The following is a 144179-nucleotide window of genomic DNA, read 5'->3' on the forward strand; positions in this document are numbered from 1 at the left end:
TTTCTTTATCCACTCTTCATTTGAGGGGAATCTAGGTTGTTTCTGAGATCTGGCTGTTGTGCTTAAAGCTGCTGTGAACATAGTTGAGCATGTGTCCTGAAAACAATAAAATAGAAACAGAGAAAATAATGAAAGGAATCAATGAAATGAGGAGTTGGTTCTTTGAGAGAATCAACAAGATAGACAAATCCTTATCAAAAAGATCATCCAACATGATCATGTAAGCATCATCCCAGAGGTGCAGTGATGGTTCAACATATGCAAATCACTCAATGTAATCCACAATATAAATAAACTGAAAGAAAATAAACATGAACACTTAGTTAGATGCTGAAAAAATCTTTGACAAATTTGAACACCCTTCATGATAAAAGTCTTGAAGAGATCAGGGATACAAGGACCATAGAGACTATAATAAAAGCAATATACAGCAATCCTATAGCTAAATTAAAATTAAAGGCAGAGAAAGTTCAAGCAATTCCACTAAAATCTGGAACAATACAAGGCTCTCCATTTTCTCCACATCTATTAAATACAGTACTTAAAGTTTTAGCAAGAGCAGTAAGAATACTAAAGGAGGTCAAGATAATAAAATTGGAAAGGAAGAGTCAAATTATCTTTATTTGCAGTATATAGGATAGTATACATAAGTGACCCCAAAAATTCTCCCAGGGAGCTCCTACAGCTGTTAAACACCTTCAGTGAAATGGCTGGACATGGAATTAACTAAAACAAAAAAAAAGTGAAACACCAAACAGTAACCCTACAATATACAAATGGTAAAAGGCCTGAGAAAGAAATCGAGGAAACAACACCCTTCACAATAGCTACAAATAATATAAAATCTACTGGGATAACTGAAGTAATAGAAACCAAGTAAAAGAAAGAGCTGTATGACAAGTACTTCAAGTCTTTGTAGAAAGAAATTTGAGATGATATCAAAGATGGAAAGATGTTCCATGCTCATGGATCCATAGGATTCACATAGTAAAATGTCCATCTTACTAAAAGCAATATATAGATTTAGTGCAATATCCATGAAAATTTCAACACAGTTATTTACAGACTTTGAAATAACAACACTCAACTTTTCTTAGAAAAACAAAAAACCCAGGTTATCTAAAAACAATCCTGTACAATAAAAGAACTTCTAGAGGTATCACCATCCCTGACTTCAAGCTGTACTACAAAGCAATAATAATAAAACTTGCATGGTATTGGCATAAAAACAGACAGATTGATCAATAGAATAAAATCAAAGACCCGTGAACACTTCATTTATTTTTACAAAGAAGCCAAATCATACAATGGAAAAAGAAATCATCTTCAACAAATGGTGCTGGTCTAACTGGATGTCAGCATGTAGAAAAATTCAAATTGATCCTTATTTATCACCCCACACAAAACTCAAGTCCAACTGAATTAAAGACCTCAGCTTAAAAGCAGATGCATGAATCTGACAGAAGAGAAATTGGAGTATAGCCTTGAACGCATTGGCATAGGAGACCACTCCTGAACAGAACACCAATTACACAGCAACTAAGCTATACAATTAATAAATGGAACCTCATGAAACTGAAAAGCCTTTATAAGGTAAATGACACTGTCAATAGGACAAAAGGCAGTCTACAGAATGGGAAAAGATCTTCACAGATCCCACATTTGACAGAAGGCTGATATCCAAAATAAGAACTCAAGAAGCTAGAGATAGATCATCAATCAAACAAAATAACCCAATTTTAAAAAATGTGGTACAAATGTAAAAAAAAATAATTCTCATGTGACTGAGATACAATTAAAAGAAATGTTCAACATTCTCAGCCATCAGGGAAATACAAATAAAAATGACTCTGAGACTCTATTTGACACTTGTCAATGACAGCTTGCACTAGAGAAGATTTGGAACAAGCAGAACACTTGTCCATTGCTGGTGCAAGTTCAAACTTGTACAGCCACTTTGAAAACAATATGGCAGTTGCTCAGAAAATTGGGAATTGATCTACCTCAAGTCCCAGCTATACGACTCTTGGGCATATACCAAAAGGACACTCTACCACATCACATGAACATTTCTGAATGATGTAGCCTGTACTAAGCAGTGGAAGTCTGCCAGGGTGTCAACAGGGCCTGGCAATGAGGTGGGAGGGGAAGTTGGTAGAATGGGTCTTTGGAAACAGAATCTAGGGAGTGGGGCACTTAGGCTGGCTGGTGGGTTCCTGACTCGTGAGTCCTGCACTTTGGCAGTAGGAGTCTGTTACAGTGTGGGCAGAGCCCAGCTTAAAATTAATTTAAAGTGTTCTGAATATAGAATGATGTTCTGCAGAGTGTAGCTATTATATATGTAATTTTAAAAATCATCCCTGTATTGTGAAGAATCCCAAAAGTTAATTAAAATGGAGTTATTTCTTCAACTGGTTATGCACATCAGTTACTTTCCTGGTTATGAACTTGTCTCTTCTAGGTTTACAATGTCAGCAAATATAGTGAAAAAATCCTATCAGTGTAAACCATACATATAATTAAGGAGTTTATAAAAGGATATTCAAAATGTTTGGGTTTAATATTTATTTTCAATATAATTGCTTTTTAACTAGAAAACAAAATTTTCTAAGGCAGTACTTTGGAAATCTCTATGCAACTCATTATCAATCCTACTTTTAACAGAACATCTTCAAGCTACTCCGACCAAAGCGAATTGGCTCTATATTTGTGACTAAAGAAAACAGTGAAGAGAATCCAACAAATGGTGAGGAGAAAGGTGGGAGTCTTATTATGAAATTATAAAAAGTTACTTGGCAGAGTTCTATCTTTAGAACAGAAGGACTAAGATATTATTGAACATTGAATTGTTTTCAAATATAACAAGTTAGAACTTTCTAATATTTCTGCTACAAATATGTTTATTGTGATGATATTTCAATTTTTCACTATGCAGTAGAATATGCACATGATTCCTAAGATGTGTGTATTAGAAATTGCCTATCTAAGACAAACAACTTAGAATAATTTCTTTAATAGATATTAATTTATCTCTCTGAAAATTTGTGCCTGTTAAATTACAATATGAAGTAGAGATGACACTGCATTTTTCTGCTATTCTCATTGAAATGATTCATAAACATTTGATCTACCCATCAGCTTTAACATCTGAGAGGTTACACGGCATTTGGATCATAGTCACATTTCAGAAAACTTCTAGTCATACAAATTTATGTCGGTCTTCTTTCCCACTGTCTTTCTGCACATTTTACTTCTAATTGTGCCAAACAGAACAAATAAAGTTTCATCAAACTCCTACAAAAATTCTGTCTGAAAGTCTACCTGTGGGGATTAATTTCCATGCTAATTCTGACAAATGTCTGGTTGGCATCATATCTATCTGTAATTGATTGATTGTCTGTTTTACTTTTCAGAGCACCCTAAAGAATATCCTCAAAGGAAGGTAAAGACTCTTGTGATGTATTCAGTGTCATTAACTCTCTGAGATATACAAGCTATTGAATATCTTGTTTCCAAACCCATAAAGTCTGCTACTGAGGAGGATTCTGTGCCAAATGATTCGCCAGCCAAGAAGAATGCAAAATCATTACAAACAGGTGAATTTTGAAGTATTGATGTTTCCAGATAAATCCTCAAATTATTTAAAATGCTAACATCCTTCTCATTGTTATCCCATTGTTCTATAAATCTCACAGAATTATTTGAAATATATAAAATATTCCATATAATGTTATGTATATGATTATACATGATATATATATATATATATATATATATATATATATATATATTATATATATCAAATTTCCCATACATGTATATATGGAAAATCATTAATATCTTTAATTTTTTAAGAGGTCAGTGTCCTTGGTCAATAATGATGTTAGGTATGTGCCAGAAATTAACATAACACAGTATGAAAAATTATGCTTTTTGTACTTTTGGCAATCTAATTTTTGGCAGCTATCTAGTATTTTCCTAAAGACTAATAAGCCCATGAATCCACACTTGTAGATCCATAGAGTTTACATGAGTTTTATAGCATTTTGATTGTTTCCTTCTTGCTTAATTTCATATTGTCTGTCTGTGAGCCTCTTCATCTACTCCCATCTTCTGCCAAAGAAAACATCTCTAATGACAACTAGATAAGACATTCATCTATGAATGAATATATCAGAATATCATTAGTATCATTAGGAATCTTTTCACTATTTTTTCAGGAGAGGGGGAGGCATTTTTTTTTTCTATCTTAGGTCTATCCTGTCTCAATTCCTGGCCATTCAGGCTGAGTAGTGAATAGGCTCCCTCTCATGGCATTGGCCTCAAATTTAACCAGGTATTGGTTAGCCACTTCTACAAGTTCTGTGCCACCATTGTCACACACATCTTGCAGGTAGTGTTTGAGACTGGCTTGGTGTCCACATTTCTCTTTCATGGTCTGCAGAGTACCTTTCTGTGCCAAAAAAAAAAAAAAATACTAGTGTTGAGGCCTCCATGCAAGCACCAGCTTGACCTCTCTATTTTCAATTAGCAGTGTCAACATATAGATCTCCCTGGGAAGGGGTAATAGAATGGATTTTTGACGGTGGACTGTGGAAGGAAGGATGGAGAGAGTATGGGAGAGAAACAGCTGGAACTGGTGGGCATTTTGGAGGACAATGTGGAAACCTAGTGCAGTGGGAACATCCAAGAAGCTATGAGAGTTGTCCTAGTGAGGACTCAGAGTAATGGAGGTTATGGAATCTGAACTGGCCATCTTTTATTGTCAGGCAAGTCTTTCAACGCTGGGACAGTATTTCATTCAGTCGAGATGTTGGCCAAGGTGTTCTCTAAACAAACCAGGCTGATGTTCAGAGAGAGGGTTGCTCTCTGAAAATTCACAAATGGGCCCCATTGCCAAGATCAGGGTTTCTTATATTTAATTTTGAATAAAGGTTAAGAAGAAATAAATACTACACTACAGGAGAATTTCCAAAATTATAATTCCACCAACAGATTACAAGTCTATTGCATTAGCTGGGAATTATTATGATGTTTTAATTTAGAAGTCATGATAGAAAAGAAAATTAAGGTCTGAATAATATATTTTATAATTTATTATTTTTTTATTAAATTTTATCATCTTGTATCACATTCTGTTTCTCTAGCTTCAACTACTCATATGGACTCACCACAAGAACCAGCTCTAAAATTGACATTAGAGGAAATAGAAAAAAGGCATGGTAATAGTAAAAAATCACAACATGAGGTACATGATTGTTTTCATTGATACATGATGTTCCATAGGTCACATGAAATTTTCTTATCCCCTTATAGAATCATTAGATTAAAATTTAGTGTTTTCTTGTGGCCTCCTTTTACATAGCAGTGAAGCATGTATGTTTAAAAGGAACAGTAACATAAGCTAAACTTTATCATTGATGTTTAATTTTTTCCTTAGTTTTGGATTCATTCCTATAATAGCCATACATGTTATAAAGACTAGTTAAATTTAATACTTATGAATAGCAATTAAAATTATGAACATTATAGCGGTTTCTTTACTGAGTAAGATTAAAGCTTCATCCCTAGAGACACATAATTTGTGGTTTCCTGTTTTCTGTCAGTAATAAAGAGCTTGAAGTTTCAATTCTTAATTAGGCTCTCTACTTGTCTTCAGTATCTGTTATGGCAGAGAATGGTATATGTAAATGAGCCCATCTTCTATAGAGTAAATAACATTTGGAATGTGAAATCTGTTATTTAAAAATAAAACTCCTGACTTATTTTTATTTAAATAAAGAAAATCAGCAAGTATAATAAACATATCATCCCTGACTTTATTGGCATTATACTATATGAGAACTAGACATGAAACAGAATGTATATATAAATGTATAGTTCTATATGAGCATCTAATTTGTAGAAAATCTTTTAAAGACTGATGTTAATGGAATTAGAACTTACATTTGAAGGTTTCCTGAAGAAATTTTAATTGGGTTTGCTGAAAATTATTATATATTAATATTCAGTATTCAGTATATGCCATGCTAGTTAACAATGGACATTCCAGAGAGGGCGTATACTAAGTTTAAGAGCAAAATTAATTCACATGTTTCATAAGAAGAGAGTTTATATTTGTATTGGAGTAGTAGTTAGGTGGGAAATAATGTAATTAAATAAATCTCTGTGAATATGAACAAGAATGTGAATGTGAAGCTGCCAACTATAGGAGAAAGAGAGATACACATGGAATTCTATCCAAATTACAAATGGGAAAAATGTACAGTGATAACATGTTTCCAATTTAAGGCTTAGCAACACGGTTTTGCCAGAAAGTTGGAAGAAACACAGCTGTCAATACATTCATTGTTTTCCCACATAGTATGTAAAATAAAATCTGCAAGCAAAAAGCTGGTACAGTACTCACGTTTAATTAGAGATGTCTGTAAAATTTCATCTTTATTAATCCATGATATTGGTGTTTAAAGTTGTCTCTGAATTGATAACAACATGCCAATCAGTGTTATTTAATGATGCAATATCTTTATTGAATCATATTAAAAAAACACAAAAATCTACCAGCTTATGCTGGAAGATTTCTTTAAAATTCATCTGGTATGTAGCAACTGCTACAAACTGTGTAATTTAAAAATTTCATGTACATTGAAAACTCTTTCCACATTTCTTCTTTGGAGAGTAAGCTTATATGTTATCGAATATTTTCTAAATAACTAATATTGTATTATAGCAAATTAACTATTTTCTAAAATTAATATTTGTAAAAGTTTTTGTATTCAGTGGAATGAAAATAACATTTATGAATTTTGAAGCCAGTTCTTCATTTAAATATGCATATTGGCCAGTCTTTTATCTTCAAATATATCTTCTCATCTGGACTTCACTGTTTAGTTTACATCTAGATTATATGATGATGAATGTTACATATTTATAATGAAAGATGTTTGATAATTTTTTCAGGCCACTTGGTTATTATTTCATGTTTATTTTCAATGTAATTAATATTAAAATGGGATTGTGAAGTTTTCTGGGAAACTTATTAGAATATTTTCATTGATCTAATTATTGATACCATTTTTTACAGCATATGTTTAAGCAGCCTTGGACTAAGGGCACTGCACATGTTTACTTTGGTAAATACCGAAGAGGAGACAACACAGTAAATGTGGAGAATATAGGTAAGGGCATTGCATAATAAAATGAAAGCCATTTGGCCAAGTACTTCTTTGAAAAAAAAAAGGAGCCAAGTGTTCCTCTACTAAAAGAAAATCAGTCATGAAACTTTTAAATTTATAAGGCATTAGATGACAGTGATTTGTACATCTCAAATCCAGGTTCAGTAGGTGACAAATAATAAAAAAAAAAATCTGAGCAGAAATAAATGGACTATAAACAAAGGAAAATGGGTGTATTGGAGTTTATTATTTTATGAGTGCTAAGAAATAAGGGGTAGTGGAGTCATGGAAATGATGATTAAGGAAGGTAGAGACTATGGGAATTACATGAAGACAAATGAAGTAGGTGTATATAGGGGATATTGCAATGCCTATTAAGAAAAAGAAGTCTCAGAGTACTAGATATATGGGGTAACTATAAATTGAACTGCTACTACAGCTACATGTTCCAGAAATCTAGCTAAATGCAGTAATGCTTCTTTGGTGATATGCTCCTCAATTCTTGGGAAGACATAAGGGCCATACAGAGCTATTCATTCACAATACTTTGAAATAAACATGTATGGTCTCCCAACCTAGCCTTGACTCAGTGTCATATGTTGTAACTACTTCTCAAGGTATTATCATACATGATAGAATACAGAAAAATACACACAGGTTTAATCCACTAACAGAATGAAAACATTGAAACCATACAGACACTGGTTTAGAGAATGCTTTAAAAACAGGGATGGTTATTCAGAGGAACGAAAATGAGATGGACTACAACTTATATAACCTTTGAGTTAATGCTGAAGACATATAGGAGAACTTATTTCAAAAGGCTTGAATAGTTTTTGTCTATTTTATCACTGCTGCATAGATGATCATTAATGAGATGGAATGAGACAAATGATAAAAGCCCTTGCCACTCCCTGTACAACAACTATTAGGGATATTATAATCTTAAACATTCACGTGAGGGTTACTAGAACTCAAAAGTGCAAATTGTTTATAAAATGATTTCTAACCTTATAAAGAGAAGGTTGTTTGATCATTATAGCTTTATTGACTATATAATGCACCCTAAATACAGCTTTAGAAACAATGACATTCCAAATTTATACCTTAGTTACAAAAATGATCATTGTATTAAATATTGTCAATATTTAAATATAGCTTAGGTTAATTTTTCAATTCTTTGTGAAAAATAATCCTTGAATTTTTATTTAGACAATCATATATCAATACTGAAAATATTTTTGCATCTGGCTGTACTTTAGGTTCACATACCTTTTCAAGGTGTTCACTAAAATGTATGATGTGAAAGCTATAGAAATAGAAGAAATGCAGTCTTTATAACACCACATCTCTATTAGGAAAGTAAAAACATTTAATGTACTATTCTACAAGTTAATGTACAAACTGAGCTTCTCATAATTCTCTTTGATAAAAATGACTACTGTATTTCTCTGGGCACTTTTGTCTGCTTTGGGTTTCCCTAATAAGCTGGAAATATGATAAAAATCTTACACAATTGTGAAATATTCTGATATATTTAATTATGTAAGGTGTTTTATTTTACTTTTGCTTTGATGTCTAATATATCACTTCAGAATTATTTAATTTTAAGATCTGAGACTATCTTTGTCTTCAACAATTAAAAATGTCATGTTATGTTTATCTTCAATGTGTAGGCATATAAAAGTATGACAGAGTATGTAATGCAACATTAATAAATAGTTATGTTTCTTTCTGTTTGTAGACTGTTCTGAAGAATATTTCCAGTGTGAGGTAATAGTTGATATTTATTCTGGATTGCTAGCATTATATGTTTTGTGAGAGAATTTGTTAAATATCTTATTTCAAAACTCATCCAGGCTAACACTGAAAAGAAGGAGTCTGATTCAAGTGGAAAAACATCAATAAAGGATGTAAAATATCTTTGTAATGGTAAGTTCTGTAACTTCTTATTATGATACAATTATTCTAAATATTTGAATTTATCATTGTCTTTTGCTTTTTTAATCCCCAAATTTTTAGGGGAAATGATATTAATAACACAAATAACTTTGTAAACTTCTGAGTTCCAATTGGTTCTTTCTTTTCTCTTTATTTTAGCTCTATAATACATTTATTGAACATTTATGGTGACATAAAAGAGAAGGGGAATTATGAAAGTTTCAAATAAGTTTAGAAAGTTGTGACATTAAAAATCCGTTTTCTGACTTAAAACTTTAGACGTCATACATAGGAAAAATAGTTTATTTATTGAAAATGTTTACAATTAGGCAATATGCAGCAAACCAACAGCCAACATCAAACTAAATGGAGAGAAACTCAATGCTATTCCTCTAAAACCAAGAACAAGGCAAGGTTGCACACTCTTTCTCATCTCTTCAATATTGTACTTGGTGTTCTTGCTCAAGCAATAAGACAACAAAAGGAGATTAAGGGGATACAAATTGGAAAGGAAGAAGTAAAACTTCCACTATTGGCAAATGATATTAGAATTTACATAAGTGTCCTGAAGAATTCTACCAAGGGACTCTTACAGCTGATAAACACCTTCAGCAAAGTGGCAGAATACAAGATTAACTAAAAACAAAAGACAGTAGCTCTACTATATGTAGACAATAAAGGGGCTGAGAAAGAAATCAGCACCCTTTACAACTGCCATAAACAACATAAACAACATAAAATATCTTGGGGTAATTCTAACAAAACAGATGAAAGAACTATATGACAAGAACTTTGAGTCTTTAAAGAAAGAAATTAATGAAGATACCAGAAAATGGAAAGATCTCTCATGCTCTTGGATAGGTAGAATAAACGTAGTAAAAATGGCAGTCTTAACCAAAAGCAATCTACAGAGTCAATGCAATCCCAGCACAATTCTTCACAGACCTTGAAAGGACAATACTCAACTTTATATGGAAAAACAAAAGAACCAGGATAGCCAAACCAAACCTGTAAAATAAAGGAATGTTCAGAGGAATCACTATACTTGACTTCAAGCTCTATTATACAGCTATAGTAATGAAAACAGCTTGATATTGGCACAAAAATAGACAGATAGACCTATGGAATTGAATTGAAGACCCTGATATTAATCCACACAACTATGAACACCTGATCTTTGAAAAAAAAAGCTAAAACTATACAATGGAAAAAAAGAAAACATCTTCAACAAATGGTGCTGGCATAACTGGATGTGGACATGTAGAAGATTGCAAATAGATCCATACCTATCACCATGCCAAAACTTAAGTCCAAATGGATCAAAGACCTCAACATAAATCCAGCCAAACTGAACCTCTTAGAAGAGAAAGTGGGAGGGACCCTTTAAGGAATTGACACAGGAGACCACTTCCTGAACATAACACCAGTAACACAGACACTGAGATTGACAATTAATAAATGGGACCTCCTGAAACTGGGAAGCTTCTGTAAGGAAAAAGACACTGTCAACAAGACAAAATGACAGCCCACAGAATGGGGAAACATGTTCATCAACCCCACATCAGACAGAGGTCTGATTTCCCAAATATACAAAAACTCATGAAGGTAGTTACCAAAACACCAAATAATTCAACTAAAAAGTGGGGTACAGAACTAAACAGAGAATTCTCAATAGAGGAACCTAAAATGGCTGAGAGACACTTAAGAAAGTGCTCAACATCCTTGGCCATCAGAGAAATGCAAGAAATGCAAATGAAAACAACTGTGAGATACCATCTTACACCTGTCAGAATGGCTAAAATCAAAGATACCAATGACATTCTATGCTAGAGAGGATGTGGCAAAAGAGGAACACTCCTCCATTGCTGGTGGGAACAAAAACTTGTACAGCCACTTTGGAAATCAGTATGGTCATTTCTTCAGAAAATGGGAACCAGTCTACCTCAACATCCAGGAATTCCACTCTTAGGCATATACCCAAAGCATGTGCACATTCATACAAGGACATCTGTTCAACTATGTTCATAGTATTATTTGTAATAGCCAGACCTGGAAGCAACCTAGATGCCCCTCAACCAAAGAATAGATACAGAAAATGTGGTAAATTTACACAATGGAATACTAGTCAGCAGAAAGAAAAAAAAAAAAAAAACAAAAGCAATGGAATCTTGAAATTTGCAGGCAAATGGATGGACCTAGAAGAAACCATCCTAAGTGAGGTAACCCAGTTACATAAAGACATTTATGGTATGTAGTCACTCATATATGGATATTAGACATAGTGAAAATATTAGCAGCCTACAATCCACACCTCTAGAAAAGCTAGGAAACAAGGAAGACTATATTCCATTAAGGAATGTCTTAAGGTCCAACCTCAGGTTTCAGTAAACAGGAGCTCCCAGGAGCTCAGGCCTACAATTGTATTGCAGATGTGAGCAAGTCTGCTATTGTATAGCATGGCCTCAGTGTAGAATGTCTCCTAGTTTGCATCTCTACAGGATTAAGCATTTGAATAGGCCTGCACCTGGGCAGAGGGTGAGGTGTATAAGTGACAAGTGAGGGTACAGAGAGAGTTAGGAGCCATCAAGCAGGGAGAGGTGCTACTGGAGCACAGAGAAATGGCCTCCTCTGGCCATGGAAGCACGGTTAGAAAACAGCCAAGAAGATGCTAAATAAAAAAGAGACTCCAGTTTTGCAACATGGATGACAAGATGCTAGTAGCTTCCAAGTCCATGCTCCCCCATTCAGACTGAACATCATTGCTTCCGTGCCTAGGGGCTAAGGCATGCTGGGCCACAACAGGTCCCCCAGTGAAGCTGAAAGGGACAAGAGCCCCTGAACAAATGGGTAGCATGGGAGTAGTTGGTGGATCTAGGAGAAAGAGGAGGGGAGCAGAGGAGGGGGACAAGAACATGAGGGATCAGGAAGATTGAGTGGGGAGAGGAATGGAGGAGAGCAAATAAAGTCACATCAATAGAGGGATCCACTACAGATTTAAAGAGAAATCTGGTACTATGGAATTATGCAGATATCCACAAGGATAACCCCCAACTAGGACCCTAAGCAATAGTGGAGAGTCTACCTTAAATGTCCTTCCCCTATAATAAGTATGACGACTACCTTAAATGCCATTCAAGAGCCTTCATCCAATAGCTGATGGAAGCAGGAGCAGAGATCCACAGCCAAGCACTGAGCCAAACTCCTGTAACCAAGTTTCAGAGAAGAAGGATTGATGAACAAAGTAGTAAAGACCACCCTGGGAAAACCCACAAAAATAGCTGACTTAAGCAAGTGCAAACTCATGGAGCCCAGTCTGACAGCTGGGAAATCAACATAGGACCAAACCAGGCCCCCTGATTGTGGGTTTCAGCTAGGATCATTAGCAGTCTATGATGCCTCTGGCAGTGGAACCAGGATATATCCCTAGTGCACAGACAGACTTCAGGAGCCCATTTCCCATGGAGGGATACTCTCTTAGCCTAGTTACACAGGGGAGGGCCTAGGCCAAGTCCCAAATGACTTAACAGGTTTTGATGATTCCCTCATGAAAGGTCTTAGTCTCCCTGGGGAGTGGATGTGGGATAGGATTGGGAGCATCAGTGGGGGGCATGGGAGAATGGGAGGGAGGGGGGAACTGGGATATGTAAAATAAGATTTTTTTTTTTTGAGACAGGGTTTCTTTGTATTGCTTTGGAGGTTGTTCTGGAACTCATAATTTAAAATCTATTAAATAATAATAAAAAAACAAGATTAACTAAAAAATCAGTATCCCTCATAAAATAAATGGGCCGAGAATGAAATCAGAGAAACATCACCCTTTACAATAGCCACTAACAACTTGGGGTAATTCTAACCAAACATGTGAAAACCCGTATAACATGAAATTTAGGTCTTTACAGAAAGAAATCAAAGATGCCAGAAAATGGAAAGATCTCCCATGCTCTTGGATAGGTAGAATCAACAAAGTAAAAATGGCAATCTTGCCATAAGTAATCTACACATTCAATGCAATCCCCATCAAAATCCCAACACAATTCTTCATACCTTGAAAGAACAATACTCAACTTTATATGGAAAAGAAAATAATGCAGGATAGCCGAAACAACCCTGTATAATAAACGAACTTCCAGAGGCATCACCATCCCTTACTTCAAGCTCTACTATAGTTATAATAATGAAACAGTTTGGTACCAGCACAAAAACAGACAGGTAGACCAATGGAATCGAATTGAAAACCTTGATGTTACTCCATGCACCTATGAACACCTGATTTTTTATAAAATCTTAATATATGCATCATAATTTAGGTTCTTACATCTATGAGAAGTATTTACTAAACATTTAAAGTTTTCTAGCTTAAAATAAGAAGCAATTGAAGTACTTTTGTAAGACCCCCGAAAACTCAAGTATCCAGGGTCCCAGGCCAGGTTCGCGGTCACCCCAATCACCAGGCGGATTTGAGAGCTTGCTGCAAACTGCACGAGGCTTTATTGTAATTTAACGAGCTAACTCCATGTTAGCTCGGGTCTTTCACCCACCCGCCATGCTGATGGCTAGAAAAGATGGCTTCTAGGGGCTCCCAAAAGATCTTATAGGGCAGCGTAAGGGGAGTGTCTAGGGGTATGCACAGGCTTACAATTGGTGTGCCTCCAGCCTTGGAGGGCTTGCCCTGTGTTGATTGGTCAACTGGTTGTTATGGCCCATAGGCCCTCCCAGGGTGGTGGTTATGCTCTCTATGTCATTGCTGTGTGCTTGTCCGTAAAGCACACCCAGGGTCGTAAAGCATAGAGCCACCAGCTAACTTCCGATTGGTTCCTTGTCACGAGACAGGCATCTGACTTTCTAGTGACTAAGGTTCCTTGTCACGAGACAGGCATCTGACCTCTCTGTGACCAAGGCAGGTTTATGGCAAGCACGTGTTCGGCTGTTATGGCTGCTGAAAGGGAAGCTGGTTCCTTCACTTTAAATATTACATATCTGTGCAGAAAAATTATTTAATGCAATAAAGTTCATACATGTGAACATCTAAGAATTCAGAAAACTATCTTTAATAAAAAATGATTTGTCCATGCCCCTTCCCTGAGGTTGGTCGATTCCTAATGTTTCCATAATGTTATTTAAATTTAATGTTGTTAAAGAAAATTCTAAATATATAACAGTATTCTGAAAATGCTATTTTATATAGTTCTGTTTTAATATAAGATTTTTTTACCTTTCATTTTTTGAGGTTATTCTATGATTACATTATTTTTCCCTTCATTGCTTCTTCCAACCCCTCCCTTATATCATTCTTTGCTTTCCTTCAAATTCATGGTCCTTTTTTAAACCTTAATTTTGCCAAGAATAGCAACCTCATTCTGTGTGACATATGCAAGATTTATTAAACATCTTATTTCAAATCCATATAGCCTTCCATGAAAAAACTGAGTCTGTTCACAAGGAAGGATCAGCTATGAAGTGTGTCCAGTTTAGGAAAATTAAATACTGCAAATTATTTTCAACATAATACATGCCTTACAATGTATGAATGGCCTGGTGTTATCATCTCAACCTTGTTACACAAACACAAGAGGATTTTTTTCTTTTTTTTTATTTGAATTAGAAACAAGATTGCTTTACATGTCAATCCCAGTTCCCACTGCCTCCCTTCCCTTCCACCTACCCCCCCAACTAAAACCCTACCTATCACATATCCTTTCTGCTCCCCAGGGAGGGTGAGGCCTTCCATGGGGGGGGTCATCAGAGTCTATCATATCCTTTGGGATAGGGCCTAGGCCTACCCCGGTGTGTCTTGGCTCAGGGAGTATCCCTGTATGTGGATTGGGCTCCTAAAGTCCACACTTATGCTAAGGGATAAGTACTGAACAGGAGGTCCCTTAGGTTTCTGAGGTCTCCTCACTGAAACCCACGTTCCTGGGGTCTGGATCAGTCCCATGCTGGTATCCCAGCTATCAGTCTGGGGACCAAGAGCTCCCTTTTGTTCAGGTCAGAGGTTTCTATGGGTTTTACCAGCCTGGTCTGGACCACTTTGCCCATCACTCGTTCTCTGCAACTGGATTCCAGTTCAGTTCAGTGATTAGTTGTGGGTGTCTGCTTCTACTTCCACCAGCTGCTGGATGAAGGCTACAGGATGGCATATAAGACAATCATCAATCTCTTTCCCAGGGGAGGGAATTTAAGGTAGCCTCTCCTCTGTTGTTTAGATTGTTAGTTGGTGTCATCTTTGTAAAACTCCAGACCTTTCCCTAGTGCCTGATTTCTCTGTAAACCTAAAATGTCTCCCTCTATTATGGTATCTCCTTTCTTGTTTTAACACAGGAGGATTTTATATGAACGATGTAAATAAGATGTTGATATATTTTTTTCAACTGTTTTGAATTAGAAACAGGATTGTTTTACAAGACAATCCCTGTTCCCTTCTCCCATCCGTCCTCCCCTACCCCCCCCAACTAAAACCTTATCTGTCCCATATCTTTTCTGCTCCCCCTGGATGGTGAGGCCTTCCATGGGGTGTCATCAGTGTCTATTGTATCCCTGGGGATAGGGCCTAGGCCCACCCCGGTGTGTCTTGGCTCAGGGAGTATTCTCTAAATGGGCTCCCAAAGTCCACACCTATGCTAGGGATAAATACTGTGCTTCTACAGGAGGTCCCATGGATTTCTGAGGTTTCCTCACAGAAACACATGTTCCTAGGGTCTGGATGGGTCCCATGCTAGTATTCCAGCTATCAGACTGGGGAGCAAGAGTTCCTGGATGTTCAGGTGTACTTTTTCTGTGGGTTTCACCAGCCTGGTCTGGACCTCTGTGCTCTTCACTGGTCCTTCTCTGCATCTGGTTTCCAGTTCAGTTTGGTGATTAGTTATGGGTGTCTGTGTCTACTTCCACACGTTTCTGGATGAAGGCTATAGGATGGCATATAAGTCAGTCATGAATCTCATAATCAGGAGAGGGTATTTAAGGTAGTCTCTCCTCTGTTGCTGAGATAGTTAGCTCGTATCATCTTGGTAGATCTCCAGACATTTCCCTAGTGCGTGATTTCTCTGTAATCCAAAAATGTCTCCCTCTATTATGATATCTCCATTCTTGTTATCATGTATTCTTCCCCTGACTCAAACTTTCTACTCCCTCATGTCCTCTACATCCCTCTTCTTCTCCCCTTCTCATTCTCCTAGCTCCCTCCCCCATCTTCCCGTGCTCCCAATTTGCTCAGCAGATCTTGAACCTCTCCCCTTCTCCAGGGGACCATGCATGTCTGTCTTAGGGACCTCCCTGTTTATTAGCTTCTTTGGCAGTGTGAATTATAGGCTGGTAATCCTTACTCTATGTCTAAAATCAGTATATGAGTGAGTACATACCATGTTTGTCTTTTTGTGATTGGGTTACCTCTCTCAGAATGGATTCTTCTAGATCCATCATTTTTCCTGCAAATTTCAAGAATCCATTGTTTTTTTCCGCTGAGTAGTACTCCATTGTGTAAATGTACCAGATTTTCTGTATCCATTCTTTGGTTGAGGGGCATCTAGGCTGCTTCCAGTTTGTGGCTATTACAAATAGTGCTGCTGTGAACATCGTTGAACATATGTCCTTGTTGTATGAATGTGCTTCTTTTGGGTATATGTCTAAGAGTGGAATTGCTGGATCTTGTGGTAGACTGATTCCTATTTTTAGAGGAGTCGCTATACTGATTTCCAAAGTGGCTGTACAAGTTGGCACTCCCACCAGCATGGAGAAGTATTCCCCTTTCTCTGCATCGTCTCCAACATGAACTGTCATTGGTGTTTTTGATTTTGGCCATTCTGACAGGTGTAAGATGGTATCTCAGAGTTGTTTTGATTTGCATTTCCCTGATGGCTAAGGATGTTGAACACTTTCTTATGTGTCTTTCTGCTGTTTTAGATTCCTCTATTGAGAATTGTCTATTTATTTCTGTGCCCCACTTTTTAATTGGGTTGTTTGGTGTTTTGGAGACTAGCTTCTTGAGTTCTTTGTATATTTTGGAGATCAGCCCTCTGTCAGATGTGGGGTTGGTGAATATCCTTTCCCAGTCAGCTGCAGTTTTGTCTTGCTGACTGTCTCCTTTGATTTACAGAAGCTTCTCAGTTTCAGGAGGTCCCATTTATCAATTATTGATCTCAGTGTCTGTGCTACTGGTGTAATATTCAGGAAGTGGTCTACTGTACCAATTAATTCAAGGATATTTCCCAATTTGTCTTCTAATAGGTTCAGTGTAGCTGGATTTATGTTGAGGTCTTTGATCCATTTTGACTTAAGTTTTGTGCAAGGTGAGAGGCTTGGGTCTAACTGCAGTCTTCTGCATGTCTGCAACCAGTTATGCCAGCACCATTTGTTGAAGCTGTTTTCTTTGTTCCATTGTATAAATTAGGGTTGTTTGTCAAAAATCAGGTCTTCATAGGTGTGTGGGTTAATATCAGGGTTTTCAATACTATTCCATTGGTCTACCTGTCTATTTTTGTGCCAATACCAAGCTGTTTTCAGGACTATAGCTCTGTAATAGAGCTTGAAGTCAGGGATGGTGATGCCTCCAGAAGGTCCTTTATTGTACGGGGATGTTTTGGCTATCTTGGGTCGTTTGTTTCTCCATATAAAGTTGAGAATTGTTCTTTCAAGGTCTGTGAAGAATTGTGTTGGGATTTTGATGGGGATTGCATTGAATCTGTAGATTGCTTTTGGCAAGATTGCCATTTTTACTATGTTGATCCTACCTATTCAAGAGCATGGGAGATCTTTCCATTTTCTGGTATCTTTAATTTCTTTCTTTAGAGACTCAAAATTCTTCTGGTACAGGTCTTTCACATTTTTGGTTAGTGTTACCCCAAGGTATTTTATGTTGTTTGTGGCAATTGTAAAGGGTGATGTTTCTCTGATTTCTTTCTCCACCAATGTGTCATCGCAATGTGTCATCGGTGTATAGTAGGGCTACAGATTTTTTTTTTTGAGTTAATTTTGTATCCTGCCACTTTACTGAAGATGTTTATCAGATGTAGGAGTTCCCTAGTGGAGTTTTTCGGGTCACTTATGTAGACTATCATATCATCTGCAAATAGTGAGAGTTTGACTTCTTCCTTTCTGATTAGTATTCCGTTGATCTCCTTTTGTTGTCTTATTGCTCTAGCTAGGACTTCAAGGATAATATTGAAGAGGTATGGAGAGAGTGGACAGACTTGTCTTGTCCCCGATTTTAGAGGAATTGGATCGAGTTTCTCTCCATTTAATTTGATGTTGGTGTTGGCTTGCTGTTTATTGCTTTTATTATGTTGAGGTATGTTCCTGTTATCCCTGACTTCTCCAAGACCTTTATCATGAAGGGGTGTTGGATTTTTGGCAAAGGTTTTTTCAACATCTAGTGAGAAGATCATGTGTTTTGTTTTGTTTTTATTTTTCCCTCAGTCTCTTTATATGTGGATTACACTGATGGATTTTTGTATGTTGAACCATGCTTGCATCCCTGGGATGAAGCCTACTTGATCATGGGGAATGATTTCTCTGATATGATCTTGTATTTGATTTGCCAGGATTTTATTGAGAATTTTTGCATTAATGTTCATGAGTTATATTGGTCTGTAGTTCTTTTTCTTAGTTGTGTCTTTGGGTGGCTTGGGTATCAAAGTTATTGTAGCATGGTAAAAAGAGTTTGGCAATATCCCTTCTGCTTCTATTTTGTGGAACAATTTGAGGAGTATTGGTATTAGCACTTCTTTGAATTTCTGGTAGAATTCTGCAGTGAATCCATCTGGCCCAGGGCTTTTTTTGGTTGGGAGACTTTTGATGACTGCTTCTATTTCCTTAGAGGTTATAGGTCTGTTTAAGTTGCTTAACATTTCTTGATTCAACTTTGGTAAGTGATAACTGTCCAGAAAATTGTTCATTTCCTTTAAATTTTCAAATTTTGTGGAGTACAGGTTTTCATAGCATGACCAGAAGATTCTATGGATTTCCTCAGTGTCCATTGTTATGTCCCCCTTTTCATTTGTTATTTTGTTAATTTGCATGATCTCTCCCTGCCTTTTGGTTGGTTTGTCTATCTTGTTGATTTTCTCAAAGAACCAACTCTTTGTTATATTGATTCTTTAATTGTTTTCTTTGTTTAGACTTTATTGATTTCTGTCCTCAGTTTGATTATTTCCTGGCATCTGCTCCTCCAGTGTGAATTTGCTTCCATTTTTTCTAGAGCTTTCAGCTGTGGTGTCCAATCTCTTGTGTGGCTATTCTCTAGTTTTCTTCATGTGATCACTTAGAACTACGAACTTTCTTCTTAGTACTGCTTTCAAAGTGTCCCATAAGTTTGGGTATGTTGTGCCAACATTTTCATTGAATTCTAGGAAGTCTTTAATTTCTTTATTTCTTCCTTGACCCAGGAATGTTGAAATTGCATGTTGTTCAATTTGCATGAGTTGTAGGATTTTTGCACTTTGATTTGTTTTTGATTTCTAACTTTAAAGCTTGGTGGTCTGATAAGACACATCGGATTATTCCAATTTTTTAGGTTTGCTATGTTGCCAAGAATGTGGTCAATTTTTGAAAAGGTTCCTTGCGATGCTGCAAAGAAGGTATATTCTATTGTGTTTGGAGAGAAAGTTCTATAAATGTCTATTAATCTCAAAAGGGTCATAACTTCTGTTAGTTCCTTTGTCTCTTTGTTAAGTTTCTGTCTGGTGTTCCTGTCCAGTGGTGAGAGTGGGGTGTTGAAGTGTCTCCCACTATAACTGTGTGAGGCCTTATTTGTGATTTGAGTTTTAATAATGTTTCTTTTACAAATGTTGGTATCTTTGTATTTGGGGCATAGATGTTTAGAATTGAGACTTCTTCTTGATGGATGAATATGATGAATATGAGACATGACCTTCTTCATCTCTTTTGATTGATTTTAGCTTGAAGTCTATCTTGTTAGATACTAGGATAGCTACCCTAGCTCATTTCTTGGGTCCATTTGGTTGGAGTATCTTATCCCAACCCTTTACTCTGAGGTAATGTCTGTCTTTGAATTTGAGGTGTGTTTCTTGTATGCAGCAGAAGGATGGATTCTGTCTTTGTATCCAATCTCTTAGCCTGTGTCTTTTTATAGGCAAGTTAAGACCATTAATATTGAGGGAAATTAAGTTCCATTCAGTGTTTATTCTTGTTTGTTTTTGGTTTGTTGTTGGTACTGGTATTGTATGTGGATTTTCCCTGCCTTTTATTTTGTGTTTTTCTGGAGTGGGGTTATCTATTGCCTATGTTTATGCGAGCGTAGTTAATTTCCTTAGGTTGGAGTTTTCCTTCCAGTTCTTTCTGTAGGGCTGGGTTATTGGTTACATATTGTTTACATCTGGTTTTGTCGTGGAATATCTTGTTTTCTCCATTTATAGTGATTGAAAGCTTTGCTTGGTATAGTAGTCTGGGCTGGCATCCATGTTCTCACAGAGTTGGTAGAATATCTATCCAGGTCCTTCTAGCTTTCAGAGTTTCCATGGAGAAGTCTGGTGTAATTCTGATAGGTTTGCCTTTATATGTTACTTGGCCTTTTTCCCATGATGCTCTTAGTATTTTTTCTTTATTCTGTACATTTGTTATCTTAATTATTATATGACAAGGGGACTTTCTTTTGTGGTCCACTGTATTTGTCGTTCTGTAGGCTTCTTGTACTTTCATTGGCATGTGTTTCTTTAGGTTGGGAGAGTTTTCTTCTATGATTTTGTTGAATATGTTTTCTGTACCTTTGAGTTGGGTTTCTTCCCCTTCTTCTATACCTAATATCCTTAGGTTTGGTCTTTTCACGGTGTCCCATATTTCCTGGATATTTTGTGTTATGGATTTGTTAGACTTCAGATTTTCTTTTTTTCATGAGTTTATTTCCTCTAGTTTGTCTTCAGCAAGTTTATTTCCTCTAGTTTGTCTTCAGCATCTGAGATTCTGTCTTCCATCTCTTGTATTCTATTAGTTATGCTCGCATCTGTGGTTCCTGATTGTTTACTCGGCTTTACCACTTCCAGCATTCCCTCAGTTTGTATTTTCTTATTGTCTCTAATTCGGTTTTCAGGTCCTGAACTGTTTCCTTCAGCTGTTTAATTGTATTTTCCTGCCTTTTTTTTTTGGCTTTCCTTAATTTCTTGCATGTTTTGTTTTGTCTTTTCTTCCATTTCTCTGAAGGATTATCTGATTTCCTCTCTTAGGTTCTCTATCATGTGCATGAAGTTGTTTTTAAGGTTGCTCCCTTCTGCTTCTTCTGTGTTGTGATGTTCATGTCTTGCTGGTGTAGAGTCCCTAGACTCTGGTTGTATCATATTGGTTTTCCTGTTGTTTGATGTGTTCTTATATTGTTGTCTTCCCATCTCTTCTTCCAGTGGGTACAGTTGGTGTCACTTCCTTTCCTGGTGTGTATGGGTCCAGTGTTCTCTTCATGTGTTTGCAATTGACTTTGATACTCTTTGATGGGTTTCAAGTTGGGTGCAGGAAGTTCTGAGGCACTCGCTCTCCATGTGGGTGAGAGCAGCACTGCTGCAGAGATGTCAGCAGACTCTGGGTTGCTTGGTCCTCAGGGATCCAGTCATCCTCTGCACTCTCTGCACTCTGTGGTGGCTGAAATAGCCCAGTGATCTCAGCAGAGTCATGATCCCAGGGTCCTCAGGGACCAATTCAGTCTGCCTGCAGATCCTGGGGGATTTTACAGGGTGGGCATATAGAAGTTGGGCCCAAGGCAGGGGCTGATGTAGCTTACCTCTGCACTCTCTGCACTATGTTGGTATCATTTTTGAAAAAAGTTATTTACTAGCTTACAAGAATACTTTTATAGTTGAAAGATAGATCTTAGCTATTTTGAATGTATGCCTCATTATAGTCACATTTCAGTGTTGAGATCCCTATTTTTAATGGAGTGCCTGAGAATAATTTTGGAAGACTATGGGTTTTGCCATTTGGAAAGGTGCCCTTGAGTGTTTGTTTTTGTGCCACATACATGTAAACTCAGCTCACCGGAAGTAGGGTAGTATTTCTTCAATAAGTGATTTCTAATGATTCTGAGGTGAGCAAAAAATACTTGTGTACTTTAAATGCAAGTGTGCTTTTTAGTTCAACTCCTAAAAAATGATTTATTGGTAGGCCGAACAGCTTCCATGAAACATTGGGGTAAATAACCAAATAAAAGAATGAGTTAATAAAGAAAGAAAACAAAAGCAGAAGAAATCCAAATAGAAGTGAATAAACTATATATTTGTATTGTTATATGGATTCTGATTTAGAGCATTCTGTAACTATTCCAGGATATAAATGGACATGTTCTGTATAGTTAACCGTTAATTCTACAAATTAAGGAAATGCCATAGCTGCATTTTATGACATTTAGTATCACATAGCTCTTGTGGCAGATAAGCTCCCATTATTTACTAAAAGCAATAAATTCACTAATACATAAATGAAAAGTTATTAGATGCTGTTATTCAGTATGCTTTTTAAATTACTTTTAGGGGGAATTTTATTCTTGGACACCTTAGAAGGTAAAAAGTGCAATCTGAGTTCTGGTTGTCATTCATATTTATTTCTGAAAATTTGTTTATATTGGGTGCAAGAATGGTCATGAATTAGAAAAATGATAATATTTTGAGCAGGGAATACTTTATGATTTAATCCATAAATTAAAACTTATGTATAATGTATATTTTGTCTGTCCATTGCAAATATTGATTAGACAATCAAGATTAAAACAAGAAAACAAAATTTTAATTTTCATAATAGCTAACACTTAAGTTAATTCTATGGTTGTGAAGAATAGTTTTTAAAATATGTTATTTCTACTTTTTTAACTATATAAATATTAATTTATTTCAATACAAGCAGATTTAAAAATGAAAAGAGAGGAATATCTTGATGGTGATGAAACTAGTGAATCATCTGTAAGTAATGTTGAATTTTAATTTCTTTTTAAAAGTCCTTTGCAAAGAATGTTCCGCAGGCTAAAGAGAATATCCTTATTAGTTATATATGAATTTATAAAAAATAGCCTAAAGCTTAAATTTTATTTTAAAATATTTAGCTAGCTAGAGTCTTTGAATATTCTCAAAATCTGTATTTGTCCATACAGAGTTTATTTGCAAAATTTTATTAATTAATTATTATTATTATGTATACTTTTATTCTTACCTTCTACTTTTATGTAAAATGTCAGAGAAACTGTGATGTCATCACCAAGCACTTGAAAACACTGATGGTGTACTTATTTCCCCATTGTTATATCTCAAACAATAGTCTTAAAACTCACTTGTTCTATAAAATGCTTTAAGCTTTATTTGAGACAAACTTATTTATTGTATCAAAGGAACAGAACAAGGAATTTCCTGGATAATAGATTAAATGTAAATTCACTTGACACTTAGGAGCACCCTCCACACCCCAGCCCTCCACTGGTCTCATTAGAACTACATTAACCCAATGTAATGTCCATGCATCATCAAGAACTCTCAGACACATTCAGTTTTCCCTGATTTATCAATAGGTTTTCATTGAATAATCTTTTCATTACACATTTGAGTAAGTTGCAGGATGGACATTCAGTTAATTAGTTTTTTTTTTTAAGAATAGTGTCCTTATAATTGTTACTTTGTTGGCATATGGCTAATCTTTTCTCAGACATGATAAACAGTCTGGGGCTCTGAGGTTATGTTTAATTAAGCCTTCTGGCATTTTCTATTGATTTCTATCACAGAAATGGAGAATTTATCTCTTCTTTAGTCCCTCATGGCCCCAGGTCCTTTGTCAGCTGCATGAATAGTCATTTTAATCAATATAAAAGACTATATTATGAGTTGATATATTACAATTACAAAAAAAACATAAACACAGCATCACACAAAAGTTGAAATATGACCCTTAAACTTGCCTTGGTTTAAGGTGTTCTATAGAATGATGCTATTTCTCCACATATTTCTTAGAAAATAAGATCCAGTGAATCAAATTTGGCAAAAAGTTGGAGTCAACACTGAAAGCAAATTTTATTATTTATGTTTCAAGATCTGTTGACCAGAGGACTCCTACTTGAACAGTGAATTTGGTTTTATTTATTATCATGAGGGCTTTCATATGTATTTCACAGACTTTTTAGATGGAAATGGCATTTTACTGCTGTGAGTTAATTGCATCTACGGAGAATATTCACAAAGAGATGTGAGCATAGTATGCATGCACTTAACTCTATGTAACAAACAGTGAAAATCATCTGAGGAGAGATGATGAAAATTAATTAGCAACATGATATACATGCACCAAGTCATGTAAAACCCCATTAATTGATTAAACTCTAGCTGGAGGAAACAATCAATAACATGAAAGCACTATCCAAAGAATTTACTTTGCATTAGACTATATCACATCTTGTAATGCATGCATATGGCTTAGATGTTTGAGACAATTTTATTGTATTTTGTAGAAATTCTTAGATTCTGCTCATATGGAATAGTTTCTGCTTGATTGTCTTCCAAGGCCATTTTCATCTCTTTGATACTGAATAGTTTTTCATGAATATTTATCATCAAAATAAAGAATGAAGTCACAGATGTGTTTCCTTTCTCTCCTTGACTATTTTTTTTACTTATTGGAAAGCTATCAAGTGACAAGCAGGGAGTCAGTAGGCACATCATATGAGCTGCTGTGTTGAATTTTAACAAATCAACTTTGTAATCCGAAAACAGGTTTTAATTCTGCACACAAAACTGACCCTTTCGCATTATCAAACATTGCAGAAGTTTTCTTTAATGGAGAGAAAATATACAACTCTATAGTTAGGTAAACTGTGGATATCAAAAATATCAGAAAGAAGTCAGCACTGGGAAACATGCAATGGCATAATGAATAAAGAGGAGGGAAAACCATGTCTGTCACTCACCTTAGTCTTTATAATCCAATGTGGAATTCAGATAACCAAGCCCCCACATGGTTTTATTCTTATGTTTTTCCCTTTTTCCTTTAATCTTCTCTCATACATTTCATCCTCTCCCTCCTTTATTCCCAGTTCCACCTCCACCTTCACTCTCACCCATATCTGTTACTCCTTTGTTTAGTTTCAGAAAACAGCATGCCAAACAAGGCATAACGAGTTACCATAAGACGGGCACAAACCCTTATATGCAGGATAGAGGATGTAACCCAGTAAGAGGAAACCAGTCTCCAAAGCAAGAAAAGGAGTCAGAAATTTAGAAAATTTGTAGCCTTCTCTGTCACTTAAGAGTCCCACAAGAACACATAACTATAACATATATGTAGAGGACATAGATCAGACCCCAACAGCAACAGTGATTGCCACTTCAAGGTCTATGAACCCCTATGAATCTTGCTTAGTTGGTTCTGTGGCCATTTTTTTTGTGGTGTCTTGACCCCTGTGGCTCCTACAATCCTTCCTTGTCCACAGGATTCCCCAAGCTCCACCTAATGTATGGCTGTGAGTCTTTGCTTCTGCTCCTATTTATATAATGTAATGAGAGGAAATTGTGAAAGTAAAGGTTTGGATAGTGCAGACACAAAAATATCTTCTATTCATATTATGACTTGTGTCTATCTTTATATTATAATTTGGGGAGCAAGACTTCTATAACATAATTTCTATGCTACTATGTAAACCAAACCAACACAAGTTATTCTTATTTTATTCTTTCATTCAATCAGTTTGTGGAAAATATGCTGCATTTTTGACAAAATGAAATATTGCTTTATTCTGCTCATATTCTAATTATTTTCTATGGAGGCTGTTTTGGCATGCATCTTTAAAGTATGGAAACGTAGTACATCTGAGAAAAGCTCATAATATGCTGATTAGCACAGACCATAGAACACATACACCATAGAAATGGCACAGACTACAAATTATCTAAATGTTATAAATTTGGTATTGTGGAATGTATCACTTTCCTACATTTCAGTAGTTACCAAGTTAATATTGAATGAAAATCTAAATCTGTATATATATAAAAGGAATGCTATTCCTGGCTTTTCTCCCTTTAAAGTTTTAAATTTCTCTTTACAAAAAATTCGACCAACTGTGCATATTGAACACATCCCTCATGCCCCAGGCCCTCATTGTTTTTCTTGGATCTTTTTAGCTCCCCTTCTCCCAAAGACAAAGTCTTTTCTATTTTAATGTCCTATATGCAGATGTATTTAGAACCACGATGGAGAAAGAGGAGCTGGAATGGTTCAGATGTGGTACTCACACATGAAGTTAAAAAAAAAATGTCAAGTATAAATTTTAAAAAGAATAAAATAATTAACTAGCAACAACTTGTGATTTCCTAATTAAAATATAAATTTACACTTTCTGCTAAAGAATCAAGGAATACAAAATGAGAGAAAATCCATGACCAGTGTCATTCTGAGACTGAATTAGGTTTCTAAACTTGATTACCTATAATTGCATTACTTTTTCTGTAGATAACATATTTTTCTTCTATTTGACTGAATGTTTTTGTTACTGTAAGGATTGCAAATATTATTATTCTGTAATAAGTTCAATGAAGTTAATGTGGTCAAATCTGTTTTTAAAGATTCTCTTCTTAATATGAAATTTGCAAAAATGACACTGTATGTGCCTTAAAGTTAAATCCTAATAATCATACCACCTAATGTTCTGGTTGTTAATACATGCTCTATTATATTACATGGTGGGTTTATGAGGTTTTGATGAGGTTAAACATGTATTTCATCTAGGAAGCATATGTGTGATAATGAATTCCTATTTTAAAAGTGTTTTGGAAATATATTTATTTTCATATCAACAATAACTGCTTTTCTATTTTTAAAAGGACTACCCTTTTATATTTGACTGTATGTGTGACAGTGTCTCTGCCTGTGTGCATCTACATTTCTGTGTAGATACCCAGAGAAGACTTTGGATTTACAGCAAACTGATGATGGAGTTATAGATGGTTATTATCCACTTGAGGTGGATGCTGGGAAACAAACATGGACTCTCTGCATAAATAGGGCACCTTCTTAACAACGGACCCATCTCTCTAGTCTTATAATTCCTTCTTTTAAAATAAGAAAGTGGCTTAAATATTTAAGTGTGATTTAAAATTGATTGATCTGTGTTAATATTTTTTATCAGGACACCTCTACACATATTCAACCAAGATATATTTCTCAGTTACCATTAGGATTAACTCCAACACCCACAGATATTCTAAATGGAGGGAAAGGTAAGAATTATGTCATCAGTATGCCATTTTAAGGAATTACCAAAATCAGCCAAAAGATGTGTATAAAAGTTTGTATGCAGTAAGAAATAAGCATTAGATTTTAACAAGTTATAAGCATCATCAAGCTTCAGTAGTATTTTAAGTTGGGCATGTAAAGTGCTGGATTATAGGGCTAGACTTGGTGCTTAAAAGTACATCTATTTTTCCAAAGAACCTGAGTTTGGTTTCTAGCACACAAATCAGGATAGTAACCACTCATAACCCAGCTCCAGGATGAGCCAACCCTTCTGCTTCTGTGAGCACCCATGTTCAAAACAAACACACCCTCACAAAGGCATGCATACATACACACAATTTAAAGTAACTTAATTTTTTAAAAGACATGAATATCAGTATATTTTAACACTCTTTATCTGAAGAATAAGAACTTTAAAAGAAGATAGGAAGTGAAAATTAAAGTGAATATTAAAGCACATAAACTTGGCATAGAGGGAGGGATTTGGCAATGTATATGGCAAAGGGTATAAAAGGAACTTATTTAGGAAATGAAGTGAAGTGTTAGGTGGGGAATACATGGTGAACTAGTGGTATGGAAATATAACTGAGAGGAAAAAGAAAGGCATGGTAATCTTTGTGTCTATCACTTGTGGAAAGTTATGAAAGACAGAATAACTGGGCCACAAGGAAACTTCTTTTTAATTTAAAAATTTTCATTTACATACCAACCTCAGTTCCACCTCCCTCCCCTCTTCCTGTCCCCCACCTTTCTGCCTTTCTACCCCTGATCCACTCCTCATAGGGTGTAGGGCCTTCCTTGGGGAGTCAGAAAAGTCTGGCATACCAAGATGAGACAGGACCAAGCCCCTCCCTGCTGTATCAAGGCTGAGCAAGTTATCCCACCTTAGGGAATGGGCTCCAAAAAGCCAGTTTATGCTCCTGTGGATAGGTCCTGGTACTACTGCTAGACCCCTCTCCCCAGATGAAGACCCATATTCAGAGGGTCTAATTCAGACCCATGCAGGTTCCTCAGCTGTCAGTCCATAGTCCTCTCACTATCTTAGGTCAGCTGTCTCTGTGGTTCTCGCCATCATGGACTTGACTCCCCTCGTTCAGGTGATTCCTCCTCCCTCTCTTCAACTGAACTCCAGGAGCTCAGCCCAGTGCTTGGCTGTAGACCACTGCATCTGCTTCCATCAGTTGCTGGATGTTGGTTCTATGATGACAATTAGGGTAGTCACTAATCTGTTTAAAGGGGAAGGCCCAATGGAACTTATTTTAATGTACAGCAGATAATCATAAATACCTGTGGCACCCATAATATATATGGAATTAAAAATGTTCTTTTTTGTTTTTTTGTTTCTATTTTCCTTATCTGATTCTCTGATATGAGCCAAACTTCAATGACAGGCAGAATCAGTAATGATTAGGAAATGAGTAGCAGGTGATCTTTGCCTCAGCCTTCTTTGGCTATGTGCATTGGAACACTAAAAGAACCCTATGAGTTTGACACCACAATGTCAAATTCTGTATAACGGAATGTGGGTGAACACTATAAATGAACTAAGATTTCTCAAATATTCATGCTGTTGACTGAAGACCAGTGTTAAAATGTAATCTGTAATTAAACAGCCCTGGACTTCCACATGTATAAGACATGTTTAGGCGATACAGAGTTGTCTGGTGGTTTAAGCAAATTAAATGCTACATAGCATTCAGTTTTAGAATATTGGAAACATGCTTTCATTAGATGTGGCCATATGTCCAAAGGTAGGAGAGGACAATTTCTAATTTTTAGTACCTGTGAAAATCAGACAGTTTTGATCTCATTTCAGCTATAAATGAACTTTATTTTGTATTTAAGTTTCCTTCATTGTGAAGATTCCTTACTACAAAATTGACATGTAAACTAGAAAGCAAAAAGGAATGCATTCCTCACAGTTTTAAGCATGTTTGTATACAAAGTAATACTTTACACTTTACTACTCTATGAGTGGATATCTTCACTGATCAGTTCTGTGTATAATTTTGTGTGAAGATATGATTTATGCTTTTCACTGTATTTTGTCAATGATTCATGTTTGTAATGTTAACAGTACACTATGGAAACTTTTAGAGTATACTGGTGTGAATGTTTCTAAGTATTTGAATAAAGACATGTGATATAGCATTCTACTTCAGCTTGGACAGTTGTAATACCACTATAGGCATCGGATTCCAACCTGCACTTCATAGTGGTATGTATAACTTTTGTATTGAGTTTAATTACTTTCATTTAGATTATGATCATACTTTGCAATTTTTTTCATTCAATTAAATAGTAAGGCCTTTTTGTTTTACCAAAATTCATCCTACATTTGAGATCTAGAAAGACTAAATACAACATGCAAAGAGAAAATCCATCAAAATGCCAAATATCCTTAAGCATTCACCAAATCACTTATAATGATTTTTCCATTCCAGATCTGTATAAAATCCAAATTTATTTAAGCATATTAATACATAATTGATTGTGTCATTTTAGGTTTTGAAAAGAAATTTCCTGAATGGAAGGTAATAATATCCTATTATTTCATAGATTATTAGGTTCATAGGGTATAGCATATAGAGGACTCACTAAATATTTTTTTTGAAAACTCATTCAGCCTCCTGTGGAAATGAAAGATTCTGGCACATCAGAAGCTTCAGAAGTAATGTATGGACAAGGCTTCCCAGGAGGTAAATTCTACAACCTCTACTATACTACATTATAGTCTCCATTTTCAAACATGAAATTCTCACAATCTTCTAATCTCCAAACCTCTGTTTCTAATTGTTTACTGAAAGATCTCATGGGAATGGTCAAAATGTTATTCTAACATCATTTCAAAATGGGTTATTGAATTGTAAGTCAGATATTTTTTCACTTTCATGTGTCTGGAGGCTCCTATTGCAATCCTGTTTTTCCACTTGTATATTCTATGAAAACATAAATTTGCAGGGATTAAAAATGCTTACTCTAGGGTGGGAGAGGTGCTTCAAGGGCCAAAATCATTTATTGCTTTTGCACAGGACCCAGCTTCAGTTCTCAGTACTGATATGTGGGTTCCTAGTGGTCTCTTAACTACAGCTTCAGTGCCTCTCACACCCTGCTCTGACTGCTGCAGTCACTGGGCATGCACATAGTGCATATATGCATAAATAAGCAAAACACTCATATACATCAAATACATATATCTAAAAAATTTATATTTTTGCATGGTATATACCTATGAACATATTTAACCTAGAATGTTCAGGCAGGGAATTTTTTCCTGATGAAAGAATTTTCAGGTATCATATGAGCGTATGAAAATAAAGGTGTATTTAGAGATGTGTACTTTAATTTACTTGGAAATGAATCACGTGAGTTAACACCACCACGTGATATATATTCTAATTTGTGGTCTACTCATTTCAATGCCCCTTGATATTCATTTGTCTCTGATTTTTAGTAGGAATTAATATAAAAAAGTATGAACTGTTTTTCAATAACTCCTAACATAATGAGGGAAGACTATATTTCACAAAGTATCCAATATTTCCTGGAACATTTGCCACCAGCACTAAATCCATATTCCTGTGTTTGTTCAGTTCATAGTTTTTGCTCAAAAGTGTTATAAGTTGTACTTTTTGTCATTTTTTTATTTTTTGCATATATATATATATATATATATATATATATATATATATATATATATATTCAAGTTAGGGAACAGGCTTGTTTAACATGTAAGTCCCTTCTCCCTCTCCCTCCCCTCACCCCATCACCCCATCCCTCCTCCCTCACCTCCAACCTATCCCCCACCCCATCCACCCACCACTCCCCAGGCAGGGTAAGGCCCTCAACAGGGGCTCTATAAAGTCCACCAAATCTTCCTGTGCTGGGCCTAGGCCCTTCCCCATGTGTCCAGAGCCAGAGTGTAACCCTTCACATGGGATGGGCTCTCAAAGTCCCTTCTTACACCAGGGAAAAATGCTAATCCACTTCCAGAGGCTCCCTGGAGTGCAGGGGCCTCCTTATTGGCATCCATGTTCAGGGGTCTGGATCAGTCTTGTACTAGCATCCCAGATAGCATCTGGGGTCGATATGCTCTCCCTTGTTTAGGCCAATTGTTCCTGTGGGTTTCTCCAACCTGGTGCAGACCCCTTCGATCTTTATTCCTCCCTCACTTCAACTAAATTCCCGATTTCATCTCAGTGTATCTCTGTGGATGTCTGTCTCTGCTTACATCCGGCACTGGATGAGGGCTCTAGGATGGCATAAAGAGTAGTCATCAATCTCATTTTAGGGGAAGGACTTTTAGGTTATCCTTTCTTCCATTGCCTGGATTGTCAGATCGTGTCATCCTTGTAGGTCTCTGGAGATCTTTCTAGTTCCAGATCTCTTCTTGGACCTATAGTGGCTCCCTCTAGTATGGTATCTCTCATCCTGCTCTCTTTCCTCTATTCTTCCCCATACTCAATATCTCTGCTCCTCCATTTCCTCTCCTCTACTCCTCTTCTCGTACTCTTATTGTGGCAACTCCCTCTCCCCTACCCTCATGCTCCCAATTAGCTCAGGAGTTCATGCCACTTCCCATTTCTGGGGTCTTTTTATCCCTTAGAGTCCTTCATGATTCCTAGTTTCTTTGGTGAAAGGATTATAGGCTGGTAAACCTTTGCTCTATGTCTAAAATTCATATATCAGTGAGTACATTCCATGTTTGTCTTTTTGTGACTGGGTTACCTCACTCAGGATGGTTTCTTCTAGTTCTATCCATTTGCGTGCGAATTTCAAAATTCCATTGCTTTTTTTCTGCTGAGTAGTACTCCATTGTACAAATGTACCACATTTTCTCTATCCATTCTTCAGTTGAGGGGCATCTAGGTTGCTTCCAGGTTCTGGCTATTACAAACAATGCTGCTATGAATATGGTTGAATATATGTCCTTGTTGTATGAACATGCACTATTTGGGTATGTACCCAAGAGAGGAATGGCTGTATCTTGAGGTAGATTGATTCCCATTTTTCTGTGCAACTGCCATACTGATTTCCAGAGTGGTCTTACAAGTTCACACTCCCACCAGCAATGGAAGAGTGTTCCTTCTTCTCCTCATCCTCTCCAGCATAGGTTATCATTGGTATTTTTGATTTTAGCCATTCTGACAGGTGTGAGGTGGTATCTCAGAGTTGTTTTGAGTGGCATTTCTCTGATGGCCAAGGATTTTGAGTACTTTCTTAAGTGTCTTTCAGCCATTTCAGAATCCTCTGTTCAAAATTCTCTGTTTAGTTCTGCACCCCACTTTTTAATTTCATTGTTTGGTGTTTTGGTGGCTAGCTTCTTGAGCTCCTTGTATATTTTGGAAATCATCCCTCTGTCAGATGTGGGGTTGGTGAAGACTTTTCCCATTCTGTGGGTGGTCCTTTTGTCTTACTGACTGTGTCCTTTGCCTTACAGAAGCTTCTCAGTTTCAGGAGGTCCCATTTATTAACTGCAGACCTCAGTGCCTGTGCTACTGGTGTGATGTTCAGGAATTAGTCTCCTGTGCCAATTTGTTCAAGAGAAATTCCCACTTTCTCTTCTAGAAGATTCAGTTTTCCTTGATTTATGGAGAGATCTTTGATCCATTTGCACTTAGGTTTTGTGCATGGTGACATGTATGGCTCTATCTGCAATCTTCTGCATGTCTGAATCCAGTTGTGCCAGCACCATTTGGTGCAGATGCTATCTTTTTTCCATTGTAGAGATTTAGCACCTTTGTCAAAAATAAGGTGTTCATAGGTGCCTGGGTTAATATCTGCGTCTTCAATTCGATTCCATTGGTCTATCTGTCTATTCTTGTGCCAATACCAAGCTGTTTTCAGAACTATGGCTCTATAGTAGAGCTTGAAGTCAGGGATGGTGATGCCTCCAGAAGATCTTTTATTGTAAAGAGTTGTTTTGGCTATCCTGGGTTTTTTATTTTTCCATATAAAGTTGAGTATTGTTCTTTCAATGTCTGTGAAAAACTGTGTTGGGATTTTGATGGGGATTGCGTTGAATCTGTAAATTGCATTTGGCAAGATTGACATTTTTACTATGTTAATTCTACCTATCCAAAAGCATGGGAGATCTTTCCACTTTCTGGTATCTTCTTTAATTTCTTTCTTTAAAGTCTCAAAGACCTTATTGTACATGTCTTTCACTTTTTTGGTTAGTGTTACCCCCAGATATTTTATGTTGCTTGTGGATATTGTGAAAGGTGATGTTTCCATGATTTCTTTCTCATTGGGTTTATCATCTGTATACAGTGGGGCTACAGATTTTTTTGAGTTAATTTTGTATCCTGCTACCTTGCTGAAGGTGTTTATCAGCTGTAGGAATTTCCTGGTAGAGTTTTTCGGGTCACTAATGTAGACTATCATGTCATCTGCAAATAGTGAAAGTTTGACTTCTTCCTTTCCAATTTATATCCCTTTGATCCCCTTTTCTTGTCTTATTGCTCTAGCTAGAACTTCAAGTACAATATTGAAGAGGTGTGGAGAGAGTGGACAGCCTTGTCTTTTTCCTGATTTTAGAGGAAACACATTGTGTTTCTCTCCATTTGGTTTGATGTTGGCTATTGGTTTGGTGTATTTTGCCTTGATCATGTTTAGATATGTTCCTGTTATTCCTGTTCTCTCCAAGGTCTTTATCGTGAAGGGATGTTGAATTTTGTCAAAGGCTTTTTCGCATCTAGTGAGATGATCATGTGGTTTTTCTTTTTCAGTTTGTTTATATGGTGGATTACATTGATGGATTTTCTATGTTGAACCATCCTTACATCCCTGGGTTGAAGCCTGCTTGATCATGGTGGATGATTTTTTCTGATATGTTCTTGGATTTAGTTTGCCAATATTTTATTGAGTATTTTAGCATTGATGTTCATGAGGGATATTGGTCTGCAGTTCTCTTTCTTAGTCTTATTTTTTGTGTAGCTTGGGTATCTGTGGATTTACTGGAGTAGATTTGGCATTGTCCACAGGCACTTTCACACACAACTCTTATTCTTAACCAGGGGACTCAACTCTTCTTTAAAATGAGAAAATAAAAATTCACTTTCTAGAACAAGTAATTTCTAAACTACTTTCTTTATGATTTTAAAGATTGTGACTTTTGCAGTTTCATGTTAGGTTTGTTTTAGTTAAACCCTAAGTGTTGATTTCTTCTTACAGATGCAGACTTAAAGTTAGAAACAGAGAGCCAGGACTACAGTGAAAGCAGTGAAAATACTCAGTCATCTGTATGTAATGTATTTTTTCAGCCATTACCTTAGCATTTTATTTTTTAAACAGTGTCCTGTTGACTAAATGGAATCTTCTGGTTATGCTTTCAGAACAAGAAGTACAAAGTTTAAAATTAGTTTTTGAAATTTCTTATTTTTGAGATTGTAATGTAATTTCATCATCTCTCTGTTTCTTTTCCCCTTTCAAATATTTCCAGATTCTCCCTGTTCTCATTCTAAACTATGGTCTCTATTTTCATCAATTATTGACACTTAGAATCCCTGAACTTTCTTAAAATCTACAGTTTCTCATAACAAAGTTTTGGCCTTTTTTCTTACTATTCATTATGTTCCTCTTACTTTATACTTGTTCTATTTTAAAATTCAGGAAAAAATGTTGTTACTAAAAACTTAAAACTATAAGCAACATTGCACTATATATTCATTGTTATGTTGCAAACAATACATTGAATAGTTATCTTTTATTTCAGTAAAATCAGTTGATACCATTAATGAACTATGCAGTGACATTAGTTAATATAAGGATATATTAGGTCTTGTCCTAATGCAGACACATGGTGTAGATATTCTCTACTCTTTAAGTTTGTGTTTTGCAAAACTGGCAGGCTGCATATCCTGTTGGAAATACAGTACTATGTTCTCTAGTATCCACAAGGACATTTTAGTTCTCTAGAATTGAATAGCTTTTCACCAATCATTCCAATCAAGCTGAGACAAACATCTCAGCCAAATTGTCTTATTTTATTCTGTGACTATTTTTCTGTTGCTGAGTATCTAGAAAGTAGTATGAAGTAAATTGTAGCAATTCACTATATTGAATAAAATATCCAAATATTCAAATATGTGTCTTAAGTGTGGCAGATACATAGGAAGGAGTCATACTTGAAAACCCAAATAGTGGTGTCGTGGGTAAAGTGGATTTTCACTTCCCTTTATCATCTATGTCTTTCTAATCATAGATGGGTGAGGAGATAGGAATTTATATGAATAAGCTCTATGTTTATATTATTATTATTATAAACTATAGAGAAAGATATGTGAATAAATGCACAGCACAATTTAGACAATGTGTATGATTTTCTAAACACCTTCTTATTAAGACTAATTACCCCACTTTCCCACTTCTGTTTCCTTCCTCCTGCCTCTCCCAGAACCCCCCAAACCCTCCCATATCTTTGACCCCCATCTCAAACTGATAGCCTCTTTTTATTTATTATTATTACATATATACATACATATATATGTGTGTGTGTGTGTGTGTATGTATGTATGTATGTATATGTCTTCACAAATTATAAGTGTAAACTGCTGAGTGCATTTTTGTTGTTGGTGTGTAAGTGATTTCAGAGCTGACAAATTTGTATTGAATAATCAATAATGGGGTTCCTCTCTGGGAAAGGCTAATTAGCCTGTTAGTTGTCTATATTCTTTGTCTTGGCAGTAGGACTCAGTGAAACCTCACACTTCCACATTAGCATGTCTATTGCTACTGCCAATCCAGTCCTGTTTATGCAGCCATTTCTAATAGAGACCATTTGCCAGAGGATTTTTTGGTATTCTGGCTCATAAAATCTTTTTGCACTCTCCTGTGATTTTCCTGAGCTATTGATGCAGATGATAGGATGGAATGAATCCACTTGTGTGGGGCTTCCCAGGAATCCCCATGACCCACTGATCTTTACAAAGTTTTAAGAATGTTTTAAAAACACTCTTTTAAGATAAGAAAGCCAGACAGGCATTGGTGGTGCACACCTTTAATCCCAGCACTAGGGAGGCAGAGGCAGGCGGATCTCTGTGAGTTCGAGGCCAGCCTGGTCTACAAGAGCTAGTTCCAGGACAGCCTCCAAAGTCACAGAGAAACCCTGTCTGGAAAAACCAAAAAAAAAAAAAAAAAAAAAGATAAAGAAGCCATTTATTTTAGAGAAAGTGATTATCAATATGAATTAAACTCACTATAGATGTTGATTTCACCAGAATTCCAATATGTGTCTTCAGTCAAAATATATTCCTCATTTATCAGTTGGATTAACTTCAAGCTCCACAAACCATCTAATTGGGGGAGAGAAAGGTTAGTATTATATTTAATAAGTAAATAAATCAAGATTTTATTACAACAGCCTGAAATATTTGTTAGAATTATATATTAATGGTATAATAAAAATAATTCAAAGAAATGAATTAATTGGTTTGTAATGAATGATGTATCTTCTAAAATTTTAATATTTTAAGTAGAGTGTCAAGATGAGAGCTGAATTATAAGTGCAATGTAAATTATCTCTTACTTGAGGAGTTTCAAAGAAACAAAGGTTGGAAGGAAATTGAGAAATGAAGATGAACATGAGGAGTAGAGTGAGTTGAAGGTCAGGATCATGGGGTAGGTAAATAGATTTCAAAGGATAAAAGTAACTGGAAATAGGAGAAATAGACCATGAGCTAGCAGTGTGAAAACATGACTGAGAGGTGGAAGGAAAGCACAATTTTTCTTGTCCTCATCAGTTGCAGAAAGGCAGAGAAGACTACAGAACTGGATCTTAGTGGAGCTTCTTTTACATTTAAAATAGTCATGAACATCTGTGTCAGCCATGTTTGCCGTAGTTTAATGTCCCGTATAGTGTTGCTTCTTTCTAGGTATTGTTGCAAGCCAAAATTAGAATGGCACGTAGAAATTTCTAAATTATGGGTATTAACATATGATTTATTCTATGTCTCCTTTTTAGTTTTTCATAAGATATATCCAGAATGGAAGGTAAATTTGATATTTCATTGATTATCAAGTTTGAAAACTATGACATGTAGAAGACTGATTAAATATTATTTTTAAAGAGCACCCAGTCTCCCAGTGGAAGTAGAGCTTTTGTTTCATCTGAAGTATCAACAGTGAAGCATGAAGAAGAATTTCTACCAGGTAAATTGTGTAATACTATTTTTTTGTTTAGCAACTATTTTAAGACATTCTAGCATTCTGTACCAGATGCATGGGTGCTTGGTAAATTACACATGCCTCTGCTGATTGAACATAGGTGTCTGAACCATGTGGATGGATTTATTTATGACTAAACTTAACTCCATTTTAAACTCACAAGTATGGGGGAAATTCTTCCAGTATCTTCAGTATCTGTGTATGTATATCTGTGTATGTTTGTGTGTGTGTGTGTGTGTGTGTGTGTGTGTGTGTGTGTGTGTGTGTATCTGGGGACTAAGCTTAGGGCCAGGTTTGACTGGGTGTCCCGCGCGCGCGCTGTATTTTCTCGGCCGGCAAGAAATACACGCAGGACACTCGGATCCTTCTGCAGGAAAGCTTTAATGCATCTTACCAGAGCGGAGACACTGAACCAAGAAAACCATCCCTTATAAAGGCTGGCCAGCCGCCTGGGACGTGTTACCCTATGAATGGCTTCAGCTCCTCAGGCCAAATGAGCCACGGGATAGGCAGAGATCAAAGGAATGGAGATTACCCAGCAGCGCCTGTGAAGTAATTTACATCTTGGTGTCTTCAGGCACCATTATTGTAATGGATAATGCAGGAACCGGCTCCCTACAACTGGGTAATATCCACAGGTGTGTAGAGGGTCCCACAACTCATATTGTAAAATTCAAACATAGTCAGAATGCCATAGCTGACACAGAACATTATCTGACCCTCAGAAGGATAATTAAGGCAGACCTTCCAGCAATAATTACCATTCATAAAGTAGGAAGGAATACATTAACATTACTAGATTTTACTTCAAAGAACTTTGAAAACATTACCACTTGTGAGTTTTCTTTTCCCCCTTTTATTAAAAATATTTTTTCCTCATATAACATATCCTGGTTAAAGTTTTCCCTCCACTCACTCCTCCCAGTTCCTCCCAACCTTCCACCCATCTGCATCGATTTGTGTCTTCTAATAGACAAGAAAAAGCTTCTAAGTGTTAATAACCAAACAGAACAAAATAAAATATAAAAAGATAAAACAAAAACCATCACATCAAATTTGAACAAGGCAAATCGAAAAAAGAGCCTGAGACAAGTCACAAGAATCAGAGACCCACTCATTCACACACTTCTCTGATGATAGCTGAATGAGATGCTGATCTATAACAGAATATCATTATGAGTTGGTTTATTGTTATTTTTTAAAAGACCAGTGGAATTTAGCTTTACTTTAGGTCTCTGGATTATGTTGTCTCTGTTTCTTGGTTACCCAGGCAGAATTGGGTGTGGATTTCATCTTGTGTTGTAGTCCCTAAATCAAATCAGATATTGGTTGTTAACTTAAAAAACTCAACCAACAAACTGATTCCACATGCTTGAGACTTGCCTAGAAAGAGAAACGGAATGAAAGTCCAAGATAACATGTCTCTTCCCAATTTCACTGTGCCACTTAAGGAGACTAAATAAAAATGGATTGGAAAGACTCCAAAAGAATATTAAAGAATCTTTTAAAGATGTTTAAACAACTCATGGAGAATACAAATATATGAATATAGAAATCTACTCCAAGATAACAAAAGCAATGATATGAATAAAATAAAGAAGTAAATCCAAGATATAAAAATAGAATTGAATTGTTGGAGAAATAACAAACACCAAACCTTTCTGTGGATAAACTTGCATTCTAAACACATCTTATTTTCTTTTCTTTGTATTTTATTTATTTATAATTAGTTATATTTATTCATTTCTTTTACATCCCAAAGTTTCCCCTTTCTTCTTTCCTCTTATTCCTTCCCTTCCTTTCCCATCCCTCTCCCCCCACCAAATCCATTCCTCTGTTTCTGTTCAGAAAAGGGCAGGACTTCCACGGAAATCAACAAAGCATGGCATATCAAGTTGAGGTAGGACTAAGCTCCCCCAATTGTATTAAGACTGGGCAAGGCAAACTCAGTATGAAGAAGAGGTTCCCAAAAGCCAGCCAAAGCATTAGAGACAGCCCCTACGCCGAGTGCTAGAAGTCCCACAAGTAGACCAAGCTACACAACTGACACATAATATGTAGAGGGCCTAGGTCAATCCCATGTAGGCTTCCTGGTTGTTGATTCAGACTGTGAGCTCCTTTGAACACAGGTTAGTTGTTTCTGTGGGATCCTTTGTGATATCATTGACTCCCTCTGGCTTGTACAATCCTTCCTCCCTCTCTTTAGCAGGATTCCCCAAGCTCAGCCTAATGATTGACTGTGGGTCTCTGCATCTGTTTCTATCAGTTGCTTGATGGAGGCCCTCTCTATTAACAATTGGGGTAGTCACCAATCTATGAATATAACAGAATATTGCAAAGCAACATTGCATTGACATTTTTCCCCAATGGTGTTTGGTTCTATGCTAGGTTTCTGATCATCTGGCCTCTGGGTATTAGCACTCTCGCACTGTCAGAGGTGGGCTCACTCTCATGGTATGAGTCTGAGGCCAGACCAGTCCTTAGTTGGTCGCCCCCACAATCTCTTTGCTACCATGATTGTCCCACCTCCACCCAGAACTTTCCCTTGGCAGGACAGATTGTAGGGCAAAGTTTGTGTGCTTCGGTCAGCATCTCAGTCCCTCCACTGAAAGTCCCATCTGGTCACAGGAGATGACCCGTTCAGGATATGCATCCATCTTGTTCCACATCCTATTCAGCATAAGCTGCTGTGTGTGTGTGTGTGTGTGTGTGTGTGTGTGTGTGTGTGTGTGTGTGTGTGTGTGTGTGTGTGTGTGTGTGTGTGTGTGTGTGTGTGTGTGTGTGTGTGTGTGTGTGTGTGTGTGTGTGTGTGTGTGTGTGTGTGTCTGTGTGTGTGTGTGTGTGTGTTTATCTCAGCCGTTCTAACAGGTGTAAGATAGAATCTCAGAGTTGTTTTGATTTGCATTCCCTGATGGCTCAGGATGTTGAACAGTTTTCTGCAAGTGAATCTCAGGCATTTGAAATTCTGTTGAGAATTCTCTGTTTAGATCTGTACTCCACTTTTTCATTTTTTTTACTTTTTGAATTTAAGTTAAAAACAATCTTATTTTACATACCAATCTCACTTTTTAATTGGATTATTTGGTTGTTTTTTATGTCTAGTTTCTCGTCTAGTTTTATATCTAGTTTCTGTCAGATTGGGGTTGGAAAGATCTTTTCATATTCTGTAGGCTTCCATTTTTGTCCTATTGACAGCGTCCATTCCTTGTGGAAGCTTTTCAGTTTCATGAATTAATATTTATTAATTGTCAATCATAGTGTCTGTGCTATTGGTGTCCTGTTCAGGAAGTTGTCTAGTGTGCCATCTTTGATCTACTTTGATTTGAGCTTTGTGAAGGGTCATATACATGGATTTATTTGCATTCTTCTACATTATGACATTCAATTATGCCAGCACCATTTATTCAAAATGCTTTCTTTTTTTCTATAGTATACTTTAGGCTTATTTGTCAAAAATCAAAGTATGTATAGGTGTGTGGTTTTAAATCTTGGTCTTGATTGGATTCCATTGATCCACCAGTCTGTTTTTATGCCAGTACCATGCTGTTTTTAATTACTGTACCTCTGAAGTAGCAATTGATATCAGAGATGATGATACATACATATGTCCTTTTCCTAAACAGGATTGTTTTAACTATCCTGGGTTTTTTTTGTTTTCCATATGAAGTTGAGCTATTTCCAGGCCTATAAAGAATTTTTTATGGAATTTTAGTGGGGACTTCATTCAATCTGTAGATTGTTTGGGGTGAGACAGCCATTTTTATAATGTTAATCCATGGGAGATATTTCTGTCTTTGGTATCTTCTCTAATTTCTTTATTTAAAGACTTGAGTGTCTTGTCTTATAGGTCTTTCACTTGCTTGGTTAGAGTTAGCCATGATATTTTATATTATTTGTGGATGATGTGAAGGATGTTGTTTCCTTGATTTCTTTTTCAGCCTTTTTATAATTTGTATATCAGAAGGCAACTGTTTTTTTAGTTAACCTTGTGTCCACCCACATAACTGAATGTGTTTATAAGCCAAAGGAGTTTCCTAGAAGAGTTTTGGGAGTCACTTATGTATACTATCATAGCATCTGCAAAAAAGAATATTGACTTCTTCCTTTCCAATTTGTATTGTCTTGATCTCCATTTGCTGTCTTGTTGTTCTAGCTGGTACCTTGAGTACTATATTGAAGAGATATGGAGAGAGTGGACAGCCTTGTCTTATCCCTGACTTTAGTGGAATCACTTTGAGTATCTCTCCATTTGCTTTGATGTTGGCTGTTAGCTTGCTGAATATTGCCTTTACTATTTTTAGGTATGTTTCTTGTATCTATTTTCTCCAGAACCATTATCATGAAGGGATGTTGGATTTTGTTCAAGGCTTTTTCATCATCTGATGAGATGATCACCCATTTTCTTTCAGTTTGTTTATATAGTAGATTATATTCACTGATTTTCATATGTTGAATCATTCCTGCATCTCTGGGATGAAGCCTACTTGATCATGATGGGAAATTTTTGATGTGTTCTTTGACTTGGTTTGCCAGTATTTTGTTGAGTATTTTTCATCAATGTTCATGAGGCAGATTGGTCTATAGTTTTCTTTATTTGTTGCATCTTGGCCTGGCTTGGGTGTCTGGCAATATTCTTTTTCTAGTGTGCTGCACAATTTGAGGAGTATTGGTATTAGCTCTTCTTTGAAATTCTTATAGAAATCTGTGCTGAAACCATCTGGCTCTGGGCCTTTTTATTTGTTTGTTTTTTTGTTTGATTGTTTGGGAGATTTTTAATGATTGTTTCTATTTCCTTGGAGGTTAGTGCTGTTTAATTGTTTTTCTGGTGTTGAATTAATTTTGGTGTGTGGTGCCTATCCATAAAGTTGTCCGTTTTTTTAGATATTCCAATTTTGTGGAGTATAGGTTTTTAAAGTATGACTTAATGATTCTGTATATTTTTTCAGAGTCTGTTGTTATGTGCCCCTTTTCATTTCTGATTTTGTTAATTTGGATATTATCTCCCTGCCTTTGGTTATTTGGATAAGGGTTTGACTATCTTGTTGATTTTCACCATTTCTAGATTTTTTATTGTATTTTATGACATCATTACCCTTCTCTCCATTTTGCCCTATCTTTCTCCTATAGACTAAACTGATTTTCTTCCCATTTCACTTTTATCTGTCAGTCATGTTACTGCATTTTGACTTCTGCCTCCAACATACTTTATAAATTCCTGCATTATTAGTGAAAACATCCATTTCCCCTGGAAACCTTCCATGCCAGGTCTTCTTATACCCACTAAATTCATGAGCCAAAACCTAGTATATAATCAGTAATTGAATTCTAAGAGTACTGAATTAAAGACAATTTACCCAATGATATAAAATGATTCTCTTCAGTCTGGTAATAAAATATTAAACCTGTAACTGAATATTTTACCCTTTTAGTTGTGAGGAAATAGCAGCAAAGCTCAAGGTAGATTGTCAGAAGCAGCACATGTTTTTCTGGGGAAGGAGAAACATAATCAAGGAAGACATATTATGTTATATTGTATAGCAGGAGAAAAGCTGTAATTCAAAAGAGCACAAGAAATCGTTTGCAAATCATAGTGACTTCATTGAAGTTTAAACAGTTCACAGAATTTGAACTGAGTAAAGGCAGCTTTTCCTCTGGAGAAAGTTACTGTTAGGGAGGTAAAAAATCTCTTTTTAAAAGATGTATTCATTTATGTTGGGTACATAGATATGTGGGTGAATCTCACAAATGTTTATATGTCAACAGGGAACGCTTTATAATATAAAACATATCCTGAAGTTCTTTGTAACTATATTTTGTAAACTAGCAAATATCCATTGGATAAATAAACTTAGATGAAGATTAAATTGAGAAAACAGATATTTAATTATCATAATAATTACTTTAAAAAATGTTTGTTCTTTTGTTATTTAATACATACCAACCTACCTTTCGATTTTTTTGTTTCCTCAAGATTTCTACTATAGAGATTTTATTTCTACCTTATTTAAATTATACACATATATATATTTATTTCAACAGAAAAAGACTTACAATTGAAGATGGAAAATCTGAAAAATCTTGATGGTGATGAAAATAATCAATCATCTGTATGTAATGTTAAATTTGAATCTCTTTTTTGTTGAATTTCTGCTTTGTTTTATACTTTAATACTCCTTTTGTAGTGCAGACTAAATTTACTCTTCTAACCATATTTAGAATGAATGGAACAATGCTCAAATTTTATTTTTAAAAATTTTAACTAGTTAGAAGTTTTGATTTTTTCTTAACTATTTATTAGCTCATGCTTAAATGATTCTGGAAATTGTTAATAATGACTTTATTAATATTTTATAAGGAGTTATAGTCTACGTTCATAAAAACACAAGAGAAAAGGATGTTTAACTCTACTAAGCACTGAAAAATTTGAAAAATATTATACTTACCCATCTGCTGTTATGCCCCAAACAATAACATTATTATAATTCTTTTTTTCTTTTGGTACACTAAAGTAAACCAGCCAATATAACCAAAGTATTATTCAAAGAAGTTAGCTAACATGAGAATAAATTAGGTCTTTTCTTAATACACATACATGGTGTAGGTACCTAATACTATCTTGTGGAAATAGAGCAATTTGTGTTTGGGACTCCCCAGTACTATTTTCATTCCTTTGATACTGAATAGTGTTTCACCAATTCTTTACAGTAAACCAGAGACAGAAATCACAGCCATTTTTTTCCTTTGTTGATTTTTGACTGCTTTAAAATCTGCAAAGTGACAGTGGTTATAGAAATGAGCTGTGTGCCACAGCTGTGTGCCACAGTTATTTAACAAAATAACCAAGTATCCAGATAAAGAATACTGAAGGGATAACACTATTGAACACTAAGGAAGTTGTCTATTATAGAGAGAATGTAGGTAATAGTTCAACTCTGTATTCAAGGAAACTATTCCTAATTGTGATATTGAAGCTACCAAATGAATGAGGAGGAGTCAGACTTAGAGACAAAACTGTGACATGATGGGTAAAGATAGAGAAAAAACATTATTGTTTATCATCTGAGTCACTAGATTCCTAGTTAGGGTAATCATAACATTCAGCTGATTAATAATCATTGTGTGACCTTATTCTTGTGAAGAGAGAACTGGACTCAATTCTGACACTTTTCTGTAATCTGAAATTTCTGTGCTATGATAAAAAAAGTAATATTTTTCTTATTTTGTCATTTCATTCAATTAACTGGGTTTTGTGAATATTTTACTAAAAGTATTTACCATTTTAGACCAAACAATGCAACTTCTTGATTCTTCTGGTATTCCAGTGACATGCTATGATGTTTATTTTAGTGTGTGTCCTTAAAAATGTCAAAACAACTAAAAATATGGAGTTCTCAAAATCATTTAGGGAATGGCACAATTGCTCAAATGAAATTAATTTAACATTGACAAAATATGTTTTAATTTTTAATAATGAGAATTTTTAGTGTTGATATTATTAAAGCCATAGGAAAAATAAATGTGTTCTGGATTTTCTGCCTGCATAACATTTGAAAGTTTGATTTTCTAAAAGAAATCATCAAATGGTTCATGGATGTTGAACTTATTTCTCACACTACATGCAACTCATCCTTTCCCTCTGCCATACTTTGAGTCAACTTTCATTTTGTTAACAGAATGTCTCACTTATATTTTCATGTCCTATGCAAAAGACATGCTTATTTATGCTATTCATATAAAAAATCCAAAGTCGGAGAAAGTATATGGTATTTACCTTTCCCAGTTTTGCTAAAATTATTATCTACAGTTTCATTAGTCTTTTTGTAAATGTCATAATACCATCCTGGATATCTGAAAGTTTGTATTGTGTGTTAAAATCACATAATATTTGTAGAGTTAGCATGTGTCCTTTTGTTACCAACACACTTTCCAGTTCAGTTAGTATGTTCAAATATAAATTTTTAATTATAATCTAACATGGAATATAAAAATGATAGTATATGTATCATGATGTTAAACCTTGTTCAGATATGCATATTGTCTAATGTTCTGGCTGTTAATAAATGCACACCAGCTTTCCATAGTGGGTTAAGTGGTCATTTTTATTTTAGAAGCACTCTTATATACATATCCATCCCCCGATTCCCTCACCCTCCCATCTTCCTAAGCTCCCTACCCCCTCCTCAAGGATAGTGAGGCCCTCCACAAGGGACTGTCAAAGTCCATAACATCATTTGGGGGAGGGCCTAGGCCCTCCTTCCTGTATCTGGGCTGCAATAGTATCCCTCCATAGGGAATGGGCTTCCAAAGTCCATTTGTGCTCAAGGGATAAACACTGGCTCCACTGTTAGAGGTCCCATAGCCTGTCTTGGCCTCTTAAGTGGTCTATAATCAATTATATTCAATATAATTTTGTCCTAGGAAGCATATGTCTTATTAATTCATAAATTTAAAATGTTTTGTAAACATGTTTCTTAATATCAAGAATACTTGCTTATGTTATTTTAAAAGTCTATAATTTTAAGTGTATGTGTGTGTTTCTTATGTGGGAATGTTAATATCCATGTGACTGTCCACATTGAATCTCACTGTAACTGGAGAGAGAGGTGGTTGTGTACTAACCAACAACTCTGGTCTCTAAGAGAACAGAAAGTCTCTTAACTACTAAGCCATCTCTCAGCCATAGGGCCCTTGTTATTATAAGTTCATTTATTTTAGCGCAGAGTGAATGGAAATTTATGGTCCTCACTATTGATATTTGTTTTAATAGGATATTGTTACACACATTCAAATGAGTTCTAGTCCTCGCTTATCAACAGGACTAAGTCCAAGACCCATGAATATTCTAAATGAAGGAGGGAAAGGTAAGATTATGTCACTAGTAAATCACTTCAAAGAATACTTATGAAATACTAGCCAAATTAGTAATTTGTCAAAAATGTAGGATAAGATGAATTAGAATATAGTAAGAAATAAGATCATTAGACTATAATAAAAATGTATCCCAAGAATGTTCAATAGCATACTAATTTGACAATGTTGATGTTTGAGCTGTTTTATAAGAAGATGGTGAAATACTGTTTATCTCTAGACCTTCAATGCATAATGATTTGGAAAGCAGATGGAGAATAAAGATCAAAGAAGTAGATAAAATGGGTCAAAAGGAAAGAACTGCACTAGCTGTATTAATTCATGGTTGATAACTTCTTTAGGAAAATGAAGTGTTAGACACTCAGGAGACCTATACCATTATTTAGTAGTGAAGAAACATGACTGAGAAGTAGAAAGAAGGAAATTATATTAATTATCATCACCTGTAGAAACATATGAATGACTAAAGAAATTTACAAAGTTTATTATGCAGCTGTAAATATCTCCATCAGCAACACATGTCATATTTAAAGTTCTATACAGAATTACTTTTTCCAGAGTTATCATAAAGGCCAAAATGTGAATGTTAGGAAGTAAAAATAGGTGTCCACAAAAGTGATCAATTGGTAACAAGTCTGTATGGTGGGCCCTGGCTTTTTACACAATTTATATTTTGATTACTGAAAGAAAAACTATATGCTAGATACCATGATGTAAAATTCCATATAAAGAACATGGATGAAATGCTGGATCTTGAGGTAGACTACTGATTCCCATTTTCCTGAGCAACTGCCATACTGATTTCCAAAGTGGCTGTACAAGTTTGCACTCCCACCAGCAATGGAGGAGTGTTCCTTTTTCTCCACATCCTCTCCAGCATAGATTTTCATTGGTGTTTTTGATTTTAGCCATTCTGCCCGGTGTGAGATGGTATCTCAGAGTTGGTTTTTTTTGTTTGTTTGTTTGTTTTTTGATACAGGGTTTCTCTGTGGCTTTAGAGGTTGTCCTGGAACTTGCTCTAGAGACCAGGCTGGTCTTGAACTCACAGAGATCTGCCTGTCACTGCCTCCCAAGTGCTGGGATTAAAGGCATGTACCACCAACTCCTGGCTGTCAGAGTTGTTTTGAGTTGCATTTCTGATGGCTAATCATCTTAACTTTTTCTGTATTTTTCATTAATTGTTTTGTAGAAAATGTGGTTTAAATAGTCCACAAGTTAAAGGTTACACTATATTTATAAATATTTATCTTCTAAATAATTTCTTCTTGCTTTAAGCCACTCTAATTCATAGTCACATTTAGGGGGATATATCTCAGTTTCAGAAATGAGCATAAACTCCTCCAAGGTATACTTCTAAATGATGCATAGAAAATGTCTTTTTATCAATTATATTTTCCAAATGATTCATCTTAAAATAATTCCTAATAATTTCCTAATTTCTCTCTACTTAGAAATAATTTGTTACTTTTTCTCATATTGTCAAAATACTCCAATTCTCCATTTCTTACACCTAGTGCTCTCTTCTCCTGGTATAGACTGCTTTCTCTTTCAACACCCAACATGAACATGCACATGTTTATATCCATGTACAAATTTAAAATTAGTTTCTGTATATATAAAAAGACACACAGTGTGTGTGTGTATGTGTGTGTGTGTGTGTGTGTGTAGTTTGTTTGTTTTGGTCTTGTTTATAGGCAGACTTTTCTCTTTCAAATAACCACACAGAGAATAATATTTATAAATGCTTGGCTGATAGCTTAGAATCATTTTTTTTTATTAGTTCAAGTTAGGGAACAAGCTTGTTTCACATGTAAGTCCCTTCTCCCTCTCCCTCCCCTCACCCCCATTCCTCCTCCTGAACCCCCAACCTACCCTCCACCCTATCCATCCACCACTCCCCAGGCAGGGTAGGGCCCTCCACAGGGGTCTGCAAAGTCCACCAAATCTTCCTGTGCTGGGCCTGGGCCCTTCCCCATGTGTCCAGGGCCAGAGTGTATCCCTTCAAGTGGGATGGGCTCTCAAAGTCCCTTCTTATACCAGGGAAAAATGGTAATCCACTTCAAGAGGCTCCCTGGAGTGCAGGGGCCTCCTTATTGACATCCATGTTCAGGGGTCTGGATCAGTCTTGTATTGGCCTCCCTGACAGCATCTGGGATCGATGTGCTCTCCCTTGTTCAGTCCAACTGTTTCTGTGGGTTTCTCCAACCTGGCACAGACCCCTTCATCTTCATTCCTCCCTCTCTTAAACTAGATTCCAGATTTCAGCTCAGTGTATATCTGTGGATGTCTGTCTCTGCTTCCATCAGGCACTGGATGAGGGCTCTAGAATGGCATAAAGAGTACTCATCAATCTCATTTTAGGGGAAGGGCTTTTAGGTTATCCTCTCCACCATTGCCTGGATTTTCAGATCGTGTCTTCCTTGTAGGTCTCTGGAGATCTCCCTAGTTCCAGATCTCTTCTCGGACCTACAGTGGCTCCCTCTAATATTTTTAGCTAGCCTTTATAACTTAACCCATTTGTACCAATATATGTGTTGCCCCAAGGCTTATTTACTTCTTATACATACTTCCCATCCTGTTTGCTGTGTGTCATGGCCTCTCCTTTGAATCCCCACTTTTCCCCAGCATTCTCTCTGCACCAAAAACCCTGCCTAGCCACTAGCCAATCAGTTTTTTATTAACAATGAGAGCCACGCATCTTCATGGTGTACACAGGATTTTCCCACAGCAGTTGTATTTAATATACTTTAATTTTCTTAGTAGATAATCTCTGGTTTTTCTCATTTTCCATCATGAGTCATGATTTCATTCTTTAAATTGTGAATAAACTTCCATACTTTAGATACTTAGTGTTTTCCTTATTCATCAATCTGTCATAGAAATCTAATATTGGGCTGGACTAAAGGCTCAGCTGTTAAAGTCTAGGTTCACAACTTGCATCAAAGAATATGGTGGATGTGTAAATGTCTTTGCTATTGGTGATATGAAGTCCTTGCAATTCCCCTTTATTTAGAACTTTTCCCATTTTATTTGGTAATATTGTACTCATAGAAATGTTATTTTCTCCTGTTCCCATATTATCAGATTGGTATTTCTCAGGGCAAATATTTTTCTCTCTTACCAATGTATTTTTTTTCTACTTTGCTGTCTTCTATCTTCCTAATTTCTCTCTTACCCTTTAAATTAATAGCCCAGAACTATGTACAAATTCAGTAACTGATTAATAATTTTGATGAATTAATTGGTTTTTTATGAAGTTTCAACAAAACTACTAATTCAGTCCAGTAGAAAAATGATTAAATCTGTACTGCTATATTTTAAAATTGAAGTTATAAGAAAATGAAATAAAAACCCAAGTAACACTGTGAAGAGCAACACATGTTCTTCTAGGGCAAGAAGGGTGTAATGAATGAGACCTTCAGGTGTTACACTGAGCTGCAGGATAAAATCATTTTTCAGAACACTGTATGAACCATTCCATGTCAAGTGTTGTAGGGTGATCAGTGTATGGAGCATAACTACTGAAAGATGTTAAACAAAGGGAAATCTTAGCTTTTTTAACTGGATAAAACTAAATCTTATGAGGTACAAAATTTTCTTTAAGTCTTATTTATTTATTTATTTATTTATTTATTTATTTATTTATTATGTTTCTGAACACATCTTACTTATACTGAACATGTAGATGAACATCAGACTAATATTATATATGTCTTGGTATGGGACATTTTATGATGTCAATCGTGCATACAAGTTCTTTTTACTTGCATATATTTAGTAAACAATAAATGTATAGTTGGGTATCAAGCTTAAACTTTGAAATAAGAGAATAAAATATTTTTAAATAAGTAATTTTAAATATTTTTATATGTCCATAAAGTTTTCTGCTTTAAAAATGATGTTTCTTGTTTGATATAACTATATAAATATTTACCTCAACAGAAGCATATTTACAAATGAAAACAGAGGAAAGTCCTGATGGGATGGAAAATAGTCAATCATCTGTATGTAATTTCAATTTAAAATTCTACTTCAATATTTTCTTTTAAACAGTGTACCACAGGCTAAATGAAATTGCCTTTTTGATATGAATTTAGACTAAATATTCCAAAGTTTAGAGTGTAATTTTTAGGATGATTAACTGCTTAGGATATTTGAACTTTCTTATAATGTATGTTATCCCACAGTTAAAACTGTGTCTTTTTTAAATCATCCATGATATTTCACTTCCTTTATATTGTTCTACTATAAAAACATTCCATGTTCCTGACAACTTGATAGCACAATCAGCATTACACTGGCCACCTTTTTGTTGTACTATAAGCTACAACTTTTCCATTTTTATTTTTTTTATTTCATTTTACATTCCAATCACAGTTCTCCCTCCCATCCATCGTCCTACCCCTCTTTGCCTCCCCCAACTACCCTCACCACCTCTCACCATCTTACTACCCCAATAGTCCATCCCCAGTCCACTGCTCCTTATGGGTAAGGACTCCCATGTGTGGTCAACATATTCTTGCACAATAGGTTGGGGCAGGGCCCAGCCCCTCTCCCATGCATTAAGACTGTGCATGGCATCCCATAATAGGGAATGGGCTCTTACAAGCTAGCTCATATACCATGTTTGTATCATGGTCCTACTGTCAGGGGCTCCTCTGATGGTTGAAGCTTAACAACTATCTCCCACATGCAGCAGACCTAGTTTTGTCCCATGGAGGCTCCACCTTCGTAGGCTATAGTTGGTGAGATTTCTCCATCATGATCTTGACCTCCTTTGCTCATATGTTCCCTCATCCCTTTTCTTCTACTGGATTCCCATAGATTGTCCTGGTTCTTGAATGTGGATCTCTGCATCTGGTTCCATCAATTACTAGATGAGAGCTATCAGATTGATGAACATCACAAGCTGTAATTTTAAAACGTATTTTTTATTTTACCAAAGGAAGTCAGCTGACATCCTACAAAGACTATCCTAGCAATGTCAGTTGATAATAGTATCTACTGGGTCTCCTTCTAGTGCAGCTGCATGGTGTTATTATCCAATACTATTTGAGTTGGTGTTTTGGACACAGGCTAGCTGAATGGATTAAGAATCAAAATATACCTTTCTTTTGTCTAATATGAATCTTTAAATATCTTGAAATTAGTATTGAAGACATAATTGTGCTCTATGTATAATGAAATAAATTCCCCTCCCAATGTCTGGGCTACAAATATATTTTTTCCTGCCTTCCATGTTGGGTTTACATTATGTTTTAAGAATGGAGTTTAAAATGATCTAGAAAGTGTGTGTGATATTATGATTGTAAATTTATAAGGTAATTGTGAAATTATGTTTCTTTTAATTTCAAGAATATTTGGTTTTAGAAAAGGAAATTATTTTATTTAATAGCAAAGTGTTGGAATGATTAATGCAACTCATGATTGGTATTGATTTTACCAGGATACTATTATGCAGATGAACCAAATTCCTCATTTATCAATAGGACCAACTCAGAGACCCATGGATCTTCTCAATGAAGAAGGGAAAGGTTAGGAATTATACATTATAAGTAAACAATTTTATGTCTTTTGTTTAAATCATGACAAAGTATTTTAAACTAAAAATATATTAAGCAAATAAAATCAAAACAGTTTAAGGAATAAGATATATTAAGGTAAAAGTTATATATTTCTTGAAGTTTCAGTTATGGATTAAATTTGTATTTAATATTAAATTTAGTAATTTAGTATTTTAGATGAAAGCAAAATTATAAATAATTCACAAAGTAGTCTTCCTTTTGTTATTGTCTTACTTGGAGTTTCTACTGCTTTGTTGAAACATGGTGAACAAAAGAACTTGAGGAGGAAAGTATTTTATTACTTCACTTACATTTCCATATAATGGTTTATCATCAAATGAAGTTAGTGCAGAAACTTATGCAAGGCAGGAACCTGGAGGCAGAAACTAATGAAAAGGCCAGGGAGGAGTCCTGCTTACTGGCTGGCTCCTCAGAGCTTGCTCAGCCTGCTTTCTTATAGAACCCAGGAAAACCAAGATAGAGATGACCCCCTTCAAAATGCTCTGGGCTGTCCCTCAATAATCACTAATTAGAAGATCCCATACAAGCGTACCTACAGTGTGATTTTATGTAGGCAAATTCTGAATTGAGATTCTTTCTCTCAGATTAGTCTAGTTTATGTTATGTTGACATTAAAACTAACTAGCAAGTCATTAATTATTTCATTTAAGTATGAATTCAGAATTAATGCAAAGCAAAATCTTAAAATTCTTATTATACTAGAGAATTAACAGCACAACTGAAAGCTGTAGAACAAAACGAAGCAAACTCAGCCTGTAGGAGCAGGCTGAAATCAATAAAGTAGAAACAAAGAAAACAATACAAAGAATCAATGAACCAAAGAGTTGGTTCTTTGAGAAAATCAACTAGACAGACAAACCTTTATCCAAACTAACCAAAAGGCAGGAGAGAGCATGCTAATTAACAAAATCAGAAATTAAAAGGGGGACATAACAATGGACACTGAGGAAATCCAGAGAATCCTTACATCATACTTTGAAAAAGTGTACTCAACAGAATTCTAAAATTTAAATGAAATGAACAATTTTCTGGATAGGTATCACTTACCAAAATTAAATCAAGAACAGATAAGCAATTTAAATAGACCTATAACTCCTAATGAAGTAGAAGCAGTCATCAAAAGTCTCCCAACCAAAAATAGCCCATGGCCAGATGGTTTCAGTGCAGAATTCTACCAGAAATTCAAAGAAGAGCTAATACCAGTACTCTTCATACTGTTATACACAATAGAAGCAGAAGGAACATTGCTGTACTCTTTTTATGAGGCTACAATTACATGGGTACCCAAGACACACAAAAACACAACTAAGAGAACTACAGACCAATACCCTCATGAATATTGATGCAAAAATACTCAACAAAATAGTGGCAAATTGAATCTAAGAACACATCAGAAAAATCATTCACCACGATCAAGTAGGCATCATCCCAGGAAAACAGGGATGATTCAAAATAAGAAAATCCATCAATGTAATTACCATATAAATAAATTGAATGGTCATCTCACTAGATGCTGAAAAAGCCTTTGACAAAATCCAACACCCCTTCATGATAAAGGTCTTGGAGAGATAAGGAATAACAGGAACATACCTAAACATAATAAAAGCAATATACAGCAAACCGACTGCCAAAATCAAACTAAATGGAGAGAAATTCAATGTGATTCCTCTAAAATTAGGAACAAGACAAGGCTGTCCACTCTCTCCATAGTACTCGAAGTTCTAGCTAGAGCAATAAAACAACAAAAGGGGATACAAAGTCACATTTTATCTGGATCTTGGACAGCTGTGGGTCTCTAGTCATCATCTACTGATAAAAGTATAGTCACAGATGAAACTTGAGAGATGCATGCACGTATTTATGGTCTTTAACTATTTAACTATCACAATGATTTTTGAAACTTATTTTTTATTTTAATTAGAAAATTATTTTGCATAAAATACAAATATACAAACAGAACAGGATGAAGCAAACAAACTACCAAGGGAAAAAGAACCAAAGGAAAACCACAAGAAACACATATACACAAACACACAAACACAGACACACACACAGACACACACACAGACACACACACACACACACACACACACACACACACACACACACACACACATTTGTATACACAGCACACCATAAAAACCCACCACCAGAAATCATAGTGTATGTGGAAAAGACATGTAAGGAAAAAAGAGAAATAAATAAAGAAGGAAAATGCTCAGACAGAGCATTATGAATCAAGGCTCCTCCAAAACACCATTGAATTTATTTTCTTTTGGTCTTCTCTTGCTGATCAGGGCCTACTCATAATTATAATTAATATACCAAGTGAGATTCCTATAGAGAAAACCATTTTCATATAGGAGCATTAGTCAATTGGAGATATTTTGTGCCCAGTTCCCCTCCAGTACTGAGGTCCCCTCTGGTTCTCACCCATTCAGGTTTTCCTGTTCATGCTACCATAGCCTCTGAGTGCATATGTGCCATGGCCCTACTGGGTTTAAAAGGCCTTTTTCCTATAACCCTTCTCTCTTCCTTTTAAAAACTTTTTGCTTCCTCTTCCTCCGGATTCCCTGAACTCTGAATAGTAGGATTTTAAAATACTGTGTTCCATTTGCAAGGTAGCTGTTATAGGTTATCCCATAAGGCTCATGATACAGGTGTTAGAAGATGTCAATAGAAAATCTAGGTGAAACTCAACATGTATGTGGTAGTTATGCCTAATTTTTAATGTGTGTGAATATCAGGCCATGTTTAAATCTGACAGTCTTAATTCAATATTAAGAACATATGTTTTAAGTTTATTATCTGTACCCCTAAGAATCTCTTCCTAAAAGCAATTCATTAGTGTAACCTAGAGATAAAAGTTGAAATAAAGTCTTTACTATATCCAGAACACATGTTTACAGAGAACATTTAATATTGAATTATCCTATAAGTGAATATACAAGCTGATTTGTCTGTCCAAATTATTTGATGAGAAATTATTTATGCCTTTTAATGTAGTTTTGTGAATATTCTACGCTTCCTGAATTTCAATAAAATATGAAAGTATTAAGTGTTAATGTTCCTGATGTATTTTATTAATGATGTACTGTGTAACAAATTTTGTTCTGCAAACTGGGATTGGATAAATTACAAATGGCACACTGTATATCTGTATTTATTTAAGTTTATTGATACAGGCCATAGTAGGCCAGCTCCCAGAACTGCTCCAGGGTAATAAGGAGAATGCCTCAGAGTATCAGAGACTTAGAGAAGATGATTATCTGAGGATTGCTAGACTTTTCTATCTGAGGGGAAATACATCCTTGCTGCTGGTACCTTAGGAAAAAAAGAACAAGCACACACTTTCCTGATGGTAACCTCCTCTTTTCCTTGACAAACTTTCTTTACATACGTAACTCTCCATCCTTCTCAGTTACATATTTCTGTATTCAGTTACATCTCTTTTCTATAAAGCTTCATCTTCTTGCCTCCACACACTTACAAATCTCCACAATCAACAGCTATACAGCAGCTCTTTCACACATTGCACCTCTCTCTCAGACACAAACACACACACGCGCGCTCGCGCACACACACACACACACACACACACACACACACACTCACACTCACACACACACACACACACACACACACACACACACACACACGCGCGCGCGCGCGCCCATGTCTTTTATCTTATTCATTCATTTTTACTAACTCTCACACTTCTCTCATGCTTAGTGTCTTCATCTCTCACACTTCTCTTTCCCTTAGCACCCTTCTCTTGCAAATCCTTACATAGCTTCCTCCCCTACACCACTACTTACCCTATCTTTCTCTCTCTGCTAGCCATTGCTGCTGTCTCAGCTGTTCTCACAGCCAAACTCTGGATAATTATAAGTTACATTTTCAGGGCCCAACCCATTCTCAAAACCCAAGATAAGTCACATAGTTTCTCTTAGGCTAAGAATGTCACATTGACCAGCCATAGTTCTAAGTTGGTGATGGTTCCCAGAGAGTAAACAATTGTCTGAACTTTGAGGTTGGGGAGTACATGCAGAAAGGTCCACTGCTGCAGGAAGCTAATTCTAAAGTTGCTATTATCCTGACCTTGAATCTACAAAACAATACTTGGGAAAAATGAATTTGTGTATTCATCTCTAGGAGCAATCAGATACCGTTTTCAGGGATAACCAGTCTGTTTTGACTCTGCTCCAAACTGCAAAATTAGCTGTTTGTATAAAAGGCTGGCTTTGTGACTGAGAATCCTCTGTCAGTCTGAGTAATGTAAAATATAGGCAAAATTCATCTTCTTGACCATCCACAGCTACATGTGTGCCTCCAAAGTGTAAAACACACCACTAAAGAGTTGTGGAAATAACCCCATAGCTGTTCATATTAGGGAGGCATAACAGCAGCACTTGAGAAAGCTATAGACAGAAACAACGGGTCAATAACCACACAGCTTTGTCAAGTGGGGCTACCCAAGTGGGTTGACCAGTTAAACACTTGTCACTGCTGTAAATCCTACAGCCCTCTGAAGTTGATGTTTATTTAGCTATTGCTTTCTTTCAATAAATTTATCTTAATCTAATGTATAATCTTATTTTTAAGTGTATACAATCTATATCTGACATGGCAAAATAAAGAACAATGTCCAACGTGAAAGTCTCCAAATTTCACTAATCATTCCCAAAGCTAAATTGGATGATATTTTAACATTGTTATTTGAGATGAAATCCTGACTCATTAATGTGCAACTGGCACTACATCTCCATTTGTTTTTATAGGATTTTGTGTTAGATATCGTCAAAGGAAGGTAAAAAGATTATATATTTTCTCTTGGATCATTATATTCATAAAGTATGACATTTATTATCTTCATTAACTATCTCTTACAAAACACACCCAGCCTCCCATTGACAATAAAGATTCTGTTCCAACTGAAACATCATCAACAATGACATGTGGACAAGAATTCCCAGCAGGTAAATAGTGGGAGACTGTTTTCTCTGGAACAATCACTTTAAAACATTTGAAATGTTCATGTTCATAGGATTCTTATTTCTAAGGCTTTGGTTCCCCAAATGGCTGGAAATTGATATATTCCACTTTAGAATCATTTTATAATAGGTGGTTATGATATTAACATTAATTTAAAATTTTAGGCATAATTAAGCATTTCCAATTTTATGCGTAAGAATATCTGTATTTCCTCTTTGAAAGCTTAATTATTTTTATATGTCCTCAGTTTGGTAAACAAAAAAATAACCTCACCCATTTTATGAATTAAAAACTGTTCATTATACATATTGTGTGATGGTCTATGCCTGTACCTGAGCCATGTGATTCCTTTATGATCAATGGTCTAGTTGGATCCTGTATGCAAAGAACTTGCGTATTTGGTTATATGTGTGTTTGACTATTATATGTGATTTGAGTTCCAGTTTGTAGTCTATTATAGTGCCTCTTATTCGCAGTATCTGGTATGTAAATGGAATTTATATGATACAATATGGTGAATTATGTTCTGTCTTTTCCTAGCCTGAAAAAGAAATGTGTTTCATAGAGTATTCACTGATTTTCACAAACATTGATTACCGCCACTATATTCATATATCCTTGTTTGTTCAATTGATTTTCATCTATTTGTTGATATGTTCTCTTCCAACTTATTGTTAGTTAAGGTTTTGGCATTTAGTTTGTATTTAGCAGTAGGAGTAGGAAAATGTCTCTAGGGCTTTCCACATGCTATTCATACCTCAATCATTGAACTGAACTTTAATTTCTCCATTATCCAGTTATACATAAGAAGCACGTGTTCCTGAAAACTTAAATGAATTCAATCAATATAGGTGCATGTGACATAAAAGGTCAATCTGAACACATACAACTTATTCATTCTGTGTAATAAAGTCACATCCTATTTGATAATGTAATGACAGTATATGGTCACAAAGGGCTCTCGATTTATATTTACACTCATCAGTTGACGTTTTCTAATCAAGTTCTAGGAGGTATTTTTAAAGCATTCTTAGAATTAAAGATTACATCATTGTTATAGACATTAATTTACTTCAATATTATTTATCTTCATTTCCATTCATGCCACTCATAATCAGTGTTATTCTCACATTAGAGGGCCTGTTCAGCTGCACAATCCATCAACCTCCACTGTATGTTAATGTTGGTACTTTAGTTATTCATGAAAATGTCATTATATGGACTGCTTTTGACAAATCATTAATGCTTTAAGTATATATTTTATTGATTGTTTTAGGCACAAAAAGTAGTGTTAACATTATGACAATTTCACGAATAAATAGTATTATTTATTTTTCATGTCTGTGTTGTTCTAGAAGTCTACAAATTCCTCCACGATTCCTCCATGTTTTATTTTATTTTGTTTTGTTTTGAAATTTTCTATGACTTGATTATTTGTTCTTAACTCTCACTCATCTGCTGTATATTTCCAGGCTGATTTGCTGCCCATTTAATGTTTCTTTGCCTACTTTGCTAATGCATTTTTACTTGTAATTCATAAATTCTCACAAGTCATAATATCCAATTTCTCTGAAAATGTTAGGCCTCCTTACATTCTTTAAATCCAGAATATACAACCTATTCTGGTATCAGTAATCAACTACTGACTTTCTGAACTCAAGGCACTTTGAACAAAGTTAAAACAATTATCTTCACTCAAGTAAGAAAACCTGTAATTGAATTTTTTTTTTTACACATTAGGTTGCAATGAAATGGATAAAACACCAACAGCATAATGACTAGCAACATACATTGTTCTAGGGGAAAAGAGGCATGATAAAACCTGACAAGTTAAACTGACCTTGTAAAAGAAATGTTTTATTTCAGATTTTCATATTTAAACAATGTATCAATCACATGAGGATTGTACAGTGCTCAATGAATTAAGTGTAAAAAGTTAAGGTGTAGATTAGAAGAAAGGACATATGACAGGTAGGATTTTAGTTGGGGGTGGTAGAGGAGGAAGGGAGGGAGAAGGGAACTGGGATGGTCATGTAATTCAATATTGTTTGTAATTCAAATATATAAAAAAATATAAAAAGACAGCAAAAAATAAAAAAAATTAAAAAAAGTTGAAAAGAGTAAAGACAGCTTTTTTTCCTAAAGGAGTTTACTGTTGGAAGGTATAAAATACTGTCAGAATCCTTGTAAATTTTCACTTTTTTTGAAGATGTGTTTATTTTTTATGTTGGGCACATTAATATGTGTATAAATATTAGACATGTCAATGTGTGAAGGTAGAAAATTTTATACTGTAGAAATATACTTTTTGAAGTTATTGGTAATTCTATTTTATACATAAGTAAATATCCTTTATATTAATGAACTTTAACTTTAAAGTGATAAAATAAAAATTTAGCTTCCATAATAAATAAATCTTAATACTTGTAATAATGTAAAGACTCATTTATACATTAGAAATGTTACTTTCAGCTTACTTGAATTATATCAATATTTACTTATTTCAATAGAAGCAGACTTGAAAATGAAAACAGAGAATTTTCAGGAATATCTTGATGACAATGAAAGTATCCAGTCATATGTACGTAAGCCTTAATTTTTAATTTCTGCTTCAATATTGCTTTATAAACAGATTTGTAAATTTAAATTAGCACAGACTAAATTATATATCCCTCTATACATGCTTTTAGACAAAATACTTCAAAGCTTAAATTTTCATTTTTAAACATTTAAGTAGTTGAAATTTTTCAATATTCCTTGAATTAGTACATACTTAAATTTTCTCTTGAAAATGTTACTATTCATTCTTATCCCATATGTTTCCTCCCTTATTCTTCTATTATAAAATATAAGAGAATGGTGCATTTGCTATTAGTAAGCAGTTGAAATATGAGCACTACTACAGCCTTGACCCTCCTTTTGTTAAGTTTCAAGCAACCACTTCATAACTTATTATTTTAGTTGACTGAGGTAAAGTAGACAAAATAACAAAATTACAATGCAAAAATGTTAATTAACATTAGTATATGTTAGTTCTTGTCCCATTACCAATACATAATGCAAGTATTTTACACTATTTGTCTGTATTTGCACAAAACTGATAGACAAGTAGCATGTGAAAGGAGACTGGTTCATGCTTGTGGTCTCGCCGAAGCCATTTTCATTCCCCTGATGAATAGTTTCTTACCAGTTCTTCCTATCTAAGCAGAGACAGAAATCATATCTAGAATTCTTCTCTCATGGACTTCAGCTATTATTTATGTATTGAACATCTGAGAAGTGACAAGTAGTGAGACAGCAGGTATAATAGATGAGACTGTGTGATGCACACAAAAAACACTGACCTTGTCTCTCTGGAGAAGTTTTCTTTAATAATGGGAGTCAGAGTAAGACTTTGGCTTCATATTGAGGGGAAACCTTTATGAATTGTCACTGAAGCTACTTTGTAAAAGAAAGAGCAGTATTATAGGTAAAGAGGATAGAAAGCCATGCCTGTTTTTTTTCCATTCATGTATTTAGTTCATAAATAAAGTCATGCAAAATTATGATATAGAATACAGTATGTTCACAATGGCATGGCTAAATTAAACCAATTAACATGTTATATCACACATATTCATCATTTTTGTTTTGAGAACACTTAAACTATACTATCTCACAACTTTTAAAATATAGCATATTGTTATCAACCATATTTATCATGCTCTCAGTAGACCTCAAGGCTTCAGAGAGTCCATGCCTCTTGTCCAACTGCAGATTTATATCCTTAAACCAATCGTTTCCCCATTGTTAAAAGACCCACATTGAAGCCTAATAGCCACAATTCTGCTCTCTGTTCCCGTAAGTTCATCATTTCTAGGTTACACATAAAATTGAAATTGTGTGACATTTGTCTTCCAGTGTGTCACTTATTTTTTTTTTTTGGCAAGCATATAACTTTACTTCTTACTAAAGATGAAATCAAATTTGCATGCACATGTGAGCACTCACTGAAACACCTTGGATTCATTACATATTTGAGTTTCAATTAGCATATATATATATATTTATATAAAAAGAGCAATAGTAGCAATATGTTATGCATCAATAGCAGCAACAGCTTTTCCAGGTTCTGCAGTTCTTTGAACAAAATTATAGAGACATCCAGCACACTCCATTTAAAAACAAACAAACAAACAAACAAAAACAAAAAACAAACAACACCATGCCTGTTTTTAATTCAATCTTTAGATACCAAGATTATAAAGGAGCTGAGATACAGATAATCAAGCTTCATGTATTTTTTATTCCTGGAAGGAGAGGGAAATGTGCTATTATACACTGGGTTCATTTAGACAAATAACAAAATATGTTCTGATTCCCATTTAATTAACTTTTGGCAATTTTAAAAGTATTTCTTGGGAAACACTTCTATAATGCACCTAAAATATCCACTCTATTATATAAAGAAAATGCACAAAATTTTCTTTATTATTTTGTCATTGCATTCAACCAGTTCATAACAATTAAAGAAAAAGAGGCCATCTTTTCAAGAGGGATAGTGTGGGGAGACGTATATGGGCAGGGTAAGAGGGAAGAAAAGGAAGGAATAAAATTACATGAACATATTTAAACTAAAGCTGAAAACATTTCTCATACTACTCTGTTCTTATTTGTATGTACTTGTTTAATAAAGAATATACATATATATATGTATGTATATAATACACACATAGACTGTCAGGAAATATAAGTCATGTACTTTGTCCCAAAATGATTACATTTCCTCATGTAATTCACATTGATTTTGATTTTACCAGGATTCTGCTATGTGTCTTCAACAAAGAACTAGTCCTTATTTATCATTAGGACTAACTCAAAAGCCCATGAACCTTCTAAATGAAGGAGGGAAAGGTAAGAGTTATGTATAATCACTAAGCAATTCCAAAGAATATTCATGAGAATCAGGCTAAGCAATATACTGTTAGCTAAAAGTCTTGCCTTTAATAAGGCTTTAGGTGATGGAATCAGAAGCAGACACCCACAGCTAAACATTTAGATTAACTCTGGAATCCAGTTGCAGAGAGGGAGGAGTGATGAGCAAGGGGGTCAAGACCAGAATGGTGAAACCCACAGAAAGAGCTGACCTGAACAAGTGATAACTCATGGAGCCCAGACAGATAGCTGGGAAACCAAAAAAAAAGGGGGGGAGGTGAAAATAACAATGGCCGGATGGTGGTGACACATGCCTTTAATCCCAGCACATGGGAATGAGTTTGAGACCAGCCTGGTCTACAAGACCTAGTTCCAGGACAGCCTCCAAAGACACAGAGAAACCCTATCTTGACAACCCCCCTCAAAAAGGAAACAACAGTGTATTGTAATAAGTTATGCTTCACATGAATTTTAATACAATTTTTAAATTGTATCTGATTAAAGCTGAATTATAAAATTAGGTACTATTCATTTTTTGTTTTTATTTAATTAGAAACAAGCTTGTTTTACATGTCCATCACAGTTCTTTCTCCCTCCCCTCCTCCCCTGCCCCCCACCAACCCCCTATCACATACACTTTCTGCTCCTCAGGGATGGTGAGGCCTTCCATGGGGATATTCAAAGTGTGTCATATCATTTGGAGGAGCGCCCTCCCCTGTGTGTCTAGGCTGAAAGAGTATCCCTCTATGTGGAGTGAGCTCCCAAAGTCTATTCATGTACTAGGAATAAATACTGATGCACGACCAGAAGCCCCATAGATTAACCAAATTGCCAACTGACATCCTTGTTCAGGGTGTCTGAAATAGTCCTATGCTTTTTTCCCAGCTATCAGTCTGGGGTCCATGAGCTCTCCCTTGTTTAGGTCAGATGTTTCTTTGGGTTTTACCAACCTGGTCTTGACCCCTTTGATTATCACTCCTTCCACTCCTCACCTGGATTCCAGAGTTCAGCTCAGTCTTTAGCTGTGGGTCTCTGCTTCTGCTTCCATCAACTACTGGATGAAGGCTCGTAGTTGCCTTTTTGTGACTTGGTTACCTCACTCAGTATTGTTTCTTCTAGTTCCATTCATTTGCCTGAGAATTTCATGATTCCATTGTTTGTTTTTTTTCCCACTGAGTAGTATTCCATTGTGTGAATGTACCATATTTTCTCTATCCATTCTTCAGTTGAGGGGCATCTAGATGGCTTCCAGTTTCTGGCTATTACAAATAATGCTGCTATGAATATGGTTGAACAGATGTCCTTGTTGTATGAATGTGCATCTTTTGGGTATATCCCTAGCAGTGGAATTGCTTGATCTTGTGGTAGACTGATTCCCATTTTCCTGAGGAACCATCATACTTACTTGTAAAGTGGCTGTATGAGTTTGCACTCTAACCATCAGTGGAGGAGTGTTTCTCTGTCTCCACATCCTGTGTAGCATAGACTGTCATTGGTGTTTTTGATTTTAGCCATTCTGACAGGTGTAAGATGGTATCTCAGAGTTGTTTTGATTTGCATTTCCCTGATGGCTAAGGATGTTGAGCACTTTTTATGTGTCTTTCAGCCATTTTAAATTGCTCTATTGAGAATTCTTTGTTTAGTTCTGTACCCCACTTTTTAATTAGATTATTTGGTGGCTAGCTTCTTGAGTTCTTTTTTAGAATGGTAGATCAATTGAATTGAATTGAAAACCCTGATATGGACCCACACACCTAGGAACACATGATTTTTGACAAAGAATCTAAAAGTATACAATGGAAGAAAGAAAACATCTTCAACAAATGGTGCTGGCATAACTGGATGCTGGCATGTAGAAGACTGCAGATAGATCCATGTCTTTCACCATGCCCAAAACTTAAGTCCAAATGGATCAAAGACCTTAACATGAATCCAGCTACACCGAACCTCTCAGAAGAGAAAGTAGTTGGTACTCTCAAACGAAATGGAATGGAAGACCACTTCCTGAAATTAACACCAGTAGCACAGACACTGAGATTGACAGTTAATAAATGGGACCTCCTGAAACTGAGAAGCTTCTGTAAGGAAAAAGACACAGTCAATAAGACAAAATGGCAGCCCACAGAATGGGATAGGATATTCACAGATCCCGCATCTGACAGGGGCTTATTCCAAAATATACAAAGAACTAAAGAAGCTAGTCACCAATACTATTCATTTTTTAAAATTGAAAATAGATTCTTCTCTCATACAATACAACCAGACCATAGTTTCTATCCCCCCACTCCTCCCAGCTCTTCACCTTACTTCTTCCTCCAGTTTCATTCCCCCTTTTCCTCTTCATAAAAGAACAATTTTCCAAGAGACAACAGGATAACAAGACAAAACAACCAACAATAAGCAAAGGAAAATTCCTCCTATGGAAACTGCCAAGGAAGGCAATCCTATAGGAAGAAAAGAGTCTGAAGAGCAGGCAAGAGTCAGAGAAATACCTTCTCCAAGTGTTAGGAGTCCCACAAAAACACCAAGCTACCAGCCTTAACATACAGGCAGAAGACCTGGTGCTGACTGATGAAGACATATTCAGACCCCATACATCGGTGCCTTGTCTAGTCATCATCAGAGGGGCTTCCTTCAGCATCAAGAAGATGGGAGCAGGCACAGAGATCCACAGACAAGCATTATAGGAATCACCGGGAAAACAGACACTGGTGAATCTTGGCCCACTGAATCAACTGAGTAGAGTAGACAGTATTTTTTTAACGAATTTTTTTATTTTATTAGTTCAAATTAGGAACAAGCTTTCTTCACATGTCAATCCCTTCTCTCTCTCCCTATCCTCCCCCCCAACATCCCACCTGCCTCTAGCCATCCCCCCTTCACTCCCCAGGCAGGGTAAGGCCCTCAAAAGGGGCTCCCCAAAGTCTACCACATCATCCTGGGCCAGGCCTAGGCCCTTCCCCATGTTAGAGAGTATTTTTAACTGAAGATTTTCAAGATATGAGTATTTGGAAAAGAGATGGGAAATAAATCTTAAAATAATAGAAAGGGTAGAAATGAAATGATATGGAGCTGGTATTTAAAGTGCAAGATACGCAAATGACTCTTAGAAAATGAACTGCAGTTTTGAAGTAAGGGAGGAATAAGGTGTGAACTGATAGAATGGAAACAAAACTCAGGCTACTATCCTTCCAATTTTTGTGGAAAAGTAGAGTCTACAGTCTAAGTCTTAGCAGAGCGTTTTTAAGTATATAGCAAGTGTCATAAGCATCTGTCACCCATACAATGTCATAGTTTCAAGTCATGCATAGTGTTGCTTTTCCCCATTAACTGTCATTTTGGTTAAGATAGGACCATCACAAAAAGTGAGATTTGATAAGCACTGCCATTAGCATATCCTAAGTCAGTATAATAGCTTCAATATAATTTCAAAATAATATATTGTTTTAAAGTAAAAAATACTAGGACGTTGACAGTCCCCCATTGAGGGTCTCTCTCTCCCTGGGGATGGGGTGAGGGGTGGGTTGGGGGGTTGATGGGGAGAACAGGAGGATGGTAGGGCAAGGGAATGGGTGTATGGACATGTAAATAAGAGCGCTTCTAAAATAAAAAAAAACTACTAGGCATAACTAAGACATTTAAACATTTTGTATGGGTGCACATATATTTGTATTCCCATTTAGGAAACATAGTTTCTTATAGATTATCTTCATTAAGTAAGGAAATATCACACATTTGATAGTTTAATAATATTTATGTGTCATGGCCAGTGCCTATACATTCAGTTTCCTGGAAAGCTGAGGCAAGTAATCCTTTCCTGATAAAAACTTTTCATTGATACTGTATTATAGATAAAGGCTCTGTGTATTAAAGTATATGTATGGAAATTCATGCTATCAGTTTATTCCAGGTGATTTGTGTTCTAATTTGTGGTCTAGCAATCTGTTGCTTCTTAATTTTCATTGTTTCTTGTATGTAATAGCAATTCATATATTGAAATACAGTGAATCATGTTTCTTACCTTTCTATAACCTATAGAAAAAAGCCTAATTTTTACAAAATATCCTATTACTTTGAGAAATATTAACAAGCATCACTAAATCTATATTCTTATATTTGATATTTATTATTTTTGTCTGTTTTGTTTAATATTATCTCTTCAATTTATTTTTAGTTATACTAATTGTATATCTTTCTCTTTTCATTGATATCTGACTGTGTAGATTAACATTTGACATATGTTCATGTTTGATCATGGAATGCTTTATGATGCAGATTGTCTGTGGAAGTTCTTGTTAATTGTGTGCTTGTTTTGTACATCAGAAAATCTCCATTGGAAGGATAAGCCTAACTGAGCCTCAAAATGAGAAAACTAAAACTGTAATTTTCATAATAATTTTTGTATCTGTGATTACAAAGACTTCTAGTGTAGAAATTTATTTTAACTATATAATATTTTATTTCTGGTTGATTTTAACTATATAAATATTGGTTGATTTCAACAGAAGTGGACATGCTGATGAAAGCAGACAGCAACATTAAAAATCTCGAGGGAAGTGGGAGCACTCAGTTTTCTGTATGTAATGTTACATTTGATTTCCCATTTAATATTCATCTTATAAACAACCCATCACAGGCTAGACTGCATTATCATGAATAGTATTAGATTAAGCTTTGATTTTAAAACATTTAACTAGTTAAGGATATTGAATTTTCTTAAAATTTACATTAGCTCAAAGCTAAAATTCTGTGGTATTTGTTCCTGATATCTTTACTTACTACCCTTTGTTTGCCCCCTCTTATACTATAGAAACACATGGAATATTGCTGAGCGAATGGACATAGAAACAATGTGGCTCTGATGTCTTGTTTTTCTGCTCCTAGCAGGCATCCAGACTTACTTCTTTTTATTTCATTAAAGGGAAACAGAAGATAAAATCAAAATAATAATTACTGTCATGAGTTGACTTTAAAATATAGTAGATCTGATTCTAGCTAAAACACACCACATAGGTATCTGACACTGAACTTGTACCTTGCAGAAAACAGTTGGAAGACCTATCTTGTGATAATAGGGTGATCTGAGCTTTTAATTCTGTTGAGGTTTAATAGATTTCAGTCATTCTTGCCATCATATCAGACATAAAAATAACAGCCAAGTTTTGCTTATTTCCTTAGTCAAGTCATTTTTCATATATGGACTATCTATGCAGTGTCAGGCAATGAGTATTGCAGACATGACTGAATGTTTTTCTTTGACAAAATAAACAAGTAATCAGAAAACACATCTTAAGTGATTAACACAAATAATCCTGAAGCTATAGCATTATTGAACACTCCTGAACATTATTGAAGTTTTATATTATAATGGAAATTAGAAAGAATACAAATTTATATTCAGAAAAAATAACTTTTGAGTGTTTATAGTGAAGCCGCCAAACATATAAGAAAAGACTTGAAAACAAAGCAGTGTCATCATGGGTAAAGAAAAGAGGCATAATACCTGTTTATGTCTTTATAACCTGAGATGGATGGGAAAGCATACATTTAGAGAACCAAGGCCATTTGCAATACAATTAAAAACAGCCTTTATCAGGAAAGGCTATATATTTTCTTAATTTTAAGAAAATAAGCTTTTAAAAATAGGAAATAAATTTCTTTTACTGTACCATGTTGGGAAATCTTCACAGAACCAACCCATTACTTATAATTTGCTTTTGCCAGGATACCATGCCAGATCTTCAACTGTGGCATGTTCCTCATTTGCCAGTACAACTAATTTCAACACCCAGGGATCTTCTAAATAAAGGACAGAAAGGTAAAGAGTGTGTCATCAGCAAGTCATTTCAAATAATTATTATTAAAAATTGTGGGAGTAATATATTTTACCTGACTAAAGAGTTGCATATGAAATGTTTAGTAAGGAATACAACTTATTAAGTTGTAATATACTGTTAATCTTGTGAAGTTTCCATTAACTTTAAGTTCAGAGTGTCAAGATGAAAACTCAAATGTAACTACATGGTGGAGTGTTTGTTACCCGAGGAATTCCAGAGAATAAGGTAGTGGTATGAAACCATGGCTGAGAGATAGGGAAAAGGGTTTTATTTTTTTTAACCTTCATCACTTATAGAAAGTTATGAAAGATTGGAGGACTGGGTCCTAATGGAGTTCCTTTTATTTATAACAGATTATCATAAATATCTATGTCAGCTAAGCATTGTGACAACTTAATATCACATATAATATTGCTCCTTCCAGGATCCTGATATATAAACCAATATGAGAACATCAAGTAGACACAAGGAATGGCATGATATGACATCAGCATTTTAGTTTCCTGATGTTCCATTTACTGGTTGTTAGGGGTAGAGCTGTGCTATTAAATTCCTCCTTGGAAAGTACCTTTCTGTGTCAATGAGTTCAAGTATATGTCATGCTTTCTCATTTGCCATATACAGGGTATCAGGTCTTATGTTGGGGTGGGGTCTGTGATCCACTTGGAAATGAGTTTTGCAGTGAGAGACAAAAGAATCTCATTTCACTCTTCTAAATATAGCTATGAAGTTTGACCAGCAACCCTTGTTGAAGATGCTGTCTTTTTTTTTTTCAATGTGCATTATTGGGCTCTTTGTCAAAGCAAGTAGATGTAGGAGCATGAGCTTATTCCTGGTTTCTCAGTTCTGTTTCATTGATTCAGGGCTTTGTTTTTAAGTCGGTACCATACTGTTTTCATTACTATAGATCAAAAGCATAACTTTTGATCTTGAACGGTGATACCTACAGATGTTCCTGTATTGTCCAGGATTATTTTGGAAATTAAGATAAAATTTTTCAACCACTGTGAAGACTTCTTTGGAATTCTGATGAGGATTGCATTAAATATATAAAACATTCTTTTAGTGGGACATTTTAATAATGTGAATCTTATCAAACCTTGAACATGGGAGGCCTTTTCATCTTCTGGAATGCTCTTTAGTTTCCTTTTTCACTTCTTAGAGTTTTTATTGTACCAGTTTTCATTTCTTTATAAGACATATTATTTTCTTTGAGGCAGTTTTAAATAGAATTGGTTCCCTTTTTACTTTGTTGGTATGCTTGCCATTGTGTATAAAGGTTACTGATTTTTAGGTTAATTATGTGTTTTGAAAATGTAATAGATATATTGATCTGTTTGTAGTAGAGTATTTTTATGTTTATGTATAGAATCATATCATCTGCAAATTAGGATATTTTGATATTGGTCTGCATTGGGGGGTAACATGTGGTTCCCCTTATTTGATATCAGGGTAATAGTGGCTTCATAAAAAGAATTTGGAAATATTTTTATTCTGTAGAATGATTTGTGGAGTATTGGGTGTTATTTTCACTGAAGTCCTGATAGAATTATTTGCTGGGACCATACTTCCCGGACGTTTAGAGTTGAAAGATTTTAAATTAATGTTTCTACCTCATTTCACATTACTGGCCTTTTTAAACTGTTAATTTCATCTTTATTTAGCTTTTGTAGGGCACATATATTCATCTGCTTATTTTAGGCCTTTCCAGTTTGGTAGATTTTAAAGTACGTTATTATCTGAATTTCCTCAATGTCTGCTGTAATGGTTCCCCCTTTCTTTCTGATTTTATTAAATTTCAGTCTTCTCTCTCTACTTTGTTTAATTTGGTTAAAATTTGTCAATCTCATTTTTCTCTTCAAAAGAACGAACTCATTTTTTATTGGTATTTTCTTAACTTCAACTCTTATTTTGATTATGTCTTCTCATTTACCTTGCTGAGTCTTGCTTACTATAGTTTTCCCTAGAATTCTGGATACATTGTTAATTTATTGAGTTCAGAGCCCTTGAACATTTGCATGTCCTCTTAGGACAGCCATCATTGTGTCTCAAAGGTTTTTCTATTTTGTGCCTTAATTTTCATTCAGTTCCAAGAATTTTAAACGTTCCTATTAACTTAATTAATTAGTTTAGTGAAATCATAACCTTGGAATCATTTAGTCAAAGACTTCATCTTATTTTTATGTGTTATCTGTATTTATGATGCATCTTGGCTAAAGCACAAGTAAAATGATAATTGACGATACTTCCAAATTCCAGTAGTCTTTCCACCAGAGAAATCCCTACATTAATTTACCATTTTAGTTCTACATGGATGTCTATATTACTCAAGTATATTTAAATGCATGACTTTTTTAGATTTTTGTATGCAATACTCTAAATGAGATAATATGAAATGAATATCTGACATATATTCATACCTTGAATATGGAACTTTTATGAGCTAAATCATTGACACTCTTAACTATATTTTCTATATCTGTATGTGTAGAGTAGAAGGTTAAGCTCAAATGAGCACTAAAGTTAGAAAGAAAATCATTGTTTTCTGTAATAAAAATTTTAAATTTCATTCTTTGTATATAAAGACTTCTTCCCAATGTCATTTCTCATTTTGTTTTCTTTTTTCAAGTTCATAAGCAATCAACAGAGGCTGATTTACAAAAGATATCAGTGAAAAGTCAAGACAACCTTGAAAGCGATAAAAATACTCAACTCTCTGTAAGTCAATGTTAAATTTGAGTTGCTACTTGGGTACTTTTTTTGTAAAACAGTTTATCATAGGCCAAATGCGATTTTCTTACATAAAAGACTTTATATTGACTAGACCATAATTAAAATTAATTTAAAAATATTTATGTGGTTAGAAACTTAGAACTTTATTAGAACATACAGCAGTTCCTAACTAATCTTCTGCTCAGATTTGCCTGTAAGTCTTTATCCTGTGTACTTCTTTTCTTTGAAAAAATTTTAACTGGGGACTTAAAGGTATGAACAGTGATGTGTTTATCATCCAGTTATTCTATCGCCTTCAAAATTTTTGTAACATTTTGAACGCCTATACTTTTCTTTTGATTTAAGAATACTTTCTTTAAAAAAGGGAATCTGATTGTTATGAAAAAGTCCTTGAAAAATACTCATGGAATTCACTATTGATATTGACTTTGCCAGGATAACGTCATGGATTTTCAAACCAGGCAGATTCCTCATTCATCAATGGGACTAAGTCCCAGATTCACCGATCTTAAAAAAGGAGAAGGTAAGATTTCTATGTCATCAGACATTTCTATGTCTAAGTCATTCAAAGCATTGTTTATTTTGGTTTTTGTTTCTTTGTTTGTTTGTTTTAAATCAGGGAGACTTATATTTTAGAAGCCCATAAATTGCATATCAAATGTTTAGTATGGGTTAAGACATATTCAGTGATAATGCATTATATAGCTCATGAAATTTCAGTAACATTTTACGTTGTTATTGTCAAGACGAGTACTGCATAAGAACTATATGGTAAATTATTTTTTTCTGGGTAATTTCAAGATGAAATAATTTGGATAGAAAATGGGAAATGAAGATTCAAATGATAGCATGCAGTCATTGAATTATACTAAACAATGAATAGCTTTTTCTGTATTGTTCCTTGATAATTTTGTTTAGCATATTACTTTAAAATTCCATTGTGCTTGATTTTATATACATCTATTTTATTCTTATAATTACTTCATTCCCCCTCATATTTAGGTAGATCTTTACTTTCAAAAATGATATGAACCTCCTTCAAATATATTTTGCATACTTTTGAAAGTTATACATAAATCTTTGCTATATACATGGTTGGATAAATCTTACACTGCAAGTTATTGGTTCAAAATATTAAATAATATTTTAGATTATATTATATGTAAAGTAGTTATTGTCATTAAGGAAGTTCCATACATACATAGTATTCTATATTATTCTATATTCTTTTTATTGCCTACTCACCACCTCCTGTCTTTCCCTCTTGCTCATTCTAGTTGTCTTCCTTATAAATAACTACTCTTTATGATTTTATTGTCACAACTATAATATTTTCTATTATCATTCCCTCCTTTTCCCCTCATACCTCTCTTTCCCTCTTATAGTTCTCTTTCTACATGCATACTTTACAAATACACAGATACAACTCATCCCCTACCACAAAAATAAATATACACTTTTATACACACATTTATGCATTCCCTAGGCAATTTCACCCTAGACCTACATTTGAACAGAAGAGCAAAAAAATGTGCTTATTAAATATTATTCTAATTCAGGCATTATTAGCTTGGTTAATATCTATATTTGTCCATTTTGCTGTACATGACATGGTTTGTTTATTTTTATTGTGAATAAATTTCCAGGATGGAGCTGTTACACATATCCTTACCTACTCATCTTTCTGGGATTCCAAGATGACTTGCTGTCTTAGATATAGTGACCACTGTAGAAATGATATTTGATGTAAGAGTATCTCTATAGTATGCTATTCTAAATACCATACTAGTCTCAATTGTTAGACGGTTGCTGTTTTTCTATTTTACTTGATACAATTAATCTGCCATTTCTCACTTTTCTACCCTGTGTTTAATAGCTGATATATTTTCCATGTGACATTTTTCTCTCTATTTTGCTCATGCATTCTTAAAATTACATCTTACTAAATTCTCCAATTTTGTAAATTCTTTCACTGGAATACAAAATACTACATCAATTGCAATCAGCTGCTGGAACCAGTGCCAGTTTAAGAGGATTTTTTTTCTTTTTTTCTTTTCTTTTTCTAATGTTTTTTATTAGTTCAAATTAGGAACAAGCTTGTTTCACATATCAATCCCTTCTCCCTCTCGATCCCCTCACCTCCACCCATCCTCCCCCACACCCAACCTACCCCCACCCCATCCACTCTGCACTCCCCAGGCAGGGAAGTGCCCTCAACAGGGGCTCCCAAAAGTTCAACACATCATCCTAGGCCCTTCCCCATGTGTCCAGGCCAAGAGTGCATCCCTTCACATGGGATGGGCTCACAGAATCCCTTCTTAAACTAGGGAAAAATACTCAACCATTACCAGGGGCCCTCTAGAGTGCAGAGGTCTCCTCATTGACATCCATGTTCAGGGGTCTGGATCAGTCCTGTACTGACCTCCCAGACAGAGGTCTGGGGTCCATGTGCTCCCCTTTGTTCAGGCCAGCTGTTTCTGTGGGTTTCACCAGTCTGGTACCGACCCCTTCGCTCTTCATTCCTCCCTCTCTGCAACTAAGTTCCAGAGTTCAGTTCAGTGTACATCTGCAGATGTCTGCCTCTCCTTCCATCAGCCACTGGATGAGGGCTCTAGGATGGCATAAAAAGTAGTCATCAATCTCATCATAGAGGAAGGGCATTTAGGTTATCCTCTCCATCAATGCCTAGATTGTCAGTTCCTGTCATCCTTGTGAGTCACTGGAAATCTCACTCATGCCAGATCTCTCCTTGGACCTAGGACCTCTAATGGCTCCCTCTTATATGGTATCTCTCATCCTGCTCTCCTCTATTTTTCCCCTAACTCAATAATTCTGCTCCTCTATTTCCTCCTCTCCTCTTCTCCTCTCATTCTGGCAGCTCCCTCTCCCGGACCCTCATTCTCCGAAATTAGCTCAGGAGTTCTTGCCACTTCCCATCCTTGGGGTCATTGCATTTTTCCCATTGAGTCCTTCATGTTTCCTAGTTTCTTTGGTGAACAGGATTGTAGCCTGGTAATGCTTTACTCTATGTCTAAAATTCATATATGAGTGAGGACATGCCATGTTTGTCTTTTTGTGACTGGGTTACCTCACTCAGAATAGTTTCTTCTAGTTCCATCCATTTGCCTGCAAATTTCAAGATTCCATTGCTTTTTTCTGGTGATTAGTACTCCATTGTATAAATGTACCACATTTTCTCAATCCATTCTTCAGTTGAGGGGCATCTAGGTTGCTTCCAGGTTCTGGCTATTACAAACAATGCTGCTATGAACATGGTTGAACATATGTCCTTGTTGTATGAACATGCACTATTTGGGTATATGCCCAAGAGAGGAATGGCTGGATCTTGAGGTAGACTGATTCCCATTTTTCTGAGCAACCACCATACTGATTTCCAGAGTGGTCTTACAAGTTCGCACTCCCACCAGCAATGGAGGAGTGTTCCTTTTTCCTCACATCTCTCCAGCATAGATTGTCATTGGTAATTTTTATTTTAACCATTCCCACAGGTGTGAGGTGGTACCTCAGAGTTATTTTGAGTTGCATTTCTCTGATGGCCAAGGATTTTGAGCACCCTCTGAAATGTCTTTCAGCCATTTCAGATTCCTCTTAAAAATTCTCTATTTAGTTCTACACCCCACTTTTTAATTTCATTGTTTGGTGTTTTGGTGGCTAGCTTCTTGTGTTCATTGTATATTTTGGAGATCATCCCTCTATCAGATGTAGGGTTGGTGAATATCTTTTCCATTCTGTGGGCTGTCGTTTTGTCTTACTGACTGTGTCCTTTGCTTTACAGAAGCTTCTCAGTTTCAGGAGGTCCCATTTATTAATTGAAGATCTCAATGTCTGTGCTACCGGCGTAATGTTCAGGAAGCAGTCTCCTGTGCCAACTTGTTCAAGGATAACTCCCACTTTCTCTTCTGGAAGATTCAAAGTGGCTGGATTTATGTTGATATCTTTCTTCCATTTGCACTTAAGTTTTGTGCATGGTGACAGATCTGGATATATCTGCAGTCCTCTGCGTGTCCGAGTCCAGTTGTACCAGCACCATTTATTGAAGATGCTATCTTTTTTCCATTGTATAGATTTAGCATCTTTTTCAAAGATAAGGTGTTCATAGGTCTGTGGGTTAATATCAGGGTTTTCAATTCAATTCCATTGATCTAACCATGTCTATCTTTGTGCCAATACCAAGCTGTTTTCAGGACTATGGCTCTATAATAGAGCTTGAAGTAAGGGATGGTGTTGCCTCCAGAAGATGCTTTATTGTACAGCTTTGTTTTGGCTATCCCGGTTTTTTTGTTTTTACATATAAAGTTGAGTATTATTCTTTCAAGGTCTGTAACATACTGTGTTGGGATTTTGATGGGGATTGTGTTAACTCTGTAGATTACTTTTGGCAAGATTGCCACTTTTACTATGTTGATTCTACCCAGTCAAGAGCATGGGAGATCTTTCCATTTTCTGGTATCTTCTTTAATTTCTTTCTTTAAAGACTCAAAGTTCTTACTGTACAGGTCTTTTACTTTTTTTGGTTAGTGTTACCCTAAGATATTTTATGTTGCTTATGGATATTGTGAAGGGTGATGTTTCTCTTATTTCTTTCTCATTGGATTTATCATCTGTATATAGTAGGGCTACTGATTTTTTTTTTGAGTTAATTTTGTATCCTGCTACTTTGTTGAAAATGTTTATCAGCTGTAGGAGTTCCCTGGTAGAGTTTTTCGGGTCACTAATGTAGACTATCATATCATCTGCAAATAGTGAAAGTTTGACTTCTTCCTTTCCAATTTGTATCCCTTTGATCTCCTTTTCTTGTCTTATTGCCCTAGCTACAACTTCAAGTACAATATTGAAGAAATATGGAGAGAGTGGACAGCCTTGTCTTGTTCCTGATTTTAGAGGAATCACTTTATGTTTCTCTCCATTTAGTTTGATGTTCGCTGTTGGTTTGATGTATATTTTGTTTTCTTTCTGGGACAGTTTATACAAAGATGAAATACAGTAACAATAATGGCCCATTTCATCCTTAAAGTGGAAAAAGACTAAAATATTAACAAAAGTGACATTTTTAAAGAGAGTGATAATCAAGGTTGCTTCAAATGCTGCACTATATCAAAGAAGAAATTGTGTGAGACTAAAATGTCCTATTTAAGTTATGGGTGTCCAAGGGATGAAGGGTAAACAGTTGATACCAATTAAATGAAGAACAGGCTTGGATTTTTATCCTTATAATGTTACAGTTATAAGATCATAAAATAGGTCTGAATGCTTTTTTCCAGCTCTTTTTTAAAAATGTGCTTATTTGCATTGGCTACATAACATATTTATGTCTGAACATGGAGCCCTTTATGAACTATATCATGTACTGAAGTTCTTGTTGCTTATGTGTATTTTCTATATCAGTAAGTATGCAGTTGAAGATTAAATATGATTAAACCATAAATGTGAAAATAAATAATTTTCATAAGCTTTTACACAATTTCCTTGTTTGTAAAGCTTACTGTTTTCAAGATATTTATTCATAATCTATTTAAATTGAATAAATACTGTATTCTTTCAACAGAAACTAACTTAAAAATTAAATCATGGGAAAATCAGAAACATCCTGATGGCAATGGAAACACTCAATCATCTGTATGTAAAAGTTTATTTGCTAAATTTTAATCACTATTGTTTTCTTTAGTAGACAAGAACATATTTCTAAATGCGGCTTCATACATCTATTTGGAATAAATAGTCCGTAGCTTAAAATTTAACTGTAAATATATTTAGTTAGAAATTTTGAACCATTTTTGAATCTACAGAAGCCCATATTAGTTTTGCTGGTTTTTCCCTAGTTTTGTCCTTCTTTCCCTTATTTTATTCTTCATTTGTAAAAATTTAAGGTAAAATATGAAAATATATTATTAAAAACTACCTGAAACAATTTTTTTCTCATTTTACATAGTAATTCCAGTTCCCACTCCCTCCACTCCTCACTCTCCCCACCTTTTACCCACCCCACCCCATCTGCTCCTCAGAGAGGATAAGGCTTCCCATGGGGAGTCATTAAAGTCTAGCACAACTCTTTGAGCAGGGCCAAGCCTCCAACCACCCCCCCCCATATCTAGGCTGAGCAAGGTATCCCTCCAAAGAGAATGGACTCTAAAAAGCCAGTTCAAGCACTAGGGATAAATCCTGGTCCCACAGACTGCTAAAGCCACATAACTCTCACCACATTCAGAGGGACTATTTAGGTCCTATGTAGGTTCCCCAGCTGTCAGTCTAGTCAGTGAACTACAACTAGTTCAGGTCAGGTGTCTCTGTGGGTTTGTACTTACTGAAGTTTTATATGAAATATTTAGATATTCATTCTAGAATAAAGCAGACATGAAATTATTATTCCATTATATTACAAAATCATTAAGTCTATTAAAACCTGTCTTTTAAAAAATGTCAAAGCATTGAACCATATAAAAATGCTTATAATCTGCCATTACATAATGCAGATAAAATTTTAACCATACGGAATTAACTAAAATCTGAGAAAATAATACCACTTTTTAATAATGAATAGCTATCATTTCATGTGTATTTCTGAAAACTCATATAAAATGCATGATTTTTTATACTTTTCTGTTTTTTTCTATAATTTTCAGCTTTTGATTTAAAAAGTAATCAGGAAGTGACATTGTATGCTGAGTGTATTCCCTCATTCTTCAGCCTTTCCCAGTTTTCCAATCACTCTACTTCCTCTTAGTTCCCATTGTTCCCAAGAGTGAGTTATTTTGTCCTCTATACATACACAATTTTATATGTCTCCATAAAATCTGAGTACCTAGAACAAGAGAAGATTTATATTTGTATTTCTGAGGCTAGATTAATTTGGTCAACATAATTATCTACAGTTGCATGATGTCTGCAAATGACATTACTTCAGATTTTTATTGACACATTTTACTCATGAAAAAATATGATGCTATATCACTGATGTTTTGATTTTGAATTTATTTGTTTCTATCTCCCATGTGATGTTTGCATTTCTCTTTTATATGAGTTTAATCATGGATTTCATCTAGATGGCATATATTATATACTCTTCATATATTTTAAAATAATATACTTTCTTTTAACTAAGTAATAGCAAAATGCTTGTTTTTAGAATATGAAATTAATTAATTTTCCTGTGGAGTAATTGGAAATTTTTATTGTAACTTATTTTGATATTTGTTTTTCCAGGACAGTCTGACACATCTTCAACGGAGACGATTCCGTGATTTATTGATGGGGTTAATTCCAAGACCAGTAAATATTATAAGTAGACGAGGGAAAGGTAAGAGTTGTATGTTATTAGTATTGAAAATACCTTTTTAATTTTTTTCAAATCAATGTGAATCATACATTTATGAGCCAAGAGCTGCTGTTTTTTAGATAGACAGGTCATCTTCAAACGTTTCAGAAACCTACAGAATATGGCATTTAAGATGTTTTAATAACATAGGTTTTTTTTCTAATTTTTATGACAATGAGACATGTCTGCTCCTGGCAACAAAATCTACATTGGAGAAGATGATGGGCATCAAAGAAACTCCACATGGAGTTTACTTTCTTTGTGGCAAAAGTTAGTCACTGGGCAAGAAAGTGCTCTTGCTTCAAGTCCTGACAGTGTGCTGTCCAAATTGGACAAGCAGGACACAAAAGGAGGAACTGCTGAACTTTGCCAAGACAAAGTGGGACAGCCGTTCAGAATATCCTGCTTCATAGAAAAGTCCATCAGATATGCTGGGCCTGAAGGCTGAAGATGGATGCCCCAACATTGCAGAGGCACATTGGGTGACTTTGCAGGAAGTCAGCTGTATCTTTAGTTTCTTACCTTTTCTTAGAAGTTGCTTGCTTCTACTTCCCACTTCCTCAAGTAATATTTATTGTTGTTGTTCTCAGGTGGAGTTGAAGACTTTATAGTTATAGTTATAGCTATAGTTATATTTTTTCTTGTTATCAGATTCAGCAAAGAAATTCACAAAAGAAATATAAAGGGTATATTGTTGAGACTTTTTTTTTTAAAGATAGTTTTGGTAGTGACAGTTAGAATAGAAAATGAATTACGTACAACCTTTAGGACTCACCAAGATAGGATAGACATAGAATATTTTCTGAATTTGTCAATTGCTAATAACTAGACATTGTTGATATATTTATTGCCTGTATTTATTGTATATAGTTACTGTACTTATTGTATATAGTTTTTCTTATATTAGTTATAACCTTTTTTATTTTAGATAAAAACAGGGTAATGTGGTGATATTTTGTTTATATCCTAACAAATAAAACTTGCCTAAAGATCAGAGGGTGGAGCTAGCCACTAGTTAAACATAGAAGTCTAGAGGCCTGTACAGACAGACAGGAAGAGGTATGACTGGGCAGAGAGAGGAAGTGATAAGGTGGGAGGAGACAGTAGCTCAGTCTCTTTTAAGCCAGAAAGTTGAGAAGGTAAGGTGTTGCTGTGGTTTGTTTCTTTATCTCTCTGATCTTTCAGCATTTAACCCTATACCAACTCTGGTATATTATTATTATTATTATTATTATTATTATTATTATTATTATTCAGACATGCACATAACAATGTTATTTAAAATGCTGCTACTTCAAAAGATAGTGTCATATGTGGCAAAATAACAGAGTTAGAAGTAATTTCATAGTGTAGTTATAGAGAGTTCCAGAAACATTGAGAAACCAGAGAATTTCCATATTTCAATTTGGAGGACATGATAAGGATGAGCTCAAGGATATATTCCAAGAAGGTAAACGGCAACAAATAAAGCCAAGTCCTTATTAAACAAGTCTACTCAAAAATCAATAAAAGGCCTGTGTGAACAGTGATAACAGTGTTAGTGCCAATCTCTTATCTCTGGCACTTATAAGTTCTGTAAATGATTGGGTGAGGGGATTTCTGCAAGTGTCATTGCAGGCAGAGAAGTAATTCACACAGAAGTGAGATAGTCTGACTTAGATGCCATTTCTCCCTCTGATTTTCTCTCTTTAAAATTCATGGAAGTCTCACCAACATAGCTGCCTAAACATATCCAGAACATGAAAGACACCAGTAGACATGCTAAAGCAAGCACAGGTGGGAAAAGGTTTCCCATAAATTCTTTTGGTATGTAGATGATATACCAACTAATGTACAATAATTTAAAAACCAAAAATCATTATAGAAGATGTTCCTTGAATACTTAAACTGTTAATCATATGCTAGAGTAGACTACTTAACTTGTAACAATTTAATATGTAATATTTAATTGGAAATACAATTTGTGTTTGTTTTTGTTTTTGATAACCATGTATCAATACTAAGGGATAATGTTTACACATAGTTTATAGTCCTCACACAAGTTTCTCAGAAATAATACATATATCCAAACTTCATGTGAACATGTAGTCATACAATTATCACACACAAATGTGAATATTTTATAAACTTATCTTTTACAATTGTACATAGAAGCTTATTCATTCATAAAACCTTTGTGGATAACAAGATAATTGCATCTTCTCTTTTAACATATTAACATTAGTTTTCAATTCCTAAGTTACAAACAAAAGAAAGTGACTTGATACATTTTTATAATTTAATGGAATAGTTTGCTGTGAAGGGTTCCATTAAAGAAATACACATTTACCTTTTGTTTGCTTGTTTATTCATCTACAGCCTAGCCAATTCTCAGAATTATGATCTGATCATATACAAAGTTTGTTCCTCTCTATTACTCAGCAGTTCAATTTGGTATATGTTCCTTTTCTATTTCAGTTACATTTATCAGAATTTTCAGTTTATTAAATATTCTCAAAAGCAAACAAGAAACATTATGCTTCCAAATAAGAATCTAAAGTAACCATTTTATATGAATTACAAAGAATGGCTTTAATAATTTCTTTGTATATATGTGGGATAGCTGTTTACACACCTAAATCACTGTATATTTTACTTGATTTTTCAGAGTCTCAAAAGAAATATCCTCCACTAAAAGTAAGTATTCTTATTTCCCCCATAAAAGTTGCATCATATTTATGAAATGTGAATTAATTACTGAGTGTTTTGTTTCAAATCCCATCCAGGGTTCCACTGAAATAAAAGTTGATGCAGATACAATATTAGAAACAAAAGAAATGCAAACATTCAAATCAGGTAACTTCCAAAAATTATTCTGGAAAGAAGCATTTTAAAATACCTGAAATAGGTCTAGTGTTCATTTTTACTTCAATTCCCCCCATTGTGACAGAAGGATTTGCCATACTTAGTAAATATATCACAGCTTCACCAATGTTTAAAAAAGTATTTAGAATCTTATGAAAATGGTTTATAATTGAACACTTCTTGAGCTATTTATTTTATGTTACTGCATCCTAACATTCCCAGCCACATCCCAGATTTGTTAAGAGATACACTGGGTTTAATTATGAGAGTGTAGTATTTCCCATAATTTAAAAATGATCATAGAAAAGATGAACAGCATCACACATATTTTTACCTCTCTGCATTCATCCTGAGGACAGAGCTCTCCAAGATCTCAGCTGTTTGAAGACGACCTGAGCAACATAGCATGATCACTTCATATTTTTTATTTTCATTTTATTGAAAATAGATTTATCAATAATACATTCTGATTAGGATTTCCCTTACCCCAACAATTCCCAGATGGCCTCCACATACCTAAATACACATCCTTTCTTGTTCTCTATATTTAGAAAATGAAGAGGCATCTATAAAATGTGGAAAACTAAAATTTAAAATAATATAAATACAAACAAACCTGGAAAGGACAAAATAGATAGCTGAAATGAAAGCATAATAAACACATAAAGACACAACTAAGAAAGTGAACTCCAAACAATATCCATAACATTTATTGATGCAGAAATACTCAATAAAACACTGGCAAACCAAATCCAAGAACATATCAGAACAATCATCCACTGTGATCAAGTAGGCTTCCTCCCTGAAAACCTATCAACGTAATCCACCATAAAAACAAACTGCAAAAGAAAAACCTCATGATTGTCTCACTAAATGCTGAAAAAGCATTTGATAAAATCCAACACCCCTTCATGATAATGGGGATAACAGGAACATACCTGAACATAATAAAAATATATAGTAAACCAACAGTCAACAAAAAACTGAATGGAGAGAAACTCAACACGATTCCTCTAAAATCAGGAACAGGACAAGGCTGCCCATTCCATATCTCTTCAATATTGTACTTGAAGTTCTAGCTAGAGCAATAAGACAACAAAAGGAGATTAAGGGGATATAAATAGAAAAGGAAGAAGTCAAACTTTCACTGTTTGCAGATGATATGACAGTTTACATAAGTGACCTGAAAAACTCTACCAGGGAACTCCTACAGCTGAAAACATCTTCAGCAAAGTGGAAGGATACAAGATTAACTCAAAAAAATCACTAGTCCTACTCTATACAGACAATAAATGGGCTGAGAAAGAAATCAGAGGAACATCACCATTTACAATAGACATAAACAACATAAAATGTCTTGGGGCAACACTAACCAAACAAGTGAAGGGGCTGTATAGCAAGAACTTTGAGTCTTTAAAGAAATAAATTGAAGAAGATACCAAAAATTGGGAAAGATCTCCTATGCTCTTGTTGGATAGGTAGGATCAACATAGTAAATATGGCAATCTTGCCAAAAGCAATCTAAAGATTCAGTACAATCCCATCAAAATCACAGAACAATTCTTCACAGACCCTGAAAGAACAACCCTCAACTTTATATGAACAAACATACAAACAAACAAACAAACAAAAACAGGATAGCCAAAACAACCTGTACAATAAAGCACCTTCCGGAGACATCACTATCCCTGATTTCAAGCTCTATTACAGAGCTTTAGTCCTCAAAACAGCTTGGTATTGGCACAAAAATAGACAGGTAGACCAATGCAATAAAATTGAAAATGCTGATATTAACCTGATTTTTGATAAAGAAGCTAAATTATACTATGGAAACATAAATCCAGCCACACTGAACCTATTAGAAAAGAAAGTGGCAAGTGCCCTTGAATGAATTGGTAAAATAAACTGCTTCCTGAACATAACACCAGTAGCACTGAGATTGACAATTAATAAATAGGACCTCCTGAAACTGAGAAGCTTCTGTAAGTCAAAGGATACAGTCAAGAGGACAAAACAGCAGCCCACAGAATGGGAAAAGATATTCACCAACCGCACATCCAACAGAGAGCTGATCTCCAAAATTTACAAAGAACTCAAGAGCCTAGTTTCCCAAACAAGAGTCATTTTGTCTCTATGATTTTATATTAGATTTTCCCTTATGTCCTGTCTCTGACCTATCTAACAAAGACGCATCAGGGATAAGTTTCATACTGTGTAATGGTTCTTAAATACAATCAGATATTAGTTTGTTACTCCCAAAAGCTTGTTGTCATTATTGCACTACCACATATTCCATTCATGTTACCATTTTAGACCAATGGTTTTGTAGCTGGTATTTGGTATTATTGCAGAGTATCTTCTAGCACCTTGAATACTAGTCTAGTCATTGCCCTACATCCTGCATTTGCTTTCATTTTTGAGCCAATTTATTCAGTGTTTTTAATAGGTAGTGAAATGAAGTATATGACAACAAACACATTACATAATATGCATATTATATAAAATATGTTTATCAGTTTTCATACTGATAGTATATGTAACTCATCTTTATAAACTGTATCCTGAATTAGAACCTCAAAGTCATATGTAATAAATTATTCATTCATCAAAGTGTACCTATTTACAACTTTTTTCTGACTATTTGCATGGATTAATAATCCTTTCTTGGGGCTTTCAAATTATATTTAACTTAATACTTCTTTTTGTGTTGGTGCTCGTTTTTCACAATACTTTGTCTGCCTAGGTCACGCTACAAGTCTCAGCTCTCCCTCTCCCTCTTGTAATGTAATGCCTGAAAACTTTCACTAATAGCTTAAGCACCTCACATTTAGTAGGACTTCGATATTTACTGAGATTAACAGTGACCGTTTATACAAAGATGGTTGCAATAGTTTAACCTACCTATCCAGGAGTAAAAGGAATAAGTTGGAAAAGCAAATAAAGTTAGGATGTTAAAGACAAAGTAGTAAAATGATATAAATTATTCATTTAATTCAAAGTAGATGCCTAGCATTAAAGAAAAAATGAAGCAAAACTTTTCAGAGTCAACTGAATGTTAAAAGAAGCAAGGAAATTTACCACCACAGTGAAAGAATTAATGAAAGCTGTATATACACACACAGAAAGCCAGGAAAATAACTGGAATGCCTAGTGGCTTATTTACATTTTCTATTTTGAAGTATTGAATGGTATGCACTGTGAATTCATATGTATATGTGTGTTTTGATTTTAGTTTTAAATTTTTAACTAAGAAATATTGAAGGTGATATAATGGGAATTATCTCCTAAAATAAAGTTTTCAGGTAAAGCTAAATAAGCTGAATTGAAATTCTCAAATGATAAAATAGAAAAAACAGTATTCATTATTCCAGATTTTAAAATTTTGGCTGTTGTACAATCATTATTGTTTTCTTTAAAGTTTGTTGTATAACTAAGTACATTTATTTATTATGAACAGTGGTATTAGAAGATGATCAAGATAAGTGTGATGACAGCAAAAATGACCAGCCACTGGTATGTAAATTCTTAAATTTTTTTATTATTTTATTAGTTCTAGTTAGGGAACAAGCTTATTTCAAGTCCCTTCTCCTTCTCCCTCCCCTCACTCCCAACCCTCCTCTCCCACCCCCAGTCTACCCCCCACCCCATCCAACCATCACTCCCCAGGCAGGGTAGGGCCCTCAACTGGGCTCTGCAAAGTCCACCAAGTCTTCCTATGCTGGTCCTGGGCCCTTCCCCATGTGTCCAGGGCCAGAGTGTAACCCTTCATATGGGATGGGCTCTCAAAGTCTCTTCTTGCACCAGGGAAAAATACTAATTCACCACCAGAGGCTCCCTGTAGTGCAGAGGCCTCCTTATTGACATCCATGTTCAGGGGTCTGGATCAGTCTTGTACGGGCCTCCCGGACAGCATCTGGGGTCGATGTGCTCTCCCTTGTTCAGGTCACCTGTTCCTGTGGGTTTCTCCAACCTGGTACAGACCCCTTAGTTCTTCATTCCTCCCTCTCTTCAACTAAATTCCCGATTGCGGCTCATTGTATATCTGTGGATGTCTGTCTCTGTTTCCATCAGCCACTGGATGAGGGCTCTAGGATGGCATAAAGAGAAGTCATCAATCTCATTTTAGGGGGAGGGCTTTTAGGTTATCCTCTCCACCGTTGCCTGGATTGTCAGATCGTGTCATCCTTGTAGGTCTCTGGAGATCTCCCTGGTTCCAGATCCCTTCTCGGGCCTATAGTGGCTCCCTCTGATATGGTATCTCTCATCCTGCTCTCTTTCCTCTATTCTTCCCCCAACTCAATGTTTCTGCCCCTCCATTTCCTCTCCTCTACTCCTCTTCTCTTGCTCTTATTGTAGCAGCTTCTTTCCCCCCCACCCTCATGCCCCCAATTTGTTCGGGAGTTCATGCCACTTCCATTCCTGGGGACAATTTATCCCTTAGAGTCCTTCATGTTTCCTAGTTTCTTTGGTGAAGAGCATTATATACTGGTAATCTTTTGCTCTATGTCTAAAATTCATATATCAGTGAGTACATACCATGTTTGTCTTTTTGTGACTGGGTTACCTCACTCAGGATGGTTTCCTCTAGTTCCATCCATTTGCCTGCGAATTTCAAGATTCCATTGCTTTTTTCTGCTGAGTAGTACTCCATTGTATAGATGTGCCACATTTTCTCAATCCATTCTTCAGTAGAGGGGCATCTAGGTTGCTTCCAGGTTCTGGCTATTACAAACAATGCTGCTATGAACATGGTTGAACATATGTCCTTGTTGTAAGTACATGCCCTATTTGGGTATATACCCAAGAGAGGAATGGCTGGATCTTGAGGTAGACTGATTCCCATTTTTCTGAGCAACTGCCATACTGATTTCCAGAGTGGTCTTACAAGTTCGCACTCCCACCAGCAATGGAGGAGTGTTCCTTTTTCTCCACATCCTCTCCAGCATAGATTGTCACTGGTATTTTTTATTTTAGCCATTCTGACAGGCATGAGATGGTATCTCAGAGTTGTTTTGAGTTGCATTTCTCTGATGGCCAAGGATTTTGAGCACTTTCTTAAGTGTCTTTCAGCCATTTCAGATTCCTCTGTTGAGAATTCCCTATTTAGTTCTGCACCCCACTTTTTAATTTCATTGTTTGGTGTTTTGGTTGCTAGCTTCTTGAGCTCCTTATATACTTTGGAAATCAGTCCTCTGTCAGATGTGGGGTTGGTGAAGATCTTTTCCCATTCTGTGGGTGGTCGTTTTATCCTACTGACTGTTTCCTTTGCCTTGCAGAAGCTTCTCAGTTTCAGGAGGTCCCATTTATTAATTGCAGACCTCAGTGTCTGTGCTACTGGTGTAATGTTCAGGAAGTGGTCTCCTGTGCCAATTTGTTCAAGGGTAGTTCCCACTTTCTCTTCTAGAAGATTCAGTGTGGCTAGATTTATGCTGAGGTCTTTGATCCCAGGTATGGATCTATCTGCAATTTTCTGCATGTCCAAATCCAGTTGTGCCAGCACCATTTGGTGAAAATGCTATCTTTTTTTCCATTGAAGAGATTTAGCACCTTTGCCAAAAATAAGGTGTGAGGAAAAGACTCCCAGAAGCCAGAAAAAAAGTCAGAGGCAACCCTTGATGCTAGTATTAGGTGTTCCAAAAGATGATAAGCTACATGACCATAATATATGCAGCGGGCCTAGGTCAGTCCCCTGCAGGCTTCCTGGTGGTCCATTCAGTCTCTGTGAGCCTCTATGAGTCCAGGTTAATTGATTCTGTGAGTGTTTTTATGATGGCTTTAACCACTCTGTCTCCTACAGTCCTTTTTCCCCATCTTCCCCTGTGCTCTACCTAATGTTCCACTATGGTTTCCAGAGGCATTCTTTTAAGTAAAACTGTATTGGTTTCCCTGTCTTCCTCAAAGACAACAAACCACTTTGTCAGCTACACTGTTTAATTAAAATTAAGTAGATACTTTGCTGAATTTTATAAGTGAATTCTGAAACTAACATATGTGATGACATTTCCTGCAGTTGTCAAATTTATGGAGGATGAATGTGAAATTTGGAAATTGTCTTACATTTTCCAATTATCCCAGGCTATCTTACTTAGAACTCTGACGTTCCACTCTGTTCCTTACTTTGGGCAAACCAGGCTTCATTTTTGCGAGCACCTTTAGATTTTGGTGACCAAAGACCCAAATGAAAAAGGAAGGATCATAAAAGGCTATGCGGGAAATATCTTAGCGCAGATAGAGGAGACCGCCCCCACCACTTGTTATAGAAGAACCAAAAATCACAATTCTAAAGGTGGCTTTTAATGTTACATGTCGCTAGCAGAGTGTTTCTTTACAGTTATGCAGGAGTTAGAAATATGAGTTAGCAGAGTATACACGGAAGAAGAAGCTCAAAATGAGGAGTGTCCCATTCCAAAAATTTGAAAAATAAAATAAAAATAACTTTCACTTAGCAATAAATGAAATGGAATTCGCCAGATTTTCCATAACCTCTGAAAAACTGAGCACCTAAAATTATTTTATGAAGTAAATTTGTAATATACAGCAGTCAACTCATAAAGATCATGGGGGGGGGACAGCTGTTTATTATTAAAAAATAAGTTATCTTTAATGTTCAACTCTCATTAAAGGGGTCAGCAAACAAGAACCATACAAGCAAAGAAAAGGAAGATGTAACCCACGCCCGTGGCTGTGCAGCAGCAGCTGCTGTTCCTGATGTTTCTGAGGCTTCTGTTGTGGCTGCTATTGTTGCTGCGGCGGTTGTTGCTGCGGCTACCCCTGCTGCTGCAGCCACTGCTGCCTCTGCTGCTGTAGCTGCAGTTGTGGCGGCGGCTGCTCCTGCTGTTGCTGCTGCTGCTTCTGCTGCTGCAGCTATTAATGCTCTGGCTGCTGCTGCTCCTGGTGCTGCACCCGACAGCTCCGCTGTTCCTGTGGCTGCTGCGACTGCTGCTACTGCCGCTGCTGTTCCTGCTGCTGCAGCAACTACTCCAGACACTGCCCCTGCAATGGTTGCTGCTGCTGCAGCCGCCGCCGCCGCTGCCACGGTTGCTGTGGCTTCTGTGGCTGCTCCTTCTCTCACTGCTGCGTCTGCTCCCGTAGCTGCAGTGGTGGCTGCTACTGTCACCGCAGCAGCTGGTTCCGATGCCCCCACTGTTGCTCCTGCTGCTGCTGCTGCCGTTGCTGCCGTTGCTGCCGCCACTAGTCCTGCTGCAGCAGCTGCCCTCGTGGCTTCCGTTGCTGCTGCTGTAGCTCCTGGCGCTCCTCCTCCTGTTACTACGTCAGCTGCAGCCCCTTCTACTGTTGCTGCTGCTACTGCCGCCGCCGCTGCAGTTGCCACTCATGCCACCGCTTCTCCTGCTGTCGCTGCGGCTGCTGCAGCAGCCGTTGCTATTTCTGCTGCTGTCCCTCAGGGTGCTCCTGCTGTAGCTCCTGCTGCTGTTGTTGCTGCAGAAGCAGATCCTCCTGATGCTTCCCCTGCTGCACCCGCTGCTGCACCTGCTGCTGTTGCTGTTACAAAAAGAAGATTTATTCTACCAAGAAAGTATGTGGAAGCTAGAAAGCTTCAACCTCCTCTAGGGGAGGGAGAGGAACATGACTGGTAAGACTAGGAAGATTGGAAACTAGGTGTTCCTGCCCTGCAAATGAATTTCCGTACCTAACATGTGGTGTAACAAGGGATAATCTTGAATGCACAGCCAAGAAGCAAACCAAAATGCTAAAAGATAAATAAACAAAGTTAGGTACCATTTTTTCCCATTAACATTGATGAATTTTGTTTAAAAGATAAAAACCAGGGCTGTCAGGTATGAGGTAAAAGTAATTTGTAAACCAGTATTATAGAAATTTTGAGTCATACTAGAATAGCAGTAATTCACACATTTCAAAATTATCACTACTTTGACCTAACAATCTCAATCCTAGGAAGGGTTCTTTGAGAATAGGGAAAACATTGTTCTTAAACACAAGCACACACATTCTGAAAATCGATATTGTATATCATAGGCAAAATAGAAAAGGTGCACAGATATGTGATACATATTGAACATAGTTGAAGAATAGTTAATTTGCAGGCTTTGAATGTAGATGCATGCACAAGGAACAAAGGTATATATTTAAGCATCAACAGCTGATGGCATTGCACTTAAAGTAGCCGTCAGTAATGAATTTGATTGTGATATCCATATAAAATGGAGTATGTGAACATTTAAAATTACTTTCAATCTAAATGCCCTATAGTGTACTCATTATTTCATCAGTAAAATGTGCTAGGGACATAGATTTTGACAGCATATCTCAAGCAAATTTTGTTCTAAAACTACATCTGGAGAGTTGCGAAGGAAGTTGCTTATTAGAATGAAATTTTACTTGCTGATTAAGAAAGCTATTAGTTGTTAGATCAGTCTGTTTCTTCCCAGTGCTGTTGTGTGGATAACTGATACCCTAAAATACCTTTGATGTTGCTGTAAGGATTATACCCAAGAAAAGTGTCAATAAATGTTTGTGTTGTACATTCTCAGTTGATATGCAGTGGCCTAGTTTTAGTTTGAAGTTTACTATCAGATATCAGAGTAGTTATGTCTTCTTTCTTTGGTTTTTGTCCACTTGATGGGTGATTTTCATGTTTTTTACTCTTAGTCTATGAGTTCCTTTACCCTTGGAGACCTGGGGTAATTGGATGCACTTTTGTTAATGCACTAAGCCAATCTAGTATTCTTTATTGGTGTGTTTGGCTTGTTTAAATGGAAGATTGAAGATGTTTACTAATGACTGCAATTTTGTTGCCTGATTTTCTGGTGTGTTATTAGTGGTTTCCTTCATTCTCCCCAGTTAGTATCAGGTGCTGTGCTGATTTCTTTTGTGGGGCATGATGGATTTGTTGCCTACTCTTTGTTCAAATATTGTTCCCAAGGTATTTATTCTTTTCTGTCTCCCATAATTGGTAATGTTTTTCTCTTTTCTTTATGTACAGTTTTTATTAAAGTATCTTCTGATGCCTTGGCTTAGTGATAATGTACTGATGCTCTGCATTTGTTTTGAAGCATTCTATTAACTGTGAATTTTTAAAATCCATTTTTGATAAGCAATCTTATTTGGATATTATCTTCAAATCATAAAGTGTTTCTTTCAATTTTTCCTGTTTTCTGAGTTTGTATATGAGAAACTGGATGTTTTAATATTTTGTCTCCATAAAATATTTTTCCTGATATCTTCCTTAAAATGTTTTTAATTGAAGTAGAATTATATCATTCTCCCTCATTTTCCTTTCTCTGGCCCCATCCACCTACTTTATCTAGGAACCACCACCACCTATTCCTCCAGCACTCTCAGATTGATAACCTCCTTTTCTTTGCTTATTATTGGTGTTTGTATGTGTGTGTGCGCATATATATATATATATATATATATATATATATATATATATATGGTTTCAGGTCTGACTACTCTGCATTAAACAGCCAAAAGGAGGTTCATCCTTGGTAGAATCGAATTATCCTCTTCCCATAAGTCATTAATTGTCTGACGTTCTTTGGACAGGGGTGGGACTCTGGGAAGTTTTCTTCCATTTACAGTAGCATGTGCAATGATATTACTACCATTCCAGTGTGGTTTATGCAAGATATTCCTGGGAGAGACACGTTGACAGCAGATTCCCTGGTATTCTGGTTCTTAAAATTGTTGCTCTTTCTTCCAAGATGCTCCCTAAAATATAGAGGCAGGAGCTGTTATGCTAATGTGTCCATTGGGGCTGGGGTTGCCATACCTTCTATGGATACCTAATCATTTTAGATATTAGGCTTTTTTGTATATGTTCAATGTAATCTGAAAATTTGTTTTTCTATTTGTAGGGACAAAAAGAAAATATCTAAGGAAAAAGTTAAGGTATTGTATAAAAAAAAGTATTAATTTACTCAATGTATTTTATGAAATACAATACTTTACAAAATATATGACATTTTTAAATGCAAAATTATATAATGCTGGGTGTAATGGCACTTACCCAAAATTTCAGCATTCAAGACACTGAAGCCAGAGGACTGCCATGAGAACCTGAGTAAGAATAACCTGAACTAATTTGTAAGTTTTAGTCAAACCTAGGACACAAAAAAAAGAGCATGTCTAAAAGGAAAAATAACCTACAGAGTATTTATAAGTTTAAAGATGGTTTATTTCAATATTTAATAAATTAGCCAGTGTTAAAGTATATTGCAAACTGTTCATTTGTAGAGGTGTATTTTGTTCTGTTTTATATTAAAGGGCCAATTACTTCCTTTGTACATAGCATCATTTATTTTTTAGGTCCTAAAGCCAGTAAAAGACATATGTGATCTTAATGCCTTGACTCCAATAACTGAATCGTGCTCAAAAGAATGTGAGTTGCTAAATGAGAACATGTTGTTTTAGTTAGACACTGTAGAATAGCACTTCATGAATATACAGTTGTTAATGTATTACAATAATTATGCACCACTGCTTGGAACTGTCCATGGAACCCTCCTGAGTTGTCATGCTCTTCATATCAGAATGTTAATTGAATTAAAATAAAATAAAATCTTGGCCAAATGCTATGGCTGTAGCCACTGCATCCTTCTTTGCTGACTCTTCTCATTCCCTGAGCCTTCACATTTTTGAGGTCCTCTTCCCATCATCTCTACAAAGACCAGCAGTGACTCTAGCACTATTTTCTTTGGTACCCAATCTTCTGAAACCTCTATCATATGTCTAAGTATTTCTACATATTTCTAAAAAAGATGAAATGTGATCATGTCTGCCTCTCATATAAAAATGAACTGTCAGTTCTAACTGCTAGAATGTGAAATATTTCACTCCTCTGTCTTTATTCCAGGTACTTTCATATGTGTTTCTTTTTCTGATAGGGCCTTTCAGTCTTCATAGTTTGGTGAGGTATTATTTCAGTGTATAATTTTATTGGTTTTGACATATATGTCTCATGTTTGACCTCTGCATTGTCATAGTGATACACACATTACTTGCAAAAGTTTACTTACATATTTCCTAGTCCTTTGTCAAAACCAACTACCAAGAGATAGAAGTGTGCTTCAAACATCTCATGGAGGAGACACCACAACAATCACTCTGCTATACTAGCACAATCCCTAGCCACATTCTAAATAATTGTACTTCAAAACACAGGTGTATAGTCTCTATCCCACAACAAAACAACTTCTGTTTTCAACAGACAGAGACAATCATAGAAAAATCACATCCGATTAAAATGCAGAGGTACAGATCTCAATCCCAAAGGATATGCCTGAAGAACAATTGAGAAAGATGGGGCAGAAATAGAGTAAGAGCCAAAGGACCAGGGCATTTGCTGTGATGTTGTTTCTCCTATTTATGTCAGAAGCTGCACCATAAAGTTCCACCGATGTTTTTACAGTGAGAATGTAATGGAAGTATTTTTTTTAATTCTGGTGACCACAGACAGATAACTTTCCTCCCCCAAATAGCTAATTCTTTAAGAGAGTACAGCTGATTCCAGTAATGGCAATACAGTAATGTTTTATAATGTGGCATGTACCTGGTTCAGGCTATAACTATCAATTCAAATTTATATTTCATTGTTGCCCTTCTCCTTGCCTAACTTTATAAGATCTGCTCAACATCCTGCAAATAATGAATTCATCTAGCTTAGGCAATAGGTGTTCTTCTAGCCAGTATGTAAACATTGCTGTAGTTTCATATATACTTTCCAGGTTCTTTCCCCTCAGACACAGATATTATCTGGGATCCTTGTGACCGTTACTCTGCTAAGTATTTGAGGGACCCTTTACAAATACATAGAGGTCCTTCTCTGTTAGTTTAATTCTGTTGGTCAAAACTGCATTAGTTTTAAGATATGATCAGCTTCATCGCCTTAGCCTAGAAAGTCTGAGAGAATGTTTGGGGTGTTAACTCCGGACTGTAAGAGAGTTGGGGAAATGCCCTGACAATGATTTCAACTGTGACCCCAGAAGCTTTTTTGTTTGGGTTAGGCTTAAGCTATGTAGATCCAAATAACTATAAACTCATGATGTTTCTGCCTTATCCTTCTGTGTGCTGAGTCTGTGCACAGGGAGCACCTTGATTGCTCTTCATCATTTCCTTTTCCCTGTTTCTTGACCTGCAATGATACAAATACTACTAGTAGCCTCAGAGAACAGTGCTCAAGGTTACATCCAGGGTTGGAAGAAAAACTCCATATCATAGCAAAAGCTGGACTTAGGGATTTTTAATCTGAAGAGTACAAAATAAATTCATGCATATGCTGTTTGAGTCATGTTCTTTGTTCTTCTATTTTCTGTTCTCTAAAGTTCTTCTAATTTCTAATTATTTCTAGTTCTCCATTGTTTCAATGCTTTGTTCCAATTCCCTCTAGTTCCAATTCTTTATTGTTTTGTTCATCTAGCTTAAGTACATTTTTAACAGGAGTCTTGGTGCAATAAGAGAAAAAAAAAAACTTGCAGGAATTTCATCTTATTGGTCATATCACATTCCTTGAGTAAATCATAAGGACAGAGATATTTACCATGGCAATGAAAGGTTTCCAGGTTTCTAGTATAAGACTGTGATTAGAGACCAGGTGCAAAGTGCTGAGTGAGACAAGCTGAGAGACATTGGATTTTATCCATAAAACTTGCCAAGCAAAAAATTGACATAATTTTTTAGGTTGCTTTGTGATAATAACCTTGGTTATATATCTGCAACTCTGACTTTGTGCATATCTGTATAGTTTTTTAACTTATAATCCATTTGTAGAAACATTCAGTCTAGTTTGAACTTGCTCTGTGGTGAAAATGAGCTAATTGTGTATAGTTTGAGTAAAGGGAACAAAGCGGGCTTTTAAGTGTCTTACAATCTTCATGATACAATAGATGTAGAGATCAACCTGACTCTGCCTCCCAAGTACTGGGATTAAAGACAGGTGCCACCACAGTCAGCCCTAGTATATTTTCTATATATGAAAGTTATACAGCTCAATGGAAAGTCATCTTCCTAATCATTCATGGATATATGTGCCCATAAGCTTGAAATTCAATCATGAGTTTATACATATACATCATATGATATTATACACTACAGTGCAGGTTTTGAGGAAACACCATAGCTGCTTTTGCACACATAAAACCACAGACAGGAGCATCAGTTTCCTGGGTTGGTGGTTCTATAGGCCTTGCCCTGATGAGAGTCTCCTCCATCGGAGGATCGTTTCTCTGGTGGGTTGAAATCTGAACACTAGCTGTCACCTGCTGCAGCTCCCATGGCCTCTGACAAAATACATTGCTCAAACTTCAGCATGTTCTCTAGTTTGACATAGATTTCCTACTTTATATGTGGTTGTGTCCTGCCCCTTTTTTTGTTTCCCTATTCAGCCTTCTATTTCTCTGGAAATAGTTCAGGTGCTCAGTACAAATTTATTCTGCTACTATGAAAATTATGCTTTATAGCTATGCTTATCAGAAGTCATAATGGACATCTGCCTGTGCTATCTATTAGACTTTAAGATGAGTAACATTAGAGATATAGTTTGTTATTTCTCCAAAACTTAGTATAATGAGTCCTGTTTATTGTAGAATGTGCTTATGTATTTTATTTATATGTTTTCTCATCCATGCAGACCCTGGTATCTCCTTAAAAAGTACACCTGCCTTTGATTCACATAAAGACTTAATGGAGCTTAAACAAATCAATGTTCAAATACTCACAGAAAAAACTAAAGTGGAAAATGAATTATCTGAAGTCAAAGAAGAGAACTCACAGTTAGAGAAAAAGCTTGTAAGAAAGAATGAAAGAATCTTTAAGCTGAGGTATAACACTATATAGCACACTGTAGAAACACTTAATCTCTTTATACTGAAGATTGGCAAAGGGATTTTGTCATTTTCTTAGTTTCCTTCTGACATTTTGCGAGAGAGAAAACTCCTGTATTTGAAGGGAAAAATTGCTGGAAATAATAAACCATTATATAATCATTAATATATTTGTCTCATACAGAACGTATATATCTTTTCTGATCACAATGCACTCTGTATATGGAAGCCTACCACATTGAAACATCTGTATTTAACAAGTAGGCTTTTATGGAACATTTCATTATATATTACAAATAATTCTGTAAGCAACACAATTGAGGTGAATAATTTCCTCTGTTTCTAATTGTCTATAATGAATATATCTTCCATGCAGAAATGTGTTGAAATATTTAGAACTTTAAGCTCTTTTGATCATTATTTCTAAATTTTTCTCAAGAAAAAATATGATCATTTATAGAACTGATTCTTAAGTTGTGTCTTACTGTTCTATTGATCTAAGGAGATACCATGACCAAAGCAACTCCTATAAAAGGAAACATTTAATTGGGGGCTTGCTTATCATTTCAAAGACTTTTAGTCCATTATCATCATGGCTTGGACCATGGTGGCAAGGAGCATGGTATCACACAGACAGATGTTAAAGTAGTATCTGAGATCTGCACATCTTGATATGAGGAGAGAGAGAGAGAGAGAGAGAGAGAGAGAGAGAGAGAGAGAGAGAGAGAGAGAGAGCCTGGGACTGGCATGGGGTTTTGAAACTTCAATGTCTACCCCCTGTGACACACTTCCTTCAATAAGACCACAACTATTCCAACAAGGACATCTCCTAACCATTCTAATACTCAAACAGTTTCACTTTATTCAAATATATTAGCCTATGGGGACCACACTTATTCAAACCATCACAAGAGGTTATTTTAATCTGATGACAAATTTAAGAATGATTATGCATTTTGGGTGATGCTTTGTATCAAACCCAGGACCTTACATGTAGTACGCATCACTGTACTTTTTACCCATACTCATACAATGCATTATTTTAGTTATGACAACTAAGGAGAAAAAACAGTGATTTAAGTCCACTTCTTTTAAAAACATGCTGATCATTGTTAGTATTATGGTTACCATTAGTTGCTATTTTAATTCCCCAAATGAATTTTTAAGTTGTTCATAAAATATATAAAAATGACAAAGTAAGTAGATATTTTGATAAAATTGATACATGAAAGACATGTTTATAGATATTAGATTGTTTATCTTAATTATAAAGTTTAGAACATAAATAGAAATGAAAACTGAGAATATACACTTTTGGAAATGTTATAAACAACTTATGAGGGTCCAGTTCATGAAATGAACATTTTGTTTTTTGAGAAAAGTAATACTAAAATTAGCTTATTTAACAACAGATCAATCATAAAAGAGCAAGCAGAGAAGAAAAGAAATATAATTTGTGCCTATAATGAGATTGTGGAGGAACTGAGAGAAAAAGAAGAGATGATTGAGAGAAGAGGAGAACAATACAACAGACAAGTTACTGAAACACATGAACTTGAAATATGTTTGAAAACAAGAGATATGGAGTTGAAGCAGGTAATCTTTACTAAAAATAGTGATTCAAATTTAGATCACTGATATTTAAACATCCTCTGATTTAATTGTATTGCACTTAATAGATACATGATCTGAAAAATGTTTCCATTGTCAGTTTTGTCACTGTGAAAGCTTCATTGGCATATACATACCAAAAATCAGCATATCTGGCACATTAGTATGTTTTGTAATCTTTTTGTCTTCTTTTTTTGCTTTGCAGTTGGCATTTACTTTTTATTTATTTATAGAAATTTAAATTTTTCAATTTAAAGAGCAACTCCAGTTCCCCTCTCTCCCCTTCACCCCCTCCCCTCCCCTACTTTCCTACCCCAATGGACTCCTCAGAGCAGGTAAGGACTTCCTTGGGGACTCCACAAAGTCTGGCATACCAAGATAAGCCCTCCCCCTGTATCATAGCTGAGCAAGGTATCCCACCATAGGGAATAGAGTCCAAAAAGCTAATTCATTCCATGGCTTAGGTCCTGGTGCCACTGCCAAGCTCCCCTCCCCTCCAGACACCAACATTTCAAGTCACATAACTAAAAGGGACATTCAGAGAGTCTAGTTCAGTCCCATGCATGTTCCCATGCATGTCAGTCCATAGTCCATGAGCTCCACTAACTCAGATCAGCAGTCTCTGTAGTTTTTCCAATGTTGGTCTTGACCCCTGCCCTTGTTTGTATGGTCTTTCCTTCCTCTCTTCAACTGAATTTCAGGAACTCAGCCCATTGCTTAGCTCTGGGTGACTCCATTTGTTTCCATCAGTAACTGGATGTAGGTTCTATGATGACAATTACAGCAGTCATTAATCTGATAAAAGGGGAAGGACAATTCATACTGTCTCCATTATTGCTGAGAGTTTTAGCTGGGGTCACCCTTGTGGATTCCTGAGAATTTTTCTAGCCCCAGGTTTCTCCCTGACCCCCAATTGGTCTCTCTATCAAGATATCTTTCATTGGTCTCCTCCTCCATCCCTTCCCCAGCTTGGTCTTTTTGATCTCTCATGTTCCCTTCCCCCATCCACTCTTGTCTGCACTTCCTCCCAGTATACCCAGGAGATCCCTCCTATTTTACCAGTGCTGCTGCCTGTTTGCTGGAGATACTGGGTGGGGGAGGGGAGGGAGCTCGGGCTTAGAGAGCATGGCTCTACAGTATCTCAGGCGCTCACCTGTGTTTGATAGATGATACCTGTATCCCTAAGTTGTGATACATGTGCTATAAAATAAAGAGAGGGATGAAATTACCACTGCCTAGTGGAATAAGTGAAAGTCTCATGAAGAACTGGAGATGTATCCTTTGTCAAAATTCCTTAGAAGCATTAAATGGTATGCTGCTTCATTAATAGGTATAATTCTATTGTGAAATAAAATGTGATTAATGATATTAGTGCTACATCAAAGATATGTTACATCATATGTACATGTCACAATTGTGTTATATCTACATATCATATATTGTCACAACAGAATAAAATATGTGAATTGTATAGTAAACCTTCCCAATATTGGAGAACAGAAAATATTGTTATCATTTGGATTTCATTGATTAAAAATAACTGAGACATAGGAACTCAACTTCTTTCAGAACAAACATCTTATATTAATTGGAATTGGTATTAAGGTTCACACATTCACATTCAAGCATCTGTGTTGAAACCACCTCAAACCCTTGTTCACACTGTTCAATACCCTTCAATAAATTATTTGATTATAACAAGAAATCTCATGTCAGGGGCAAAATGTTTACAAGGCAAGCAGAAAGACTTACGCTCAGTCCCTGAGCCCGTTAAGACTAGGCATGTTGGCTCATGCTTGTGATCACAGCTCTGAAGAGGCAGAAATGGATAGCTCTTTAGGGTGTACCAGTAGAACAGTCTTGTAGGGGAAGCTGTAGCCACGCCTGCTTAGGGGCTGGCTACAGGTGTGCCTGACCAAGCTTGTGAGGTCAGGGTGGCATAGAGTGAGGCTTTCAGGGGGGACTTCGTTTTTCTTTCGGTTTCACTTTTGTACTTTCTGGACAGACTGCTGCCACACCAGCTGGCTAGGTTGCTCTGTGAGTAAGGCTTTTCCCTATTAAATACCCTTATATTTCTACCTGACTCTGTATTGGTAATTTCCCACTCTACAGTCTATCCTATTTGTTGAGTTCCTTACTTGGTATGAAGAAAGAAAATAAAAGCCAACAGCCCCAAAGAACACTTCAGATTGTCTTCATGTACAACTTTCATCTTATACACACACACACACACACACACACACACACACACACACACACACACTCATCAGCATGCATACACAATGTTATGTCAATGTTTACCATTTCTGGAATAGCTTTGGTCATATATGTATATAGAAACTCTTTGAATTAAAATGACTATGTGGCCCTTGTAAACCAAAACCAAAAAGGCCATAAGGGTCTTTCCCCTTTCATTTTTGTCATCTTCAATATATGATAAAACAAAATTGAAATAGAAAGGTAATGCCTTTCACTCCTATAGCAGTATCACATCGTTTTGTGGGGTTTTTTGTTTGTTTGTTTTCTCTTTAGAGTGAGGCAATATTACTTCTTGTTTTGTGGGCTATGAGAATCCTGTTGCAACAACTAAATTAAACCTGTAGTGGCAACATCAAAGCTGCCATAAAGTATGCATATAAAAGCTCTAACATAAATAGATGATAGATCAATTTGTATCAAAGTATTAATAAAATTATTTTTATCTTTCATTTAGTTACAAAAAGAAAAAGAAAATGCACAGAAGATGGAAGATCAGATACAAGTGTAAATTTTAAATTAACATATATTTATATAGCAAATAAGTAATATGAGAATTATACAAGCCACAGTTAATGGGAAAACACTGAAAAAATGTTATATGTTTTCTGAAATTCACAACACAGAGTTTGGGAAGTAACTCAATACTATATCATGGCTTTGCATGAACGAGTGATAAAATTTCTGTAGCATTAGGATCCAAAAAATATATAATTTTTCATATACCCTCATCATGTTCATTCTTTTATAAAAGATCAAAAATAACATGAGTTTTACATCATTAACATTCAATATATTTCTTTTTTAAATAAATTTTTATTTAAATTAAAAACAATCTTATTTTACACACCAATCCCAGTTCCTTCTCCCTCCTGTCCTCCCATGCCCTCCACCAACCCTTCATCCCACTCCTGATCCACTCCCCAGAGAGGATTAGTCCTTCCATGGGGACCTTCAAAGTCTGTCATATCATTTGGGGCAGGACCTAGGCCCTCCCCCATGTAGCTATCCTGAGAGAGTATTCCTCTATGTGGAAGGGGCTCCCAAAGCCCATTCGTGCACTAGGGATAAATACTTGTTCCACAGCCTGTAGCCCCATAGACTGTCCAAGTCCCCCAACTGACACCCACATTCAGTTCAGTCCTATGCTGGTTCCCCAGATATCAGATTGGGGTCTATGAGTTCCCACTTGCTCAGGTCAGCTGTTTCTGTGAATTTCCCCAGCATGTACTTGACTCCTTTGCTCATCATTCCTCCCTTTCTACTATCTTAAATGCCATCATAGAGCCTTTACCCAGTAGCTGATAGAATCAGAAGCAGAGATACACAGCTAAGCACTGAGCCAAACTCCTGGAATCAACATATTTCTTCTATAAAGTCACTGTGTCATATGTGTATACAAATTTTTGTGTTGAGAAGTGTGTGTGTGTTTAGAAAGGGGGCCTTGAAAGGGTATAAAGAATTCTAATGAGAAGTGAGAGGGGGGCAACAAGGGATTAGTTTAGGATATTTGAGACATGAAAACAAAAGTAGAAAGGGGGAAGAAGAATTCAGGAAAAGGGGAAAGAGGTAGAAGATGGATTTTTAATGGCAAATAAGAATGAAGTATAATAATACACATCTGTGAAAATGTCACAATGAAACATATAACAACTCAAATTTTAAAAGTAAAAATAGTGAAGCATTAAAATTGGTATGTGAGAAAGATTATTTTAAATATGCCGTTTAGGTTAGAACTAGAAAATACCTCATTGATAGCTACAGTAAAGAAACAGAAGGACAAAATAGAACATCTGCAAAGACATCTGCAAGACAAACACACAGACCTGGCACAGAGTTCCCATTTGGTAAGTCAGTTTCATGTTAATTTCATTTCTGGAAATAAATAGAAATACTTTAGGAAACATGTGATTGTCTTATTAAAATATTTTTATTGCTTGGTTGTTTTTTTGCATTTATACAGTGTTTTAATCAAGTCTACCTCCTAATTTCCACACTTTCATTCTTTTCTCATTACTTTCATCACTTTTGCTCTTAACTTTATGTGCCCATTTTGGATTATTTTCAATGTTGTGTTTCAGTTCACTAATGCCAGTATGTGCCTGAGTGCAAGACCTTCTACTGGAGCAAGACTAGCCTCTCAGGTTCACTTCCATGGAGAAGGCAGCTTTCCATCTCTGAGAAGCCATCGATTTCTCTTTGAATTAACCAAATCCATAGGAAGGAATGGTTCAGGGTGAATAGCATAGCATTGGGATAGAGCATGATCCTCATAAGGTGCCCAGATGTGGGCTCATTTCCCATTACCATGTTAATGAGTATTTTTTATAATTCAGATTTAATGCTGCATATACACTGGTAATATTTCAAAAAGCAAAGTATTTTTTAAGTCTAAAAATTTTTTGCAGAATTATTTTCTCAACCTTGAAAGAATCAAATGTCAAAAGCAAAAGAATTAAATATACTAGAATTATTTGAGTTATATTTTTGCTAAATATAAATTTCAATTTGCTGTAGGCACAGGTAGATGTTCAGGAAAACAAGAACCTCTGTAAGAAGCACTCTTCAGTAATACCTGAGATGGAAAACACAATTAAGAATCTGAAATCAGAAGTTTTCAGTGTTAAAACTTCCAAAGAGTCAAGCAAAAGAGAACTTGAAAAGTACAAGCAATATTATCTGGAAGAACTAAGAAATAAAAACTTCTTATTGTATGAATTAAATAGGTGAGTGAAAGAAAATGTCGCAGAATAAGCAATCAGCTCATTGATTCATTGCTAAATTGCAAATTATAGTAACATTTTACCCTGAGACTAACGGGATGGAAAACTTACCTGGACAATATGTTTTTAGAAAGTTATGTCAGAAGATGGTCTCACAGATAAAATGTTATTCCAGGCAAATTTTATTACCTATCCTCTTTTGGTTATACTTGGCTTTTTCCTCATTAAAATTTGGATATAGTTAACCCAAGCATCCATGCTTTCACCCACAGATTTCTAAAAGTTTCTAGTTAGACACAGAAATATAGGTATAAAATTGTTCAACACCATATACAAAGAAGACTCATACCCAGAACAGAGTCAGCAGGTTATGTTAAGTCCTGCATAGCCTGGATCTTTAAATCTGACAAGTGCAGCTAGGGAATAAAGAACAGCACATGGACACATGGACAGAAAAGCTGGGATCAGATGGAGCAGATGCACTCTGATGGACCAGCATTGGCTACTGGCATGATGCTAACTAAACCTTAGTGTGTTAATTATGTACAACACAGGGATGGGAGAGTATGTTGTCTACTCTCTGTAGGCCAGCAGTCTCAAGCTGTAACATAAAGGAAACGAGGAAGCTCCAGTTGCTACCATTTGTACACATGCTGTATCGCACTTTCCAGTTCAGAAAACTTTGCCAGCCCCCTGAGTCTCACACTGAAAAGGTTTTGCCACTCTCATGGGACTGAGATATTGGAATCCTTGATATGGCTGTACTCATTTCAACAGTAAAAAAAAAATTTTTTTTGAGATGTGATATCTTTTTTTTCCTTTCTTTTTTTTCAACTTTTTTTTATTTGAATTAGAAACAGGATTGATTTACATGACAATTCCAGTTCCCTTCTCCCACCAGTCCTCCCCTACCACCTTCCCCCCCAACTAAAACCCTATCTATCACATATCCTTTCTGCTTCCCCTGGATGGTGAGGCCTTCCATAGGGTGTCATCAGAGTCTATTGTATGCTTTGGGATAGGGCCTAGGCCCAACCCTGTGTGTGTTGGCTCAGGGAGTATTACTCTACACAGAATGGGCTCCCAAACTCCACACCTATGCTAGGGATAAGAACAGTACACATTCTTTCAAGACCTCAGGCACTCAGGCCTTTCTTCTTCCATTCCCCACAAGGTTAATTTTAGGGATTTATGTAATACATGTGTAATAATAATGCTCCAAAAGAAGTCATTAGCTAGAGAAAGAGTGAAGGGCAGACATGGGAGAGATTGGAGGGAGAACAGAGAAGGGGAAAGTGACAGAATAAATTTGAACTTAATTTGGGGTCAAGTTCCAAGTTTCAAGTTCCAGGGTATCACTATGTAGCTGTGGCTGTCCTGGAACTCACTATGAAGACAAGGTTGTCTTCTGTCAGTCTGCCTTCACCTCCCAAGTGCTAGGGTTAAAGGCATGTACCATCATGCCTGGCCATTATATTATATTTTAAAGTAATGTAATTTTTTTCTAGTTTAAATTTGAATTAGAAATAAGCTCTCCCTCCCCTCCTCCCCTGACCCTCACTGACCCCCCACCTCACCCCCTTTCTGCTCCCCAGGGAGGGTGAGGCCTTCCATGGGGGTCTTGAAAATCTGTCATATCATTTGGAGCAGGGCCTAGACCCTCCCCTGTGTGTCTAGGCTGTGAGAGTATCTCTCTATGTGGAATGGGTTCCCAAAGTCTATACATGTACTGGGAATAAATACTGATCCACTACTAGAGGCCCAATAGATAAACCAGACCTCCAAACTGACATCCTCATTCAGGTGGTCAGGAACACTCCTATGCTGGCTTCCCAGCTATCAGTTAGTGGTCCATGAGCTCCCCCTTGTTCAGGTCAGCTGTTTCTGTGGGTTTCTCCAGCCTGGTCTTGACCACTTTTCTCATCACTCCTCCCTCTCTGTAACTGGATTCCAGAGTTCAACTCAGTGTTTAGCGGTGGGTGTCTGCTTCTGCTTGATAGCTCAGCAGTTAAAGGCTAGGCTCACAACCAAAATAACATAATTTTTAAAAAAGTTTGGCTGTTTGGGAATGAGTGCAACTGAAACCCCAGGGGGGAAGTGTTGCTAATTCTATTGAAATCTGGCAAATTATCTTTCCTTCACTGTTATCTTTTGTCTTATGTGACAAAACTGCATTAAAGAATGCTCATAGCCTTGTATTTAGAATAGAGAAGAATACAATATAAAAGAGGATAATACAAATCACGAAGTTGTCAAATATAATTCCTTTGTCAGTAGGAGTGCATGTATACAAGGCAAGAAGGGGCAGTTCCCATATCTGATTCCTGGGTACCTTTGAAATGGCCAAACGGACTCAAAATTCCATTTATTTTATTTTGATCAACTCAAGCCAGTTCCTTGCTTCTTTTATTGCTTAATTGTGTCAATTGCTTTGGTCAACTTGACACAAACCTAAAGATACCAATACACTTTGGAAAAGGAAATCTCATTTGAGAAGTTGCTTCTGGCAGATTGGGTCTGTGGGCATATATGTGAAATATTTTCTTGATTAGTGATTGATATGGGAGATTCCATTCTACTGCAGGTTGTGTCATCCATGAGCAGGTAGGCCAGGACTGCATAAAAGAGAAAGCTAATGAAAGCATGGAAAGGCAACCAGTAAGCAGAATTTCTCCATTTCTCCATGGTTTCCGATGCAACTTTTACTTTGTTTTTCTGCCTTGTGTTCACTTGATGGTGGAATATAACTCATGAGCCAAATAAACTCATCTCCAAGATGCTTTTGATCAGTGTTTTATCACAGCTACAGAAAGCAAACTAGAACAATGTTCAATATTTTATTTTACCCACTGAATATACAAATCCTGACAGAAAAGTTTGAGATTGTCATTTTGGGTGCTTCCTCCTTTAAGTCCCTAACTTTCCTTACTAGTACAAATTTTCACTGCTTTTTACAGCTTTGTTTTATTAAGTGTATATATTTGAGGAGTATAATATTATGTTTTACTAAATGGACATGTGATTAATTTAGCAGTAAATCATGAAGGTTAATATACTCATCATGTAATTATATTTTGAATTCAAGTGTTTCTAATCTGACCTCAATAATTATATTATTCATCTCAGCACCAGTTTACCAGTTAGGTAGTCACACATTGCTGCTTTATCTTATATAGTTTCCTTTTTATTTTAGTATGGAATTTTTCTCAAATATATATTATATATATATATATATATATATATATATATATATATACCCTGTTTTCTACATTTGTAGGCATCTGTGTTTGCTTGTGCATGGACATGTATACATAAGTGTGTATGCATATGGGGGGTGAGACTTTGATGCTGAATGTCTTCTTCAGTTGCTATCTTTCTTACATATTAAGCATGGTTTCTCACTGGATCTGAGAGTTCACTAATTTGGCTAGTCTGCTATTCAGCTTACTTTTAGGAATGCCCTATATCTGTCTTCAAAGCACTGGAGTTGTAGATGGGCCATACACACACCTGGTATTTTTGTGGTTTGGGAGATATGAACTCTTGTCCTATGATGCCAGACAATGCTACAATCATTTTACCTGCTGAACCATCTTCTTGTACCTATAGTGTATGTCTCATTTTAGAATAATTCTAAACATATAATTATATTCAGTAGGTCTGAGCTGGCATAGTTTTCAATGTTAAGATTCTCTTCAAAACAGAATTTATTTTTGTAGTAGAATTTTTATTGAAAGTCATTTCAGAATTTCTCATTGTATTCACAGGTCTAATGACAGTCGAGAAGAGTCTCACACAGAACTTCACATGAAATTTGAGCAAAACATTTCTGCATCAAATACAGTGAATACAAGCCTTGTCCATAAGTGCTCTTGCATGGAAGAAACTCACCAAATGGAAAACGAAGATGGGGAAAACCTGGTGGAGCCTTCCACAAGACCAGGATCTACTCATGCCTGTGTGGAACACTACCCATGGATGGTGTGTTTGAGTATAATTTTCCTTTGAAGTTCATATTTCTGATATATTTCTTGTTTTCAACTTGATATGCAATTAAGTTATTTATTTGATTTATATGTATAAAAGTAAGGTCTTAATAATATGTGTTATTAATAAGAGAAAACAAATTTTACATTTTGGGGGATTTTATTTTTCCCTTTTCTTAAATATAGATTCTTTACTCATGCAATATATTGTGAATACAATTTCCCTTCCGTTCCCTCTCCCAGTTCCTCCCTCATGCATGGGTCTGTCCCAGGCCATCTGGATATATATTATGGCTTTCAGTTTAGCACTTTGATGGGACTCCTGAATGGTAAATGAGTGGGTATCTTATTCATGTGTTTTTCCTGGGACTCTTTCATTTTTCTGTTGATTTGTCTTGTTCAACTTTGACATGATGATTTTCACTTTATCTTATTATATTTTATTTTGTTATGCTTGATTGTTATCTGCTAGAAGCCTGTTCTTTCTAATGAAAGAACAAAAGGGGAGTGGATCCAGATGGGAAATTTTGCCATTTTAAGGTGTTTCTCAAACTCTTATTTCAAGAAATACAAATTTAGCTTTATTGAATAAATATGACAAAACACTAAAGAGTTGCATTTTACATCATGTCAAAAGCCTTCCTTACATGGAATTTGAGCATGTAAATGTAGCTTTACAAGCATTTGGACATGCTGAGGAAATGTTTTCGTGTCATTGTATCTCTGCTGTACCTGACAGGACTTTAAGGGTTCTACAGATTCCCAAGTTTGCTGCACTAAATCATAAGTGAGTTATTTACATTTAGACTCTTATATTTAAGTTGTAAGGAAATCTGAAAGGAACACTTATCATGAATTAAATAAACCTATAAATCAAACAAAAATATACTAACTTCTGGCCATATTTAAAATGTTCCATTAATTAAAAAAAATACTATCCCCTTAATTGTCATTTAAATCATATCATTTTAAGTATGTTTATTGCTGTAGTGATTATTACAATTACAATTGTTATAATCAGCACTAGAAATTTTAAAAATTTTTAAATGAAGTTCACTTGTGCCTCTCTATTGTGCCTTCCTTGAATGATTGATGGCTGAGGCAGAAATGACACAAACAGCTTCAAATAACACCTACCACAAGCAAGGGTTAAGAATAATTGAAACAGAATCAACTAATTATATTTTGACCCAGGGGAAAATATATAAACTATTCATTTGAGTAAAGCTTAAATACATACTTATATCCTAGTTAATGAAGTACCTATATCTATCTGAGTACAATGGCTTATAGCTTTCTTGGTGTTTATTTCTTGGTTTCAAAGAACAAACTTCAGGTTGCTTAGGCAGTATTGTAGTGAAACAACTTACAAAGGGAAATACTAAGTGATTGATTACATATATAAACAATCAAATACTAAATGGATGAATTTAAAAATCATCCTGTTAGCCTACTTTTCCATTTTTTTTTCCTCAAAGATATAAAGTATCAGACTCCAAATGCTACAGAATCATGAAGTGGAAACACCATGTACAAAAGAAAAGAAGTTGGAAATGATTATTCTATGAATTGTTAAGCACAGCTTAAATAAAAAATATCCTCCTCAATTCTAACTTGAAAAATCAAAGTACACATTACCTTAAGGAGCCTAGTACTTGCTTTTATAAATGGCAGTGAACTATGAACTAAATAAACATTAATGCTTTCACCTAGATCAGTGGCTCTCAACCTTCCTAACAATACAACTCTTTAACACAGTTCCTCCTGTTGTGGTAACCCCCACCCCCCAAGTCAGAGATGATTTCGTTGCTACTGAATAACTGTAAATTTGCTACTGCTGTGAATCATAATGCAAATATTTTTGGAGACAGAGCTTTGTCAAAGGGGTCATGATCCACAGGTTGAGGATACTTAGAGTACTTTAGATTCTAAAGTCTTTATGAAGTCAGGAAAAAAACCTTCTTAATGCCAAGTATTTCCAGAAGACTGGAGAAATACTTTTCTTATACTAAACATCTGAGTTAAAAGATACCTGTGGTTTCCTTGTGAGACATGTGTTCACCAATCACGGTAAACTTTATGGGATATATTAACTTTGCCTGGATGTTTTCATTAATGCTTATTACCAAAATCTGGCAGTTTTATGAAATAAATGTCGACAACTTAACCAAATAGAAAATGTATACGTATATCAATTTGAAAGATTTAAAGAAAAGTAATCAATCTTGTGTTCTTTCTTGTTTCCATCAAGTTTGTAATATTCGTTAAGCCCCATGTAACCACGTTCTTCATAAACTCATGAGTACTAATATTTAAAGAAAGATGAGTGAGCCGCTAGGATTTTAAAATTATATTCTATGTTTTAATAGTCTGAAAATGATATGAGAGAGCTAAGCAAAGGACTCAGTGACTTAAAACAATCCATGCAACTTAGCTTGGAGACTCAGAAGAAACAAAATAGTGATGTAGGAGAACTAGATGGGTAAGATTCTAATCTTTCAGATAATTTCAGTGATTTAACTGTAATCTTAGTAACACCGACATGGAAATTCACTTTACACTTGATTGCTAACATTTAAATAACAGTATTTTAATATGTATTCAAGAAACTCAAACAGAAACTTTTTTTGAGACAATGTTTTGCAATATTAAGCCAACCTGGCTTCAAATTGTGATTCTCCTACCTCAGCCTTCTAAACAATGAGACCAAATGGTTTTGAATGGCATTATAAAAAAAAGTATTCTGTATATTCTTCAAGGATTTTGACAGCAAATATGGTATCACTTTTGGCATGTAGCTTCAACTGCATTCTACTGCCACAAATGTTTATTTCTTGCATGATTTTTCACTCCTTCATTCTTTTTGTATTTCATTATCTTGAGGATTAAAGAATTTTTATACATAAACTCTATCAAGTCTAACAATGTCATAATTATATGGATTTACTTTATTTCCTTTCTGCGTCTTTCCTTTTATAATGTGTGGAATAGATGATGGAATGAACACCTACTGTTACATCCTCCATATGCACAAAATACATGTTATTAAATATTTGGATAAATGTATGCATTGATATTTTGAGAAAAAATGTTAAATTCCTTGAAGAAAGCTAGTTATAGAATGGTTCAGATACTTGTGTAGGCCTGCATTGTTGCCTGGTGAGAAGTAGTTCCAGAATCCCTTGAACACACCAAAACTCATGGTTATACAAGTACCAAATAAACAGTGGTATGGTCTAGACAAATGTATTTTCTAGTAACCACATGTGATTGTTTTTAATCTTGAGATATTATGATACTATTTGTAAATCTCATCATTTTTATTTTTCTTCTCATTTTTGAAATTATTTTTGAAAAGAAAATATAACTATATAATTTCCCCTTATTTTTCCTCTCTCTAACCCCCTTCCATGTAGCAATACCCTCCATGCTTTTGCAAATTAATAGCTTGTTTTTCTATTATTATTATTATTATTATTATTATTATTATTATTATTTTATTATTGTGTGTGTGTACTGCTCTATCCTGTTTTCTTTTTTGCATTTAAACTAGTTTTATTTTTTAAGAATTTCATGAATTTCATTTAATCATATTTGCCCCTAGAGGATAATTTATAAATGTGACTATTAGGATTTTTCAAGGATTTTATTTTCCTAGGTCAACCAAATAATTGACCCTATGTACAAACTATTTAAAATCTGTTCGATCATTAAATTTGTACTGTTTGGTAAAGTAACTATTTTTAAAACAAGATTGTCATGATTAAATTCATTTTAAACAATGTTGTAGAACCCTCATTACATTTTCCATGGTTTTCATCATTCTCAATTACTTTTAATTAACCAAGATGACATACATATCATAGTTGAAATTGCACATATATGTGTATCTCTTAATAAACACTTGTGTATGATTTTTCTTTTCCTTTTCACATTTGAATTGTCCTCTGGTGACAGATAATGATTTAATATTTTATATGTATACACTGATGTGAACAGCAGTATCTATTATTTAACTGCTACACCAAGTATACTAATCCCCTTCATATAATGTGCATATGATTATTATTTTATTAGAATTATTTGAGGGAAAATTAGATACACACAAATAAGAGGAGCACAATTTATAGATGTCATTTATTTCTTGATAAAATACAGCATTATAACCACTTATTGTTAGCAATTATTAAGCAGTTACTGTTCATGTACATTTATTCATTACATTTTTACAGAATTGGGAAAACCTTTAAGATGATAAATCCTGAACATGAAATTGGAGAGTGTGGTTCTCATGGAGATTTTGAAATCTGCCAATTTGGAATGAGTACTCCAGCTTCAATGCTACAATGTTCAGTAAGGTTTACTAAGTTTGGGGAAAAGAATTCATTTAATTGGAAAAAATATAAATTTTTTAGTACTCCAAGCAATGAAATGAATACTTCTGGCAGTGTGAGAAACGTCATATCATAGGAAAAGTTTTTCTTTTTCTATTGAGGCTATGTGCTTTAAACCAGATTTTAAAGGCAAGCAGTGCATGAACCTAGGTTATAACCATAAAGTTATTTTTGTAACAATTTATTGATACATAATTATTGTCCATGAAATATAATAATTTCTATCGTAAAATTCAATGTTTTCAATATATATATATATATATGCCTCTCTATCATAACCATAATTTTGTAATCATTTTTATTATCAAAATAAACTTCATAATCTTCATCCATCATGTGAAACTCCCCTGCTCAGTCTTGGCGAGACATCAAGCTGTTTTTTCTACAAGTTTGCCTACTTTGGACATGTCTAGTTAATAGTCCCTTTCTACAGTGGCTCTTTTTTGTTTGACTTAACATGATGTCTCTAAGGTCCAGTCTTGTCGTACCTGATGTTAGTGTTTGACTTCTTATTGTTGCTAAAATGTTCTCTGTATTTATACACCACACATTTTATTTATTTACCCATCAGTTGGTCTTTCCACTTACATTATTCATATGCTTTCCTTTCTCTTGGTAAAATTTTTGAGTAATGTGATAATTCTGCATAAACTTTTGAGGAACTGTGAGTGCCAGGCTGCCTCCCAACCAGGATGTAAGAGGCAGATGACGGTTAACATGCCATCCTGACCACCTTATGCTTTGCCAATGTCAAGATATGGTTGACAGTTGAACTTACAAGGACAATCTGTTATTTTTCTTCATTGAAATCTTTGTTCCCTCATCCAGAACTTCTTTTTTATTCTCACTTCAGTTTCCATCATATCTTTGTTACTGGATCTGTTGATTCAGTCTGCAAGTTGTTACACTGTGATTGATTAACTCATTATAATTTATACAATTTACTAGATAGGAAAGGAAAGATTATCCTTCAAAGGCCAGCTTCTCCTGTTAAAATCAAACTGATATTGGAATTCACAGTTAGGTCTTGTTCCTGCATATAACACTAAAACTATCCATCTATGTTGCACCAAATATACACCCTGTCCTCAGAATTGATACTTTCCTGCTGTTTCACCTCCCTTTAATTTAAAACACACACACACACACACACACACACACACACACACACACATACACAAACACACACACACACACACACACACACACACACACACACACACACACAATATATATATATATATATATATATATATATATATATATATAATTTAAGGACTTATAGAATAAATATTTCAATTCTTCAAAAAAGTATTTCAGTCAGATACTATTTAAAAATCTAACAGTGCTTAAGTAATTTCAGAAAGACAAATTATTAAAAATAATAATTGAAATAAAAATCAAAGTAAATTTTCCTATTCTGTGAAGCATCACAGACTAACACATGTTATGGTTTAATGATGTCCATTAAGAAATAGCATAAAAATCAAGTTAATTAGAAATGGCATTAGATGAATTTAAGATATGACACTATATTTATTTACTTTTTTCCAGCTTGGAAATGACCCCATAATTGTGTTTTTAAAGTCTCACCAAGAAATAGAAATTGAAAATACAATATTAGATCTACCAAAACTTATTCCAAGTTAGTTGTTTCTGAGAATTAACTACCAAAAGCAGATATCTGAATTTGTATACATTATCTAGTAACTCCAGATTTTTGTTTCTTGGTTTGTTTTCTGCTATAATACTTCAAATTATGATTGCCATTCTTCCCACATGCTAATTATCAATAATATTCTGGAGGCAAACTTGCTTATTTATAGGAAATTGCAATTGAAGGAAACTGGGATTAAAATTCTTCCACAGTAGTTCCCATATTCTCCTCCTGGTTTCCTGCTGTTTCTCTATGACTATGTTTGTCATCATTCAATTAATATTACTACACAGTGGAACTTTTTTAACAGAGAGTAACTTTTATGATTCGATTTAGTTTTTGTTATTATCTTCTATTGAAACCAATGTGTCTTTTACTTTTAAAAAGATTATTTGTGAATTTTATGTATACAGATGATTTGTCTGCATATGTGCAACCCAAATAATAAAAACCCACAGATAGTTATTGGAGTTCAAGCTGAAGATCAGAAAAGCAAAGCATCCATGCAGTATCTCTTACCTCTACTTCAGACTGAAATGGGTTATCCTGTCTCCATAAATCCTCAAAGTGCAATGTTCTGGGTTCCTGTCTCCTCCCACCTTATATTCCTTTCTCTGCCCAGGCATATCACTCTAGTCTCCAACTCACTAGTGTTGGGATTAAAAGCATATGATTCCAAGTGCTAGGATTAAAGGCATGAGCTCTGTTTCTCTTTTGGACTGATTCACTCTCATGTTGCCCTGGGTGGCCTTGAACTCACAGAGATTCTTCTGCCTCTGTCTCCTGAGTCCTGGGATTAAAGGTGTGTGCCATTGCTGCTCAGCTTCTATGACTGTGACTAGCTTTGCATTTTGATCTCTAGTGTTTTTATTAAATCATAGAAATTTGTCACCACATATATGTGTCTGAGCATTAGAAATGACCGCGAGACTCCATGTAGGTGCCAGGAATGAATTCAGAATCTTTGGATGAGCAGTCATTGCTCTTAACTCCTGAGCCATATTTCCAACCCTTGTCTTTTTATTTTTATCTTTAGGGGCATAGACAACATACTTTTCATTTCCTTTTCTCACTATCTTGTTTGAGAAGAGTCTAGGAATGAAAGACGGTTTCTGATTTCCTCCTCTTCCTGTTGTGTAGCTTTAAGACTTGGAGGGTGTAGAATCATTGGAAACAATGCTGTTCTGTTTGTAGTACCTTCTTTAGATGTTGCTGCCAGCCCAACTGGAGCAAGCAGCTCTCCTGGAAAGCCTAGGCTTTTTCTATTGCCTGATATCCTTACAACATAGTCACTGAGTCCAATTAAATTAACTCAAAAAATTTAAATAGTTAAAACCTACACACCCAGACCTCTAGTCATGATATTTTATAGTCTTCCCACTTGATAATTAAAAAATTTCAATCAATAACAGACACAAGGTTCTTTAATTGCTGACCCATCTCTCCATTCCTAATGCTAAGATCTTATAGAAACCTGAGCTGGCTCAGCAATCTTCCAGAAGACCCAAGTTCAGTTTCAAGAAGCCACTTTTGCCTGCCTCAAAAGTACCTCTTAACTTTGGCTTCAGGGAATCCAACACATTCTTCTGGCCTCCAATGACACCATTTGTCTGCCTCACATAACACAAAAGGAAAAATTTTAATCCACCTTACCATTTATTATGTACTTGTGGTACCTAGGTCATGGTTACTAGAGTGTAATACTTTCATATATGATTTCCCTCCATATAGAGACTCAACATAATATGATGCCATTTTCAGTTCACCTGCTCAACTATTTGCTGCTCATTTGCTCTCCCCACCATTCCAAACAGAGTAGTGCAAGGGACAAATAAGAAGGGGCACTATAGTCCATGAGGTCATGCTGGGCTGAGAAATTAGCCTTTAGTATTTAAATCATTCTTTGTAGCTCTTTGCTATGCCTAGATCCTCTAGTTCTTCCTTTACTTAACAAATATCCTGTGTCTAAGCAACTGAATCATTTTCTCATCCTGTTTTCTAGGTATACATCTTAGGTTCTGCTACCTCTTTCAATTATTTTATCCTCTCTCTCTCTCTCTCTCTCTCTCTCTCTCTCTCTCTCTCTCTCTCTCTCTGTTTTAACTTAATCTTAAATGAAATAAAATTACATCACTTTCCACCTCTTTTTCACCCCTCCTTCCCCTCCAGCAACCCTACCTCAAGCCTCTCCCATCTCCCCTTAAGTTGATTGCATCTTTTTATTGCTATTGTTGCATACATGTGTGTGTATGTATGTGTGTGTATGTGTTTGTGTAAATTTATATTGCTTTCCCTTCAACCCTGTGAAAAATAGCTGCTACATTTCTTCTAAGAGCTTTGACTCTCTTCAGAATTCTACTGGAATTCATGTCATTCTAAAAGGTACTTTCAGAAATCCTTTTGAGTTGAACTCATCATCTCGGCTTCTTATTTAGCCCAACTATGACAATATTTTAAGACCAGGACCCTCAATGTGTGACATTTCTTCAGCATTTTCTGAATTCCTAAATCCATCGTCCTTTTTAAGAGTGTAGCTTCCCAGTGGTGCCTGAGTTTGATCTTATTAGAAGTCATTCATACTGCCATTTTTTGAGAATGTATATGTAGATAGTACATAAATTAGAAATCAGTATTTGCACATAGTGATACTAGAGTTTTTATAGAGTGTTTCATAGAGATTTTAGCTTGTGCTTCAAGTAAATTTAATATTCAGCTACTGTATAGCAATAGTCCCTTCCTCCAAGCTTTATTACCTTTATAATTTCCAGTCAGTCTTTTTGTGGGTCATGAACTTCCACTAATAATACCTTTGGATTTTTATGGCTCTTTCTTTTTATAGATACAGGTCATTCTGCATTTCATGGCTAAAGATGTGGCTCATGTTTTAAGCACATACCTAGGATGGCAGGATCCAGTCTTGATGTCCTGTGCCTCACATAAAAACAATTGAGCAAGTCAAATTTTGTGCTGATTTTAATACAATTGCTATTGATGGAAGCTTGAGCTTCTAGCATTTCTTACTGTATATTTGAATTTTCCCTGACTCACTAACTTAAAACTATAGTCATCAAACACCCTGAATTAGTAGGATACAACTGTTTTTGATACACAGGCTTTTAACATTTCAGGCACAAGCAACAACTAAACCATATGCAGAATTAAGAGAGAACTACACAACTTCAACAATAAATGCGATGGAAACCAAAATTAGAAGCCTTAAAACTACACTCTCTAAATTGAAAGTTAGCAGAGCATTGAGTGTTTTGGAACTGGAACGATATAAGTACCTCTATCATGAAGAATTAAGCATTAGAAAATCATTTCAGTATTACCTAAACAAGTAAGGAAAACACATATATGTGAAAAGTCCAATAAGTTCAGTAATTTCTCTCTGAAATTTAATTTTTAGCAAAATACTGCATTTGAAATTCCTATAAGCTGAATGTTAATTGACTGATATCACTTTTGGAAATGATATTATTACATAAACTTAATTTTAAATGATAACTCTGTTACAGTTTATTATATTTTCTGCTTTTAATTATACGTGATAATTTCATATACTTAGCCAAATCAGGTATATTTTCACCTGTGTATTTTTGAAACTCTAATTAGGACAGTGATTTTACTTAAAACTTTTTGTAAGCATTCACAAAATAAATATTGAATGTTGAGCTATCTTTACAATAGTGTAGCTTAAAACCATGGGTACTAGTACCACCACCCCACTCCTACTTCCACAGACATATTCTGGCAGCTGGCAAATAATTTTCTTTGCTGTGAACTTTGATCATACCACTAGAGGGAGCCAGGAGACAAAATATTCTTTCAAGTATCTATACTATCCATAAAGACATACTGTGTTATAAGGAAAGATTAATATGGGGAGGAAAGAAAGCCTAGTTTTAAAAAATGGTTAATAATTGTTCAGCGTGAAGATTTGGGAAGATACATTGCCAAATTCCACCTGTGCTGCCTTGGTAATGATGAAATGATGTAACTGTGTCTTAAGTGTCTTTGGTTCTTTTATTAACTATTCCACTATCACACTCTCCCTGGAAATTGTGATGAATTATTCCCCAGTTTAAGAGGGCGAAATCCATATCTTGTCCAGTATTGTTAAAATGAAAGTAACTTCAGGAGGAAGTGCCAGCTTTAGACTTTACTCTACCGTCTTCCCAGGAGTAATGAGAATTTAGAGAAGAGCGGGACAAAGCTTCAAATGGAAATGCAAGGCACATCTGCAGTAAATGCACAAAGCTTGAGGCCGTTCACAGAGTTCTCTTCTGCGGACTACTTTGATAACATCCCTGGACCCAGAGTAAGTCTCCTTCCAAGAGAATAACTGACAGGGTCTTCCTCATACTTTCAACCATCAACCTGTGGCCTGGAAGTCTACCTAGGAGTGGTTGGCTAAACTTACAGTTTTACAGTTGTGGCGTAGTTCTTGTTTCCAACTTTGTTAACGATTAGGCTTTACAGCTATACCTCATAGGTTGAGACCAGAGTGACTCATGATAAAGAACAAAAGTAGAGGGATTAGAGAGAGGCCTCCACTGGGTGTTACTGTGCTAAAACAGGGGCACCAGTTTAGATCCTCAGCACCCATCTAGAAGTTTGGCATAGTGGCCATAGCTGTAGTGACTAGGAATGGGTAGAAACAGTGGAATCCTGTGGTTCTCAGTCAGACTAGTCTAGCATAAACTGTGATCTCTAGGTTCAGTATGGAAATTTGTTTAAAAAATAAAGAGGAAGAGAAAGAAAGATAGCAGAAGTAAGATTTCCCCTACATAAGTCCATGCAGTGGTGAGTGCCATCCACCTTTCTGTACGCATATAGTATACACACACACACACACAAAAAAAAAAAAAACTGGGACGAGAGAGAGAGAGAGAGAGAGAGAGAGAGAGAGAGAGAGAGAGAGATTAGAAACTTTATAAACTTGGAAAGTTCCTGATGTTCTTATTTTTATGAGACATCATTTACAAACTTTATATGCATATATGTGAATTTATACATTTTAAACTTATTTAAAATCTGAATGTAAATTGCTTTTAATGAAGTGATTATCCCTGAACAGACAAGGTAGCTCAGTGTGTAGAGGCTTTTGCAGTAAACCAAGCCCACATGTGAAATGAAGGAACAAACTGTCCCACAAGTTGTCATCTGACCTAGACAAATGCTCCATGGCATGCGTATGTGTATACCAAGACACAACACTAAATAAACACATAGACACATAGTTGCATAAAAACAAACATAAATGAAAATGATTATTCCTGAACATCACTCTAGGTATACTTTGACAAGCTTTGGCTTACTTTCTAAGCAACTTATATCTTGGGTGTGCACATTTTTTGCTGAATCTTATTTTTAGGATTCACTTTCAAGCTTAATTCCAAGATGCTGTGTCCTATGTACTAGGAGCCATTGTATATTTTCATTTGTCCCTACTAGGTATTATTCCTTTCACATTACAAGTTATGTTCTATATATAAAGAATCATTTTCTGATCACTGAAAGAATATGTTTGGAGTTGAGAACTGAAGACATGATCTGTGTTTGTAAGCACCCTCTCTGCCACAAACGAGGCAGAATACTTTAATTGACATAAAGGTTATAAACAACATCTGACTATTTTACAGATGCAAGGAGAGTCCCAATGGGATTATAGAGAAGCAAATAAAGCAAGGTATGTTGTAAAAATGTATGAATTTGTTTTAAATGAATAGATTTATGTAGTAAATTTTAGATATAATTGGTTTTCCCTTTATCTTGCTAGATTAATCTTGTTACGGACATTGAATGAAATACAAAAAGTATAACATCCATAACTTCATCATTATTAATCTACAATTTTAAAAACTAACAAAATGTCTACATTTTTGGAAAGAAACACCAAGACATAATTACTAAAACTCAAGATAATACTGACAACACAAACAATAACACTGAAAATCAACAACACAAAGCCTGCAAGTAACACACACAAATTTCAATAAGAACTTTAACTATTAATGACCTCAATTCTCCAATCTAAAGACCTGGGGTGACTGAATGGGTCAAGAAACAAAAATCCATCTACTTGCTATCTACAAGAAATATATGTTACCTTTAATGATAGAGTAAAAGTATGGAAAAATACACTGATCTGATGTTACCAGGAAGTAATCAAGCATCACTGTCCCAATATCTGACAAAAAAGATTTTTAACTAGAACTAACTAGAAAAAATAAAGATACACTCCATCCCATTTAAGGGAACTGCTAACCACCCTAAGGATATATGCACCAAAATATGTTGCACTAAATTTCATATAAAAAATGTACCACTAGGTTTAAAGACACAGACTAGCATTGACCCATTAATAGTGGGTGATTTTAATACCCTACTAATACCCTACTATATCCAATAGATAGACTATCTGAATTAAAAATAAACAGAGAAGCATCAGAGTTAAATGAATCACACAACAAAATGATTGAACAGTTAGCTGCACAATATTCCACCCAAGCAGCAAAGAATACACATTGTCATTTCTACTATTCCAATGACACTGCAACTTGCATTTTGAAACTATTCTTAGTAAATACAAGCCTTTTCAGATTAATTTTCTGAAATTCCAGACTCATTTAATAACCCTTGTTTTCATTTTTCAAACTAAGTGAAATTACTGAAGAATATATATAGAGATAGAGATAGAGATAGAGATAGAGATAGAGATAGAGATATGTACTCATTCTATAGGTTATTTCCTAATGGCTTATACTAATTTAACAGTATGACTAATATAGCGTGCATAGACAAGAGATGAATGGAAAGGTCCTCTTTGCTTGATGCTGAATGTAAGACAGTGCATATGTTTATACAACAATGGTTTTATTTTTATTTAAAGTGATTATCATTGCTATATTATTCAGTCATCTGTGGAGTCTGATGATCCTTTCCTTTCTTAAAGACCCATAATCACAATTATAAAGGAAAAGGTACACAAATTATCAGCCTATCTGGCTCCAGGATACATTCTCCTGCCTCTTCATATATTTACCATAGCATTGGGATCAATTTACAGGTCTTGTGAGGGCAATTCAAAAAGTCATATTTAGTGCTATATTAACTATGTTTCAAATTCTCCTTAGACGATCAACTATGTCCCAAGACTTAGCCATTCCCATACTTTGACCATCAAATATGTTAGAAGAGACCTCACTTACATGTGTCTTAGACCCAGAATCTTTACATATGTAAGATAAGACAGTTCCATGAAAAGAATTACTACACTGGGAGTGAGTAATATCTGCTTTTAGACCCTGCATTTATTGCAGTTAACATCTATTTAGAGGACTGTTTTGAGGAGAGTATACTTGGCTGGCCTGGTATAGCAGGGTGGCCATGAACACCACCTACCTCTTCCTCTTGACTGATGGGATTAAAAGTTGTTTCTTTCTGAACATTATTTCTGTTGAGTAAAATGTTTCCCGTTTTCATGTGAAACTAGCAAAACCACAAAGGATTTCAGGATTTTATAGATTCTTAAAGACTAGTCAAAATGCTATTCACTCTATGAACTTGTATTTAATATCCTAGGAGAAATGGTTGCTTTGATGTAAAATGTTAAACTCAAGACTTTGTGAACATAATAGGCAAACACACATGAGGTTTAAGCTCACATTCCTTAATATAGAACAAATTTCTCTGGGTGTTTTAAGAAGGAATTGAAATACTGTTTCTATTTTTTTGCAATGAGAAAAGAATCAGATTGTGTTTATCAAGTGAACCCAATGACACAGAGTAAAAATGAATAAACAAGAGAAGGGGAGATAAAAGAACAACACTGGGTAACGACTTATTTTGGAAGGAGACTTGTAATTGAAGTCTTATTTTGATGCAGTATACACACAATATAAAATATAAGGACTAAAGATATTGAAACTTAGCTGTAAATAAATATTAAATTTGTAAGATTGAATGATTCTAACAAATATTTTGTTTTTTTATCTTTGATTGTAGGGACTGACAACCAACTATATTGCCACTGACAGATATTAAACAACTTGAAACAACTGGTGTAGTTTCTATAGCAGATAAGAATATGGATTATCTACCTTTAAAAAATCTTGTGTGTGTGTGTGTGTGTGTGTGTGTGTGTGTGTGTGTGTGTGTGTGTGTGTGTGTCCATACCTATCACATATCCTTTCTGCTCCAAGGGAGGGTGAGGTCTTCCATAGGGGGTGTCTTAAGAGTTTGTGGTATCCTTTGGGATAGGTCCTAAGCCCACCCCTGTGTGTCTTGTCTCAGGGACTATCCCTCTGTGTGGAATGGGCTCCCAAAGTCCACACTTATGCTAGGGATATGTACTGATGTATCACAGGAGGCCCCATAGATTCCCGCAGTCTCCTCACTGACACCTACATTCCTCTGGATCAGTCCTGTTCTGGTTTCCCAGCCATCAGTCTGGGGAACAAGAGCTCCCCATTGTTCAGGTCAGCTGTTTTGTGGTCCATACCATCCTGGTATGGACCCCTTTGCTCATTAGTCGTTCTTCCCTGCAACTGGATTCCAGTTCAGTTCAGTGATTAGTTGTGAGTGTCTGCTTCTACTTCCACCAGTTGCTGGATGAAGGCTATAGGATGGCATATAAGTTAGTCATCAATCTCATTATCAGGGAAAGGCATTTAAGGTAGCCTCTTCTCTGTTGCTTAGATTGTTAGTTGGTAAAATCTATCTTATACTCTACTTTATAATAATCATACTTCAGTATTGAAAGACTATTATCCATCACATATTAGATATGGTTCATAGACTTCCTAGGTAAGTGAATGAACAAAAATAGATAAAGTAGAAGAAGCAAGAATTGAAGGCATAGCAATATTCTGAAAAAATAAAATTGTTAAAGGATTTTTTCTAAAACTGTGTATGTTCAATATATCACACTCAAATATAGAGAAAATGCTTCATTAAATATTGTGAGATGATTTATTAAACATTTATTAAACATTAAAAGCTGATTGAAGGCAGTTTTCTCTGTTTGGAAAAATAAATAAATAAATTTCACATTTTACTGAAGTGTTGAAACTTTGTACTCATGTTCTCCTGATCTGTATAAAAACTTAATGTCTCAAATAATCATTTCAAAAACTATCACAAGACGGTTTTGAGGTCTGTTCCACAGGAGTGAATTTCTTCTTAGTACTGTGGACATGATATTTGAAGCCTGGATGGGTAGTCAGAGACATTAGTGGGAACCTATTTATGATATGGCACTTTGTTTAGATGGAAGTTTCTGTTCTGCCCTGTCCCACAGCTCTTTATTCCCAAATAAAACACAGAAGCTTAAATTAATTATAAACTTTTTGGCCAGTGGCACAGGATATTAATCTGTGTGTCTTCGCATGGCCTTATCCTATTGGAGAATGCCTAGGCATCCTACTGTCCCAGTGGCTATATTACTTCTCCCTTATAACGCCTCTCCATGTTCCTCTTCTGGTCTGGTAGCCCCACCTATACTTCTGGCCTGGCTACATCCTGCCTGCCCATTGATCAAAACAGTTTATTCATCAACCAATAAGAGAAACATATATTCACAGCATCCAGAAGGATGTCCCCCATCACTTTGATTATTTATATTTATTCCTATAGAACAATTCAGCTCTCATTCATCAATGTGAACACTTCCATTTATTTTCTGCAATGATGGCAATGACTGGTGAGGGATCAGTTTCAAACTAGACATATATATCACCATCCTCAGGCTTCAGGAGACATTGTGGAAGAGAAGGATAGAAAGAATGTACAAGCTAGAGGATGGGAAGGGATGTTGTTACTACAAGTTGTACTATATTACTATATATTTTGTTGTTGTATTATTATACATTATACTCTGTGTGTCGGGGGGTATGGCAGTAGAACAAGGCTATATAAGGGAAATGAGGGGGACCAGAAAAGGGGAGTGGGTGACAGGAGAGAAGTGGGTGAGGAGAGAAAGTACATAGTTTGCATGTATGAATAACACAATGAAACCCAAATTTTATGTTAGCTAAAATGTTAAATAGATATTCCATGAAATTCGAACTCCAAATATGATGTTTTTAACATCATATTTCCAACAAATAAGAAGGTCATAGGTAATAAATTATTCTATCCTTTAATGACAGAAGAATAAACAATATACAATAAAATTTAAAATACTGTAGCAGTTGTCACCATCTACCTAAGCTTGTCAGTTTCCTGCTAGCATCTTTTCCCCTTTTAATGTTTTATTTTGAAATTATTTCAGGTGTACACAAAAGTCATAGAAATAGTCAATGATACTGTATCAGATCCTTCATGTTTTGAGTGTTTTTGAACTGAAGTTGCAAATAGTATGACCCATTAATACTTAATATTCCAGTGCATATTTCCTATATACAGAGACTCCAAGTAACTGCACAGTACTGGGGCATTCTGAAGTTTCCATCAATCTTTGCTCAACAATTCAAAACCACTACTTCTTTTGTTGAAGTTGACACAACTTCAACTTGAAGGTTAATCTTGATTAGAAACTTGGTTATTTTGAAAATTACTGAGATATCAGTAAGGCATATCTCTTGGTAAGTCTGATTATCTCAAGAAAAAGAAAGGCTTTGATCTATTGACTGGATTAATCACTTGATGTACTCTTGGTATGATAACATTACTGGGAGAAGGGGATTCATGAAAAACATCATCTAGAATACAGGTAATGGATATTTCTTTTTCTGCTATGGTATCCTGAAAAAATTGTTGTATTGCTTCTATTGTCTGCACCATATCTGCCATGCTTATTTTTGGCCATGGGTTAAACAGCTAAATTCCATGTTATATAATATTCCACTAATACAGAATGAGTCTTTGTCCTACCAGCCAGCTCACAAATGACATGGATATTTATAATTAATTATGAAAGGTTAGTCTATAGCTCAGGCTTGCACCTAACTAGCTTTCAAAATGTAAAGTAACATATTTCTAATAATCTATATTTTAGCATGTAGCCTTTTACCTTTCATTCATTCTGTATATCTGACTCTCTCCTTATCTTGTTGGTATCTCCTCTGCACCTTGATTATCTCCTCCTGCTTCCTTTCTCTGACAGGAATTTCCTACCTATACCTTCTATCTAGCTATTGACCACTCAGCTCTTTAGTAAACCAGTCACAGCAATATGTCTTTACACAGTATCCAAATATCCCACAACACAAATCTGAAAAACAATCACTGTAGCCAAAACTCAGCGACTGAAATATATAAAGTACTTGTGGCAAATGAATCCCTGTTCAAGTTTTTAATCAATGTTTTGATCAAAATAACAAGAAAACCCCAATTTTCAGGATGTATTCTATTCTGCCTTTAAGAAATTTATGCTATTACATTTCCTAGAAACCTGAACTATATAGGATGAAATTTCGGAACTCATGTGACAGTCCCTATAATCCCTCATCATGCAGAAGTCTCATAAGTAGTCTTCAGTATAAGCAGGGTCCTAATCATTAGATTGTGGTAAAATGATACACAGAACAGCCAACAAATATTGTATCCTTTCAGGGCTCTTGGAAATTCTAAAACCATACACTGCATAAAGATTTCCCTCAAAATTCTTCTTCTAGAAGTTTCTTTTATTCTGTTCTTAATACCTGGTCTTTAATGAATACTATGTTGACAGTTCCATAATCACATACATGTTGATACCATCTGTAGTCAGGAGTAATGTCCAGGTAGATCACAAATTTCTGTCAACCAAAAATTCATTATTTTATGTGTATGAGTATTTTTGTCAATGTATGGCTATGAATGTACTGTACTGTTGCCTCAGTGAGCAAGAGGGCATTGGAATCCATAGAACAGGAGCAACAGATAGTTGTAAACTATCATGTGGGTGCTCGGGGATCAAATCCATGTTCTCTAAAGGAACAGCCAGTGATATTGTGTGTGTGTGTGTGTGTGTGTGTGTGTGTGTGTGTGTGTGTGTGTGTTACTCTGAGATTTCTGCGAATGATTTCTTATGGGGAGTAGTGAATTAAACAAGATGCATAAGATTGAAGCTAGTATATGAGAATTATATTCTTAAAACAAGAATTGAGAAAATTTTAATCAGCAAGCAATTGTCATTTTACTTACTGTAGGATCTGAGCCAATCACTGGTGCTGCAGTTGGCTTTGAGATTTTTGCCAATGAGATAAGCTTCTGTGTTGTACCATCTGGGTGAGTTTTAGCTTTCATGCATGTTGGATGGATTTAGTTAAAAATACTATTTGGAACTTGAGAATCTGGAAAAGCTTCACTAACACCCAAACATCAATAATGTGAACACTAATTCTACTTGTTTCTTGTGGTTTTGTATCTGTTTCTAATGTCAAATTCATTGTCTAGTGAAGTTAGCTAATCAGTAATTGTCTTTCCATTGTAAAATAAATATCACATATGATGCCTAAAGAGAAAGAAGCAAATCTTGTTTCACTGCAGTGTTTGTATCACTTCTCTGAGTCAATGGAGTATCAGTATTTGTCCTAATTAAAGTTTTTCTCGCATTTACTCACTATCCAATATGAACCATATGATAAAGAAATTTTTACCCTTTTAATACATTTTACCCTTCAGATTAAGATGAAACAGTCTGCATTTATTTCAATGGTATTATGGATAGGGAATGCAATCAGAATCATGCTGAAAGGGGAATAGTGTTCATTGTTGCATACAGTATTTATGATAGTAAGTTATGGTAGACATGGGAAGTCTATTACTTTGCTTACATTTGTAAAATTATATGTAGTGATCTATAAAAATATCAAGAATTGTGAAAAACAGGGATACTATTATTGTTTCAAAATTCTGTCTCCTTAAATTTTAAATCATTTACAATGTTTAACTATGTTACAATGATACAAATAGTATAAAATAGTCTTCACTTTTAAGCAGTGCAACAAATTGTCTAAATTTAGCATGCCAGAGCAGAGTTTACAATTCAACTTAAGTTTACAAATGGAAGAAGAAAAAAAGTTCAGAATTTATGGGAACTACTAACAAGTAAATGATTACTGTAGTAACAGAGATAAACTGATCCAGGTTGAGAGAAGCATAGCTATTGCCTGGTTAAATAAACAGATTTCTCTGTGACATTCATCACTATATTCTGTTGGCACCATAAGAAGAAACACTTGAAGGAACTGTGGATACCTAGGAACTTTTACAGTGATATTTCCTGAAACTATTCTAAATAAAAGTGTTAGCTGTCATATCTTAGTTTCTTTTCCTGTTACTGTGATCAAATACCATGCCAAGAAAAAAAATGAAGGGAGAAAGATTCTATTCTGAACCACAGTTCAAAACCACAGTCCACAATGATGGAAAGGTCAGAAGACTTGGAGATTAGAACAGCTGGTCTTCCTATAGCTACAAGAAAGCAGAGATGGGATTGCAAGTTTGTGCTTAGCTAGCTTTCTCCATTTTACACAATGGACCCTGCTCAGTGTATGATTCCACCCACCATTAAGATGGGTCTTTTCACATTGATATACTCTAGCACAGGCATTCCCAGAGGCAAATAAACCCTTATGCATGGGTGACTGAATGATTGCCCTCTAGGTATCTCCAGATCTCAGAAAGTTGACAGTTAAAATTAACTATCAAATTACATTATAGGAAAATACCCAATAAAAGAATCAGGATAATTTGAACATGGATAGAAGGTCCTAAGCTGAGACCAAGAAACAGCAAAACAAATTCTGAGTGTCTTGCTCTTAAGTACCCACAGTAACTAAAAGTTCTTTGTTTCAAACACTCTAGAAGCTTCATAGGATGTTTGCTTCTAGGATATCAGAAAAGTGTGATTTTTAAGTTATTTTTCATCTGTGTTATGCTTATCAGAAAAAATCTTACTGTATCATAGAAAAATAATTTTCAATTTATGGATATATGTTTTATATCATCAAACCAAATAATATGTGAATTGTAAATTCATATATACCAAGAAATGTTGTGAAGCAAATCAGTAGCATTTGTCACACACATGAACAAACTTTCTAAATTATATGCTATGAACCACAGAATTATGCAGTGAGAGTTCAGCACATACTTGAGGGGCTAACCCATCAGAGATGTTTGTCTCTTGAAGGAAATAGCTCATTTAGCAAGATGATGAGAACTATTGTTAGTAGAGATACATATCTCAACTTTATTGCAAGACCTCTGAATGTGTTAAGTTGTCCCCAGACTTCTTATGTGAAGAGCTCTTTCCCTCATAAGTACAGCTTGGGGATTTTTCATACAGCTCTATAGTGTGTTAATCATTTACTGGGCACATTTGCCCCTATGCATTGATATACTGGATGACTCCCCAACAACAGTGCATGATTCTGGCAATAAAGTAATCAGAGTTAATACCTTTACTCTCTCAGCAAGGTCTTTGTATAACTGAGAAGTCTGCTCCCCTCTGCAATTACCTTCCTTGCCAGACAATTGGTCAGTGTCAGTGTCCAGGCAAAAAGACCAACTGACACATTCACTGACACTCAAGGACAAGAATTTTGCCTTGGCTGAGCTCTCAGAAATTCCAGGATTCACTCTGTCAGCAGATAGGGAAGTGCTGTCGCAAGCTAACTGGCTTATTTAGTCACATTTAAGAAAATAGTCAAGTGCATCAAAACAACACTGAGATACCTTCTTACACCTGTCAGAATGCCTAAAATCAAAAACACCAATGCTGGAGAGGATGTGGAGAAAGGGGAATACAACTCCACTGCTGGTGGAGTGGCAACTTGAACAGCAGCTTTAGAAATCAGTATGGCAATTCCTCGGGAAAGGGGGACTCAGTCTACCACAAGATCCGCAATTCCACTCTTAGGCATATACCCAAAAGAAGCACATTCATACAACAAGCACATCTGTTCAACGATGTTCATAGCAGCATTATCTGTAATAGCCAGAACCTGGAAGCCACCTAGATGCCCCTCAACTGAAGAATGGATAGAGAAAATGTGGCACATTTACACAACAGAGTATTACTCAGTGGGGGGGGGAACCAATGGAAACTTGAAATTTGCAGGCAAATGAATGGAATTTGAAGAAACCATTGTGAGTGAGGTAACCCAGTCACAAAAAGACAAACATGATATGTACTTACTCATATGTGGATTTTAGACTTAAAGGATTACCAGCCTACAATCCACACTGCCAGATAAGGAATCAAGGAGGACCCTAAGAGAGACATACATGGTCACCTGGAAAAGGATAAAGGGACAAGATCTCCTGAGAAAGTTGGGAGCATGGGGGAGGGGAGAGGGAACTAGGAGAATGGCAAGGGGAGAAGTGGAGGGGTGAGGAGGACATGATGGGGCAGAGAGGTTGAGTTAGGGGAAGAACAGAAGAGAGCAATGTAAGAGATACTATAATAGGGGGAGACATTCTAGGTTTAAAGAGAAATCAGGAACTAGGGAAATGTCTGGAGAGCTACAAAGATGACACCAACTAACTAAGCAACAAAGGAGAGGCTACCTTAAATGCCCTCCACTGATAATGAGATTGATGACAAACTTATAGCCTTCATCCAGCATCTGATGGAAGTAGAAGCAAATACCCACAGCTAAATCTTGAACTGAACTGTAATCAAGTTGCAGAGAACGAGGACTGATGAGCAAAGGGGTACAGACCAGGCTGGTGAAACCCACTGAAACAGCTGACCTGAACAAAGGAGAGCTCTTGTTCCCCAGACTGATAGCTGGGACTGATCCAGACACCAGGAACATAGGTTTCAGTGAGGAGTGTTGGAACAGTGAAAAAATATTTCCTAGGCAACTACAAAGCAAAATTATACAAAAAGGTCACGTACATGAAAGAAGACAATTGCTACTATGCATAGATACCTAATAAACTTAAGGCTATTGTCCACTAATGATTCAGCAACCACATAAAAGGGGAAGTTCACAATTACAACTGACCTCTGGGCTCTCCAGGGGTATCCCTATACTGCATTTTATTTTATTTTAATTGTTACACATTTTAATTTTTAGTAATTTTTCACAGCACTTTTATGAATGTTGGCTGCATTAACTAAATCATGTGTGACAAAAAAAAAAAAGCACTAACAAAAAACATTCCATGTGGGCCGAAGGAAACATCTTTACTAAGCACATAGAGTTATAACATACCCAATTCCCATTTTGTTTGCCTCTTAATTTATTTGCTGAAAGTTCTAGTTCTAGTTCAGGTCCTTATTTCCTATAACTGAATTCAGTGATTGTAGTTATCCAAACACACATACAGAAACATGCAGACACACACACACACACTTCCTTATCTGATAGTGTTCTTGGGATCACCAAACCTACTCAATTTTGAAAATGTATGCTCACATAATTTATCACTTGTGCTACACATTTCTCTATGATTTTTAATATAATAAAACAATGTATAAGGCAAAATTCATGAGGGTATACACACTTAATATAGGATTATATTTTTTCATGTCCTCTGGGTAAGGAGGCACAAGAATTTGAATAGTTTAAACATACGTTTTAGAATATTTGCCATCACAATGTAACATAAACTTGATACAATAAGAGTGTGTCTTTTGCAGATAGCAAACACTGAGTGCATTTTATTTTTAATTCCTGTTATTAAATGGAGATTGTTTTCTCAGGCAATATATCTGAATACAGCTTCACCTCCCACTACTCCTCCCAGATATTCTCTACTTCTTTCCCATCCAGACACATTCCCTTTCTGTCTCTCATTAGAAAAGGACAGGCTTCTAAATAATAATAAAACATAACAAAATAAAATATTAGATAAATATCACATTGAAGTTGGAAAGACAAGCAAAGAAAAGGCACAAAAATCAGAGACCCACTTGTTCACATTTTTAAGAGTCGCATAAAAGTACTAAACTGAACTCTATAGTAAATATGCATAGGACCTGTGTAGAACCTTGTAGGACTTGTAATTGCTGCTTCAGTCTCTGTGAGTTTATTTGCACTTTGCTTAGTTGATTTAGAGGCATTGTTCTCCCTGTGTCCCCAATGCCTCTGTCTCTCAAGCTCCTTCTCCCTTCTCTTTTGTGGAGTTTTTAGAGCTTTCAGGGGAGATATTTTATGGAGACATGTCACTTAGTGGTGCATGTTCCAAGGCCTGCCCCCCCACCTCTCTTATCTCTCTCTCAGATCTGGGTATAGACATTTGTATTTGTTCCCATCTGCTGCAGGACGAAGACTCTCTGATGATGGCTGAATAAGGCACTGATCTATGTGTATAGTAGAATATCATTAGGAGATTAAGAATCATTTTACTATTACTTTTTTTCTTTTTTAGGTAGTAGTATTTGGTTTTACCCACGGTACTGGGCTATATAGGGTCTGGTTCTTGGCCATGTAAACAGTGCCAGATAAAGATTCTGTATCATGAAATGGGTCTTAAGTCAGATCAGACATCAGTTGGTTACTCCCACAAGGTTTGCCCTAGCATGTTTGCAGGCAGGACAGATTGTAGATCAAAGATTTTGTTATTAGGTTGGTGTTAATATCTCTTTTTTTGGTTGCCTGATGAGTACCTTTCAATCTCAAAGAAAAACATTGTGTGGAGGTTCTATGTAGATACTGTTCAACCTGTCCATGTACCATGAGTTTTGTGGGTGTTGTCTTCAACAATGAAGCCTTGCTGTTGGTTTGTGGAGAATAAGCAGCCTGTTGTCTTGGCAATAGCCTTGTTGTTTGTTTGAAGATTTCTATGGACCCCTTTTGGACAAGAACTCAATTGGATGAAACCCAGTCCCAGTAGTGGATGCTTCATAGGGTGGCAAGAGATGACCAGTAAAAGTGCTGTCTGTTTCATTATTTGAGGACTTCACTGGGCTTGCCTTCATATAAGGCATGAAGATTCCACTACACTAGGCTTCCACACAGCCCCTCAAATGCCCTTCAATTCTGTCTTTCCCCTCATGCCTGCCATCAGTCTCTGCAAAGGGGGCATAAAACAGGTGATAACTGGTGTTCACTAGGCCAACCCACCAAATGATTCCCTGTTGGGAGTGACACAAGTCAAAGTCCATGAGGTTACTGGCTGTGGAAAAATGACGTTTTCTGTCTGTAATTTCTCTCATGTAATATGTCATTCCTTCCCTAAAAACCACATTTCTTACCTAAGAATAGCTTTGGTTGTACTCCACGGATTACATGATTATATGATGAAAATATTCCATCTCTTGGGCACATATATAGCTGTGGATGATCAGAAAGATGATTTCTGCTTAACTGTGTAATTTTGAAGGATATAAATAATATTAGGATATTTTACATTACTCAGACTGACATAGGATTCTCACTCACAAAGACAGTCTTTTATACAGACAGCTAATTTTAGATTCCAGAATAAATTTGTAGTAGACTGGTTGCCCCTAGAGACAAATACACAAGGTTATTTTCCCAGGTGTTTTGCTCAGTCAAGGTCAGGCTAGAAGAAACTTTAATTGACTTTTTTGCATATAGTCCTAGTCTCAGGCTACATGCATGGCCAAGTGTTACTCATTGGCCAGTACATCTGATATTCCTAGTATAAGAAAACTATATGACTTATCTTGTTATGAGAATGTAACTTATAATTGTCCAGAGTCTATCTGTCAGAGGAGTGGTGGTATATATAGAGAGAGCTATATGGAGCTATATAGGAGCTATGCAGGAAGGGAATATGTGAGTGTGTCCTGAATGAAGGATGCAGTTGAGAATGATGTAGATGGTGTGTGTGTGTATGTGTGTGTGTGTGTGTGTGTGTGAGAGAGAGAGAGAGAGAGAGAGAGAGAGAGAGAGAGAGAGAGAGAGAAGAGAGAGAGAGATAGGGAGAGAGAGAGAGAGGTGAGAGAGCTGCTGCTACATAGAGAAGCTGTCCCTAGGAAATGTGTAAAATGATGTTGGTGAGAGAGCTATGTACATGAGGTGTATAGCTGTGGCTATGTGGAAATTTGTGACTGTGTGGAGGCAAGGCAGATGAAACTGTATAGAAAAGAGATGTAGAAGAGAAATGTAGGTAAACAAAAGATGTGTAGGCATGTTAAAATAGATGTAACACTGTGTAGAGATGCATGGTCATGTAGGAGAAAGATGTTTGCATGTAAAGAGAGTTTTGTAGCTGTATGTAAAGAATATGGCGGATCCTTCTGTTCTTGTCGCTTTGCAGCCCCATATGTTCCACCCATAAAATCTATTTCCTGCTCTCTGCCTAACTTCTCTGGGTCTATAGACTGTAGCTTGTTTATATTTTATTTAATCTCTTATATCCAGATATAAACCAATACATACCATATTTATCTTTCTTGGTCTGGGCAACCTCACTCAGAATTTTTTTATATAGTTCCATCTATTTTCCTGCAAATTTCATGATGTCTTTTTTTATTAACAGCTGAGTATTACTCTATTCCTTAAATGTTCAGTGTTTTCTTTATCTGTCCTTCAGATGAGGAATATCTAGGTTATTTTAAATTTCTGGCTATTATGAATACAGCATCAGTGAATCAATGAATATGGTCTAACAAGTGTCCCATGTTGGGTGAAAGGTTCTTTAGGAGTATTATCTTGAGGTAGATTAATTTTTACCTTTTTTCCTCATTTAAAAAATTATTTTCATTTTATAAACCAGCCTGTTCCTTGTCCCTCAACTTGTGTCCCCAACCTTCCCAACTTCCCACCAGCCATTCATTTCTCAGAAGGGGTAAGGTTTTCTTTGGGGAGTCAACAAGTCTAGCATACCAAGTTGAGGCAGGACCAAGCCCACTGCCCCCCATCAAGGCTGAACAAGTTATCCCACTATAGAGAATGAGCTCAAGAAAGCCAGTTCACGTACCTGGGGATAGGTCCTGGTACCGCTGCCAGCTCCCTCCCCTCCCCACCATAATAGATGAAGCAGCATAAGTGTCACCTATATTCAGAGGGTCTAGTTTGGTCCCATACAGGCTCCCTGACTGCCAGTCCATAGTGCATTTTTACACTAGCTAGGGTCAGCTTTCTCTGTGGTTTTCCCCATGATGATCTTGACCCTCCCCCCTTGTTAATATGCTACATTCTCCTTCTTTTCAACTGAATTCCAGGATCCTCAGCCCAGGAATTGGTGGTGAGTCACTGCATCTGATTATATAAGATACTGGATAGAGGTTCTATGATGACAATAGGACAGTCACTAATCTGATTAAGGGGAAGGCTTCTTCAGGCACCTGTCCCGCGCGCTCTGTATTTCTCGCCAGCAAGAAATCATACACGGGACACTCGGATCCTTCTGCAGACAAGCTTTAATGCATCTTACCAGAGTGGAGACATTGAACCAAGAAAACCATCCCTTATAAAGGCTGACCAGCCGCCTGGGACGTGTTACCCTATGAATGGCTTTAGCTCCTCAGGCCAAAATGAGCCACGGGATAGGCAGAGATCAAAGGAATGGAGATTACCCAGCGCCTGTGAAGTAATTTACATCTTGGTGTCTTCAGGCACCATTATAATGCAGGAAACGGCCCCTTACAGGCACCCTCACCACTATTGTGAGGAGTCTTAAAAGGGGTCATTCTTATAGTGTCCTAAGAATTTTCCCAGCACCAGGTTTCTTTCTAACCCCATAGTGGCTCCCTCTATCAAGCTATCTCTTTCATTGCTTTCTGCCTGTCCCTCCCCCCAACTCAGTCTTCACATCTGTAGGCATGCATTAAATCAAGTCCAAGTGAATCAAAGACTTCAACATAAAACCAGCCACCATTAACCTCTTAGAAGAGAAAGTGGGAAGTACCCTTGAGCAAATTTGGACAGGAGATGGCTTCCTGAACATAATACCTGTAACTATGTAGTGTAACGTGAGATCAGGAAGTGTGTGTGTGTGTGTGTGTGTGTGTGTGTGTGTGTGTGTGTGCATATGAAGTTGAGAATTGTCTTTTCAAGATCTTCGAAATGTGTTGGAATTTTGATCGGTATTACATCGAATCTGTAGATTGCTTTTGATAGGGTGGCCATTTTTACTATGTTAATATTATTGTTCTATGAGCATGGGAGATCTTTCCATTTTCTGATATCCTCTTGAATTTCTTTATTCAAAGACTTGTTGAAGTTTTTATCATACAAGTCTTTTACTTTCTGGATTAGAGTTTTAAATGTTAAATTTTATTTGTTTTTATCCTTTATACATTCTCTAACTTTGTTAATGCTCTTTTCTTTTTATAGTCTAACCAACTTCATTATATTTATCTAATAATGTTTTTCAACTCTAAGAATTTCTTTTGTTTGCAATTAAGTTTTCGGTCTCATAATTTTTGTTCCTTCCATAATTTTCTTCAATGCTGCAGTTTTTCTTTCACTTTTCATCTTTTTCAGCTTCCTTCTCTTTTGTTTCTATCTTCCTGTCCCCTTCCTTTTTCTCATTCAGTTAGTATGCCCATTGTTACACTAAATCATTTTGAACTTCATATCACAATCTACAGCACTTTTTGGTCACTTCATAACAGTATAAATCTCTACATTGTATGGTCTGATGTTGCTGCTATTATAGCAATTTCTTCTTCAGTGAGTGATTCTGGAGAATGGACCTTTAGGTGTAGGTTGAAAATATCCACAATATTTATCCAAACGAATATATTTGCAAATAATAAAAAATACATGAAACATAAAAGAAGAAGGCATCATGGATCTCCCACATATCCTTAATTCTTCATAACTGAACTCAAATTCGAAACTGGTAAAATTCCATTTGATGATTTCAAAAGTCAACTGGTAAAATGAAAAAAAGTCAATGTAATGATGCCTAACAATATTCTACTATACTCATAGATTGCTGACTACCCCAATTGTCATCAGAAGCCTTCATCCAGTAACTGATAGAAATAGATGCTGAGACCCACAGTTAAACCTTATGCCAAGCCTGGGGAATTACGTTAAAGAGAGGATTGTAAGAGTCAGAGGGGTCAAGGACATCCAAGCAAACCCACAGAAACAGGTGGCTCACAGGAACCCACAGAGTGTGAACCAACAACCAGCTGTGTAGCTCGATCTACTTGTGGGACTCCTAAAAATGGGATTAGGGGCTGTCCCTAATTCTTTGGCTGGCTTTTGGGAACCTATTTCTCATACTGGATTGCCTTGCCAAGACTTAATATGAAAGGAGGTGCTTGGTCTTACTGCAACTTGATGTGCCATGTTTTGTTGATACCCATGAGAGGTATGCCCCTTTCTGAACAGAAACAGACGTGTGGGTGGTGGGCTGGCTGAGGTATGGAGAGGAAGGGAATGGGAGGAGAGGAGAGAGGAGAAGCTTTAGTTGGGCTCTAAAATAAATTAGTTAAATAAAAACACAAGCAAACAAAATGATCAGTGTCCAAAAGAGGATATCAACAAACACATGAATTCAATCCAGATAAAATTTTATAGCTTTATGAGCTTTCAGGAAAATTACACCCACAGACCTTAACAATGTCTGCCTAAATAAGACATGAATAATGACAACACCAACAGACATGCTAACACTGAGGGGATAAAACCTCCCAAGGCCACACTCCCAGACAAAAAGCTACAGGCAAGTAAGTACTGCCAAAATAGAATGAATCTTCCCTAAAGACAAGTTCTCTAATTATCCAACACTAAGCCCTGAAAATATATACATATAACCAAACCTAAAAGGACTTACCAGGATGTGTTTGTGTGTGTGTGTGTGTGTGTGTGTGTGTGTGTGGTGTGACAGAAAGAGAGAGAGAGAGAGAGAGAGAGAGAGAGAGAGAGAGAGAGAGAGAGAGGAGAGGCCATGAAGGAGTAAGCATGGCATAAGAGGGGTTGATGGGAGGAGAGAGAAGTGGGAAATGTTACAATTTTTAATTAAATTAAATTTTTAATTAAAAAGACATAAACTATTCTGTGATTCTATCTGATCCTCAATTAGAATGGCTATCATTGAGAAATGAATGGAAAATATTTTGGCAAGGATGTGAAAATTAAGAAAATTTCCACTCTTCTTGGAATATAGACAAGCACATCCATTCTGGAATGATTTTGGAGACTTCCCAAAAATATCCCACTAATATCACTTCTGGGCATATACTTATGGGACTCTACACATTTTGAGAAATATAGTTGTACATCTCTGTTTATAATTGCTGTGTTCACAACAGAAAGTACTATGTAATTACCATAGATGTCCATTAACCAATAAATGGATTATGAAAATACTTACAGAGATTTTATTCAGGCACAAAGAAAAGTAAGATTTCAGGAAATAAAACTAGCTGAAACTAGAAATCATATTGGGGTTATCTGGGCTCAGAAAGACAATTGTTATATGCTCTCTCATTTATGAATCCTAGCATCTAACTATTGAATATATCTAGATGGGAGTATACATCAGTAAAGACCAGGAAGCTAAAACCAGATCCACATTACAATAAAAAGATAGACTTTTAAGTAATGAGTAAGAAAAAAAGGTAGAGCAAAATGGATGGGGAGTATATGGAGAGTGAGGGCAAAAGAGTACAATATAGAAATAAAACATGTAGATGAGGACATAGCTGGAAGAAGGTAATTCATTGAAATTAAATATATAAAAGCATCACAATGGAACATTACTTATTTTAGAAAGATTTTTAGATTGGATTACATGATATGAGTTGGATATTCTAACAATGGCTGCCAGCATTCTGAAGAGAAGAGCTGCTAGTCTTTGGTACACACTGGAACTGGAAAAAGTCAGAGCATGATGTTAGTCAAGCATAACAACACTGGTAGTAGCAACAAGGACATGTGTTTACACCAAGAAGTGATGATAGGCAGGTAGAACAAAACTGCCTTTCCCTCATATATATTTATATCTGGGCAGCCATGAATCTGTTTTATTAATTTATTAAAAAATGCCTGTGTCAGATTTATATTACTGTCTATGATTTGTTGATCAGGAGTCCCCAGTATCTCTCAAATACTATATATCGTCAAGAGCTAGATGGTGAAGACTTGTTGGTGAAGACAACATAGACTTTCAATACAGAACACAGAGAACAAGCTAGAACTAAGTTGGAAGCTTCCTCCCTATGCTTATAGTGTTGGATTTAGAGACTCACAGTTTGCCAAAGTGCTGAGAATAATTGACTGTTGCATTCTCAACCCTAAATAAAAAAAATCTAACAAACACACACACACACACATTCATGTATGCACATACTCATACCACCCCCTGAGGCAGCGAACATCATGAAATAGAGAAGCAATGAACATAATTTACAATATCGTCTATGTATAGTACAGGTTCCTTTAGGTAAATAGTGGTATAACCAGGTCATGTGGTAATTCTATTTTCCTTTTTGAGAAATCCATACTGGTTTCCACAGAGTCTGTAACCAGTTGGTAATATCATCTACAGTGAATCACAGTCATTATTCAATAGTCCTCAGGACTAAATGCTGAGACAGGCTATATCATTTAGGATTAACTTCCAAATACATAATTCTTGTGATGAAATGCCCAACAGACATGCTTAAATTTCTTGAATGGTCTTAGCACTGTTCAGCTGATGTCTTTTCTTCAAAAATATGAATGAGAGATTCCAGAACCAAATTGCAAGAATCTGTTGTAAATCATGGTGCTGCACACCTGTAATCCCAGAATTCTGGCTACATAATGAGACTCAGTCTAGCCTGAACTATAGATAGAGACTTCATCTTGAACAAAACATAGCAAATGCAGCATCTTGTCCTGCAGCTTTGCAGATCTCTTCACTCGGCCCATTTTATTTTCACTGCAGACTCCCTTGAGAAGGGCTGAGTGCTGCTATCTTTTAAAAGCACAGGATATTTCCAAGGAAAGCAATTCTAAAAGCCATCCATCCTGTGGAAGTCACTTGCCTAGGAGAGATGTTAGTATAAAAGCCTCCATCAGCCTTATAGATTTTATTTCTCTTGGATTTCCAAGTAATCATAATTGCAAGTAAGTCTAGTTACTACTGGCCAGGATGGTAACCTTCACTCTTTCCACTGATTTTTAAGACTGCAGTAGTATAGTCTCGCTTTACAGAGCTCCTTGAAACTTCTGCAATGTCAGCTGGAAAATTTGAACTGCATAATCTGTCTCCCAAAGTCTTCAGACATGAACGGGCTTCCAACACTGATTTTACTGTATCCAGTCTGACTGAACTCTCTAACGGCTCCAGTCAGTGGGATCTCCAGGAGTCTGCTTTTGGCAGCTCAGGTACGTCAAACTTTAGACTGCTATGTTTGATAGCTGAACTCACACCTGTAATTGCTTAATTGCAAATGTGTGAAACGTAACTTCTCATATCATCTAATGATTTGTTGTATTGAAACTAATGTCGATTTAGTTTGTTCTATTTCTTTTTCTTCAAAGTGTATAGTGGTTTTTAAAACGGAACAAGAGAGTGTGGGTGGAAACTTGCTTTAAAGGGAAGTGTCAAAACCAAAAAATAGTGGGCTTAGAAAAATAAAAGACAAAGCTATAGACTTTATTCTCTGGAACCTCTGGCCTATCAATGCTTAATTTTCAAAGACTGATAAAATCAGGCATTCATACTTAAACTAAAGACAGTAAGAAACAGTATCATGCATCACTTCTATTCCTGAGTCATTTCACATTTATATGAGGGGTACTCTATTTAATATTTGCATTGAGAATAAGTGGCTGTTCCTGTTGCTTATGTTTTGTCATAACCTTGCATATATAAAAATGTATTGCAAGGTTGACAGATGTCAGAAAGAAAAACCAGAGACACATATGAATTAGCTATTCAGATCTCACTTTTTTTTTTACTTTAACATTTTTGAGGGAATTATGCTCTTACAGTTGTATTCATCAAAATTTAAATTTTTGACATTTTTCCATTCCCTTTCCTCCTTCCAAACCCCTCCCATATACCCCTTACCACTACCCTTCAAATTCATGTCCTCTTTTTTTTTTAGTTGTCATTGCATGCTGTTTGTTTAGTGTCAAATTGTCAACCCTGAAAACATAACATTATATACTGACAGAACAGATTACATTTAGGAATATATATATATATATATATATATATATATATATATATATTCTCTCTCTATATATATATATATAGAATTGAATTACAATGAAGAGTTTTGAGATACCAATGGATTGATTGTTTTTTTGTAGATGGCTTTTGTGCAGTAAGTGTTTCAAGTTAAAATAATATCACGATTGCTTTCTTTACACAAGAAAGTACTAATCCAAATGGTAAGAAATATCAGAAATCTAGTTGTCACAAGATATTGATCTTTCCCATTGTAAATTATTTTGGGAGATTAGGCATTCAATTTCATGACCAGAGGATTGTCCTGAGAATTTTGATCCATATATTCACTATGGAGTGATCAGCAAGAAGTTTTATATGAACAATAAGCACTCATTTTACATGACTTGTTTATAGTAGATGGAGTTCTGAAGCAAGGTGATAAGACATCCTTTGTAAAGATTTTTCCAACAATAAGAAAAGAGGTCTACATCCTGCTTCCCTTTCCTTAAATCATAGGACTTACTGCGTACTAGTCCAATTTTGCAAATACAGGAAAAAGTAAATTCTCTATACATCAGCAAAGTCTCATAAAAGTTTATCATCAGTGTACTTGACAGTTTAAAAGAAGTTCTGGTATTCTGTGACTCACTATGTTTCCTCATTTTTGTTGGGGCTGGGGATATCTGATCATTTGTCAGAAGAGAGTCCTCTCCTAGACTCGGCCATTGTCTCTACGCAGCTGACTTTCACCTCTTTCCCTCAGGTGAAATCTCATTCCCAGAGCTGTGTACTGTAAAGATCCTGGAAGACATTTTTGCCCCATTATTTTGGCAGTACCTCAATTCAATGCAAATCAGCTTTATTCAGTAATGTTCGCATTATATTCTTCATTTTATGTCCTTCCTTTTGTCAGTGCTCCCAAATTTAGCTTGCATAATCTTTAGCACTTATTGTAATAGAGTACATGTACTTATTTGTGTGTATGCTAATTTGCTATTTATCTTTCTACATCTTTACCTACCTTGGAAATTTGAGTATACACACACACACACGTGTGTGTGTGTGTGTGTGTAGCAACAATTAATAAAAAAGGAGACCATGAATTTAAAAGGGAGCAGAGAAATGCAAATGCCAAAGAGTTTGGAAGGAGAAAGGGAAATGTAATATTTGCATAATTATATTCTAAGGTCAAAAACATAAAATAAATAAGAAGACTATATTTTGATACATGGTCTATACTTGTGCGGGACTGAAAGGAGAATCCTCCACTCTTCCCTTTGCAAGCATCCATGCAGTACTCTAATTGGCCTCACTTCTCTACTACTTCCAGGACAATCTTGCTGTCTATTGGTGGTCAGAAACATCGTGGCACCATAAGACTGATCCATCTCACCTTTGTTCATTTCAACAGCTCTGGTCTACTTGTATAACTAGCCTGTTGTTCTAAAATATAAACTAAGTCCCTCTACCAATTTTTTAGATTTCTGGGTAGCCTTCATATATTCTGTAAAATGAATGAATTATTTTCTTAAGTTACTGCTCATATTATTCTTTCAAGATACTTCCCACTAGTCCTGTCCATTGTTATCAGTTACTAGAACACCACTGTGGTCAATATTATCTCTCCAGATGTCTGTGGTTGTCTCCCTGTCTAAAAGGCTCCTTCTCTGTTACTGACCATCTCTAAAGATTATCCTAATGAAATTCTTTACATTCTAGATTTTTCTAGGACTGCATATACCCATTCCTTCTTGCCTAATAGCTGATTATTCTTCTGATTGAGTTCCCTTCATGGATGTTTATAATTTGTGCAAAATACACATGCAGTTCAAAGATTAATAACCCATCAATGCATATTTTCACCAATTTTCTGTTATGGTAAAGGTCATTTAAATTAAGTTACAATATATAATTTACAAAGTACTACATATCAGTCGCTGCACAAAACACTACCTGATAATACCACTGCTTTAAACACCATTGATATGAAATTGTTCTTTCATTTCAAGCTTTTTTGAATATTGAACAAATCAGATTGTTTTTTTGTATGTTGCTTCTTCTGCTTCATTTCCAACTTTTAGTTATTCATTCAAAATATATTTATTTATTTATTTATGGTTGGGTGTTAGTTGCTAGCAATAAAAATAATATGATGAAATTTGGGAAAAAACTGTGCCATATTAACCTTGACATTATAATATTATGTTAGTAGGATATTGTTACACATATATTCCTATAATTGAAAAAGTATAATAGCTTAGGTCATAGTGATTTGAGCAGATATGTCTAAAAATATGCTTCTCATAGACAAGAACATTATGCACAGCCTTCATTTATATAATCACACAGGAGACACATAACTCTAAAATGACAATAATTCTTACAAAATTTGTGAAGTAACTGCCATTCATTTTTAAAGTCTGTTTAATAGACAAGTATCCAAAGTCAACAGAAGAAGACTGAAACCACAACATTATCTTTATCATGTGTGGTTTATATGTGTTTAGTGGCCAGTGATAGGAAGATGAAAAGCTCACATCTGTTTTCTCAAGGAAACACACTCGTGTCTTCCTCCAAAATACTACTTTGCAATTAAGTTTAAAAGACAATGAACCAAAAAGTTGTTCTTTGTATTAAAGAAATGTATTTGATCAGCAATTAATAATAATAATGCAAAGTCCTCCCTGGATTTGGAAAGGTTCTTTAAATGATTTTTAATCTATAAACTTAGAGGTTCTAAAAGTAAGTCAGAAGTTCCTGCTGTTACCCCAGGCTGTGCATCAGTTTAGGAAAGGCTGTGACCTCCTAGCTTAGTGGTTTTCTTTACTTCAATAAGTCTGGATTAAATTGTCTCAAAAACCACCTCAGTCTGTATTAAAACTTTACCAAAGCAAGTGTGACGTCTAACAATAAGTTAATTAAAACAGAAATTCTTACCAATAAAATCTGATAATAATAAAAACCTACAATTTATAAGGAAAATTTTGAAGTTCTTAACACATGATTTTGGAACACATTCCTATTATTCCTGCTCCTGAACTACTTCAAGCACCAGCTGCCCAATTACTAATTTGCATGCCACTATGGTAACAGTGAAGAGAGCAATGACAAATATCACTATAATCCTTTGAAACTGCTAAGACAAATAACTGATATTCTAATATAACTTCATATCATAAATGCTTTAAAGCATATATATTAAATATGACTAAAATCACCTATTGTGTTTCAATTTAGATTTATATATAGTTAATTCACTTACTGGTATACATGCCTTAGGACTTCATAAAGTAAACTTTTACTAATTATTTATTGTTTCAATATATTCAAAGCAAAACCCCTGAAGATATTTTCCACTGAATAGTAAATATTTGCTGTTTTCTTATATAAATTGTTCAATTCTCCCAGATTAATTAGATGTAGTAACACTAACTACATAGAATTAGTCTTGCATCACAGATTTGAAGGTTTGGTCTCACAAGACTTCTTCCATTTCAGGGACCAGAGGCAAATGCTGATCCTCAAATCATTTATTACATTCTTACAAAGCTGGGAGTTCCTACATTTTTCTTCCCAGATTTCAATGTGTTCTAGAACAATTCAATTAATTTGTATAAAAGTATTTTTATTATACTTTACTATTGAAAATAAGAACCAACAGAGTCTAGCTTAAAATGGGGAAAAGTATAAGCCATGTTCCTTAGTTTTCATAGAGTTAAAACATGCTGCCTAATCTAATATGTGAATAATTTTTCTAAACAAAGATCCTGAACCCCAAATCTAGGAGCTTTTCTGGATATTTCATTATACAGACTTGACTTTCATACAACTTCGGCTCCTGTTCTCTCTCTTGTTGCTGAAAGATGAAGGTTTGCAGCTCAGGCTTGCCTTGGGTTCTGGTGAGAAGCCTCTATCTTAAAGCTGTCTAGGGGTTTACATAATATCAGCTCTTGAGAGCAGAAAATCCCTCACTAAATTACAAGGAGTTGCATGCCAGAAATCTTGGACAGTTTCTAAATATAACTCTTTTGTTGTATCAAAGCATTGAAGGATATGCCAAAAAAAAGTCCAAAGGATGGACTCTAGTCTCTGACCCTTGGGTAGAGACTGAAGCCCAGAGGATCACATCTGACTATAGGGCAGAGACCACTGCATAAACAACTTTTTGTTCAGATAGAAGTATTCAGGAGTCCTTCAAGAAAATGGGAATCAGTCTACCACAAGATCCAGCAATTCCACTCCTAGGCATATACCCAAAAGAAACACATTCATACAACAAAGACATCTGTTCAATGATGTTCATAGCAGCACTATTTGTAATAGCCAGAAACTGGATGCAGCCTTGATGCCCCTCAACCAAAGAATGGATAGAGAAAATGTGGTACATTTACACAATGGAGTACTACTCAGCAGAAAAAAAATGGAATCTTGAAATTTGCAGCAAAATGGATGGAACTGGAAAAAACCATTCTGAGCGAGGTAACCCAATTCCAAAATGACAAACATGATATTTATTCCCTCATATGTGGATTTTAGACATAGAGTAAGACAAGATTACCAGCCTACAATCCACACTGCCAGAGAAACTATTAAACAAGGAGGACCCTAAAAGAAACAAACATTGTCCCCTGGAGAAGAGGAGAAAGGGTCAGGATCCCCTGAGCAAATTGAGAGCATGGGTAGAGGGGTGAGGGAGCTACGAGAATGAGAAGGGAAGAAGAGGAAGGATGCAGAGGTCATGAGGGAGCAGAAAGGTTGAGTCAGGTGTAGATTAGAAGAAAGGATATGTGATAGGGTTTTAGTTGGGGGGAGTGGTAGGGAATGAAGGGAGGGATAAGGGAACAGGAATTGTCATGTAATTAAATCTTGTTTGTAATTCAAATAAAAAATGATTTAAAAAAGAAGTATTCAGGAGTCTTAATCTCTCAGCTGCTCACAACACCAGTTATCTGTTTATATTGAATCTGTGCCCAATTTGGTATTCTCTCAGTAAACTATAGTCATCATGTGAACATTCTGGCATCAGATTTTAGAATTCATATACACATATTTTCTGAAAGAATCCAGAAATTGACATTTTAGAAATTTCTTGTTATATTTAAATATATGGAAGTTTGAAAACAGTTGCTCTTATAACAGTTATAATTGGCTAAGCAGGGAGAACTGTATGATATAATATCTAAATAATAATCTTTGGTCTAGATGACTTCTGGTGGAAATAGCTATACTCAGCTACAGCATTTTGGCATCAGACTTTTATATAATCACATGAATTATGGATTTATAGATATCCATTTAGATATTAGCCAAAGAGTGTTCCTATTTTTCTATTTACCTGTTAACTGTAGATGGATGCATATTTTACAAACAATTTTTTCTATGATTTCTGTGTATTAACTCATTTATATACCTCATTGATAGCAAATGCCCAGAATGACCAATTCTATGTCATTGGCAATAACAGAGAAATTTGATTTCCTTTTAATTCTTAAATATAAATGTTTCATTATTTATGTTTCATATTTAGTTTTCAGTGTACTGTCTTTGAGTAAAGAGTGCTATTTCATAGGATAAGAGGTATAGATTACTTCACTCTTTCTCAGAGAGAAATCAGCAGAAAGCACTCTAAGTGGAAGAAACCTAATTGCTTGCTATTAATATGACTTTGAAATGATGGATCAACAGGTAAAACCCTTCACTACTTCTGGATTTAAAAATCCAACCCATCTCCTAATGTTCCTGTCTACAGCTGTTAAAACCCATTCTCTCTTAAGGGCAATCTCAGCTCACATAAAGTGCATATTCTGGGTGCTGCGGTAAAATAAAAAGTTAATGTCAAAGGAATGTTGTGAATGTAAAGTGAAATAAACTCCCATCAAGCATCATTTTGTTAAATGCCTGCAGATAACATTCTGCTAAGAATTGAATGTATCCATTTTACAAGATAATATGTTCTTTTCTGATAGTCATAAGCAAGGGCTAAAGGAAGGATTGGTGATGGCCATTACGTTACAGAGTTTCACAGAGATGAAGTTCACCAGATTGTAAAGAACTAAATATAGACCATGATACAGCTATGCATACATATATAGCTACAGATAAAATATAGGCACATGGACAAGAGATGGCTCAAGGAGTCATATCTCAAGCTACATGAGCAATGGACATGAATTTGAATCCCTAGGACAGCTGGAATAGCACTTGTTTGGCCATTATATTATGATGTATCAGCTGGGTAAAGTTCACTAGAGTGTATAGAGATAAAGATAGATAATGATATAGGTATAGATATAAATACAGCTAAAGGTGAAATATAGGCATGTGGACAAGATATGGCTCAGTGAGTCAAACCCCATGCTACACAAGCACTTGGCATGAATATGAATCCCTAAGGCCGGCCGAAGTATCAATTGCTTGTAAAACAAAACTGTAAAACAGTAACAAACAAAAGATGCTGCATCTGTGGAGGCAGGGATTGACAATCTTGTCATCAAGGTTGTCTACTGAGCTTGAAATGTGAGCTTTGGCACAACCCATAGTTACACATTAATATCCAAATACAAACACACATACACAAAGATTATATGTGTAGATGCAGAAATATTTCCCTTCAAGCATTTCCTTGTGTCATATTTTCTTCTTAATAAGTTAATTTTTATACACATTTTAAAATTTAAATTAGAAACAATCTTATTTTACATATCAATTCCTATTCCCTCTCCCTCTCATTCTCCCATACTACCAAATGACCCCCCATTTCATCCTCCTCCTGCTCCCCAGGGAGGATGAGGAGTTCCATGGGGAATCATCAAAGTCTGTCACATCATTTGAGGCAGGGCCTAGGCCCTCCCCCATGTGACTAGGCTGAGAGAGTATCCCTTTATGGGGAAAGGAGAAAGATAAGGGGAGAAATGGAGGGAGGAGGAGGAGGACATGAGGAATCAGGAAGATTGAGTTGGGGGAAGAATAGAGGAGAGCAAGAAAAGAGATACCATAATAGAGGGAGCCATTATAGGTTTAAAGAGAAATCTGGCACTAGGGAAATGTCCAGAGATATACAAGGATGATTCCAACTAAGAATCTAAGCAATAAGCTAATAATTTGACATTTTTTTTGTAATAGAGACTTCAGAAAGAAAAGTGTTATGGTAAATACTTATGGGGAATTCTTAGGTTAGGATGAT

The 144179-nt window shown here is 35.7% G+C and overlaps 1 protein-coding gene across 1 annotated transcript in view; it reads left to right on the forward strand.

The window, feature by feature from the left end:
• The first annotated feature begins 136049 nt into the window (after positions 1–136049).
• Positions 136050–144179, forward strand: part of Ano3 (anoctamin 3) — a 321996-nt gene continuing 313866 nt past the window's right edge. Inside the window, exon 1 of the mRNA XM_027422285.2 lies at positions 136050–136203. Coding sequence (XP_027278086.2) covers positions 136050–136203 — 154 coding nt within the window. The remainder of the gene's footprint in view (positions 136204–144179) is intronic.

Source organism: Cricetulus griseus, chromosome 6 (genome assembly GCF_003668045.3).
Source record: "Cricetulus griseus strain 17A/GY chromosome 6, alternate assembly CriGri-PICRH-1.0, whole genome shotgun sequence".
In the NCBI taxonomy this organism is placed as follows: domain Eukaryota; kingdom Metazoa; phylum Chordata; class Mammalia; order Rodentia; family Cricetidae; genus Cricetulus; species Cricetulus griseus.